Genomic DNA, 144,179 nt, shown 5'->3' with positions numbered 1-144,179 from the left:
AATTTACATTTATCTATATTTAGAGTTAGCTGCCATTCTTTACACCAATCACAAATCTTGTCCAAGTCATCTTGTATCCTCCTACAGTCACTCAACGACGACACCTCCCCGTACACCACAGCATCACCACTAAACAATCGCACATTGCTATCCACCCTATCCAAAAAATCATTTATGTAGATAGAAAACAACAGCGGACCTACCACACCTCCCTCGGGCACTCCAGATGATACCCTCACCTCCGATGAACACTCACCATCGAGGACAACGTACTGGGTTCTATTACTTAAGAAGTCTTCGAGCCACTCACATACTTGGGAACCAATCCCATATGCTCGTACCTTAGGAGTCTGCAGTGGGGCACAGAGTCAAACGCTTTCCGGAAGTCAAGGAATATGGTATCCGTCTGATACCCTTCATCCATGGTTCGCAAGATATCATGTGAAAAAAGGGGGAGTTGCGTTTCGCAGGAGCGATGCTTTCTAAAGCCATGCTGATGCATGGACAGAAACTTCTCTGTCTCAAGGAAATTCATTATATTCGAACTGAGAATATGTTCGAGAATCCTGCAACAAACCGATGCTAAGGATATTGGTCTGTAATTTTGAGGATCCGTCCTTCTATCCTTCTTGTATACAGGCGTCACCTGCGCTTTTTTCCAGTCGCTCGGGGCTTTACGTTGGGCAAGAGATTCGTGATAAATGCAAACTAAGTAAGGAGCCAATGCATTAGAGTACTCTCTGTAAAACCGAATTGGAATCCCATAAGGACCTGGCGATTTATTTATTTTCAACCCATTCAGCTGCTTTTGCACTTTCTCGTCCGATACAACCGACGTCCACGAATGTCTTTCTTCAGGTCGCCAAAGACATGAAAATCACCCGGTGAAAGATCCAGGCTGTACAGAGGAGGTTGCAGTGTTTCCCAAAAAAAAAAAAAAAAAAAAACGATTTGTAGGATTAGCAGTGTGAGGATGGGAGGTATTGTGCAACAGGATGATTCAGTCAAACAGTGTTCCTGGGCATTTTGACTGTAGGACACAGCACAGGTTCTGCAAAGCGTCTTCATAGCACTGGCATTGGTTGTGGTTCCACACTCGAAGAATCCTACGAGCAAAGGACCCCTGCAACCGAAGGTCATCATGACTGTACCAGAACTTCTGTGAACGGTTTTGTATTTCTTTGGCAGGTTAGATTTGGGACGTTTCCACTGTTTGTTTTGCCATATGCCCTCGCGCTGGAAGTGGTGGCGTCTTGTAAGGTCATGATGACCTTCTTCTTAACTGCTGGGGCCCTCTGATCGTCGAGTTCCTCGAGCATGGAAACACAATCAGCGTGGAACACAACGTAGACACTTTGCAGAAACTGTGACGCCCCGTAAAGTCAGAACGTCGAGCAACATTGTTTGACAGACTCATCCTGTTGCATCATAACGCTCGCTCCCACCGCCAATCGGATGAAGGCTACGCTTCAGCTATTTGGTTGGACAATGCAACAACCTCCATACAGCCCGGATTTTCACATCTTTGGCGACCTAAAAAAAGACGTGCGTGAACGTCAGTTTCTGCCGGGCGAAGAAGTCCAAGAATGCGTGCTGTTGAGGATCCGTCAATGGCCGACTGCGTTCTATGAAACAGGAACTGATCGTTTCGTCTCCCAGGGATGTAAATGTCTTAACGTGAGTAGTGGTTACTTTTGAATGGGACCATTCTGTCATCTCCTTGTTACACTCCCTTGACTGTTCCTCATAAATGTCTACAACATGAACAGTAAGTCTGAAGCTATTGGAGCAGAAGTACTGCACGATGCCAGTACATACAGATGAGACAACTGGATGCTTTTGAAGAGTTTGTAACATGTTGTTAATGAGCAGCCTCTGTGTCCCGTTCTGTCCTCATGGTTGTTGCGGACACCAGAACTGGTTTCTGGCATCCGATGGTAGAGAGCTTTTGTTCAGCCTAGAGCTGATGAATTGCTCTTTCCGTCTACGTCTACGTCTATACTCCACAAGCTACCTCATGGTGCGTAGCGGAGGGTACTTCGTATAGCATTCTCACTTTCCCCTCCCCCCCCCCCCCCCCATTTCTGTTCCAGTCGCGAATCGTGTGTAGGAAGAACAATTGTTGGTAAGCCTCCATGTGGTCTCGAATCTCTCTCATTTTTCCTTTTTCGCGAGACACAGATAGTAGGAGCAATAATACTACACTGTTGACTCTCGGAATTTTAACAGTAAACTACGAGGGCAGTTCAATAAGTAATGCAACACATTTTTTTTCTCGGCCAATTTTGGTTGAAAAAACCGGAAATTTCTTGTGGAATATTTTCAAACATTCCCGCTTCGTCTCGTATAGTCTCATTGACTTCTGAGAGGTGGCAGCACTGTACGGAGCTGTTAAAATGGCGTCTGTAATGGATGTGTATTGCAAACAACGGGCAGTGATCGAGTTTCTTTTGGCGGAAAACCAGGGCATCTCAGATATTCATAGGCGCTTGCAGAATGTCTACGGTGATCTGGCAGTGGACAAAAAGCACGGTGAGTCGTTGGGCAAAGCGTGTGTCATCATCGCCGCAAGGTCAAGCAAGACTGTCTGATCTCCCGCGTGCGGGCCGGCCGTGCACAGCTGTGACTCCTGCAATGGCGGAGCGTGCGAACACACTCGTTCGAGATGATCGACGGATCACCATCAAACAACTCAGTGCTCAACTTGACATCTCTGTTGGTAGTGCTGTCACAATTGTTCACAAAAATCTGAACGAACTTCTCCTTCTTCATGACAACGCAAGACCTCACACAAGTCTTCGCACCCGAGAGGAGCTCACAAAACTTCAGTGGACTGTTCTTCCTCATGCACCCTACAGCCCCGATCTCGCACCGTCGGATTTCCATATGTTTGGCCTAATGAAGAATGCAATCCGTGGGAGGCACTACGCGGATGATGAAGAAGTTATTGATGCAGTACGACGTTGGCTCCGACATCGACCAGTGGAATGGTACCGTGCAGGCATACAGGCCCTCATTTCAAGGTGGCGTAAGGCCGTAGCATTGAATGGAGATTACATTGAAAAATAGTGTTGTGTAGCCAAAAGATTGGGGAATAACCTGGTGTATTTCAATGCTGAATAAAACAACCCCTGTTTCAGAAAAAAATGTGTTGCATTACTTATTGAACTGCCCTCGTATATCGTCATGTACAATGTCTCTTTTATAGTGTCTACCCTTGGAGTTGAATGAGCATCTCCGTGACGTTTTGTCGCATACTAAATATATCTGTGGCCAAAAACACTTCTCTTCTCTCCTCTGTTTCCTCTATGAGTTCCATACCATACATATCCCAATATCAAAGTATTGCTCGAATCAGGATCTTGTAAGCTACCTCTTTCATAGAACAACACATTTCTTGACACGTCTTCGAATGAATATAAGTCTGGTGTCTGCTTTGCCTGCGATTAATTTAATGTAGTCGTTCCACTTTGAATAGCTCTGTACGCACACCCCTACATATTTTGTGTGTGTGACTGCTTCTAGTAATTGCTCTGAAATCATGTAATCATATAATAATGGGTCTTTCTGCCTATTTATTCCCAGTACATGTTGTTGTTGTGGCCTTCAGTCCTGAGACTGGTTTGATGCAGCTCTCCATGCTACTCTATCCTGTGCAAGCTTCTTCATCTCCCAGTATCTACTGCAGCTTACATCCTTCTGAATCTGCTTAGTGTATTCATCTCTTGGTCTCCCTCTACGATTTTTACCCTCCACGCTGCCCTCCAGTACTAAATTGGTGATCCCTTGATGTCTCAGAACATGTCCTACCAACCGATCCCTTCTTCTAGTCAAGTTGTGCCACAAGCTCCTCTTCTCCCCAATTCTATTCAATACGTCCTCATTAGTTATGTGATCTACCCATCTAATCTTCAGCATTCTTCTGTAGCACCGCATTTCGAAAGCTTCTATTCTCTTCTTGTCCAAACTATTTATTGTCCATGTTCCACTTCCATACATGGCTACACTCCATACAAATACTTTCAGAAACGACTTTCTGACACTTAATCAATACTCGATGTAAACAAATTTCTCTTCTTCAGAACGCTTTCCTTCCCAGTACATAACATTTGTTTATTTTGATGGGGCAACTGCCAATACTTGCGCCAAGTATCGATACCCTGCTGGTCTTCCAGGATTTTGATACAACTTTCAAGCTTTTCAAATTCTCTATATATAAGGCGCCACCCACAAAAAGCCTCGTGGTGCTTGGAGCTTCGAAGGTTATTTACTATGTCATCTACATATACTGTGGAGAGATATGATCTTATAACATTCCCTTGGGGTACACCAAATGTTATTTTTACGTCTGAAGATTTCCCACCAATGAAAATGGCATGGTGTGTTCTGTTTGCTAGAAATTTTCCAGTCCGCTCTCACAACAGGTCTGAAAATCTGTATGCTCGTATTTTGTTCATTAGGTTGCAATATGGAACTGTGGCAAACCCTTTCTGAAACTCAAGGAACACGACATCAACTTGGATATCAGTGCATCCCGCTTTTTAAGTCATGTGGATGAACGATCAGCTGCGTTTCACATGACCTCTGTGTTCGAAATCCCTGTATATTCCTACAGAGGAATCTTAAGTCTCCAGAAACTTTATAATACGCGATCATAAAACGCGTTCCAGAGTTCTACACCAAATTCTGGCAACCTCTCTAACAGCACTTCTTGATAAGTTAGACCTTCACGTTGGTTGCATGATACACATTTTTTACACATTGTTTTACATTTTGTTCCCATGTACTCCACCAATAACACTCACTTACCCTTCAGTATAAGGTTGTACATCCCTCACGACCAGATAATGATCACACACTTCTTTTAAGATTTCTTCCCACTGCATGGACTACTATTGCGGTTCAAGTCTTGTTGCCTTATACAACACCCCATCTCAACAGACAAACTGTGGTTGCGCTGTCGTAGGTTGCAACGTGCATTAGCAGCCTGTGATCTCTGCCAGTCAGGAAAGTTATGACCTAGTGTCAGCACACACCAATTTTCCTGCTAAGCCCATCCAAATTCCTGAGATTCTTACTGGGTTTGTGAATTACTTCACAGTCAAATTCATTTAGTTTTAATGCCCACCCCATAAGTCTAACTGATTGATCCTTCAGCTCTAACAATTATTTTAATACTGTGTGATATGTCAGCACGTTAAATTTCTTGCCATTAAAATAGCTGAAAAAATATGTCATGCTGTAAATTTCATTTAACGTCTGTTTCTTGATGGTAGAATAATTCCTTTCGGACCTGTTTAACTGATGTGATGCGTAAGAGACTGGATGTTCCTTACCCTCCACTTCCTGATTCACTGCACGTAGATGATTAACAGTTCAGACAAGATGAGAATAGAATCTTCAGAAATGTGGTGCTACAGAAGGGTGCTGGAGATAGCGAATGAGGAAGCAGTGACTAAAACTTGGCAGGAAATAAATTTGTGGCACATTATACAATCCGAGGCTTCAGGAACTCATCAGTTAGTTAATGAAGGAAGTGTTAGCGATATGAATTGTAAAAGGAGATGAAGGTCTAACTACAGCAAGCAGCTTGAAACGATGTGGGTTGCAGGGGTTATGTAGAGAGAAAAAGACCTGTAACAGGATACACTATCGTGGAGAGCAGCGTCAAACAATTTTGCGCACTAAGGACCGTAACAGCTACATCCCCGTTTTCTGTTTAGGGCCATATGTGTGAAAATTCTCTTTCCTCTGCATGGATAAATGGCGGAGTTGAACTCATCATTACGCCAAGCGAATTACACAGGGAAATTTAAAATGTTGCACAGAAACAGAAGGATCTTTTAGAGGAATCTAAATACAACTTTAGGATAGGATATTGTGGTCTTGAAAGTATCCTGAGCCTGCGAAAACTTTGCAATGTCGATAACAACAAGGACAATAAACGCCTGGCGCCTTTAATTCAGCGAAGGTAATGTAAGAGTCAACAGTATACTGCATTACAGAAGATTTCCAGAATGGCTATCACCACATTCAATACAGGCTTAGAAAATTCTGGTTCACCTTGGATGTGTAACAGGATTGCACGAATCTCATCACACACTGCAACTATACTGGTGAGAAGAGTTTTTTCGTTGGCCGTCTTGTGTGCGTGAGGCTTTTAATTGCTCCCCACATAAAAACAAATAAAAATGAAATTGAAATATATATATATATATATATATATATATATATATATATATATATATACACTCCTGGAAATGGAAAAAAGAACACATTGACACCGGTGTGTCAGAACCACCATACTTGCTCCGGACACTGCGAGAGGTCTGTACAAGCAATGATCACACGCACGGCACAGCGGACACACCAGGAACCGCGGTGTTGGCCGTCGAATGGCGCTAGCTGCTCAGCATTTGTGCACTGCCGCCGTCAGTGTCAGCCAGTTTGCCGTGGCATACGGAGCTCCATCGCAGTCTTTAACTCTGGTAGCATGCCGCGACAGCGTGGACGTGAACCGTATGTGCAGATGACGGACTTTGAGCGAGGGCGTATAGTGGGCATGCGGGAGGCAGGGTGGACGTACCGCCGAATTGCTCAACACGTGGGGCGTGAGGTCTCCACAGTACATCGATGTTGTCGCCAGTGGTCGGCGGAAGGTGCACGTGCCCGTCGACCTGGGACCGGACCGCAGCGACGCACGGATGCACGCCAAGACCGTAGGATCCTACGCAGTGCCGTAGGGGACCGCACCGCCACTTTCCAGCAAATTAGGGACACTGTTGCTCCTGGGGTATCGGCGAGGACCATTCGCAACCGTCTCCATGAAGCTGGGCTACGGTCCCGCACACCGCTAGGCCGTCTTCCGCTCACGCCCCAACATCGTGCAGCCCGCCTCCAGTGGTGTCGCGACAGGCGTGAATGGAGGGACGAATGGAGACGTGTCGTCTTCAGCGATGAGAGTCGCTTCTGCCTTGGTGCCAATGATGGTCGTATGCGTGTTTGGCGCCGTGCAGGTGAGCGCCACAATCAGGACTGCATACGACCGAGGCACACAGGGCCAACACCCGGCATCATGGTGTGGGGAGCGATCTCCTACACTGGCCGTACACCACTGGTGATCGTCGAGGGGACACTGAATAGTGCACGGTACATCCAAACCGTCATCGAACCCATCGTTCTACCATTCCTAGACCGGCAAGGGAACTTGCTGTTCCAACAGGACAATGCACGTCCGCACGTATCCCGTGCCACCCAACGTGCTCTATAAGGTGTAAGTCAGCTACCCTGGCCAGCAAGATCTCCGGATCTGTCCCCCATTGAGCATGTTTGGGACTGGATGAAGCGTCGTCTCATGCGGTCTGCACGTCCAGCACGAACGCTGGTCCAACTGAGGCGCCAGGTGGAAATGGCATGGCAAGCCGTTCCACAGGACTACATCCAGCATCTCTACGATCGTCTCCATGGGAGAATAGCAGCCTGCATTGCTGCGAAAGGTGGATATACACTGTACTAGTGCCGACATTGTGCATGCTCTGTTGCCTGTGTCTATGTGCCTGTGGTTCTGTCAGTGTGATCATGTGATGTATCTGACCCCAGGAATGTGTCAATAAAGTTTCCCCTTCCTGGGACAATGAATTCACGGTGTTCTTATTTCAATTTCCAGGAGTGTATATATATATATATATATATATATATATATATATATATATACTGTATATAAGTGGTGTCTGTTATTCTGGACATGTCCGAAAGAACAGAATTAATTTTGATCCAGCAGCCACAATAAATTAAGACACAAAGGAATCACAGACATTGGCTGTGAGTGAACATTGATTTAAATTAATGGGGAAAGTTCAAATTTTGTGCCGCACCAGCGTTCGAGCATGGGCCTCCTGTCTGCTAGGCAGATGCGTTGACAACTGCACTATCCTGACACAGTGGTCATTGCAACTGCTCGGACTACCCTAGCTCGCCTCCGGCCAGACTCAAATTCTCGACTTATCCACACACTATTGATGTAGTGCCCTTTGCTCATTATCCTCATTACTCGCGACATTTCGGCGGTTCCCGTAAGAGCTCGAACCTAGTGTGCATCTGCACTGAAGAGATCATTGGTCGTCCTCGCCTTAATTATACTGGGTGAACGTAAAAAAAAAGAAAAAACGACAAACTGCAGGAACGGATTCGTGACTAGGAACAGAGGAAGAAAGGTCCTATAAACGTGTCCGAAAATCCATCATTGCCACGGCAGATGGCGCTGACGAATGACAGATCCTCTAACCACGTGTCGTGTCTGTAGCCCACAGATTACAATTATGCAGATCAATGATGCTATTCCTGGTAATGTTGTCTCGTCGATAAAGAGGACTGATGACAGAAATCCCATAATTGTGGTAGTCAGGTGCAAAAACAATGGAGAAAACCCTTCCCATAGAGGGAAATCCGCTGCTGATAAACTTTGCACTCGTTGCAGGTGATAGGGATAGTAGCAGTTGTCATGTAGGATATAGGAAACCATACTCTGACTTACACTATGTTGGCGGGCCACTTGCCTGGAGCTTGTGCTAGGGTTTTCTCAATATCGTTTAGAGAACTTGGTCCTCCAAATCTGTTGTACGCACAGTCCGCCGCCTCCCTACACGTTTCTCTATCTGAAAGGACCCATGATCTCACAAACGCCCAAAAAGGGCTTCGAATGTAGTGTGATGTTGTTGGCGTCTGTGAGGGCACTTGTATGCTGCCTCTCGACCGTTTCCATCTGCTTGGCTGCTCACAGACACCATCTCGGCTCGGCTTGTTCCGGACATGAATGACCATTCTGCTGATTACAGTACGCTGCGTCAGTCACACAGCCTGCAACACCCAAGAAACACACGGCACGCGGTTAGAGTAACTTTCATTCGTCAGTACCGTCTACTGTTGCAACGGTGCATTTCCAGACACATTTTCACAGCATCTATTTCCTCCATTTCCAGTCAGGAATCCGTCCCAGCAGTTCATCAGTTCTGTCCGAAAGAACACACACCAGTTTGATCTCGCAACCACAGTGAATTAAGGGGAGGTTTACTGTCTTTTGATTCAAAAAAATCGGTTTTTTTAAACTGCATTTTTTGATCCAGTGTTTAGAATCAGCCCCTGAAACTGCTTTTCCGAACGGAACGGAAATGTTTGTTATTCGCGGATGAATAAGAAAATGCACCTGCCTGAAATCGCCCTCTTTCACGCCCTAGGTTTTTTCTTTCGGAGGACGAGTTATTGTACCGGTGCTCGGGAGGAAACACACAAAATTCAAATGAGAGTTTGAACGCGTGTGTTTGGAAGTTAGCCCCCAAGCATTTGCATTCTGGTGCGAAGACTGTGGAGATTGCGACTTTTCTGACAGCGAGCAGCTTCAACAAAGGGTATTCAGCAATTCTGAAGACCATGACAACGATGGACGTCACCCTGGAACTCTTGTCGATGCAGTTCGCCAAGCATTCGGTCGACCACCGGATTCAAGCGGCCGAAAACCGCTTGTCACCGGCCATACGAGGGCTCTGGAGCAGCGCAGGATGGCCCAGATCGAGCAGAACGCTCTCTATGAAGAAGAGGAAGGACTAGTTTATGGACCTGGAATAGCAGATTGAACATATGTTGCATAACATTGCATTTATATGCAGTCAAAACTTCAAACGCGTTTTTCTCGAAATGACTAAATTGTCTAGGAGTTGTACGACTTTTATTCCGATCCATCAACTATAAACATTTTTACTTGCCCGACGAAGTCGAAAAATAGATGAAAAAACCCTATTTTTTTCAAATGGCCACCATTTTGTTTCCTATGGTCCAAATAACCTAAGTGAGGTACAACTCCTAAAGATTCTTATATACGTCCTTAAGGTCAACTCAATTTTGATTTCAGACGAGCCGTCTGACTTGTGACATACCGCGCGTGGAGGTCTACATCGAAATTTTGTTTCGTTCCGACGGCACTTCCGCCTTTGCTCTTCGACATTTCCGGTCGAAAAAATTCTAGTTTGTAGAGTAAATATCAATAAACATTTTGACCAAATTTAACATTGATATCTATAACACAACCCGAGAACAAAATTCTCAAAGAACGTACTTTTTTAGGGCCAAAGATAGTAAACCTCCCCTTAAGACACAGAGGAATTACTGCCATTGGTTGCAAGTGGGTATTAATTTAAATCAATGTAGAAAGTAGAAAAACAGAGGTGTTCTGGGATTCGAACTCAGGTCTCCGGCTTACTAGGTGCAGTGGTCAGCGCATCTGCCTAGCAAACAGGCAACCGTGTTCGGATCCTGGTCCGGCATAAAATTTTCAACTTTCCCCACTGATTTAAATCAATGCCCACTCGCAGCCAATATCTGTACTTCCCTTGCGTCTGAAATAGAAAATATGAAGAATCGTCAGTTCAGGGGAATGCGGTCGCCCGCAGTTGGACCTTCCCTTCAGATCCAGTACCTGGGATGTGTGACATTTCGTATGTCATCTACTTGAAAATCGTGTAGGTGGACCATCTTGCCGCGTGGGATTAACCGAGCGGTGTAAGGCGCTGCAGTAATGGACTGGGTGGCTGGTCCCGGAGGAGGTTCGAGTCTTCCCTTGGGCATGTGTGTGTGTGTTTGCCCTTAGGATAATTTAGGTTAAGTAGTGTGTAAGCTTATTAACTGATGACCTTAGCAGTTAAGTCCAATAAGATTTCACACACATTTGAAAATTTTTGGACCATCTAGTTGCATCCAGTTGTGTATGAACACAAGCAGTACATTATAGTCGTTGAAGTTAAAAGATGGCTGCCTTAATCCTCCTCGTAGTTCCTGACAGAATAAATTTTTCCCTGGGTCAGGCTTGCTTCTAGGCCGGCCGTTGTGGCCGAGCGGTTCTAGGTGATTCAGTTTGGAACCGTGCTGCTGCTACGATCGCAGGTTAGAATCCTGCCTCGCGCATGGATGTGTGTGCTGTCCTTGGGTTATTTAGGTTTAAGTAGTTCTAAGTCTAGGAGACTGATGACCTCAGATGTTAAGTCCAATAGTGCTTAGAGCCATTTGAACCATTTTTTGAGCTTACTTCTAACACCGTAAGTTCGTATTTCAAAATTGTGGTACCTCGATACCTCTATCAGAATGAATTTGCGCGAAAGCCTTCGAATGGTATGTGCGTGTCTAGAAAAAGTACCGAGTGATCAAAAAGTCAGTATAAATTTGAAAACTGAATAAATCACGGAATAATGTAGATAGAGAGGTACAAATTGACATATATGCTTGGAATGACATGGCGTTTTATTAGAACCAAAAAAATACAAAAGAGTAAGACAAAGCAAAGATGATGTTCTTTACAGGAAATGCTCAATATGTCCACCATCATTCCTCAACAATAGCTGTAGTCGAGGAATAATGTTGTGAACAGCACTGTAAAGCATGTCCGGAGTTATGGTGCATTGGTGCCGGATGTTGTCTTTCAGCATCCCTAAAGACGTCGGTCGATCACGATACACTTGCGACTTCAGGTAACCCCAAAGCCAATAATCGCACGAACTGAGGTCTGGGGACCTCGGAGGCCAAGCATGACGAAAGTGGCGGCTGAGCACACGATCATCACCAAACGACGCGCGCAAGAGATCTTTCACGCGCCTAGCAATATGGGGTGAAGCGCCATCCTGCATAAACATCGTACGTTCCAGCAGGTGTTTATCAGCCAGGCTGGAGATGATGCGATTATGTAGTATACCGGCGTACCTCTCACCCGTAATGGTAACAGTTACAAAACCAGAATCACGCATTTCCTCGAAGAAAAAAAGCCCGATAACGGTAGTTGTGGTAAATCGAACCCATACCGTGACTTTCTCGTCGTGCAATTAAGTTTCCACGACAGTTGTAGGATTTTCGGTAGACCATATTCTGCAGTTATGGGAGTTGACAGACACTCGGAGCGTGAAATGAGCTTCGTCGGTCCACAACACGTTACTCAACCAATCGCCATCTTCCGCCATCTTTTGAAACGCCCACAGCGCAAATGCCCTCCGCTTCACTAAATCGCCAGGTAACAGTTCATGATGCCGATGGATTTTGTACGGATAGCATCGGTGGGTACGCCTAAGTGCCAACCAAATAGTAGTGTATGGAATGCCGGGGCGACGTGCGACTTCCCCGTGCATAGACGAACCCGCTACAGCCTCCATTTCTTCCTGAACTGTCTCAGCAGCATCACGCCTTGTGCTCGGTCGGCCACTACGGTGTCTATCGTCTAAACAACCCGTGGCTTCGAATTTGGAAATCATTCTCGCCACAGCTGCGTTTGTCAACGGACCTTTACGCGTTGGAATCCCCTTCCTATCGTAACGCTGAACTATGACATCCCCCATTCTGATAATACAGCTTCACTAAAAGCGCCTTTTCAGGTAACGTCAATATGCAGCGACTGCTGGCTCATCTGATTCTCTCTGTCATTACAGCTCCTTTTATACACGATTGTCATGCGCAATCACTGACATTTTGCTGTCCAGCGCCATCTGTCGGACATTTTGTGAACTTTTTTTTGTTCTAGTACAACCCCATGTCATTCCAAGCATGTGTGTCAATTTTTACCTCTCTATCTACGTTATTCCGTGGTTTATTAAGTTTTCAAATTTATACTGACTTTTTGATCACCCGGTACATAGGTCAGTCCTTAGGGGACATAATGTGCAAAACATACACGGAAACGGGAATAGTGGAGACTCTGTGAAATCTACCAGGGTGGCAACAAAAACCTCGCGGCGCACCCGTGTCGTGCTTTGGTGAGCTGCAGTGACGTGGCAGTCCTGTTTTCTGCTGCAGGCTGCTGCGCATGCAGGAGACGGGCGTATCGCAGTACCTGCTGGAGCACTACCTGCCGCCGCTGAGGCCGCCCCAGGAGGCCGACAGCGGCGGGGGCGAGGACGCGGGGGCGGCGTGGGCGAGGCAGGCGGCGCTGGTGGCGGTGGGGGCTGCCGCCGCACTGGCCGTGCTCGCGCTCGAGTGGCTGAGCCGCCGCGCCGCGTGCCGCCAGGGCGTCGCTCGCACACGGCAACAGGCGCCACCCCAGAACACCGAGAACCTTGCCTTTGCCGCGGCCGTCACCACGGTCTCCGTCCAGCAACGGCAGCTGGGCTCTTCAGCAGCGAAAGTGCGAGGAGCATCGCCAGTACCAAAATCAATAACATCAGTTGCAGCAGCAACAACACCAGCCTATCAGTTCTATTGAGTCCATCGCACAACTGGAAAAAACGTCATAAATCACCACAATTAGCAGATGTAAATACTTCTTTATTACGACCTGTTCCAGTCCTCAGACGATCATCAGATTTAATTCAAACTAGCCTACTTTCTTTCTTGGGGCTTTTGACGCGCATCACTATTGATTGGGCAGTGTTAGTCGCAGAGGTTGGCTGGATGCCCTTCTGCCGCCACCTCTAACCCCCGGGATCGAATTCGTGTACTCCAGCTGCCTGCGTCTAGTGTCAGCCTTGGAATGGTGCGAACGTTTTCAAACATCTGCAAGTCGTGTAACTGAGGCAGAACGTGGGAACCAGCCCGGTATTCACCTAGCGGGATGTGGAAAAACGCCTAAAAACCACATCCAGGCTGGCTGGCATACTGGCCACCGTCGTCAATCCGCCGGGGGGATTCGATCCGGGACCGGAGCGCCTACCCGAGTCCAGGAAGCAGCGCATTAGCGCTATTAGCTACCATCGCTCGTTAATTCAAGCTATCGTACATGGGTATATAGAACCTACGGCGTAAATTGGCTTAAAACCCATCGTTTTCATCAAGTAGTAAAATACAGGGAGATTTCGTGATGATGTTATAAACTTTCAGGGATGATGTAGTAAGGTAAATAAATAATTGAAGTAAGTGACTCTGGTCCAGAAATGATTGAATCGAAACTTATAAGCGAAAGTCATTGGATCTCTTCTATTGCAGGCTCTTCGCTTTCCATATTTTGGGAGGAGGTAGCGTGGATCAAAACTAGATAAAAATTTCCATTAAGCATGGGCTCTAAAGCGCATACCATGAGAGCTATGAGCATTTCTTCAGTAGCAGAGACGTGTTTCACAGTAAAACACATGAACAAGTGTTCATTGTTCGTGACATATGCACTTTGTAGTCCATGTTCACTACACATTTTATTCTTGTTTTGGTCAATATTTCCACCTCCAAAATATGGAAAGCGAAGAGCCTGCAGTAGAAGAGATCAACTTTCAGAGATATCAGAACGATTTTCGTTTATAACTTTCGACGCGGTCGAATCTGGACCAGTGCCCTTGCTACAGTTTGAGATTATACTGTCAGTAACAAAATGTAGCAAACATATTGACAATATAATATATTTTCGTGTAGATGTGTTCCATCTTTGCAACTAATTGGAAGCCAGTTTGCTTAATGCCATAAGCGTTTCACTTATTTTGTTCATGAGACATCTTCAGTGGCCTGTAATACATGTTTAATAAATGAACTGTGTAGGAGTTACAATTATGTTACTAGGTTACGTTCTCTCACGTTTTTCTCTTGCTTTTAAGGTTAGAAACAACTATTGAAACACAACTTCATGAGGCTAAATTATCTTGTGGTGTCACTTACGATTTCCAGTGTTGCTGATCCATGTGTCTGGTTGTAGAGGTATTTTTAATATAATTAACTCGATTTTAGAAAATCTGAGTAGTTGAAAACAAACAGGTACTAGTTGTTTTTTGTTTCATTTATTCCAGATGACATATTTCGGTTTCTGCCCATCATCATATTTCCTGGTGTAAACATTATAACAAATAATTAGTTACACATTTTTTAAAACACGAAATATTAACAAGAAAGTGCAAAATCCAACTAAGTGTCAGAACCAATACATACCATTTCATAGAAAAAAACTTTGATCTCTTATTCATTACTCACACATTCACAAACCAAAAGGTGTGACACACAATTTAAATTTGGAAAATGGGAATGTTGGTCGTGAGAAGGCCTACGAAAAACTGCTACTTCAGTCCGCTCCCTCTTGCTAGGTAAACCACGCGGTGAAAGAGGGCACCACCTTACGGCATTGCGGCTGTGCAAACGTCGCGTGGTTTACCTAGCAAGAGCGAGCGCACTGAAGTAGCAGTTTTCCGTAGGCCTTCTCACTGCCAACATTCCCATTTTCCAAGTTTAAATTATATGTCACACCTTTTGGTTCTTGAATGTATGCTTAAGGAATTAAATGTCAAAGTTATTTTTGTTATGAAGTGGTATGTATTGGTTCTGACACTTTCGATTTTGCAGATTCTTGTTAACATTTGGTGCCTTAAAAATGTATAACTAATTATTTCTTATATTGTTTACACCATGAAATCTGATGATGGCCAGAGCCCGAAACATCTCATTTGCAATAAATGCACCAAAAAACAACTCGTACCTGTTTGTTTCCGAATACTCAACTTTTCTAAAACCCAGTCAATTAAATTAATATTAATGGTCGCATACTTCTACCGGCAGTTTCAGGCCGACATAAGTAGGGCGATAGTTTTACTTGATCCCCATACTCAAGATGGACGATTTTTTACCCACATTTATTACTACATCTCACTTGCACTTTCCACTGTGTGCTGAACGTGTGTGTTTACAGTGTGTAGTGTTCCCAATTGTCACTGTGTGTTTACCTTCCGTCTTTTCTTTGTGTTGTGAGTGTAGTTTGATAATTGTTCATATGTTTTGTATGTGTGTGTCTTTTGTTGTGTGTGAATGTTTTTCTGAAAATAAAAATAAAAAAATAAACTAATCGATTACTACATCAATATAAGTAATAACTCACTGATAATGTTATCCACTGAAACAATAACAGATATGTGAAACATAATCAGAATAAATAATTAATGAATCCCCTTCTCTCTCTCTCTCTCTCTCTTTCTCTCTGACGCACACACACACACACACACACACACACACACACACACATACATACATACATATCCAAAAGGACTATTCACGCACACACAAAGAATAACATATTCACACATAAAAAAACATGCAAGCACACACACACACACACACACACACACACACACACACACACACACACACATTAAACACAGGCACAACACAAACAAAAGACGGAAGATAAACACATAGCGGTAGTTCGCAACATTAAACACACAATGGAAAGTGCAAGTGAAACGTTGTAATAAAAGTAGGTGATAAAACGTTGGTTCAAAAATGGTTCAAATGGCTCTGAGCACTATGGGACTCAACTGCTGTGGTCATAAGTCCCCTAGAACTTAGAACCACTTAAACCTAACTAATCTAAGGACAGCACACCACACCCAGCCATCACGAGGCAGAGAAAATCCCTGACCCCGCCGGGAATCGAACCCGGGAACCCGGGCGTGGGAAGCGAGAACGCTACCGCACGACCACGAGATGCGGGCTAAAACGTTGGAAATCGGCCATCTGGAGTATGGAGACCAAATAAAAATATATCCAGGACCGCACACATGGACTTGCACATTGTAAATCGTAAGTAACACCAAACGATAATTTAGCCTGCAATACTTGTTTCTAACCTTAAGAACAAAAGAAAAACATGAGAACACGTTACATAGTAACATATTGTAACTACTACATAGTGCATTACTATATACATAAAAACAAACACGTATTACAGGCCACTGAAGATAATTCATAAATAAAATAATGGTGGAAAACAAACTGCCTTTCATTTAGGTGGAAAGGCGGGACCTACCTCTATGAACTTTGAAGCAACTAAGGTACGACGGAAAATATAAAAAATGACGATGATATATTTTACTAGAATGAAATTTTCACTCTACAGCGGACTGCGCGCTGATATGAAACTTACTGGCAGATTAAAACTGTGTGCCGGACCGAGACTCGAACTCGAGACCTTTGCCTTTCGCGGGCAAGTTTCATATCATCGCACACTCCGCTTTAGAGTGAAAATTTCATTCTAGAAACATCCCCCAGGCTATGGCTAAGCCACGTCTCCGCGATATCCTTTCCTCCAGGAGTGCTAGTTGTGGAAGGTTCGCAGGAGAGCCTCTGTGAAGTTTGGAAGGCAGGGGACGAGGTACTGGCGGAATTAAAGCTGTGAGGACGGAGCCTGAGTCGTGCTAGGGTAGCTCAGTTGGTAGAGCACTTGCCCGCGAAAGGCAAAGGTCCCGAGTTCGAGTCTCGGTACGGCACACAGTTTTAATCTGCCAGGAAGTTTCATATAAACGCGCACTCCGCTGTAGAGTGAAAATTTCTCCCTGCCACTATTACACAGCCATGCCCCAGGGTCAAGGAACGGGATAGGAGAACGAAGGTTCTACAACACTCCAACAAATTAGTACTCGCAAAATAGTCACACAAATGAGTTAAAAAGGTTTAGCTATCTTTTTGACTTGTTGGATAATGTAGTCTGCAACACTGCATGTAATATAACACTTAAAAGGCCATCAATGGCTAAGTGCAAATAATCGTAGTTAAACTTCACAGTACGCAGCAAATGCAATTTACGAAGACTGTCTGTTCGCTTCTAATAGTGCACTAAACGACGTTCCCTGTCTAAGTCGGCCCTCGACCATGTTTAACGAAGTGATTGAGAGCTGCTCTTCTATCTTCCGAGTACGCTTCTGTCCTTTATCGTCTGGCGGATTGTACTCGGCCGGCAATTGGCCGATGCGAAGTCGGTATCTTCATCTTCAGCGCCGCCCGTCGCGAGCCTCTATGGCACTGGCACCAGCTTGCATCTTTGCGTCTGTGGTGCCTCCGAATTCTTTTATGTGAAAGCTCTTAAAGGTTCTTAAATAAAGCAAACATTATAAACATTCTACATCTTTATTCTTCATGTATACATTTTTATTTCCCATCGTAGCCACCCATCGACGAACACATTTCTGTCAATGGGAGACCAGTTTGTTGATACTATCACTTTAGAATGTTTGATTTTGTTGACGGAGCCACATCTTCACCTCTGCTTGCACCTCTTCATCACTGTCAGATTGAATTCTTCGAAGGTTTTCTTTAAGTTTTGGAGACAGATGGAAATCGGATGGGGCCAAGTCGGGACTGTATGAAGGATGATCGAAGGCAATGGACGAACCGTTCGGATCGTTGCATACGACGGACAAGAAATCGTGGGATAAGTTGGATGTAAAATTTGATTTTTCAGTTCTTATGACCACTTATGACTCTTTATGACCCATTGCATCTGAGATTTTGATGTACTTCATGTAAACGCCCAAGTTAACAAACCTTTTGATATCACTTGTTATTAGAGCTACACAAGTATCACTCTGATGAGCCGAAACATTACGAACATACCTATAGATTTACATCAGCATCTATATTCAGAGCACTAATGTGGACTGCATGGCAGAAGGTATGTCCCACTCTACCAGTTATTAGGGTGTTTTCCTGTTTCATTCACGTATGGAACGCGAGTAGAATGTTTATGCGTGCTGTAATTAATCTAATCTTGTTTTCACGATCGCTATGAGATTGATAAGTAGGGGCCTGTAGTGTGACCACTTGCTTAATGGTGTATAGGTCCATCATTGGAATGCCACGCAACAGTGCTATTGCGTGGCATGGATTCGACAAGTCCCTGGTAGGTTTTCTGATGACCAAGACAACAACGTGAGTTCACCATCACATTCCTAAGAGCCTATATAAATTGATTCTGCCCCTGTTCATGGACAGCTATCCTCTGAAAGATACCATTGCCATTCTATAAGACATTAGGCGTGAAAAGAGGTAGATAATCTGCAATAATGTTGACGTGGTCCACAGTTGTCGTGGTGCCTTCGATTACTACACAGGTCCGGTATAAGCCTAGGTGAATGTCAACCATTGGCCTGCGTTTCCACTGATCCACGAATCTCCAAGATCCCGTCTTCAATAACTGACGATATTTCTGGGTAAACATAGGAACTCGTAGGGGTCGTCTGCTGCGGACGTATTCAACAGTTTCCTGTCAACGATGTGCTCCAAATCTCTTGTGCGTGCACCGCCATTTTATCCTGGTGTCAGATCTGCCACAGCTCGCCGCCTATCCCGCTTTACAGAGTGAATAAGTCTCCGATCTCGACATTCCTTGAAGAGATGTGGAAAACCGACACCTTGTCGTTTATTCGTGGTTTCACCGCCCTGCAATCACTCTCCATGGATGCTCATGACACTAGAACACGAACAGCTGATTAGCTTCGACGTTGCAGAGATTTTCGTTCCAGCATTCCGGGTCATAGCAATCTGCATTTTGTCAGAGTTGCTTATTTCAGTGGATTTCCTCATTTGCGACATAAACTATTGCTAGAATGATTCCCCATTCGTTTCTGTTCCACTCACATACTTTCCTTACCGTGCCGTGAGTGTGCAATGCCACCAGGTAGCATTAAAGCTCGCACTTCATCTCATTCGGCTCATCAGTATGAAAAATAAGGTACAGCAAAATAAAACTTATAAAATTCACTATTATACGAGCACAAAGCCTATTTATAATTTGAGCTGTTTTTCTCTATAATATCGTCTCTTCAAAATTGTTGTGGATCGTTTCCCACTGGATCCACCGTAAATGCGAATATGTTCATATTTATCTCAATGCCAAATAGTGAGTATTTGACTTATAATTCTTTAGCTGTATGGAGGTATTGCTAGTGACTACGAGCTTTAACACAAAACCTTACTTTAAAATGTTATGAAACTCTCTCTTAACTAGAGTGGTATTTGCTAAAGTCAGAACATTTACAAATAAGTTAAGTGTACTCAATGATATGGACAGATAGTTGAAAGTGGAAATACATAAATGTAAAATATCTATACATTGTTTTTAAAGAAAAATATAACTACCAGTTATTACATAATACAACACACTCATTTTACTAAATTTAATTCTGCATATAATAGAATTGCATTAGCACACAGTAAATTAGCATCAAATTATTCAACAAATCACCATAAAATGTGCAGCAGACTGTATACTTGTGCTAAATGTAAATTCTTCCTGCATATAACACATGGATAGATATTTCCAATATTCAGATAATATCATTCATTAATGGAATCAAGTCGACATCTTTCTGTTAAAGCCTTTAGTTTATTACAGACTATTGCATTCAGTTGTATCTTTAATGTTTTCTACCATGATGTGGAACATTTTAGTAATTTGTTCTCCTAATTTGTAGTTTAACTTAGGTCTCCTTTTTAACATACTAGTTGTTTACAGATATCATTGGATTCTTATTGATATTTTATTAATGTTGTGAAAGCATTTCTGAATGTGACACTAAATAAAAGGAAAAGTGGCGAAATATGTTTACAATGTAGTTGTTTGACAACTGGTAAGAAAATTTTGCTCATGAAAATGAAGACTCATAGAAATATGTTAAAAAGTTTTCTGTCAGATTTTGGGTTTTGTTTACTCCAAGGTTAGGTGACAAATATTGAACTCTTGAATGTCAACAATTAAACACTTAAAATTGTATTAGAATGAGATGTCTTTTAAATTGTAATACATATTTTTACCCAAAGATACATTACTATACATATGTCCTTCAGATTAATTTATATTTTCTCCATCATAAATAATACTTGCTAAACTTAAAGATGGCTGCACAGAACTTGAAGTGGAATTTTTCTGGAACAAACACATTAATAAAATATCCTGATCTTGTTTATACTTATATGTCTCACAAATTATAAGATGTTTGAGTAACTCTTTCATGGTTGATGAACCAAATATCTTCCACTAAAGTAGTATGTAGATTCGAGCATTGGAACATCTATAGCCCACATCAATCTAATACCACCACCTACCAAGAAGCTTCAAAAACTTATAGAAAAATACGACAGCCCATACAGTGGCTGTATACAAGGCTGAGAATGATCAAACATGATGGTGAGTGTTCACAGCTGGCACAGTGCATCTGTTTCAGATTGTATTTTACGAGTATTATACTTCATAGACAGAGATTATAAACATTACTGCACTCCCTAGTAATTCTGGTGATTTGTACATAACTTGTAGTTAGTGGGAATTTTGTAGAATGTAAAAAAAATCATTTGTCTGTCATATACATCAAAGCCATATTGAAATTTTATGTTGAAAATTCATGTGCTACATTCGATGTTTTTCATTATCAATAGAATCAATGTTTAGCTACTGATTTGTTATACTTTTCCAATATTTCCATCCTGATAAAATCACTCTAGAAATAAAAAATGAACTCTGAAAATCCTAGATTGACATAAAAGCACAGACCCTGTTAGGATCATGGGACACATTGCAAAGCACCAAAAGAGCTCTGAAGCAGAGGGGCATAAAAAAACTGTGCAGTCTGCCGGGCCTGCATGGGTCAGACAGCTCCCATGCACTGAACTACTTTTTAAGATTGTACACAATCGAAATAATAATTATTTTTTAGATAACTGATTATTAAAATGATGTTTTAACCCAAGTAACTTAGTTATGCTGTCAGTATCCCTGAATTTACAATACCTAAAATGTAATGGAAAAGTATTTATATGTGCTTAAATAAAATTCAATAACTTGAAAAATTACAAAAAAATGGCTCTAAGCACTATGAGACTTAACATCTGAGATCATCAGTCCCCTAGACTTAGAACTACTTAAACCTAACTAACCTAGGACATCACACACATCCATGCCCAAGGCTGGATTCGAACCTGCGACTGTAGCAGCCAGCCGCGGTGGTCGAGCGGTTCTAGGCGCTTCAGTCCGTAGCCGCGCGACTGCTACGGTCGCAGGTTCGAATCCTACCTCGGACATGGATGTGTGTGATGTCCTTAGGTTACTTAGGTTTAAGTAGTTCCAAGTTCTAGGGGACTGATGACCTCAGATGTTAAGTCCCATAGTACTCAGAACCGTTTGAACCATATGACTGTAGCAGCAGCGCGGTTGCGGACTGAAACGCCTAGAACCGCTCGGCCACAGAGTCCGGCAGGAAAATTACATTTATTTGCTACATATGCATTCACATATGATGACAATGGTATAGTAACTCGAGATCCTGAAGTCTAATGGAATGCAGAAATTATGGTACTAAGAAACAGCGATTCAGTTTGTTTATAAATTGTAAGAGTGGCAAGACTGCTGGTAATGGACGTGCAAATGGATAGTATCATACTGGATTTAAAAGAAAAATATAATTTACCACTAGTTACTAGTTACATGAGTCATTACGTGAATCTGACCATGATATTATGCCTTGTCCCAGACATCATACTTTGCCCAATTGACCACTGGTGAGCAACATGAACATTCATTCATTCATTTCCCTGTCCGGTCAGTATTTTTTTTTAAAAAAAGCATCTGCGATAGTTTTGTCATTTTCTTCGTAAACATCATGTATTGTGCACGGGTTATTCGTGAGGGGACAAGCAAGTAGTTGGATTGGATCTTCTTCAGCCCCGCAGTCGCAAGAGGTGTCTGTGCTTGCTGGAAGGATTCCCCATTTCTTCATATTGGTCTTGAATCGGGGGGACGCCTACTCTTAGGTGGTTGAGGGACCTCAGTACAGGATATTGTAGGTTTGCGCCAGGAGCTAGTTCTTCCTTTGGTGATACGTCTACGGGCAGTGAGCTCTTCCATGTTGCAAGACGAATTGCCTCTGGTGCTCCCTCCAGTGGTGCAGTCCTAGCAAGGAAACTCTTGCGGGATTTAAGGCGGGATCTTGCTGCCTGGTGACCGTACAGAGGATGTCGGCGGTCATTCTCCTGCTTTGTTCTCTCATTGTCTGGAGCAGTGGCCCTCCGGATATTGGGTGGGGCTATTGCAACAATCGGTTACAATTTCTGCTCTGGTGTTGGCTTCAAGCATCCAGAGATAATCCTTGCAGATCGAATTGCTTGGCATGAGCTGAAGCATTCCACACAGGAGCAGCATAGTCAGCAGCTGATACACAAATCACAAGTTCAGAAGTCCTTAGGAAGTGCGGGTTGGTTTCCAAGCTGCTGCCAATCAACTTCTTAAGTATCCCATTGCGAGCGATGACTTTCTCTTTCACATTTAGACATTGCTGCCTGTACGTTAGAGTCCTGTCCGTTGTGACACCTAGGTAGACTGGTGTCGTGCAATGTTTCAGTTGCTCTCCTCGCCATGTGATGTCCAGCTTTTGCTGCACTTCCCTGTTTCGTAAGTGGAATGCACTCACCTGAGTTTTACGGGGATTGGGCTTCAGGTGGTTGGCATCATAGTACTTGGAGAGTTCATCCAGTGCTAGAGACAATTTTCCCTCTACTTCTTCAAAGATTGGCCCCTGTATAGCTACAGCAGTGTCATCGGCATAGATGAAGAGCCTAGTACTTGCTGGTATTGGATGATCATTTGTGTAGATATTGTATAGTGCTTGAGCGAGCACACTGCCTCGGGGGAGACCGTTCTTCTGCATTCGCCATCTACTCCTCTTACCCTGTAATGAAACTTGGAATCTTCTGTTTTGAAGGAAGGTGTTAATAAGAGATGTTAGTTGGTAGTTCTTAGTAAGGTCATACACTTTCTTTAACAGTTTCGTATGATTAACAGTGTCGTATGCAGCTCTTAGATCATCTCCAGAAATCTCACCACGCTCAAAACCGTTCTCGATGTGCTGGGTTACATTTAAGATCTGACTATAGCATGATTTGCCAGCACGAAAGCCTGCTTGTTGTGGGATAAGCTTCACTTTGAGGGTGGCACTGTTTCGAGTAAGTACCAGCCGTTCTAATATCTTGAAGGTGTGGCATAAAAGGGAGATAGGTCGAAATTTTTTTGGCTCGTTTGGTCCTTCCCCGTCTTACGTATTGCACAGAACCACCAAACTAGCATCTTTTCGGCGTTACTAAAGGCATACACTAAACGCACTTGAACTTCAATAAATTAGAATAGCTGAGATGAAGTGTAACTGTGGATGAATCACTTAACCACTCATAGCATCTGTGAATCAGCATGATTTAGTTACTTTCATAATAAGTGGACTGACATGCAGAAATGAATTAAAAGTGATGGGAGGCACTTCAGTCAAAAATAACATGCTCCACTTCACCAATTTCCAAAACTGGTCAACTTAATGTTTGAAACTTGCATTTCTCCTGGTGCATGAAATGTTCAAATAACTTATGAAAATGTACTGGGTGACATCTTGAACAATTGCCGATGTTTAGGCAGGCACACGCCCTCTCGTTTTGAAGGCACAAATGCAATGATAAAGCACTGTACCAGGAAATTTAAAACCTGGATATGCAGAAAGGAAGTGTGCACATGTGCGCGCTAGCGCACACACACACACACACACACACACAAACGCGCGCGCGCGCAATCGCGCGCACACTGTAAACGCAAGTGCCACCACATAGCCAAAGATGACCAACGTCTGATATTATCGATTGTGAACACTAATAACAGATAAGTGAGGTTACATTCCTACATTCCTTTCATTATTTGACTAAGAGAGAGAGAGAGAGAGAGAGAGAGAGAGAGAGAGAGATAGCAGAATTCCACTCAGAAATCAAGCTGGAACCTCCATCTCGATTTATAAGGTCACTTACTAATTCAATTTCGACGGCTTCCTTAATATCACTATCCCCATAGATGGAATTGCGTGGCAGAACGTCCATGTTGTTTTATTTCATAAGATGATTGGCGCCAAGACAATGTTCTGCAATAGCATATTTGATTTGATTTTGCAAGCATGTGTGATGCTTATATTCTGAACACCGGTCTTCCACAGTACTGTAGTGGTCTGGCCAATATATGACATAGTACAACTGCATGGAATACAGGATGTCAAATTAAACGCATTTCAGCTGTAAATTTTCAACATTATTTTATTGGACAATCAGTTTCAGCGTTTTACTACGCCGTCTTCAGGTCCCTGACCGACGTGTAAGAATAATCTACCTCGCTTGCGATCAAAACAGGGGCCAGCAATACTGGTATTAGTAGATATCCACTTGTGGCAGTGACCACTTCAATCATCTCCTGCCGACTCAAAATGGCGTAGTAAAACTCTGAAACTGTTTGTCCAGGTTGAAAATTGACGGCTGAAAGGCGTTTAATTTGATGTCCTCTATCGAACAGCTGAGTCCCGCAACCATCGCTAAAAATATGGACACGCAGAGACTGCACGGAATACTGTCGCATCAAAATGGCTCTGAGCACTATGGGACTCAACATCTTAGGTCATAAGTCCCCTAGAACTTAGAACTACTTAAACCTAACTAATCTAAGGACATCACACACACCCATGCCCGAGGCAGGATTCGAACCTGCGACCGTAGCAGTCCCGCGGTTCCGGACTGCAGCGCCAGAACCGCACGGCCACGGCGGCCGGCACTGTCGCATCGCGAAGCTATACTTAGCCAAACAACATGACACCTCTTATTACGTCCTGCGAGTAGTTTTGAGACAGGAAACAGAGGTGGATTCCTCTATCAGAATCTGAGATGCACACGGCTAAAGCATGTTTTGAGGTGATAAAAACTCATCTGGAAACTGAGGATAGTCTGAAAGTGGTTCGGGATAAGAATTAGGTTTGACATAAAAAGTTTTAATATACATAGCAATGACTACACTTGGGTTCATTTGCCTGACTCATGACCAAGCTAAGAACTTAAACGAAAAGCGAATATAATCACCTATGTAATACTTTCTTACCAATGAATGAAGCTAAGCTAAGCTAGAACTAATACCGACAGTCAGTAAAGTTCTGAACTCTATAGACAAGACTCAGATAAACAGAGTAGCTTTGGGCTCACTGTAGTGGCCTCTTGCTGGAACACAATGCAATACGAGATTCCCAGGCGGATATAAAAGCAAAGACATTTTATTTTAACAAGTATAAAAGAACAGACTCACAACTAAAATTCACAAAAGTAGTCAGATGAAAGATAACATGAACACAAAGAACAAAGGAAGGGACCTGGTACTGAATAATTGCCTCTTAGAGATGGTGAAAAAGATACAAATTTTTGAGGTGAATATGTTTGGTGTAGATCACAATCACTGCTGAGTGTGAACAGTACAAGTCTAAGGCCAGACGAACTGCTATGAGGATGGCTGTCCTTAAATACATTAATTAAAGACAGTGAACATCGTTGGGTACTAAGTACTGATGGCCAGAGACCACGGAGGCCAATGTCAGAGAGGCTGAGACTCAGCTGATGGGTGGCAGCTCGTTGTGGCTGTGAATGCGTGACGTCCAGGTTGGTAAGGCGAGTGGAACTGCTTGGCTGCTTGGACTCTTCGATGAGCAGATCCTCGGTTGGCTCGGCAAACTGAACATACTGCAGAGTGGCTGAGCGGCGTTCTAAATGTGCGATATCCTTCTAAATACAGGACATCTGCTCGGTGGGCATGTGGTTCATGGATGTGAAGTAGTGATCCGCGATTGCGACGCAGTTAACTGCTACACTCGTGCTGCTGGCGGCAAGGATGGCACATCTGTAGGCGAATATAATGTCTCATGTTGGCATAGCAACCGCAGGATGTTCCCCAAGTAATATACCGACGCACTGATAATGATGCCCAGAAAGTTTATGTTCGATCTTCCTGAGGTGATGGCGCCCGCGGACCAGAACTTTGAGAACCTGCTGTACATGCCTGTATTATTGATACCTGTTTTCATTGGCGATAACCTGTGGATATAGCACTTACACAGGCAGTCTTAATGCCTCATACGGACTGTCTCTAGTTACTAACTGTAGGCTCAACTGCCAGAGGCTCCACACTTACTTGCGTGACTCCTCCTTACATTGAAAATGCCAGTCCAGGCATTATAACCTTCTCTCCTGATTTCAGAAAAGTCCTACACTACTGGCCATTAAAATTGCTACACCACGAAGATGACGTGCTACAGACGCGAAATTTAACCGACAAGAAGAAGATGCTGTGATATGCAAATGATTAGCTTTTCAGAGCATTCACACAAGGTTGGCGCCGGTGGCGACACCTACAACGTGCTGGCATGAAGAAAGTTTCCAACCGATTTCTCATACACAAACAGCAGTTGACGCGCGTTGCCTGGTAAAACGCTGTTATGATGCCTCGTGTAAGGAGGAAAATGGGTACCATCACGTTTCCGACTTTGATAAACGTCGGATTGTAGCCTATTGCGATTACGGTTTATCGTATCGCGACATTTCTGCTCGCGTTGGTCGAGATCCAATGACTGTTAGCAGAATATGGAATCAGTGGGTTCAGGAGGGTAATACGGAACGCTATGCTGGATCCCAACGGCCTCGTATCACTAGCAGTCCAGATGACAGGCATCTTATCCACATGGCTGTAATGGATCGTGTAGCCATGTCTCTATCCCTGAGTCAACAGATGGGGACGTTTTGCAAGACAACAACCATCTGCACGAACACTTCAACGACGTTTGCAGCTGCATGGACTATCAGCTCGGAGACCATGGCTGCGGTTACCCTTGACGCTGCATCACAGACAGGAGCGCCTGCGATGGTGTACTCAACGACGAACCTCGGTGCACGAATGGCAAAACGTCATTTTTTCGGATGAATCCAGGTTCTGTTTATAGCATCATGATGGTCGCATCCGTGTTTGGAGACATCGCGGTGAACTCATATTGGGAGCGTGTATTCGTCATCGCCATACTGGCGTTATCACCCGGCATGATGGTATGGGGTGCCATTGGTTACACATCTCGATCACCTCTTGTTCGCATTGACGGCACTTTGAACAGTGGACGTTACATTTCAGATGTGTGACGACCCGTGGCTCTACCCTTCATTCGATCCCTGAGAAACCCTACATTTCAGCAGGATAATGCACGACCGCATGTTGCAGGTCCTGTACGGGCCTTTCTGTATACAGAAAATGTTCGACTGTTACCTTGGCCAGCACATTCTCCGCATCTCTCACCAATTGAAAACGTCTGGTCGATGGTGGACGAGCAACTGGCTCGTCACAATACGCCAGTCACTATTCTTGATGAACTGTGGTATCGTGTTGAAGCTGCATGGGCAGCTGTACCTGTACACGCCATCCAAGATGTTTGACTCAATGCCCAGGAGTATCAAGGCCGTTATTACGGCCAGAGATAGTTGTTCTGGGTACTGATTACTCAGGATCCATGTATCCAAATTGCGTGAAAATCTAATCACTTGTCAGTTCTAGAATAATATATTTGTCCAATGAATACCCGTTTATCATCTGCATTTCTTCTTGGTGTAGCAGTTTTAATGGCCAGTAGTGTATGTCAGATCACAAGTTGTCATACTTCACATTCTTATGGTCTGTAGAACTTCCCGTGGAAAGTTCCTGGCTAATGTCATGTAGGCGTCTGTGGCTAGGGCTTTTGACAGTAAGTATCTTATCTCTAAATTCGCAGAGGACAGTTCATTGTTCTCATGTATAGTCAATGCGTTCACAGGTAAAAAGTAATACTTAGCATTACTAATTTTAGGGGTGTGACTATTGTGTGTAGGCGACAGTGTGATAGAAACTCACCTTACGCAAATCAAGATAATCGTTCTCAGGCCCTAAAAGTGTTCTAATCTTATATTGTGGCCGAAAATACAGTTTCACATCACATTACTGCAGAATATGACCAGTCTTGTATAATGAAAAAGGCCATACACTTTGACGCCATCTCATCATTATAATCACTAACTAATTAATGATCGGTTGAAAGTGTAACATATGTGTGATTTGTATTTAGCTATAACCATTCTGATAATAGTTCGCTTCAAGATGAGCTAACTCGGAGGAAAAGGCTTCGGGGCCTGAGATGGGCCCTGCAAAGTACCCCTTCATGCTGAACCAGATAGTGACAACTGTCAGATTGTAGATGTAAACCATTGTTAGCTGGCTTCTTATAAATGACATGTCCCAATGTGTTTCTTTTCAGATATGTAGAGGACATTTTTGTTGTTTGGCCCCATGTGAATAAAAATTTAAACGGCTTTGTAGAACATCTGAATTTAATCCATCAGTATAAACGTTTCATCATGGACGTGACATAGGATGGCTGCCTTCCCTACCTTTATGTGTAGGTCAGGAGGAAAGTAGATGGTATGCTGGGACATGCCATTGTAGGAAGCCATCTCACACTGATTTGTATCTACAGGCTGATACTTGTCAGTATCCAGCTTAGCACAAAGGGATACTTTATACCTTGGTTCGCTGCTCCCACATCATCTCTGGTCTTGAAAATTTGTCAACTGATTTAACCCATCTCGAAGTTACCTTTTGTCGGAATGGTTACAGTGAAAGGCAAATGAGATGCTTGTTGTGCTATACCAAACATGTAACGTGTGAGTGGTGATAATAACGAAGTGGAAGCAAAGTCTTTGGTCCTTTTTCCTCGCGCTGGAAGCATTTCCAACAAGACTGGTCGTATTCTGCGAAATTATAATGGGAAATGTGTTTTTCGACTACTGTCTAAGATTTGGGCCCTAGGCCAACCGACTAATTCCCTCCTAGCAAACTCCTGTCGCTCAGTCCCAGGTCTGAGTCACGACATAGCTATGTTTGACTAGAACTTTTTTTCTGAATCTATGTTCGCTGTTTGTCAATAAATCATTATCTTCGAGATAGTTGGTAATGTTTAAAGGCAGTATATGTTCCAAAATCCTACTGAATATTGACTTTAGTGATATGTGCTTGTAATTCAGCAGATTACTCATGCTTCGTTTCTTAGGTGACCTGTGCAATTTTCTAGTTTTAGGTAAGGGTCTTTCGCCGAACGAGCGGTTGTATACGAATCCTAAATACAGGGCTATGGCATCAGCGTACTCTGAGAGGAACCTAACCGGTATACTATCTGCACCGGAAGCCTTGCCTTTATGAGATGGTTTAAGCTGCTTCACTACACCGAGGATATCCACTTCCTCATTACTCATGTTGGTACGGGTTCTTTATTCGAATTTTGGAATGTTTACTTCATCTTCTTTGGTTTGGTGGCATTTTCGCACAGTTAAGGTATTGACTACGTCTTGCCACTGCTGTACTTAACATACGACCTGCACCACTTCGAATTTTCTACCAAATTTAAAGAAAGAGTCTGGCTGTGGAAAGTATTAAACGCGTCTCGCTTTCAAGTACCTGCTAAGTTTCGAGCTACAGTAAAAGAACACCAGGTTTGGAAATCCTGCATTCTCTTAAACGTGGCATGCTTCTGCATCAGTGTTCTGACCTGTTTTATGTACCATGGAGGATGAGTGATGATGATGAGGTCCCATCCTCCGAGGAGCGTAGGGGACGATGGGGGAAACCCGCACCGCCGTACTAGGCAAGGTCCTAGCGGAGGTGGTTTGCCGTTGCTTTCCTCCGATCGTAATGGGGATGAATGATGATGATGAAGACGACACAACAACACCCAGTCATCAGGAGGCAGGGAAAATTCCTGACCCCGCCGGGATCGAACCCGGGACCCCGTGCTCGAGAAGCGAGAACGCTACCGCAAGACCACGAGCTGAGTACCAACTCTTATTAATTTATCTGGAATATATCTTTCAACTGTCGTCGAGACTACATGAATTTAAGCCACGTCTGGTCTATACTTACACAGACTGAAAGGCGTGGTGGTTGACTCTTAGGAAGACGTTCAGGGAATTTTTATCTTTCTTTTCTTTTTAAACAAATATATTTTGAGTTTATTTTTTGTGGATTTGGATGTAACGGGATTCAGTTTTGCTAATTACGGTTAACAAGAACCATTAACAGTGTCTGCAACATTACTATCAGTTATAGTGAGAATATGACAGACTGCCGAGAGACAGTAAAGTAATCTAGATATAACTGTACACATGTCACTGTACATATTAGGTTTAAGACATCGAGTAACGAACATCAAACTGTACCAAAGTTAACTTTGGTCCATTTTGTAACATACTCTCAATAAATATTATTTGTTAATTCTTAGCAAGTCGCCACAATTCTGTTACAGTCAAACAAGTGTTTGACTGTCAGCACGTAATCGGTCACCTCGAAGGAACTATAAGTGCTGAACACTTTTCCGCTGCACTGGATGTTTTACCTGAATCAATAGTAGCATTCAGTTACTACATTGGCAACATTTAGTGTGCATGTCAGGTCTGCATACCTGTTTGCTGGAACATTCCCCTTTGTCACTGGTGCTGTTCACAAAAAAATACAAACTATTAACAAGGGGAATGAAACAAAACGACTCTGCCAATGAAGTCTAACGGAGGAACAAGGAACACTTTGCGGGCGGCTGGAGTCGCGGTGCTGGGCGGAGCGAGGAGAGGCGGCTGCCCGCCTCGGCCCCTAGGCGGCAGCCGCGGCGTCACGGCGGCGGGCAGTGCGCGGCGAGGTCGGGCGGCCTAGCGAGCAGCGCGGGCGGCCCGGGCGCCATCCTGCAGGCGGGCGACGGCGGCAGCGGCGGCGCGCAGCCCGCGGCCGGCGGCCCCCAGCGACCCAGGTAGCGCCGCCACGGCGCCGCCCCCAGCGCCGACACCCGCTCCCACGTGCGCCACTCGCCGCCCGCAGAGCACTCGTCCCACAGGCCCAGCGCCGGCGCGAACACGTGCCGTCCTGCGCAACACACAGCACCACTCTGCATTACGGTACAGGCGTCGCGTGTGCAGGTGGCAGGCCATTGTAAAGTTGTAAAACTACCGTAGGCTACCGTAGCCTACCGTAAGTAATCGTAGACTACGGTAGCTTTCCTAATGGTTTTTACCAGTTGCGGGCGTACCCGCGTTACACGTGCATTAGGCGTGTTGCATACCTATCAGGCGTTACCTCATAACAATCGTTTTCTTTGCAAAAACAATCAGTACCTTACTGTATTTCCCTAAAAACCGAAAACTGAGAACTGTCTGGAAACAGTCACTGACGAAAAACATTGCAACAACAAAAAATAATTAATGTAGAGGAATGAAATTTCGGGAAGCAGTCATCTAGGTAACATACACTACCGGCCATTAAAATTGCTACACCAAGAAGAAATGCGGATGATAAACAGGTAGTCATTGGACAAATATATTATACTAGAACAGACATGTGATTACATTTTCACGGAAGTTGGGTGCATAGATCCTGAGAAATCAGTACCCAGAGCAACAACTTCTGGCCGCAATAACGGCCTTGATACACCTGGGCATTGAGTCAAACAGAGCTTGGATGGCGTGTACAGGTACAGCTGCCCATGCAGATTCAACACGATACCACAGGTCATCAAGAGTAGTGACTGGCGTATTGTGACGGCCAGTTGCTCCGCCACCATTGACCAGACGTTTTCAATTGGTGAGAGATCTGGAGAATGTGCTGGCCAGGGCAGCAGTCAAACATTTTCTGTATCCAGAAAGGCCCGTACAGGACCTGCAACATGGGGTCATGCATTATCCTGCTGAAATGTAGGGTTTCGAAGGGATCGAATGAAGGATAGAGCCACGGGTCGTAACACATCTGAAATGTAACGTCCACTGTTCAATGTGCCGTCAATGCGAACAAGACGTGACCGAGAATGTAACCAATGGCACCCCATACCACCACGCCGGGTGATGCGCCAGTATGGCGATGACGAATACACGCTTCCAATATGCGTTCACCGCGATATCGCCAAACACGGATGCGACCATCATGATGCTGTCAACGGAACCTGGATTCATCCGAAAAAATGACGTTTTGCCATTCGTGCACCCAGGTTCGTCGTTGAGTACACCATCGCAGGCGCTCCTGTCTGTGATGCAGCGTCAAGGGTAACCACAGCCATGGTCTCCGAGCTGATAGTCCATGCTGCTGCAAACGTCGTCGAACTGTTCGTGCAGATTGTTGTCGTCTTGCAAACGTCCCCATCTGCTCACTCTGGGATCGAGACGTGGCTGCACGATCCATTACAGCCATGCGGATAAGACGCCTGTCATCTCGACTGCTAATGATACGAGGCCATTGGGATCCAGCACGGCGTTCCGTATTACCCTCCTGAACAAACCGATTCCATATTCTGCTAACAGTCATTGGATCTCTACCAACGCGAGGAGCAAATTTAGCGATACGATAAACCGTAATCGCGATAGGCTACAATCCGACGTTTATCAAAGTCGGAAACGTGATGGTACGCATTTCTCCTCCTTATACGAAGCATCACAACAACGTTTCACCAGGCAACGCCGGGCAATTACTGTTTGTGTATGAGAAATCGGTTGGAAAATTTCCTCGTGGCAGCACGTTGTAGGTGTCGCCACCGGCGCCAGCCTTGTGTGAATGCTCTGAAAAGCTAATCATTTGCGTATCACAGCATCTTCTTCCTGTCGGTTAAATTTCGCGTCTGTAGAACTTCATCTTCGAGGTGTAGCAATTTTAATGGCCAGTAGTGTATGTAAGTCATGAATATTGCAACGTCACAGATGTAAGTGCGAGATCAGCCATTGCAAATGTGAAATGGAGGTACATTAATAACCGGTGCAAACGACAGAATGTTGGATGCTAGCATGCAAATATGCACGCATCGTATTTTACCGGTGCTGGATGTCAGTATGTGGGATGGAGTTCCATGTCTGTTGCAGTTGGTCGGTGAATACAGCGACGGTTAATGCTCTTTGTGGATGGCGCTGGAGTTTACGTCCGATGAGGTCCCGGATGTGCTCGACTGGGCCGGCCGCGGTGGCCGTGCGGTTCTGGCGCTTCAGTCCGGAACCGCGGGACTGCTACGGTCGCAGGTTCGAATCCTGCCTCGGGCATGGGTGTGTGTGATGTCCTTAGGTTAGTTAGGTTTTAGTAGTTCTAAGTTCTAGGGGACTTATGACCTAAGATGTTGAGTCCCATAGTGCTCAGAGCCATTTGAACCATTTTTTTGTGCTCGACTGGAGACAGATGTGGTGATCGAGCAGGCCATTGCAAAATGTCGACACTCTGTAGTGAATGTTGCAATACAACTACCCTATACAGGCGAGCGTTTTCCTGTTGGAAAACACCCACTGGAATGCTGTTAATGAATGGCAGCTCAACAGGTCGAATCTCGAGGCTGACGTACACATTTTCAGTCAGGTTGAGATGGAAACACTGCGAGACTGCTGCTGCTGTCACCCGAAATCGCACCCCAGTCCATAACTCCAGGTACATGTCCAGTGTGTCTAGCATGCAGGCACGCCCTCAATTGGTCTTATTCCAACCAGCACACGGCTGTCACTGGAACCGAAGCAGAACCAGTTTTCATCAGGAAACGCGACAGATCTCCAACCTGGCCTCCAATGAGCTCTTGCTCGGATCCCACTGAAGTCGCAACTGGCGGTGGTTTCGGGTCAGTGGAATGCGCACTACAGCGCGCCTGTCTCGGAGCTGTCCTTCAGGTAATCGATTTGTAACAGTTCGTTCTGTCACTGAGGTGCAACTGCTGCTGCAGTGCCAATACGACGCGCCAATGCCATACGCCGAACACGATGGACTTAGCTCTCGGTAGTGCCACGTGCCCATCCAGAGCCAGATCATCTTGAGACCATACATTCTCGTGACGACCGCTGCAAGCAGTCATGTACAGTGGCTATTTTCCTGCAGTATCGTAGAAGGAACACCCAGATTCTCGTAGTTCTATTACACGAGCTCGTACAAACTCAGTGAGGTGTTGATAATGGAGACATTCTTGACTAACATCAACTCACCACTAGCGCCACTGTTATGTGACTGCCAGGAAATTTGAATAGACATCATCTTTCAAATGTAGAAAAACGCCAACCAACTTTCGCTTATGTCGCACAACTCCTTCTTTGTGTTGTGATTTTACTTCCGTCAGTGTATGAAAGGATGGTTTGTTCTACATAGTTAATCCGCCTGTCTGTTACTTAAGAATAAACAGTGTTTATAGCAAAACTGAAATTGTCAATGTTTAACTCAGGTTTTATCGATAATTGTTGATTTGTAACGTGAAACAGAGGTACGTTTTAGTGAAAATAAAGAAAACAATATTGATTTATAATACAGCGCTAGAAAACACAGTTTCTTCAACAAGAAGGTTAAATTAAAGAAAAAAACCACAAACAAAAATACATCAAATATAGCTTCAATGCTTCGCTGAACTTATATTAAACATGTTTCTGTTACTCACAAACAACCTTCACATTTAACAATAATAACAGGAAACTCTTCCCTTTGACCATGATGAAGGACTCTCTATTGAGTAAAAAATAACAACAATAATTATACATATTTGTTATGTTTGTGCATGTAAACTGTATCTACATCAAAAGTAATTACTTTGGTTACATAAAAGTGCAGAAGCTACGTCATTTACTAACTTTTACTACTGATAAAAGGCAGTTTATATTGTGTAAGGATATAAAATACTCAATGAACTAACACTGGATTATACGCGGTTCTAATTATGTGAGAAACAAACAAACAAGAAGTCGTCGGCTACCAGTTTCTCTCTTTCCCTACCAATACTAAGAATACAACGGGTAATCTTACCATCTACTAAGTCATTTACGTAGTGTATCAAAACCCACCAAAAAATACTTATGCGACTATGGATCGACTGAACTGTGATATCAGTGATTTCTGTCAATGATGCTTCTCTGGGGCTGTGACTTTCAGTTGCGATTTTTCACAGCTTAAAACCACAGTTCATGAATTCAAAATTTGTATCCCTCTGCACTCTACCAAAATTGAAATACGTCTTCTGTCCTTATCACCTTAGTTATTACGCTGTGATTAGTCTCAAGTACATTGTCAGTCACATTAATGTAACCATCTGTCACAAGCTAGAATTACTATTTTTCGCATATCGGACTGCTGCGAGACGTGCAGGAGATTCTGTGAAGTTCTGGAAAGTACTGACAAGGTTGTGGAGACATGCTGATTCCAGTGTCATGGCCAGTTGCACTAGGATTCTCGGTTGAGGATCCACGGCGCGAACACCACGATCGAAGATTCTCTATTGGGCTTAAATGTGGGGAGTTTGGTGACCAGGGGAGTACAGTAAGCTCATCCTGGCGCCCTTTTAACCATGTATGTACACCGCGAGAAGTGTGACAGATTGCATTGTCCTGCGGGTAGATGCCATAGTGCCAAGGAAAACCAAACTTCATACAACTAAAAACTTTGTGTTCTGCCTGACGGCAGGTCTGGTCATGGGGGAAATCTCGTCAGAGAGGTCCACCGCATGAGCGTCTAGGGGAGTGATTCCAGTGTTGGTTTCCCGTTGCCCTCCACTGATGATGATGAAATGATAATGAGGACAACACAAAACCCAGTCCCTGAGCGGAGAAAATCTCCGACTCAGCCGCGAATCGAACCCAGGCCCCTTGGCGTGACAGACCGCCGCGCTGATCACTCAGCTGTCGGGGAGGACGAATTTCATATAGGGGTAGACATAATCCCCAAGCATAGATGCATACTTGTATTGATCCGTTATGCCTTCCAGAATAACGCCACGAAAAAAATTCCTAGACCATAATACATGTAGGGTGTTTGCTTTCATTTGTTTCGCCCCATACACACTAGGATTATCTGTCTGATGGAGCATAAAACGTGATTCATCTGAGAAGGCCACCTGTCATCACTCAGTGGACGTCCATTTGCGGTACTGGATTGCAAATTGCAGCCTTTGTCTCCGGTAAACAGCAGTCAGCATGGTGGCATGAACCAGGCACATGCTGTGGAGGTCCATTACGCAGCAACGCTCACAGAATCGTCATTGAGGAGAAATTTTTCATAGCCTCTTGGTTCATCTGGGTGGTCAATTGCTTAACAGTTGCATGTCTATTTGCCCATGAACATCTCTGAAGCCATCATTCAGCCATGCCATCTATGGCCCTCGTTGCATCACAGTTATCTCGGAACCAGTGTTCGATAGTGCTACTCACGGTATACTTTAACCACAACAGCATGCAAATAGTTTACAAACTTAACCATTTCAGAAATGCCGCCAACATTAGCCCATATACACTCCACTGCTAGTGCTGCCACCTGCTGTCTGTGAGTGGCTATTGCACATAGCTGGCAGTCACGTTAAGGTGACTGGGCTGTATAGCAACTAACATTCACTATCAAGTATCTCTGCTAACTGATAATTCTGGCCAGGTGAATTTGCCAATGCAGTGGAAGTGATATATTCTCGACTGTAAAATTGCAACCAACTTGTCCTAGTCGACTCAGGGGCTTCCCTTTCTGTAATGTCAGATGGTTATCGTCATCAGCTAAAGAAGACTACGTTTCATGATATGAAAGCGATTGTGCTGAAAGTTGCAAATGTGAAGTACACTCAAGTGATAGGAACATTTATTGCAAGGATAAATATCAATGATGAAACATAGCTCTTCAAATTTTCTATTATGACAGAATGTACTGATAACGCTATTCTCAGATGGGACCTCGTAAAAGCACACATAACAAAAATTGCCCTGGGTGGTTATTTGCCATTGAAGACGTTATTAGTCCACAGTCAACAACGGGATGAGTACCAGTTGACAATTCAGATACTCTGTTAAAGTGTGAAGCTTTTGCCGATCGAAAAAAGCTACACAGGTTCGCAAAAGGATTCTACATGCCAGCGACCATAATAGGCACTGAAGATGACGAAGGAGAACTTCCGATCACTAATAGTCAAGAGTATTCACAAGTCATAAATGTATGTGTGTAGAGACAACCAAACCAATCCAGGAAGGCCAGCTTAGTGTCATACGTGAAGAATCATGCTCTTCTATCAATACAGACAATAGAGGGGAGGAAGCTGCTGTCAAACTGCCAGTGTGACCTGGCCTGGCTGAGGAGCAATGTTGGCGATTGATAGCCATCCTGTGTCAATTTTCGGATGCTTTTAAATTTGGACTTAGTAAAGGACAGACCAAGCAGCCAATGGGAAAACAATATGTCAACACTGGAGATCATCCACTAATTAGCCAGCACTCATGTAGGATGTCACTGGCTGAACGATTGACAATCTAAGAGAAAGTAGGGAATATGCTGTAAAGTGTTTATTTGACGCCACAAACGATGGTCAAGCCACAGTCAATAAATCAATGAAATTTTTAAAAGGTTACGTAACTAGTTTTGACTCACTGAGTCGTCATTTTTAAATGTAATCACAAACCTAGAACACTGCGTCAATAACTGCAATCACACTCCTTTCAAATATTGCGAAAATAAACTAAAACCAGGAAACTGTAGCGAAGGCAGCAGAAACAGGTCACAAGACGTCATGTCAGTTTTTGGTTGATCAGTCGTTTCACACCTTAATGCAGTGTAGATGAAAATTGCATTGGGGTGAAGAATGCTATATACTCTTGCATCACATCCTGCAGTCACACTCCTTGATGACAGTTATGTCGAAATACGAAATATGATGATGACATCACTGAACTTTCAGACAGTCCTTGGTCATCCCTATGGTCCTTGCGATGAAGATGGTTGGCAAATGGCGTTTCTTTGTCGACTACAAAAACTGATTAAAATCAGAAAGAAAGACGTCCATCCACTACCGCACATTGCTGACAACCTAGTGTGCTTGAGCTAAGTATTTCTCAACTATGTATGTGCAAACAAGCTACTGGCAAATCGAAGTTTACGAGGCTGATCACAAAATAGTGCTGCCTTTATACTCCTAATGGCCTCTATGAGTTTAAATTTATGCCATTTGGACTATGTAATGCTCCAGCCACCTTAAAATGTACGATGTGCTCCGACACCTTAAATGGATGTTTTGTCTTTGGTATTTGGATGACGTTGTCGCTTTTGCGAAGACATTTGAGGAACATTTAAGCTTCCAGACAATGGTGTTGAAGTGTACTGCAGGCCTTTGCCTGAATCCAAAGAAGTGCCTTTTCGTCATCCAAGAAATAAAAGTCTTGGGGCACGTAGTGAATGACAGTGAAATACTCCCGACCCAGAGGAAATAAGAGCAGTCACAGAAACCCCGATTCTTCAGCATACTCGTGATATCAGATGTTTTCTCGGAATGTGCTCATAGTACCAGATATTCATAAAAGATTTCTGTACAAAGGTACATCCCCTGCAAGAACTACTGCAGGGAGTCGCCGATATGTAAGAAAGAGCTTTCTTGTCCTTCAGGAGGTGCTAACAGTCCTGATACTTTATGATGAGAATGCCGAGGCAGAACTTCACACTGACATTACCAGTTATGGGATAGTTGCAGTTCCAGAGTGCTCTGCAAGTCCAAGATGAACTGACTGCCTCTCAAGGAATCCTTCGGCACATACAGCAGCGTGGATGAAATCTCAGTCATCGTTGTATTAAATGATGTTACTGCTGAACAGAGCGAAGATCCAGCACTGCTGAAAACCATGGAAACTTGAAGGACGAACTGACCAAAGAAGGATACCTGTTAATAGACAGATCATTGTGTAAGAGGATGACCCAATGGGGTGGATATGGTTGCTCACAATCCCACCTCATCTTTGACCAGCTATCCTGATGAATTTCCACGGCTCTTCATCATCTAGTCACCTGGGATTCGTGAAGACTGCAGACAGAATCAAATGCAGGTATCACTGGCTAGGTCTTTACTGATCCATTACACAGTATGTGAGTCACTGTAAGGAAAGCCAACGATGGAAGCAAGTTCCGAAATTACTTCTGGAAACTGCAAAGTTTCTGTTAGAAAACATCATTTTGAAACACAGCGAAACACCTATGATGATCTCTGATCATGGGAAACTTTTCCATTCAAGACTAGTATTGGATGTAATTTCTCGTTCCGAAATCATGCACAGTATATTCAGGTAAAAATTGTCATGGGATACCTCTTAATATCGTGTCGGACCTCCTTTTGCCTGGTCTAGTGCAGCAACTCGACGTGGCATGGACTCAAGTTGTTGGAAGCCCTCTGCAGAAATATTGAACCACGCTGTCTCTATAGCCGTCCATAATTGCGAAAGTGGTGCCGATGCAGGATTTTGTGCACGAACTGGCCTCCCTGTTACGTCCCATAAATGTTAAATGGGATTCATGTCGGGCGATCTGGTTGCCCAGATTATTTGCTCGAATTCTCCTTCAAACCAGTTGCTTAGAATTATGGCCCGATACATGGCGCATCGTCATCCATGATAATTCCATCCCTGTTTGAGAACATGAAATCCATGAATAGCTACAAAAGATTTCCAGGTAGCTGAACATAGCCATGTCCAGTCACTGATCGGTTCAGTTGGATCAGAGAACCCAGTCCATCCCATGTAAACACAGCCCACGCCATTATGAAGCTACCAACAGCTTGCAGAGTAGCTTGTTGACAGCTGAGTCCATGGCTTCGAGGGATCTGGACCACATGCTAGCCTTACCACCTGCTCTTCCAACTGAAATTGGGACTCATCTGACCAGGGAACGGTTTTCCAATCATCTAGGTCCAATCGATATCGTCACGAGTTCAGCAGAGAAGCTGCAGGCGATGTCGTGCTGTTATCAAAGGCACTCGTGTCGATCGTCTGCTGCCACAGCCCATCAACGCCAAATTTCGCTGCACTGTCCTAACGGATACGTTCGTCGTATGTCCCACATTGATTTCTGATTGCTTGGCTGTTGGCACTGGCAACTCTACGCAGACACCGCTGTTCTTGGTCGTTAAGTGAAGACGTTGTCCCTGGTGAGAGGTAATTCCCGAAATCTGATATTCTCAGCACACTCTTGACACTGTGGATCTCGGAATATTGAGTTCCGTAAAGATTTCCGAAAAGGAATGTTCTATGCATCTAGCTCCAATTACCATTCCGTGTTCAAAGTTTGTTAATTCCCAACTGAGCTGTGTGCAGCTCGTGTTCGTGCCGTTCTTGCTTGACATCTTGTCTTGGCGGCACTGCCAACCCATTTCTTATTCGACTTACTGGCTTCGCTAAGTTGCTGGCTTGCCTGCCCGGGAGTGGCAGCATCAGCACTTATCGATAAGAGCACTGTCGTACTAGCTTTGCAGCGACGGCTAGTATTTCCGGGGCGTCGTGTGTCGGGAGTTCAGTCGGGATGGACCAGCAGTGAGGTCCGGTCAGCCATGACTTGCTCGACCCTTGCCAACACAACATGACTTGATTGGGGACGACCTTGGTTGGTCGTTCGGTCGGTCGTCTCATCGGACGACATGTATTTTGTCGCCGACCGCTTGTGGGTTCTCCGTGTGTGTCGACTTGTGATTCGTCCTTGTTGTTCCACAATCACTAGTTTTAGTATTGTTCGACTTGTTTGTGGAAGTGTTTTCGTATGTAGCTTGTGTGGTTTTGACTGAGCAGCTGTTTTAATGCTGTCTGCATGCTACGAGTGGTCAGTCGGTTGGGACAGAGCAGCGAACAAGTCTCCGTGGGGTGAGGCCAGGCCGGGACTGCTGGCGGTGTGCATGCACTGTCGGATCGTGGTGCGCTAGCTACCAGGGCGACAAAGTTCGTTGTCCACCGAACCTGGACGCTGAAGCTGAGTGATCAGTTAACCTGTTATGAAACCTCAACTATTGTGACATCTCTCTGTTCATTTGCAGGTTGTAGGTCCCTGGGCCGTTTGGCCTAGCAGCAACGTATGATGTGTAGGAGTCGGCGAAATCTTGCAGCCGTCTTCCTATATTGTGATTAATTATCAAATTGTTACTTACCAGTGAAGTGCACCAGCGGTATTTTCTGCCCTGTGGCCGTTAGCGTAGTTTTCTGGCAGTGTGCCTTTCCTCGTCGTGTTGAAGCTGTCCAGCATGGCGTGTAGTTCGACAGCTTTTTAAGTTGTTTGGTTCATATTTTACTCAGAGCGGTTACTGTTCCCTTGACTGTTTTTGAGACGCCAATTTCTGAAGACGTAGTGCGGTTCGTATCCTTGTTCTTGGCCGATATTTTCCATCGTTGTGCCGTTGGTGGGACGGAAGGGAATTGTTTAAATTGTTGGTTGGTCCTTGGGCCGTCCCTAGTTTGAGTTGCCATCCGATCATTTAAATTCAACTCTTGGCTGCCTGTCTCACCCCACCTTACGTTTGAGCTACCTTCTTAGGCCGACCCTTGGAACACATCTGAGCACCACTTGTTCTGTTTGTTTTAGACTGTGAGTTTCATTTTAGTTTGAAGTATTGTGTGAGGCCTTCAGCCGTGTATTAATTCAGTTCTTTTAAATTTTACATAAAGGCCTTCAGCCGTGTTAAATTAAAATTTTGAAGATTGATTTTATTTTAAAAATTTTTTTTTCTTAAAATTGGTTCTATCTGAAATTGGTGTAATCCAGGCCCTAAGCCGTTAGTTGTTGGATGTGTTTTGTGCGGCCTTCAGCCGAGGATTTACGTGAACTCCTTTTAATAAGGCCTTCAGCCGTGTGTATTCTTTAAAAGAAAATTTTTTTATAAAAAGGAAGGGATATGTTTGTCTGACTTGTTGTTCAAGCCTTCAGCCGTTGTTTCAAATTTCTTTGTGGCCTTCAGCCGTGCAATAAGTTAGTATTTATTTAATTATGCTTTCGGCCGATCTGTTGTAAGTTTAAAAAGAAATCTATTGGTTAGAAAGAATTTTTTATTAATGTGTTTAAATTATTGTTGTCCTTCAGACGTGTAGTGTAGGCCTTCAACTGTATTGTCTTATTGTGAACTGTTAAAGCAATGTTTAAATAAGTCGTTGTTAGAAAAAGAAAGTTGAGTGTTCGATTGTGCAACTCACAGTAACTGTTTACGGTCCCATCCACAATCGTTACCTAATACTGTGCGCTCTCTGAGACCTACCAACCACGTTTCACCATCTTGCGACAGTGTTCACGTCGGAACTTCGGAAACCTTTTCACAACCTGAGTGTGAATGAAAGATCCGCCTATGCACTACCCTATTATACCTGGTGTTCGGGATACCACCGGCATCTGTAGGTGTGCATATCGCTATCCCATGACTTCTGTAACCTCAGTGTACGACAGTTGCCTACTATCCACAGACGAATAGCCTCAGACAACGGTTTAATAAGACATCGACAGATTTTCTCTCGATGTACTTTGATGTCAATGAGAGAGACTGGGATACAGTAGTGCCAGATGTGTCATTCACATACAAGACATCGAGGAAACTACAGGTTTTGCACTGTTCTTTCTGCCCCAAGCATCCTCCAGCGCCTTCCAGAGGACCACCGACAAGGGTGGTGTAGTCGACTCAAACGAGAAGATGTGAAACAGCGAGTCTGTGGTCATAGAGTGTTCCTTAGTGGACAGCATAGCTGGCTGGAATGCTGCTGGTTGCCAGTTCAAACCCGGCCAGCAACAGACGTTTGTTACTTGGTGTTTATCGTTCTGGCTGGTTTATGAAATATCTTATATTTATAACGTTTATATGTTGGGGAATATTCGATGTTTGTATAAATACCAGCACACCGGAATACTTTGTGTTTGTATAAGTAGCTGCTGTCTCCGTGCGGGAGGTGAGTTCTGTTGTGGCAGCAGGTTGGTGTCAGTAATAAATGTGCTTCCAGTGCTATCCAGACTATCCTGGCTTCGAATTTTTACTTGAGTGTGCTTACGACAACATATGGAACTGTTCTGTCAAGATAATGGAGTGCTTCAACTTGATGCACCTAAGAAAGCCTACTTACAGAAGCGGAATAGTGAAGAACAGTGTAATTAAAAATTGATACTAATCGCACTTGGCTAGATGTAGTTGGACCGTCAGATCAACTGGCTGGCAAAGAGCGTGTCATCTGACATGTTGCGCCTGTACGCCGGCAACGCATCTGGCACAACAACGTCGCGGGTTGTCTACATTCCACGCAACCGCTCTGCACCAGAAAACGGTTTTGCAGCAGTTCCACTAGGCGACCCTAGGAGCGCCATCAGGGGGCGCGGACCGGGAAGCATGCTGACCGAGGTGTGCCAAACTTTTATAATAGGAGACCAGTCGATAATAGGTACCACCCCAACACTATAGTAAAGTAGTAGCTCAATGGCAACGTACCTACTTGCATCCGCGACCCATGTCACCTAAAACAGTTCCTGCGATAGCATGCCGCGAGACAGTACTTAGACCCGCGCACTGCCGTGCAGAGCCAGTTCACGCCGAGCCAGAGATATAGACGAACATCCGCTCCACTACGACGCCGCTGCCTGTTGCCGACCAGCGGCTTCCTCGACAGACACTGCGTTGGACTCTGCAGCTCTGCCGACAGTCCAGTCTTTGTGGTTGGATGTCGTAACTTCGTTCAGAAACTTTGGTAGAAAATTGACTGTATTCTATTTTCCCAAATATCTAGATCACTGTAAACGTCAACTCCTGTGGGACCTGGCTTCCGTGTGCAGCAGTAGATCTTTGTAAATACGAGTATTAGTTTGTGGAAAACTCAGCAAGTACGAAACGTTGAGTTACTGAACAAAGGCCTTCAGCGTGTCAGTCAGTTTTGAGTGTTAATTATCTTGGTTCGTCGGAGCAAACGAGCATACTACTCTTTTTTATAAAATATATATTTGTGGAGAATTAGTGATTCCTTAACATCTCAGGAAGATTCACCAGATAATTGCAGTAACAGAAAGATGTATCTCAAAAATTAAATGGATTTGTAAAACATGCAATTGCGGTATAAAGGTTCTTGAATAATAGCTACGAATTATGATTTAATCTCTAAATACATCAGCACCAACATCCAAAAAGTCGTCACAAAGACTTCTTTAAGATTCAGTTTACATCTTCCAATGTTCGAAATGAAGGTCGTTTCCTATAACACACGTTTTCACCTGACACTGCAAGGACATCAAGACAAACTGAAAAGGTTACTTAGATACCATTGCACATGCTGCAAAAATACGAAGTCTTAAATGCTTTTGGTTAGTAGGAACTTGTGTACAGCATTCATCTTTGAGTTTAACCTAGAGGAAAAAATTCCTGTTGCGACAAATCAGGCGAACATACAGGACAACTATAACGCCTTCACATCCTACCCAGCGACCAGGAAAGAGCTGGGTCAGCGCTTGCCTAACCACAAGCGCATTAATCGTTACGGGTTCTACAATAAAGTAAGGGCCAATAACGTGGTCTTCAAGAAACCCACAAAGTTCAGAAGAACGCGAAATCCCGAAGATTGGCTAAAATTTACAGACGCGCGAAATTTGGCACGGACTTCAATGCGAGATGCCTTTAATAGGTTCCACAACGAAACATTGTCTCGAAATTTGGTAGAAAATCCGAAGAAATTCAGTTCGTATGTACAGTACACAAGCGGCAAGACGCAGTCAATACCTTCGCTGCGCAGTGCCGATGGTACTATTACCGACGACTGTGCCGCTAAAGCGGAATTATTGCACGCAGTTTTCCGAAATTTCTTCACCAGGGAAGACGAATGGAATATTCCAGAATTTGAAACACGAACAGCTGCTAGCATGAGTTTCTTAGAAGTAGATACCTTAGGGGTTGCAAAGCAACTCAAATCGCTTGATACGAGCAAGTCTTCTGGTCCAGATTGTATACCGATTAGGTTCCTTTCAGATTACGCTGATACAATAGCTCCCTAATTAGCAATCATACACAACCGCTCGCTCACCGATAGATCTGTACCTACAGATTGGAAAATTGCGTAGGTCGCACCAGTGTTTAAGAAGGGTAGTAGGAGTAATCCATCGAACTACAGACCTATATCATTGACGTCGGTTTGCAGTAGGGTTTTGGAGCATATACTGTATTCAAATATTATGAATCACCTGGAAGGGAACGATCTATTGATACGTAATCAGCATGGTTTCAGAAAACATCGTTCTTGTGCAACGCAGCTAGCTCTTTATTCGCACGAAGTAATGGCCGCTATCGACAGGGGATCTCAAGTTGATGCCGTATTTCTAGACTTCCGGAAAGCTTTTGACACCGTTCCTCACAAACGACTTCTAATCAAGCTGCGGGCCTATGGGGTATCGTCTCAGTTGTGCGACTGGATTCGTGATTTCCTGTCAGGAAGGTCGCAGTTCGTAGTAATAGACGGCAAATCATCGAGTAAAATTCAAGTGATATCAGGTGTTTCCCAGGGAAGCGTCCTGGGACCTCTGCTGTTCCTGATCTATATAAATGACTTGGGTGACAATCTGAGCAGTTCTCTTAGGTTGTTCGCAGATGATGCTGTAATTTACCGTCTAGTAAGGTCATGCGAAGACCAGTATCAGTTGCAAAGCGATTTAGAAAAGATTGCTGTATGGTGTGGCAGGTGGCAGTTGACGCTAAATAACGGAAAGTGTGAGGTGATCCACATGGGTTCCAAAAGAAATCCGTTGGAATTCGATTACTCGATAAATAGTACAATTCTCAAGGCTGTCAATTCAACTGAGTACCTGGGTGTTAAAATTACGAACAACTTCAGTTGGAAAGACCACATAGATAATATTGTGGGGAAGGCGAGCCAAAGGTTGCGTTTCATTGGCAGGACACTTAGAAGATGCAACAAGTCCACTAAAGAGACAGCTTACACTACACTCGTTCGTCCTCTGTTAGAATATTGCTGCGCGGTGTGGGATACTTACCAGGTGGGATTGACGGAGGACATCGAAAGGGTGCAAAAAAGGGCAGCTCGTTTTGTATTATCACGTAATAAGGGAGAGAGTGTGGCAGATATGATACGCGAGTTGGGATGGAAGTCATTAGAGCAAAGACGTTTTTCGTCGCGGCGAGATCTATTTACGAAATTTCGGTCACCAACTTTCTCTTCCGAATGCGAAAATATTTTATTGAGCCCAACCTACACAGGTAGGAATGATCATCAAAATAAAATAAGAGAAATCAGAGCTCGAACAGAAAGGTTTAGGTGTTCGTTTTTCCCGCGCGCTGTTCGGGAGTGGAATGGTAGAGAGATAGTATGATTGTGGTTCGATGAAACCCCTGCCAAGCACTTAAATGTGAATTGCAGAGTAATCATGTAGATGTAGATGAAATGTTCTCACTCTACTGCCTCTGACGTTCAGCCTGCCTCTGCCAGAGCGAATTCTCAGCGTCAGAATAATGTATATGTCTTACATTCGGCTTTCCATGATATGTGAACGTAGCTTCAGCGATGAAGAGAATTTTTTGAAGAAAGAAGCAATTGTCCTGAAGTCGCATGAGAACTGTGCGCCGGACTTCTATGAACCTTCTGAAGTTCCGTTGGTTAATCTGCTGGTGAGAGGACGCATGTGATAAGGATGGACGCTATTTGTGTGCAAAGGACGAACAACTCTAGACTGATTTACTCCAGACGCACTCGTAATGTCTCTGGAGTTAACATGTGTGATAAGAGGTACAGCTGCCGAACATCTATTATGTTCGCTCTGGTCGTTGTAGGCTTGATCCTCACCCTCTGTCTTGTATCCCGGCGCGGTATAATATTGTTTTTGCATATTCACTGAATTGTCATTCTCGTTGGATATTGTCTCTGGATCTCCCTGTGTTGTACTCCTCCCTGTGTTGTATATATATATATATATATATATATATATATATATATGTGTGTGTGTGTGTGTGTGTGTGTTTCTGAGTGCATGAGACTGAACAGTTTTCTTCACGTTCCTTCCGCATTCTCCGGAAAGAAGTATCGTATCTCACTTTTGATGGTTTGTGAAAAATACTAATGTTTATCATACTAACCAGCATTCAGCACTACCTCGCCTCCACGAGTCACTTGCCTTTGCTGGTATCCGTTCGCTTGACGAGTATTTAGGTCGCTATCTGCCCACTCTGTAACCAATCCTCACTCTGGGCTTACGCCAACCGCGTCTTGCGGTTCTTCGATCGTAGTTTCCATCGCCAAGCCAACGAGAAGTCTGTCTCCACAGACCGTGTCCATCCTGAGGCACCCTATGCTCACCACGGACTATGTCCTCCACCGGCTTCGTCCATCCTCGAGCACCCGAGTGCTCAGAGCCGACCAAGATCTCGAGAACCCGACCGCTCATTGCCGATGAAACCATCAAGCACCCAAACGCACACTGCCAACCACAGCTAACGGACCTTGTCAGTGCAAGAATATTCCCGTGCCGTCGTCAGTGATTGACTCTGGGCCTGAATCCAGCCGCGTCTAGGAATCATGTTACTGTATTCTGTTCACTGGACTTGATAAAAATACTGTTGTTCGTCGATGACTGGAACTTAAATTGCAGGGCGTTCCTCCCTCTCAGTCACGAACTCTAATATCGGCATCTTCATTCTTGACTTCCAGTATTGTGATAAATGGTATAATGTGTGGGTAATAAAGTAGAGGGTAGGTACGCACCTGGCTTGGCCCAGAGGCCGTGTGAGCCGTCAGCGGCGTAGAGGATGGGCCGGCCGTCTGCGGTGGCGGCGACGGTGGCGGGGAAGCCGGCGGCCGGCTCCAGCAGCGAGAAGGCGCCGCGAGCAGAGTCCCAGCCGTACACCGCCGACCGGTGGTGCGTCCACAGCTGCAGCAGCCGCGGCGCAGAGCTGGCGTTCTGCCGGCCGAGACAAGAGCGCCTCTCTTAATGCCTAACCAGAATGCCAACATTTCTGGTTCTTCTTACCTCTCTGTACGACTTGTAACTATATCTTTCATTCTACACATATCAAAAAAAATTTTTGCATCATCTCGGTTTCGAGACTTCCGGAACCTGTACAGAAAATTGGAATGGAGATCAACATAAATATCGTTTCCGCCCTTTTTATGGTTCATGAAAACCACACATTGCATGTTGTACCACCATACAGTGAGACCTTCAGAGGTGGTGTTCCAGATTGCTGTGCACACCTGTGCCTCTAATATCCAGTAGCACGTCCTCTTGCATTGATGCATGCCTATATTCGTCGTGGCATTCTATCTACAAGATGATCAAGGCACTGTTGGTCCAGATGGTCCCACTCCTCAACGGTGAGTAGGCGTAGATCCCTCAGATTAGATTAGTGCTTGTTCTATAGATCATGAATACGACACTTCGTAATGATGTGGAATGTGTCAGGTTAATAAAAGGTGTCTATACAAGATATCACATTACACAGACTATTACATGACACTTAAGATTTTTTTGTGTGTGGGGGTTGGGGAAATTACCCACTTACTATAACCAAAAATTCGTCTAATGAGTAGAAGGAGTTGCTATTCAGAAATTGTTTTAATTTCCTTTTAAATGCTATATGGCTGTCTGTCAGAGTTTTGATGCTATTAGGTAAGTGACCAAAGACTTTTGTGGCAGCATAATTTACCCCCTTCTGAGCCAAAGTTAGATTTAATCTTGAGTAGTGAAGGTCATCCTTTCTCCTAGTGTTGTAGCCATGTACAATGCTATTACTTTTGAATTCGTTGGGATTGTTAATAAAAAATTTCATAAGTGAATATATATATATTTGGAGGCTACAGTGGGTGGTTGGTGCGTCACAACGTCCATAAGCAGCCCTTCTCGATTTATCCCAGGGATGTTCGATAGGGTTCGTAACTGGAGAGCATGCTGGCCACTGTAGTCGAGCGATGTCGCTATCGTGAAGAAAGTCATTCACAAGAAGTACACAATAGGGGCGCGATTTGTCGTCCACGAAGACGAATACCTCGCCGACACGCTGCCGATATGGTTGCACTATCGGTCGGAGGAGGGCATTCACGTATCGTACAGCCGTTGCGGCGCCTTCTATGACCATCAGTGATATGCGTCGGCCCAAAATAATGCCAACCCAAAACAGCAGGGAACCTCCACCTTGCTGCATTTGCAGCTAACATCCCACAGATGTTCGAGCTTACATGTGATTCCTCGTCGTCGAAATGTCTTGGCTCAAACTTGTCTAGTGGTTGAACCGCACGTGGCGCATTACACACTTGTGACCATTTGGTTAAATTGTCTGGCTGATTGCAAGTTTGCGAAAGACAAGGTTAATATAACATGTAATAACAGTAATAATAATATCAGGAACTAAATTAACGACCAATAAATGATGTTGGCCACACAGTAGCGATTTGGTTAGAACAATGTTTATTGAAAAAGCAAACTGATAGCAAAAGTGATCGCATTTAGAGTTACTGTTACACTCGAACGCATATCCATCTGATACAGTTCGATCATTCACAGTCTCATCGCGAAATACAAGTTCGATATTCCACCTCGTTAACTATGCGAAAAGTTAGAGTTCACACCAGGCGCGCGGCTGCTCGCCGCTCAGAGACTAAGTCCCACGATACCACACAACGCGAAAGTTTCACAGTCGTTTCACTTCCTACATGCTTAAAGACCGACTGTCCGCTTTCGCGTCTCAATCCCAACTGACCCTTTGGTGTCTAGGCCAGAACTGCTCTCTGCCCGTCTCCGACCTCGTTTCCCGCGCGCCGAACATCTTCGCTCAACTGACTAGTGCAGTTCCCTTTCCTGAAGCCGTCCGTCAGATTGGCTACAGCTTACTCTACTTTATTTTACATTTTAACATATTTAAATCATCAAAGCTTGACCTCTTTCACATTCTTTTACATAAAACCAGTACAATTTCCTTCTTAAGTTTGTCTGTCACGGCCAGTAGCCTTGTACCAATGTGCTTTCTGATAAATAAATAAAGAACAAAAGTAATTATTATGCACTAAACTTTAACACAAATATTATATTACCTAATGATTCAATGCTGTCATCGTTGAATGTGTTTTGTGTGGAGGAAATAATGATCTGATGCTTAACTGTAAAAACTGATAATTTAAATTTACTATATCTTTTAAACAAATATAGTTACAGGTTGATATTTACAACGTTGTCATTTTAATGATGCGCTTCTATATGAAATATCGATCGTTAAGATCGACCACAGCGTTCAGATTTTAGCATTCAGGTCTTTGTTACAAAACTTCTTAATTTCGCTTTAACAGTAAATACTAAACTATTACAGATATGATCAATATTCAAATTTTATTGGAATCACCATGAAATTGTATGGAGGATGGCAGATTAAAACTACTGTTAGTTGATTCCCTGCATTACTACAGAATTAAATAGTTTTCATAAATATTTCCCTTTATGGCCAATCTTAGGTCCGCCATATTTAACACTGCCACGTCTCCTTGGCCACAAACGGCTTCTACTGGGTTTCCCTATGACGTTGGTTCTCGTCTGTATCACTCGCACACTACAGCGCTTAGGCCTCAATAGACAATAGACGCCTCTGAGTTTCCCCATCTCGTAGTGAATCTGCGCCCTTTGTGGCGCGCGGTCCTGGACGACATGGTTCCTGGATTCCTGTAGGCTGACTCTTTCGTCCATATGTTTAAATGAGAGCGCAATGCTCGTTAACTCACACACTCGCTGGACAGTGTGTTTAAGGCTTTCAGTCTGACTGGGTTGCCACCAAACACGTCTCCGACGATTGTCTGGTTGAAGGCATGTGAGACACTCATCGGTGAAGAGAACCTGATGCCAATCCTGAGCAGTCTGTTCGGCATGTTGTTGGGCCCATCTGTACCGTGTTGCATGGTGTCGTGGTTGCATAGATGGACTTCGCTATGGACGTCGGGAGTGAAGTTGCGTATCATGTATCCTATTGCGCACAGTTTAAGTCGTAACACGACGTCCTGTGGCTACACGAAAAGCATTATTCAACGTGGTGGCGCTGCTGTCAGGGTTCCTCCGAGCCATACTCCTCAGGTAGCGGTCATCCACTGCTGTAGTAGGTCTTGGGAGGCTTGAGCGAGGCATGTCATCGACAGTTCCTGTCTCTCTGTATCTCCTCCATGTCCAGACAACGTCGCTTTGGTGCACCCCGAGACGCCTGGATTCTTCTTCCCTTTTTAGAGTTCTTCCTGGTACAAAGTAACAATGCGGACGCGATCGAACCTCGGTATTGACCTTCTTTTCTCGAAGTTCAGGAAGCAGAGTATTAATCCGGATCCGGGCAATGTTGCGGGAATTTATCCTTCACACTATTACAGCACTGACTTAGCATTGCGAGAGATGCTCTGTTGTTCTGATTTCATCAGAGAGTATAAATCACTGCTACCTGTTAGCAAGCAGTCCCTCGTTGGATCTCCATGTATTGTTAGCAGGAATTACCTCATCACTCTCGTTGGATCTCCATGTATTGTACCCCTCCTCAATGTCGCCTTCCTTCCGCATTCTCCGTAAAGAAGTATCACGTCTGGTTTCTACTAGTTTGCGAGAAACATTACTGTTTTTTTGACTAACCACCACGCAACAAACGTGAACGATGTAGTTAGAATGGAAGCTAATTTCTTCTGAGCATTTTTTACGTTGGTATTGTGACGGAACAACACTCTGTTTCCTCTTGATTCGACATGACGTGTTTGCTTATTTAGGTAGAAAATCAAGAACTTCGAGTAACACAGCAATCTGCTTCATGATCACAACAGATAAATCCTACATTTATTTTGAATATCATATATATTACAGCTAGGCCGCTCCTCTGGCAATCAGCGTCAGTTAACACGTTAACAGACTCTAGCGGAATACTTGATATTTGGTGATAAACGAATACTATGTAACTACAGGATACTCCCATCCAAAAAGCAGCTTCCGCGATTCTAAAGTCAGTCAACGTTTTTACATCGCCAAATAATAATAAGCAATATTATATAAAGAATTACCCCAATCGTTACCACTAACACGAAGATTCAAAAGAAAATTAAAATTCTCGCATTTAAAAAGGCGATAAAACACAGCAAGAACAAAGTTATGCTGAAAATTTCTTATTATCACGAATGTAAAAAATGTAATTTTGCTATTTACAGTCCTTGCTGAACATGATTATCCATCACGTTTTTCGTAATTACTCCACATCGACAAAACTGAGCATTTATCCAGACAGTCAAAAATAGTTATCTGGGAAATTCAGATTTACATAAGGCACTTTTTGCTGTTAATACTATCACACTACATTCAGAACTTTAACAATTAGAACACCCAAGATCTGGAATAGCAACTTAAGAATGGAATTCCCTCCTATCATTATGTTGTCGTCCAACCATTTGATTATCCAAAGTTTAACTTATTTACGATCTACATTCTTCAAGAAACGTGAGAAAAAAAACATACTGAAAGTGAAATCAAGAAAAGTATCATATCAGATTCATTATTCATGGCGTCTCTGTTCTCGCTGTCTTCCTTACACCTCACGATTCATATCTCGACTGCCTCCTCCTATCCCGTTGACAGGCCAGTCCAGTCTCGATCTGTCCATATTGCTCGGCCAATCGCTTTCGTTTTCCGCGCAGCGCTGGCCTACAGTGGCCAGAAAGGGAGTCGCTCGAGCGCATTTTATGAACTGCCATTCCGTTTCAAGACCGCAGAGGAAAGATACTTTTTATACTTGGCTTGGTAGCATTTTCGCCGTTCAATAGTGCCTAACGCATCCACGCCCGCCACAATACTGTAGGGAGTGTTAAGAGCAGTAACTGCAGAGGGAAAACCAAACATATACGATGAAAACTAGAGCGCTGAGTCCGTATGGTGATGCTGCGTGTTTCCCAATCCCCTCCACTTACTTTTCACGCGGTTCAGCTTCACTCGGTTGGTAGCTTCCTTCTTGTGTGCGGGCGAACACAAGCCGAGTGAGAACCAACGGGCACATTATCCTAGTAAGTGGGTACGGAAACTTAGCTACCAACTACAACACAACACGGCGGGAGGTATAGTGGTAGTACAGGAAGTCCACTTTGTAACTTCACTACATATGTGCAAGCGGACACAGCCGTGTGAAACCTGCTAACAAGGGTGTGTTATTAGGCGAGTGAGGCAGTATCAGTCATCTTTCATGGGAAGTGGACCTACCTGTCATCATTGATTTCGTCAAAATTTATGGCATACGCATGGCCTAGCCAGAAATGAAAGTGACAGCAGTGGGAGCTCCAGCCGGTCAATCGTTACAAAAAAATAGCAGTTTTGGCGCGGGTCGGGCAAGGCATGAGTCATTTATGAAGAAATGTAATAATGATGCGATATAAAAGTGATTCCATCCAAATGCACTCAGCTAGCGTAATTCTTCGATTTATATTTTTCTCGTCCGGTAAATAATTTGGCGAAAAACTTCAAACCTATTCTTACCTCATCGAAAGAAGAAAATAAATCACATACCGAGAACACTATATCAGAAAATGTTTCCTCGTACATCAAAGGCTATCCTCGCCAATATTTGGCGAAACGATGCATTACACCTGGTTTGCTGCCAGGCTGTGAGACGAGAGAGAACTTTTTGTGAATGTAAAGTTCGTTTTTCTATAGAAAATTTAAAGCAACCATGTAATTGTAAAAATACGGCTGCGTCTGTAACGCGTGGAAGATGCCGAGAACATTACTGCTCGCCTGTTATTACGATAAATATCACCCCAGCATGTGTATATCATCAACTGTAAAATAATAAAAGTAACAAATTTTATATACGGAATTTTCGCGTACGTGTTACAATCCCTTCCTAGAAATTTATTTGCAACCTCGAATAATCATTGGCATTTCCTTTTCATGCCTTATATGAAAACATTAACAAATATATTATATTGAACAGTGTTTCACTTTATTTTTAGTGTAAGAAATGCAAAAATTTAAAATATAAAAGCAGTTTCCACCTAGGGACTCGATCCCAGGACTCTTCGGTTACCGTTCTGTACTGCTTCCACTGTGTCCGTTTACATACATTCCATTTATGGCGAAGTAAGAAAAATGGGCAAGCAACTCTATGCAACTACAGAAAAATCTATGCAAAAAGGCATTAGCACTAGACATCAGCGATTGGGTGGAATAGATGTTTTCAAATAACGTAAAAACGGCAGCAGTCGTGCACAAAGGAAACACACACCAGGACTGAAGGGACTGTGAGAGATTTCATGTAGATCCACCCACAAGTATCCGAGCTGTTGCGCTTGCATAGCATAGCAGTAACAGGAAGGCCTGAAGTGTGTCGCGTGATGAGGGAACCCACCCGTATTGGTCGATCACAGTATTATTGAAACTGGGAATGAGGGCCATTCCACCCACTTACCGTAGGTAGGCGCGTAATCAGACTGACAATGTATGCACAACTGACCTGAAAGAATTGACAGTGCGCAGCGTTTTCATTAGCCACCCCTGTACTTGTTTATTGTAAAGTTACCGCGAGTTTCCGATAAAGGTCAAGCACAATAATGTCGTGATTAAATAGTACAGGTGCTTACTGTTCTTGTTTATCCATCACGAGTTCGGGCAATGGTTTCTGCATCATTGCGATATGCAGCCTTATGACGCAGCTTGAGGCTTGAGAACTAGATTATGGATACAAACAAATATTCGAAACTGACTGGTCGACGTTATATACGTTTATATTCAATTAACATACAATCTAGAGTTTTGGAACGTTCGTATTGGATAAGGTTAATGTACATTCACATTTCTTTTCTTTTAGTAAATTAAGTGCTGAATACTTGAACGACACTGATCGCCCCAACCTCGAATGGATAAGGTGGAAATAGTTGCAGGATGGGCGGACGTTACCCCCGTAATGTCGACACTGTCGGTATCGTTGTGTTGCATCCAGTGTACCAACAAACGACAGAACGTCGGAGGGGGTAATACCTGCTGCTATGCCACCCGTTCGGCAATAAAAATTATGTTGCCGCGCATAAGTTTCTCTGCAGTGGTTTTAAGATAGGCGTGGTTGCGTTGGACGTCATGTAATAGACGTAGGGCAGCCAAGTCCTATACGGAGAGCCACGCTTGCTGTCCGTTGATGAATACTCATGTTCAGAAAAAACAGAACACCTTGAACGACTAGAGATAGGACGTTCATATTCACAGGACATGTACATTAGTATGTTCTGCAGAAATGATTAGCATTTGAGCAATGTTGGCTCGCAGATTCAAGGTCAACATCGATATCGCGGCGTAACACCACCTATCGGTAAAATGCACCTGCGATTCTTGTTGCCGTGAAACGTCCCCTTTAGAACAATTTATACACGACTGTGCTGATAAACCTCTTACACTATTTGCTTTTCAAACAGCTGAGCAAAACTGAACGTACTCAAACATTCACTAAAGTGACACACAATATTTTTAGCGCAACGCAATCTGACTATCAAAGATCCCTGCAAAAGAATGGCCCTGAGTAACATTAACCTATACCTTTCACAAATCACTTACCTCACAAAAATCTTCATTACTCGAACTACTGCAATTCAGCGAGCGCCACTACTGCCAGTTAAATAAAAGATTCAAACTACGGAAGTCACTAACTACTGATAGGGATAGTTAGCAAATGAAAGATTTTAATAGAGAACAAACACTGTATTTACCTTAATATCATCACAAGTTATAATATATGTAATTTCAAAACTCCGCCATCTCTCTCCTCACATCCACCACTGCTGGCGGCCCACCTCTAACTGCGCAACGCTACGCGCTGTTCACATCCAGCTGCCTCTGCCTAACACTACAATGGCAGACAACAATGCAAACCAGCCACATACCGCACACAGCACAGCCAGTGACTCCCATACAGAGCGCTACGTGGCATTACCAATATAAAAATCTAAACAGCCTACTTATAGCCGCTATAAACCGAAGGTACTGGACCAGTTTGACTTGGGGAGTCGAGCAAGATGCTTTGCAGACGTATGCGCGAACCGTACCGTTAAATCAGTGAGTTTGAAAGAGGGCACATTGTTGGCATGAAAGAATGGGATCCATCCATCCAGGAAATAGCTGCTCGTATGATGCAAAGCGATTCAGCAGTGCAAGGAGTGTGTGCCGAATGGTTCACGGAAGGCCATAGAACACGACGAGATGGATCAGGTCACCCCACCCAGATCACCCCCACTCCCCCAAGAAGATCGATACCTCATCTGAATGCGAATGCAGAACAAATCTGCGCTCCTCGGCTCTGGTGCGAAGGTGGAACAATGTAACACATCCTACACTACCAGCGGTGACAGTCCATCACCGTTTATTAATGCAAAAGTTAAGTACGCGTCGTCCACTTTTCCACCTACCTTTGACGAATGTGCAGGAACACGCTAGACGGCAATGGCGCATGGGACGACGTCACTTGGGACAAGAATGGCATCAGACAGTGTTTTCGGAGGAATCCAGGTTCTGTTTGTTTGGAAACGATGGCCGCATTTTGATTCGTTGCAAGTAGGGAGTGCGGCATCACAGTCACAGCATTCGCACACAACGTACATCGCCAGCTCAAGGCATTATGATGTGTGGTGCACCCACAAACCAACCACAAACCACATACGGTGCGGGTCCAGGGCCCTGTGACCAGCTTGACCTACGTGAATGACATCCTGTGACCCATGGCCATACACTTTCTACGCAACACAACAGGCGCCATTTATCAGCAAGACAATCCACGATCGCATGTTGCTACACGAACACGTACCTTCTTGGTATCATAGGATGTCAGCATTTTGTTCTGGCCTGCCAGGTCGCCGGACTTGCCGCCAATCGAGAAAGTGGGAGAAATTGTGAAAGCAGGTGCAGCGCTGTGACCCAGTACCAACCACCACAGGTGAACTTTGGAACCTATGAATGCAGCATGGATGGATGTACCACAGGACGCTATTCGCGCCTTATACGCGTCGATGCCATCACGCATGGAACAAGTTATCAGGGCCCATGGTGGACCCTGTGCCTACTAGGGAACTGGACACATGCTGAACTGAGGTGAATGAAATGCTAGTAATTTCTGTAGAACATACTAATGTTCATGTCCAGTGAATATGAACGTCCTATGTGTAGTCGTTCAAGGTGTTCTGTTTTTTTCTGAACATGAGTGTACAAACTGAAGTTAATGCCGAAAGTATAGCATCGCATCAGTCGTTGGCTCCTAAAATTTGCATGCTCTGTAGCATTCTCGGATGACGTTCCTGAACGTGGTTTCTGTCCTCGAGTCTGTCGGTATAATTTCTTACATCCTGCACACTATCTGTTCAAAAGCATCTGGATACCAGCGTTTAATGTGAAACTGATCATCAAATGTCACGGTAGATGGTGTGATTATAAGTAGAAACGCAAAGGGACTACCACTGCCAAACCAAATGTGTGTCCTACATCAGATCAATGTTTTCTACGTTGGTGACAGACAGAGACCTGCATCCAAGGTTAAAGAAAAATTCAACATGTTAGCTACATTTCATTGGCAGCCATATACACTCACGCTCATAAATTAAGGATAAGGCTGATACATGGTAAAAAAACGCTCTGGTTGGCGGTTTGCGGGTTTAAATCACCTCGGGGTATGACCATGCGGGGAATTTAACCTGCGGTCGTCGCAAGGTGGCGCTGGCAGCAGTCCACATACGCAGAGGTGTGTTGGTGCATGTCACAGTACGGTGCAGCGAGTAAGTGTGCAGACGTTTTCAGACGTGCTAATGTTGACTGTGTGAGTCAAAGAACACATACTTATGACGTTATGAGGGATAGAATACTAGGGCGAATGGAGGCTGGTCAAACACAGCAGCTCGTAGCACAGGACCTCCGTGTGCCACAAAGTGTTACCTCAAGATTATGGCAACGATTCCAGCAGACAGGAAACGTGTCCAGGCGCTACAGTACGGGACGTCCACAGTGTACAACACCACAAGAAGACCAATATCTCACGATCAGTGCCCGCAGACGGCCACGGAGTACTGCAGGTAGCCTTGCTCGGGACCTTACCGCAGCCACTGGAACAGTTGTCTCCAGACACACAGTCTACAGACGACTGAACAGACATGGCTTGTTCGCCCGGAGACCTGCAAGGTGCATTCCACTGATCCCTGGTCACAGGAGAGCCCGTAGAGCCTGGTGTCAAGAACACAGTACATGGTCATTGGAACAGTGGTCCCAGGTTATGTTCACGGACGAGTCCAGGTATAGTCTGAACAGTGATTCTCACCGGGTTTTCATCTGGCGTGAACCAAGAAGCAGATACCAACTCCTTAACGTCCTTGAAAGGGACCTGTATGGAGGTCGTGATTTGATGGTATAGGGTGGGATTATGACTGGTGCACATATACCCCTGCATGTCTTTGACAGAGGATCTGTAACAGGACAAGTGTATCGGGACGTCATTTTGCACGAAAAAGGCATTTTGCCTTTTCAGGGGTGCAGTGGGTCGCACCTTCCTACTGATGGGTGATAACGCACGGCCCCAGCGAACTGCCATCGTGGAGGAGTACTTTGAAACAGAAGATATCAGGCGAAAGGAGTGTCCTGCTTGTTCTCCAGACCTAAATCCTATCGAGCACGTCTGGGATACTCTCAGTCGAAGTATTGCTGCACGTCTTCAAACCCATACAACACTTCAGGAGCTCCAACAGGCACTGGTGCAAGAATAGGAGGTTATACCCCCGCAGCTGCTCGACCCCCTGTTCCAGAGTATGCCAACACGTTGTGCGGCCTGTGTACGTGTGCATGGTGATCATACCCCACATTGATGTCGGGGTACGTGCGCAGGAAACACTGGCGTTTTGTAGCACATGTGTTTCGGGACGGTTTTCTCAACTTATCACCAATACCGTGGACTTACAGATCTGTGCCATGTGTGTTTCCTATGTGCCTATGCTAGTAGCGCCAGTTTTGTGTAGTGCCACGTTGTGTGGCACCACATTCTGCAATTATCCTTAATTTATGAGCATGAGTGTATTATGTATTATGCATCAAACACCAAATCATAATGACCCCTATTTTCCACTGCAAACTTTTCAAATATCGCCCAGTGTCTGTCTTCCATATAGATATCACAATAACTGTGACTATTAACGAAATTATGTGCACGTCATCATGAACCTGACATAAATCCAAACAAACGAACGAACTCACCCAGCGCTTTGGACGAAAGCTGGTCAATGCTCATCGCTCACCTCATGTACGACGGACAGGGACCGTCGAGCACTGCGGAAGGTGGTTATAAAAAATCACATGAAGCCAACGGAAGGAATCCCACGTGGTTTTTCCGGTACATCAGTTATAGATGACGAACGGTAGCTGTTATTTAAATTATCTATTTATTTGGGTATAAATATCCAACCAGGAGCTATTTGAGGTTTTTTATACCATTTATAACAGCATTAACTAGTTTTAGAACCACTAAAGGCTCAGCACCAGATGGAGGTGTTCAGGAAGATTACATCGTGGACCAAGTGTACTAGACACTGTGGTGATGGTGCTGGCGAAAAAGAGAGAAATTTAGGAATCGGTAACGAAACGTGTTGTGTGTCTTTTGCTTTTTCCTTTTCGGTTACTTACACTGCAATTCATTGTGATGTCCATAGCAAATTCTTGCCCATAATGTATATTATCAAGTAATACACACAAATATACACAGAAATTAGCAGCACTTGGATTTAATTATATTCACAGAATGTAAACACTGTATGTAATTACAAAGAATATGAATATGATAGATACCACACTTAACTACATCATGATCCTTGGCTTGTATTAGAGAGTAAATATTTACAAATACAGGTAATACATTCAAATGAATCTTGCTAGCGGCAGAAGTGTTTTGATATCGACAATATACATGGAATATGAGAGGGAGCATTAGGCAATGGGTGGCCACAACATGGGAAAGGAATACAGTAGAAGACGAGTGGCACAGCCTCTAGAAATGAAATAGTAAAGGCAGCAGAGGATCAAATAGGTAAAAAGATAAAGCCTAGTAGAAATCCTTGGATGACACAGGAGACGTTGAATTTAACTGATGAAAGACAAAATATTAAAAAATGCAGCAAGTGAAACAGACGAAAGGGAATACAAACGTTTAAAAATGAGATTAACAAAAAGTGCAGAATGGCTAAGCAGAAATGGACAGAGGACAAATGTAAGGATTTAGAAGCATATATTATCAGCGGAAAGACAGATACCGCCTACAAGAAAATAAAAGAGGCATTTGGAGAAAAGAGAAACAGCTATACGGCCCAGATGGAAAAATAGTCCTCAGCAAAGGAGGGAAAGCTTAAATGTGGACGGAGTATATAGAGGATCTATACAACGAAGATGAACTTGAAGGCAATATTATAGAATTGGAATAGGATGTAAATGAACATGAGATGGGTGACATGATACTGCGAGAAAAATTTGTCAGGGCGCTGACCTAAGTCGAAGCAAGGGCCCAGGTTGGTTGGTTGGTTTGTGGGATGAAAAGGACCAGACTGCTACGGTCATTGGTCCCAAAGGCCCAGGAGTAGACTACATTCCGTCAGAGCTACTGATAGCCTTGATAGAGCCAGCGGTGACAAAACTCTTCCATTTGGTGTGCGAGATGTATGAGACAGACGAAATACCCTTAAACTTCAAGAAGAATGTTATAATTTCAATTCCAAAGAACGAAGCTGCTGGTAGGTGTGAAAATTACAGAACTATTAGGTTAATAAGTCATGGTTGCAAAATACTAACACGAATTCTTTTCAGAAAAATGGAAAAACTGGTAGAAGACGACCTCGAGGAAGATCAGTTTCGATTCCGGAGAAATGTAGGAACACGAGAGGCAATACTGACCCTACGATTTATCTTAGAATACAGGTCAAGGAAAGGCAAGCATTTGTTTATAGCATTTGTGGACTTAGAGAAAGCTTTTGAAAATGTTGACTGGAATATTCTCTTTGAAATCCTGAAGGTAGCAGGGGTAAAATAATACAGGGAGCGAAAGACTATTTACAACTAGTACAGAAAACAGACAACGGTTATAAGAGTAGAGAGAGGTGATGGGGAAACAGTGGTTGAGAAGGGAGGGAGACAGGATTGTAGCCAATCCCCGATGTTCTTCAATCTATACACAGAGCCAGCAGTAAAAGAGACCAAAGAGAAATTTGGATTAGGAGTTAAAGTTCATGGAGAAGAAATAAAAACTTCGAAGTTTGCTGATGCCATTGTAATTCTGTTAGAGACAGTAAAGTACATGGAAGAGCAGTTGAACGGAGTTTACAGAGTTTTGAAACGAGGATATAAAATGAACACCAACAACAGCAAAACAAGGATAATGAATCCTTTGGGCCTGCAGCTCTTGTCTTTCTTTCTGTTTTTGCAGTTAAATTATTGGGTATATATTCCGCCTTTTATGCAGAAACACTGTTTCGGCATCTCTGTGACATCAGCAATGGCTTTTATTTAAAGAAAATTGTAAAATGTGAACACGTTTTAGTTGCAACGGATCTAACAAAGTGAATCCTAAAGAAAGTTTTTGTTCAATTTTCTTCTAACCATGATTTTAAATTATACGGTTTTGCAGGACTATCTGAATGGTGTCTTGCACCGATAGCTTGCCATCTGCAAACCAAACGATGTAAATGAGAGTTTCATCGGCAAGTTAACACTTCCCTTGATTTTTTAAAAACTCACCTTTTATGCAAAAAGACTGTACTTTCTTTTCCGACAAAATGTTTTTCGTATATATTTGTTATTACTCACGTTTTATCGTGACTGATCTTTCTTCTTTTGAATTCCGAGGGCACAGCACACACGTATTAATGTACTGAATATAATTTCGTTTTTACAAACGTTTTTCATTTCGCGAAACGCGGTGAGCACTATGTTGTTGTGTTTTCTAACCTAGTCGGCGTTCACTTGTTCCCGAGGGAGTTTGGAGCCGAATTTGAATTCCGTTTACTTTTATCTCTCTCTTTCTCTCTCTCTCTCTCTCTCTCTCTCTCTCTCTCTCTCTCTCTCTCTCTGTGTGTGTGTGTGTGTGTGTGTGTAAGTTTCTTTGGGTGTTTGTGTTTCCTTTTCTGTAAAGTTCCTTTCATGTGTTAAATAATGTGCCTTTACAGACACTATCGCTTTCATTTAAAACTTGTTTGCCTTCTGCTGTTGCTTTCTGTGCGTGGAAGTTCTCTTCAATTGTCAGTTTGTGGTACAAGCTGTGGCTGAATTTCAGTATTTTTAAATGTCTTGCAGTTGTAGTTAGGTGCTATTAGGTGGTCAGCAAATGTGCTATGTGTGCTGTTACTTTTTAGAGTTCCGAGGTGTTCTGAGTGTCTTGTTTTAAAGCTCCTGCATGTTTATTCTGTGTATACTGATTGGGAAATGTTACGTGTGAGTTCATATATTCCTGATCTATTGAGTATACCTGTGGATGTCTCCTGTGTTCTGAGTTTTCCTGTGTTGTGTTGTCTGTCCTGTATCCTACTTGAAGTTCCTGTGTCTCCAATGTGTTGTCTATTCTGTGGACAATTTTGTTATTGTAGGTGAGTATGCGCCATTCTTTTGTGTGTGTGTTGTTGTACTGTTGTGTCCTGCATGTGGTCATTGTTTGTATGTTGAGTTGATCTGTGTTGCGTAAGATTTTATGTGTGTGTGTTGTGTGTTCATTCTTTTCCTGTTTACAAATTTGTTGGTTTAATTTCTATCATACGGAGCTTGTAACCATTTTCCTCTGCTGTCCGTTTTATTGTGTTTAGCTCTTGTGTGTAATTCTTTTTGCATATAGGTGTTCTGTTCAATCTGTGAAGTATGAATCTGAAGCTTGCTCGCTTGTGTGCCACCAGGTGGTTCGACAGATTGTGAATGGTGATACTCGTGGTTGTTGGTGTCCTGAATATTGTGAAGTCATGTGTGTTGCTGTTTCTGTTACTAACGTGAAGTGTCCTTTTGGGTGTAAGTTGTTTATTTCATTGTGCAGCTTTTCTATATGTGTATGTGGTTCATCGATTAGGCATATTATGTCATCGATGTAATGGTATCAGCTTATAACTTTTCAGCTTATAACTTTGTATTATTTTTGGTCTTATTGTTGTCTAGAAGGCCGATAATTGGTCATCCCATTGGCAGTCCTTTATGTTGGGAATAAAGTTCTTTATTGAACATAAAATAATTTTGTGCTGTTATGGTCTTGAGTATGGTTGATATTTCATTAATGTGTGAGTCTGGTGTGTTTTCTTGTTATTTTAGTCTTTGTATGGTGATGTTCATTGTTTCATTTATGGAATGCTAGTACACTTTTAAGAAACATCAAATCATATGAGTCTTGCTGTGACTGGTATGTCTATTTTCTTGAATATCTCTACTGGTTCCAACACAGAAAAAGAAAATAGGAGACACCCACAAATGAATTCAACAGATCAGGAATATATGAACTCACATGTAACACTTGCTGATCAGTATACCTAGAACAAACATGCAAGAACTTTAGAACAAGATACTCAGAACACCTCAGAGCCGTAAAAAGTAAGAGAACCCACACCACATTTGCTGACCACCTAATAGCCCATAACCACCACCCAATAACAGTTACAAGAGATTTAAAAATAGTGCAATCCAGCCACAGCCTATATCACAACCTGACAATAGAAGAGAACTTACGCTTACAGAAACCAATAGCAGAAGGCAAACAAGTTTTAAATGAAAACATTATAGTCTGTAAAGGCACATTATTTAACACATGAAAGGAACTTTACAGAAAAGGCAACACAAACACCTAAAGAAGTTTACACAAACAAACAAACAAACAAACAAACAAACACACACACACACACACACACACACACACACACACACTTACACACATAGAAGGAGAGAGATAAAAGTAAACATAATTCATATTCGTTTGGTTTGCATATGACAAGTTATCAGTGCAGGATACCATACAGATGGTCCTGCAAAGCCATACAATGTAAAATCACGGTAAGAAGAAAAACTAACAAAAACTTCCTTTAGGCCTTACTTTGTTAGCTCAGTTACAACCTAAAATATGTTCAATTTTTACAGTGTTCGATAAACAAAACCCACTAATTATGGCACAGACGTGTGAAAAATGTTTGGGTAACAAGAAAAAAAAACAGTGTTTTTGGATAAAAGCCGGAACTTATATACAAATAAAAGGATGACGGAATGTAATAGAATTAAATCAGGTGATGCTAACGGAATTAGATTAGGAAAAGAGACACTTAAAGTAGTAGACAGGTTTTGCAATTTGGGCAGCATAATAACTGATGATGGCAGAAGTAGAAGGATATAAAATGTAGACTGCCAATGGCAAGAAAAGCTTTTCTGAAGAAGAGAAATTTGTTAACATCTAATGTAGATTTAAGTGTTGAGAAGTCTTTTCTGAAAGTATTTCTATAGAACTTTTCGATGTATTATGGAAACGAAACATGGACGATAAGCATATAGACAAGAAGAGAATAGAAGTTTCGGAGATGTGGTGCTACAGAAAAATGCTAAAGATTAGGAGGACAGATCACGTAACTAATAAGGAGGTACAGAATTGGGGAGAAAAGAAAATTGTGGCGCACCCTAACTAGAAGGTTTCGGTTGATAGGATACATTCTGAGACATCAAGGGATTACCAGTTTAGTACTGGAGGGAAATGTGAGGGGAACATTGTAGAGGGAGACCAAGAGATGAATGCAAAAATGGCTCTGAGCACTGTGGGACTTAACTTCTGAGGTTTTCAGTCCCCTAGAACTTGGAACTACTTAAACCTAACTAACCTAAGGACATCACACACATCCATGCCCGAGGCAGGATTCGAACCTGCAATCGTTGTGGTCGCGCGGTTCCAGGCTGTAGCGCCTAGAACCGCTGGGCCATACCGGCCAGCAGATGAATGCAGTAAGCAGATTCAGAAGGATGTAAGTTGCAGTATTATTCGGAGATGAAGAGGCTTGAATAGGGTAGAGCAGCATGGAGACATGCATCAAATCAGTCTTCGGACTGTAGATCACAACATGGCGAGGCAAAGGGCAGCACAACATAGTCCCAAACGTTGTCAGTCATGCAGACCTTCGAGTTATATGCTTCTAAAAAAAAAAAAAAAATGTGGGTCCTCAGTTGTCTTGGACAGTCTGAGTGCACCCTGTTCCAGCCGTCCATGTAAGAAAAATCCCAGGGAACTGAATCTGGGTCCTCCAAATGGAAGTATGACGCGCTGACCCCAGATATGGAGGCAGACATTGCTGGTTTTAGACCAAATTAATTTCATTTTATTGTAGTTATTGTTTATAATATTTTGCTTCGCTACAAATAACTTTATGATTGCAACACTAATGGAATGCAGCATGGTGCCACCCCACTAACAAATGATTTGTGATAGAGATTCAAGAGGAGAGCTCTTGATGAAATAGCAATAAATAAATCTGCATTTATGCTTAGCAAGAGACTTTATAGTGTATGTCGGAGGGTACTTAGTGCAGCATGCCGTTGACAAGCCGCCGTGTAAGCTCGAATCTTTCTACTGACCCCTTCATGGCGTTTGTGTGAGATATAATTAGATGTACGCTCTCAAAATTGTAACAGTAAACCACACCGTGTTGCGTAACACCTCTCTTGTACCGTCTGCCAATTGCGGTAGCCGAACATCTTGATGCTTTCGTGCTTAAGAAACGAATATGAGACGAAACGCACTGCTCTTCTTCGGGTCCTCTCTATTTCCTTTTCAGTCTGATCTCGTAGGAGAACCAGATTGCCGAGTAACAATCAAGTATCGGTTGAACGTGGGTTGTGTAGCTACTGCCTTCGTGCGTGGACTGCACTTTCTGATGACTCTTCCAATGAATCTGTTTGGGAACTGCACTACCTAAGAGCAGTTTTACGTTACCGTTCTACTTTAAATCGCTGCGTACGCATAATCCCAGGTATTTAATGGATGCGAAAGCTTCCAGTAACTGCCCGGTAATCGTGTAGTTATTCCATAACGGGTCTTTCCGGCTGTTTACAGGCAGTACGCTACATTTGTTTACGCTGTCACCTGCCAATCGCTAACCTAAGAGTCGATTCACTATAGGTCGTGCTGCATTTGCTGCAATTTTTTAGCATTACGTATGTCATACAACAGCATCATTATAAAAACCGGGTGATCAAAAAGTCAGTATAAATTTGGAAACTTAATAAACCACGGAATAATGTAGATAGAGAGGTAAAAATTGACACACATGCTTGAAATGACATGGGGCTTTATTAGGGAAACAAACGAAGTATTGCTAGACGCGTGAAAGATCTCTTGCGCGCGTCGTTAGGTGGTGATCGTGTGTTCAGCCGCCACTTTCGTCATGCTTGGCCTCCCAAGTCCCCAGACGTCAGTCCGTGCGGTTATTGGCTTTGGGGTTACCTGAAGTCGCAAGTGTATCGTGATCGACCGACATCTCTAGGGATGCTGAAAGACAACATCCGACGCCAATGCCTCACCATAACTCCGGACATGCTTTGCAGTGCTGTTCACAACATTATTCCTCGACTACAGCTATTGTTGAGGAATGATGGTGGACATATTGAGCATTTCCTGTAAAGAACATCATCTTTGCTTTGTCTCACTTTGTTATGCTAATTATCGCTGTTCTGATCAGATGAAGCGCCATCTGTCGGACATTTTTTGAACGTTTGTATTCTTTTGGTTCTAATGAAATCCCATGTCATTCCAAGCATGTGTGTCAATTTGTACCCCTCTATCTACATTATTCCGTGATTTATTCAGTTTTCAAATTTATACTGACTTTTTGATGACACGGTAGATACCTGGGCAACTCTGGGTAACCAGCTAGTAAACAGACAGAACGGTTTTGAGAGCAGCGTACGTACGGGGAAGAGGAAGGCGAGGTGCTCCCAGTCGCCGAGGTGGCTGCCGAAGACCTGCGTGAGGGCGTGCGGGCAGAGCGGGACGGGCAGCGGCAGCGGCAGGCCCCCGGCGGCGCACAGCCGCTTGCCCTGGCTCCACGGGAAGAACAGCCACACCGACACCTGCAGCTGCGCAGCCGCGCGCCCGCACCTGCGGCCCACCGCGTACACCGGCACCGGCTGGCGCCACGGCTCCGTGCCCGACGTCAGCTCACTCGCATCTGTCCCGACCACACACGTACCTCTACAGCACACGGCTCTTCCACAACATTTACGCACACATCTCAAAAATACAAGCAGCAGCCATGCAGAAAGCTTGCTCGCCTCTAATGGACACTAGAGATGGGCAAAACTGTTCTGTTCAGAGATCGGATCAGAACTGTTCACTCCCTGAAATGAATTAGCTCTTTTTCATGACTCACCACTCATTTACAATAGAAAATAAATGGAAGGCACATTGCCCTTTAAACTTGGTTTATTCCAGTACTATACCTGTATTTTGATCTTATTTGATCCTATTTTGAAGTAACACAGATAATGAGTAAGAATTTTGTATTGTTTATTGAAATTTCCACGATATGACAAAGTTTTTGATTATTGATTTATTTTGCACTATCGTGGTTTTTTGGGTGATCGGAAAATGTTGTAACTTGAGATTTACATTAACAATATATTTGGCTATAATGTATTAAAATTTCATTAACCTCATACAAATACATCACAAGCCATAAATTTTTAAAGTGAACGTTTCCTTCCGAAGACGCCTAAAATCGCAAAATTCGTACCAGAATAAGAAAAAAAAAATATAAATTTGACTGTAAAACGAAAGTGCTGCATATAGCCTTACGCAGAATAAAACAAGGAAAATATTGGTGTATCACATTTTGCGATACGTTTATCGGTTCGCTCATAATTAAAGCGTAAATTCGAGTGTCCATAATAAAAATCCTATAGAAAGAGGAGTCGTCAGGAACCTAATCTGATCATTTTAAACAAATAAAAATAAAATAAAAACAAATGATGTATACATAACATAATAATGTAATATACATAGTGGTATTACTACGAAGAACAATATCCAGTAGAGATGAACTCCGATGCAGAAGCACTGAGTCGAGCAGGTCGAGCCGCGAGCTGTATTACTGCGTGAGCTAAGACCGCAGAGACCAGAGTGACACCTGAGTTGCTTTGCTCAACGCTCTGGCTAGAGTCGAGAACAGTGGGGTGAGCGTTCAGCGGGCGAATTCCGAGGGTGGGGGGAGCGGTGAACTCACCTGCTCCGAGACAAATCGTCCGTTCCCTTGCGAGCAGGTTGTTGCAAGTAGTTCCTATGTTATCCGCTAGGTGGCTCTCTGTCCTGTTGCTCGCATCAACTGCCCAGAGGGCAGGACGTGCGACTGAAACGATCGCTGACAGAGTGCGATGCAAAGTTAAGCTGCGCCAGACACTGCACGTGGCAGATGACGCACAGAGATGGCACGGCATATGTGAAACACAAAATCCAATGGGGCACTGCACAATGCAGGCAGCCAAGGTAGAAGCAGGGCAGAGGCCGGCGCTGGCTGTGTTGTGTGGCGTGCACTGTGCTGTGACCAGCAGAGGCGCTGCTGATATGCTCTGTCTCTCTCTCTCTCTCTCTCTCTCTCTCTCTGCCGTGGGAAACGTTTGGAGCTACCGTTCTTTTTTTCTGAATCACTGATTGTTCACTCCTTGGAAAGATTCAACTCTATGAATCAGTTCAAGAGCAGATCCCCATCTCTAATGGACACGGCACAGGAAAACTCCTTGGCAGGTTAAGGCTGTTTGCCGGACCAGGACTCGAAACAAGAACCTCACTTTTCGGCTTACTGACTGAACCATTTAGACACGACTCACGACCTAATATCACAGTGGCAATATTTCCCTTTCGTTTCTTCCAAACTTCAAATAAACTCTCCTTGGATAAAAACTTCCTGGCAGATTAAAACTGTGTGCCCGACCGAGACTCGAACTCGGGACCCTTGCCTTTCGGGGGCAAGTGCTCTACCATCTGAGCTACCCAAGCACGACTCACACCCGGTACTCACTGCCTTACTTCTGCCAGTATCTCGTCTCCTACCTTCCAAACTTTACAGAAGCTCTGCAGCGAGTCTCGGTCGGCCACACAGGTTTAATCTGCCAGGAAGTTTCATATCAGCGCACACTGCGCTGGAGAGTGAAAATCTCATTCTGGAAACATCCCCCAGGCTGTGGCTAAGCCATGTCTCCGCCGTATCCTTTCTTTCAGGAGTGCTAGTTCTGCAAGGTTCGCAGAAGAGCTTCTGTAAAGTTTGGAAGGTAGGAGACGAGATACTGGCAGAAGTAACGCTGTGAGTACCGGGCGTGAGTCGTGCTTGGGTAGCTCAGATGGTAGAGCACTTGCCCGCGAAAGGCAAAGGTCCCGAGTTCGAGTCTCGGTCGGGCACACAGTTTGAATCTGCCAGGAAGTTTCATATCAGCGCACACTCCGCTGCAGAGTGAAAATCTCATTCTGGAAACATCTCCTTGGATATGTTGCTGAACTAGTACTCGTGGAAGAAAGGATATTTCGCAAAAATGGCTTAGTTATAGCCTAGAGAATCAATCCATGCTCTGCCGGCCGCGGTGGCCGTACGGTTCTAGCCGCTTCAGTCCGGAACCCCGCCACTGCTACGGTCAGAGGTTCGAATCCTGCCTCGGGCATGGATGTGTGTGATGTGCTTAGGTTAGTTAGGTTTAAGTAGTTCTAAGTTCTAGGGGACTGATGACCTCAGATGTTAAGTCCCATAGTGCTCAGAGCCAATCCATGCTCTGTTATGAAAACTTCTGGCACATTAAATGAATGCAGGACCGGAACTCGATACCCGGACCTATGTGAAGTCTGCAAGGTAGCAGAGAGGTACTGGCGGAAGTGTACCCGTCAAGGGGGGCCGTAAGTAATGCCTGGATAGCTCAGTTAGTAAGAGCAGTGACTGGTAGGAAGTAAGTAAGGAAGGAAGGAAGGAAGATTAGACAGGGTGTATACGGGGACAAGGAAAAAAAATTCCCGGATTATTCCCGGATTTCTCCCGGAATCCCGTTTAAAAAATTCGCTTTTTCCCGGGCGAAAATACAGTTTTTCTGTGCTAAGTGACAGTAGGTTTTCCATAGATTTTCCCTCGGAACTGTAAAACTTATCAATTCTTTGAATGGTTAACGTTTTATACAATCGCATAAAACTTCCCGGAAAAAAAAAGAAAAGACGGGCAGAGAAGTTTTGGAGAGACTTTTAATTTTAAAAAAAGGAGAGAAGTGTTGGAAAGATCTTTGATTTGCAGCAACATATACGTTCCATATTTTCGTATTACGAAAGTATAAATTCGAATTGCACCAAACACAGCGCGTTAGTTTGCGGAGCGTTGAAACCGAGGTTGCGATGTCCTTTTGTAAGCGAGTCATATCTCAAGCCACGAGATCTCGTTAGCCGATGGCAGCAGCTATTCAGAGCATAGGACACGTGTTACAGTCAGCCAATAGCAAGATCACTGGTTACATAGCGCGAACACGCAATAGGAAAAGTTAACGGTTTAAATTGATGTACACAGTACCGTATATCTACAAGAAAAGCTAAGCTTTCACATATAATATTAGTCTCTAAGATTAACACGCTACAACAGAAGCTAAGCTTTCACATGTAATATTGATCTTTTTTGCGTGTGTTATATTTTAAGATACATCACACAAATGTTCCAGTAAATTTAAAATTATGACATAAATGTCTCGGCTCGAAATTCTTGTAAGTGGCTGGTCCTCAAACTGTTCAGTTTCGAACGCTCTGTGATTTAGATATCCATCCCACTTTCTCACACGTAACATAATTCATCTTGCGTAAAAAGAAATTTACTTTGAAAGTAACACTTCTCTAACCACCGTTCGCAATACTATCCGAAGAAATAGGTTCGATTTACGTTTCCAGAGAGCGCCAGAAAACAGGCATTATTGTGCGTGTGCAACTGCAGTGGTGTAGGAAGCCAGTATGTTCGTTTGTATAAAGCACAAAAAGAGCTTACATTACACCATAAAAGAAACAGGGCATCAGAGGGTACTCCAAAGAGCATCGGAATTTCGTAAACCATACTAAAATGCATAATTCGGCTTGAAGTGCAAATTGGCTTTTTCCAGATTCACAATGAAGTAGGTCCCGTCTGATATTAAGCTTTTCAGTGTGGTTTTTGGGATGTAAATTTTCTTGGAGTACCAGTACTCTACGATCTCATTTTTGGTTCTTTATTACGGCATAATGCCATATATGGCAGAAGATGATAACGTGCACTTGAAATTCAGCGAAAAGTTGGAACTAGCCAATAATGTAGAATGAAACACTTCGTTTCAAATAAAATGATTGCCTCAGCGGAAAGATTAATAAAGCTAAATTTCTTTAGCAAACTTGCAAAAATAACTTCACTGTTCTGCAAGGCGATTAATGATTGACTGCTACTAACTTGGAAATAAAATCAAATCAGAAAACTGAAATTAATAATATATTTCTGCCCTCCGTAATTATGTGAATGTATTTTAATTCACTTGATAGCTCCCGGCTACAGAAATCCGTTTTGTTTTCATTTGACTTGGGAGCTGTACACGAAGAGAAGCAGCGAAATCACTTAACGTAAACACGTGTCACGTGGAGGTTAACCCCCTCCCCACTACAACTCTGCGCAAGCGTGAATCTGACAGCTAGGGCGCGCGAGAAAAATTTTGCTCGTTTGCATCTGGCTGCTTGCTGCTGCTACCGATACAGATAACAGCCAAACTTCAAGTAGCGGGAGAAGGTACTGCTTATACGCGAGTCAAATGCGCATGCGCAACAGACCGCTGGCAATTGGTCAAACGAACCTAATGTGAACAGTTGCGACGTCATGCTCATAGCATGCAGTTTATTGTTACGAAGAATTACAGGCTGCGCCCTACGGCCTTTGACATATTTTTGTTATTTGCAAACGCTTGTGCGTGCACGGTTTTTTGTTGTTGTAAATTGCACATTTCATTTGTCACTAAAGTTTTATTTTTTTCCCCTCTCGTTTATATTTTATTGCTGCAGTATCATTCTCCAGCAGCAGGATACAATAACAGTCTTTGCTAGAGAATCAATTCGCAAGCCAAAATTAAAATAATTTAACTGAAAGGTAAAAGAATGAAAAATTCCCGGAATTCCGAAAAATTCCCGGGTTTTTCCCGGTTTTCTCCCGGATGAAAAAATTCCCGGGTTTTTCCCGGATTTACCGGTTGTCCCGGGTCGTATACACCCTGTTAGAGTATAACGTACCGTCCACAGTGCGGTCATTAGAGACGGAGCAGAAGCTCGGATTAGGAAAGGATGGACAAGGAAATCGGTGGTGCCCTTGTCAGGGCAACCATCACATTTGCCTCGAGTGATTTAGGGAAAGTACGGAAAATCTAAATCCGAATGGTCGGATAACGATTTGAACCGTAGTCCTTCCGAAAGCCAGTCCAGCGAAAGAGCCGTAACTCACGATTGGAAACGTCCCGAGTTTGAGTCCTGGTCTGGCATAAACATTTAATATGTCATTAAGTAAGCTGAAACTACACAACACGGTAAAGCTAAAATAACTCCTACATGTTGATGATCTGATTTTTTCAGAGAAGACGATTTATAAAAGGGAATTTGCGAATTAAATGAAATATGTCAGAATATAGCTTGAAAATACCAGGTAGTAAACCTAAGTTAATGGCGTTTTGTGGAAAACATTCAACTACGATAGGGCATAGTAATAATGAAATGAAAAAAAAAACAATTGAGAAAGTAAAATATTTCAAGTATCTTCAATATAAAATATTGTATGAACACGAAGAAGGCATGCAGATTAATTTGAAAAGACTTCGAAGTATCTGTAGAACAATTCATACAACTTCAAAGCACAAAAAAAGGAAGGCAATGCGACTCAAATTTTATAAAACAGTTGCACTGCCAACGGTTTATATGGAAGGGAATGGTCGGTACTGAATGAACGACAAGAAAAACAAATCTAGCACAAGGAATAGAAATGAGATTTTATAGAATGGTGAAGGAATGTAAGAGAATAGCTGAAGTACCAAATGCAGATATTCTGAAGAAGTTGAAAATTCTGAGTGTGAGACAAAAATGGTTGATAACAAACAGAAATGGAATGAACATCATCAAGGAATGTATCCAGAGAGATTATTACATTAGATAAAGAACTTCAAACCAAAACGGGGAAGAGATCCTGGGAGACGGAGAAAAATATGGGTACCGTAATAGGCCATAGTTGACCTAATACGGAAAGCGCATACGAAGAAGAAGATTAAGTTTCAAAACAGCACCCAGTCCGCTGCTGAACGAAAGAGGCATGCTAAGGCATGGTACGCCTTAGAACTTGCCCCAACGCTTCGACAAAGTTCCACAGTATTATTCTGGCCGTCGTCTGGCACCGCTCGCCTCATTGGATCGCCGACCATTGCATCCGCGTAACACTCAGCACATTTCTCCACCAGTTAGTCGTCAAGCAACTGAAATGCTTCATTTCATGATAGTGAATTAACTTTTTTTTCTAGAAATCATGCCTCGTGAGCGAAAGTGATGCGAAAAACTGGGGCAGTCCGAAAGCAACCAAACAAAATAGACTAGGAAAAATTTCATCACCTACGTGACGAACTAAAGAATGTTAGCATATTTTTTTAGTTTCAGGGAAGAAATATTTCAGTACATCCCTTACAGCTCTTGGACATACGAGTGCGAAATGATACCATCTGACTAATATCTGTCTTTAAGAATGAAGCAAGCAAGGCACATAGCTGTAAAATATTTCAACCCGAACATACTTTTGTCAACGAGAATTATGGTATCAGTGCAGCGTATTCTATTAGAGAGAAATATATGGCATTGTTTTACAAAAATGAAATGTAAGAAAGAGACCATAAATTCCATTGGAGTAGCTTGAGAGTGTTAGCTTGAAAAATTATGTTACATATACATTAAATACCTGATTTCTGGATCTCTGTCTTCCCTTGATTTCATTCAGCTTGCATTTGTCCCGTGTTTCCCGGCCTTTTCCACGAATACGTCCGTCTCTTGTAATTCTTCAATAGTGTATTGGGCAATACAAGCCGAAATCTATTGTAGAGCTCAGTTAATCTTTCTGTTCTCTCATTCCAACTACCGATGCCACATATTTACTTATCTCTCTCTTCTGTTTGTCCCCCTACTAAAGCATTTCAATCCCCTTTGATTATTAGATTTTCATCTTTCTTTACATACTGAATTATTCAAATTTCCTCTTATATTCTCCCTGTCTCTTTATCTTCTGCTTGTGACGTGAATTTTTGTTGTTGGCGTCGATTTGGTGTTGTTTCTGATAAGAATAATTTCACCGATGAACCGTCCATAGTAGCTCACTCTCCGCCCTACTTTCCTGTTCATAACGAATTCGACTCCTGTCGTACTATTTTCCGCTGTTGATATTACACTGCATTCATATCACCAGGAGCCGTTATTCTGATTCCATATCCGTTCACTGACGCCAACTATATCTAGATTGAGCCTCCTCATATTCTTTTCCGAGTTTCTAGTTTCTCTACAATACTCAAGCTTCTCCCATTCCAAGCTCCGACTAGTATAATGTTACCCCATGGTCACCTCCCCCTTGGCACACTCCTTCCGGAGGTCCGAATGGGTGATTTAAGTCCGAATGATTTGGTGGAGCTCTCCACGCCAACGTATGTTCTGTAAATGTCTTTATCCGTACATAGCTACTGCAACCTACATTCATTTATAATTTGCTTACTATAGCCAAGCCTTCATCTCCATCCACTATTTTTTACTCTCCCCCCCCCACCCCCCCCTCCAATGGCACTTCTCTCCATTACCAAATCAACACCATTTCACAAGGCGTTCGGATGTGTCTTGTCAATCAGCGCTTTGTTTTAGTCATTAGGATTTTTCTTCCCTTATTCGATTTCGTAACTCTCAGCAGGTCCTTGATTAATCCTCTCATCCTCAGAATTTTCCTGTAGCACCACATAACACCACATTTCAGACTCTTCTATTCTTTTTGCTTGTCTGTACTGTTTATCGTCCTTGGTTTCCTTCCGTACGAGGCAACAACAGAGCAATAAAAAGATGTAGCCATTTATGTCACATATTTTGATAGTCGCAAACTCACTCATGAAAACATACAGGGTACCTCGAGAAATCAACAAATTTGGCAAGAAGAAAGGCTTCTTAGCACGAGCAAAGGTAAAAAATCCGAAAATTGTGAATCTGTAATTATATCACACGAAAAAATATTTTTTTGTCATTTGTTATTTGTCTGTCTGTTAAGCCTCCCTTTTCTCAGGAACGGGTAGACGTATCAAGTTGAAATTTGTGTCACGTGCTCAGGTCTACAATCTCTTCATGGTGTAATAAATACAAAAGTCAACGTAACCAGAAGATACGGCCATTTATATCACATATTTTGATTGTTGGAGACTCACTTATTAAAACCTGTAAGGCACTTCCCGCTGTGTACTTTCATGAAATTTGAAAAGAAGCAGATATCACAGCACAAGTAAAGGCAAAAAATAAGAAAATTGTTAAGTTTTAATCACATCTTTTTAATTTGTTGTTCGACTTAAGACTTGACATTAAAACACTCTCGAAAGTCATCGAATCCCTAGGACCGATATCTTACCAGTTTAAATTTCAGTAACAGTAAAAAACCTTGGAATCCTCGATTTCCGGAACAAGTGGACTGCCTACACGCATAACTAAGTTTCTACGGAACCCTCAGTGCGCGGGTCCTACTCGCACCTGGCCAATTTTTTTACTAATACTACTGCCACTACTACTACCTGTTATTTTGTTACGTAAATATCGTCTACTACCTAAAGTATCTTACTTAGTAATCTATTTCCCTCAAGAACATCTGAGTTAAATCGACTACATTCCGTTGCCCTTGTTTCAGTCTTCTTGATGACGATCTTGTAAATCTCCGAGGCCTGCCGTCCCTCGCAGAATTACAACATCATCAGCAAGCCTCAAAGTTTGTGTTTACTCTTCGTGAAACTTCATTTCTCACTTCCTCCTTGAATGCCTTTATTGCTTACTCAATATGCAGACTTAATAATACGCTGATAGCCCACGACCCTGTCTCACTCCCGTCTCAACTACCGCCTTCGTTTCATATCCTTCGACTTTTAAAACGGCAGTACTTTTATAACTGCAATCTGGTTTTTGTACAAGTCATAGATAACCTTCCGCTCTCCGAATTTCGCCCCTAATAATTTCAGATTTTCAAAAGTATATTCGAGTCATTATTGTCAAACACTTCTTTCGTTTTGCTTCTTTTTCCTTTTTGATAGCATTCCTTCAGGCAACCTTTTAAGATAATTTTTAGGGTCAGTGTTGCTTTTTGTGTTCCTACAATTCTTTCTGCAGTCAGCCGCGAATGTTGGTTCTCTAAATCTTCTCGATTGTTTTTCGCGGAAACATCGTCGTCCTCCTTCCAGGGATTCCATCCTCCTAATATTCGTGTGTCGATCGAACATTCGGTATCAAATTTAGCTGCACGCCTCTGAATTGCTGCGACATCTTCCTTTAATCGAATCTGGTGAGGATCCCAAGCACTCGAGGAGTACTCAGTAATGGGTTGCGCTAGTGTTCTATAAGCGGCCTCCTTCATAGATGAGCTACACATTTCTACAATTATCCCAATAAACCGAAGTCGAGCATTCGGCTGCCCTACTTGCCGACCTTGCGTATTCGTTCCATCTCATAACGCGTTGCAACGTTCCGCTTAGATATTTAATGGATGTGACTGTGTCTCAAGCATCACACTTCTAATGCTGTATTTATAGGATACAGATTATTTTTCCTATTCATCGGCATTAAGTTAGGAGGTGCGTCTGAAAAATTCGGCGAATGTTCTCAGAAAATAAAGGAAACGAGAGTTAAAAAAAAAAAAAAACATTACTGATCTTTAAAGTAACCACCATGAGCTACAACTCGCTTCTGACATCGGTTTTAAATAACTTCGTAACTGTCAGCAAACGCTTCTTATGGAATCGCTCGAAGCAGCGTGGCCTCATGTGGTCTTGGATATCCTGAACGTCTGAGAATATTCGTGAACAACAATGATTACACTGTGTTTGCTTATCTTGTGCCCTTCTTCTCTCATGCTCAAAGACAGCCATCGATCATCCGCAGTCATCCATCGCACCAGTGTCATTGCAAAATGGAGGGTAAAATGGAACAACCCGTTAATATGAAGTTTTGTTTCAAATTGGGGAAAACGGTGACGGAGAATCATGGAATGTTGCTGCAAGTGTGTGTTGCTGAAGCAGTGAGTAAAAAGAGTGTGCCTGTGTGGTTTAAACTCTTTAAAGTGGGAAAGGAGGACGTCGAGAACGAACCGCGTTCGGGTAAACAATCCTAGACAACATTGAAAAAGGGCGACGGATGCTTGCGGATGATCGGCCGCTGTCATTGTGAGTGAGAGCAGAGGAGCTGAAGGTAAGTAAAGACAGTGCGAGCACTATTCTTCACCTACATTCGTAGACGGTGCGAACATCCAACAACGCGTGACCGCAGTTTCCAATAGCTTTACAACAGATTTCAGAAGCGTGTTGTAGCTAATGAGGGTTACTTTGAAGAGCAATGAAGGGATTTTGTTTGTAGCTCTTGTCGCCTTCATTTTCTGAGACCGTTCACTGAACTTTTCAGACACGCTTTGTATATTTTTCTACACCTATAGCAAGCAGGCGTTTACAGGGTAACGCAGTGACTTTGTCAGGCACAAAACACACGTAGCAAGGCCACAGCACCTGTCCAGACCAGCCCTCACCACAAAATAAGAGAGGACAGTAAGATTTGAACTCCTAATAAAATTACGAGTAAACAGATAGTTATCTCAGACCAATAGATTAATTAGCAATTCATCAAACTTAATTACTGAATTAATGCTACTAAATTACTTTTCACAAGTCCATAGCCACTACCAACATATTGTCTTTATAGAGGACCATCAATTGTAGAGGTAGGACAAATTTAACATTCCCCGTTTTATTAATATGGAAGACGCCCAATATGGCGAAATCTAGCTTGGTTTTATGGCTATATTTCGAATTATCGTTGAAGCCACGCGATGGCGAAAACACTGACAGTTCCCACGCGTTCTGACAATTGGCGCTAGTTCAGGTCACCCACCTTGAGGGCCGCAACTCAGCCACCCCAGGCGACAAAGAGCAGTGAAGGGATTTTCTTTGTAGCTCTTGTCCCCTTCATTTCCTGAGACCGTTCATCGAACTTTCCAGACGTGCCACCTGTCACCCTTGTTAGGTTGGCTACAACGATCTTTCCGTGTACCACGGAGGTGCACTGTAGCTCATCGCCCGGGTCTTTAAATAACCTGGGGAGCAGCTCTCCGGCCCATTCCGTTACAGTTTTTAGAGACGACAACATGACGAGGTTTAGTGTACGGCAGTTATCGGCATTTAGTCACTAGTGCTTCCCATTACCTTGAGGACAGCCTAGGTTAGTCATCGGCGAACCACTCGTGATGTTTTTAGTTACTAATTACATTACAATGCTTGCGCTATATTTGTGCCGCAAAATACTGGCGCCGCCTATGGACGTGTAGCATGGGAAGCTGCTTTGGCCGATCTCTGTTAGTGTTAGCGTAAGCGTGACGCATGGTTAGTTTCTTCTGTTACAGTGATACCCGTTATTCCATTTCTGTGCCCTCTCTGTGAACTGGTCTTTATTCTGAAGACGGATTTTTGTGTCAACTCGTGTACTTTCAGCTATGAGTAATAATTTATGGAAAATTATGATAGGGCTACCTCTCATTTATGCGTTCATTTTTTAATATATAGTTCTCCTGATTATCTCGAATGTCACTGTCTATAGCTTCCCTACTGCCCCTTACGCAGATCATTTCCTTACTAGGCGACGAAAGACGTGCTGTAAAAAACGAAGTCCAATGCCTGACATAGAAGATCCGTAGGTGAGTGATCTGCTAGTTGCTCCTTTGCTAATCTGCAAAAAACTTCCGGGCTGAATTGCCGTGGTCCATATACCTATAAAACTTCTTCTCCTTCCTGACGTTTCGTTGCCACCTGCGGGCAACATCTTCTGAGGTGAGTCGGCGACTGGCTGCTAGGCGCTGGTGGTCCCACTTATATAGAGCGCTTAGATGGCGCCACCACTCGTCACGTGCTTTCGACTTTAAAACTATCTCTGGCTAGTGCCATCTCTCTCGATTACGGGTAATCGATTGTCACTTCGTTGGTACAAAGTCGACCACCATATCTTGTCTAGTTTTAATCCTTCTTCTTTTCTATTAAAATTATTTCCGCGCTTGTAATTCTCTATAGCTTCTCTATACATGCGAGTATAATAATGTGAGGTCCTAGCTATCACGTTTGTCTCACTAAATTTTATTTCGTGGTCACCGTCTTTGAAAACGTGTTCCGCTACAGCTGATTTCTCAATCTGTCCCAATCTACAGCTCCTTTTGTCAGGAAGGAGAAGAAGTTTTATATATGGACCACGGCAATTCAGCCCCGAAGTTTTAATTAATGAAGACGCCGGCCGTGAAAGCTTACATGCTATGACTGCTACAGTTACTTTCACCAACACCCAAAGGCTACAATCATATCACATAAAAATTATCCCTAAGTTATCTTCTATCGTCCTAAGTCACTCCAGTCCACCAGTCTCCAACCAGCTACCTTCAAGAACTGACACAGCAAGTATTCCAGGCATGCAAGAAGTTCCTTAAATCCTTAAATTTCCTTTCAAGCCACAACCAATGCAAGAGTGTATTTGTGCTTGTGGAGTCACAGCTCATGGTAATGTTGATGATGGCAATCAATTCTGAATGCGGAGAGACTTAATTTTTTAATACCCGTTATGTGATGAATGTCTCCGCAAAGTATGATACATATCGAACTGGTGCGCAACGGCGCAGCACTTTCCACTTCCCCCAGACTTACTGAGGAGAGAATCCCTGGGCAGCAGGTAGAAGCCCCTGGAAGCGGCGCCGTGCGGCAGCTGGTCCTCCGGCAGCGCCCCCAGCGTGGGGTGCCAGGCGCGCACCCTGCCCAGGAACGCCTCTGCAGACGACGGCAAGAAGCGCTCCTGCTGTGACAGCCGCACAACCGGAGACCACCGCTGCGCCAGCCGGACAGCTATGCACACAACAACTTATTAGCACCTCGGCCACAAACCGGCAAGAAACAGCATTTCATTTCCATGATTTACTTACGAGATACAGTGGATGGACAAAAATCTGCAAAAACCAAAAACACGTTATCATGCCTAATAGGGCGTAAGTAGTGAGTGGACCCGTTGAGCGCAGTCGCAGATAGTTTAGTGATGTTCTTCATCTTCTTACAAAATCTTACTTTCTTAAAAACTATTATTTTCTTATAAACTCTTATTTTCTTACAAACTTTTCTTATAAACTGTTAGGCAGCACACACTACCCATTTACTTACTAAACGAATGCAAGCCGCAAAAAGTAAAAATTTTTAAAAATTTTCAGTAAAAATTCTATGCTGCCAATCATATGTCAAATTCCTTTTACCATACACTACTACATACATAAGTGTATCTTTCAGAATTTTATAATTAAAATTTGCACACAACTTCATTGTAGTTTTCTCTTTAGCTAACACATTCATTCTTCTAGACATATTTATAACATAGAATAATTTTCAATAAAGCGGAATGTATTCACATTAACATCACCATTCAATTGTGTAGTTCTCTTAAAATCTAAGAAAGCATCATAAGCTTTTAAATAATTATTTGGCGGATCTAGATTCCACATTTCTTGAGGAAAAATATCGTTTCTTACATTTTAATACAGATATTCTGTAATTTAACATGATCGAATAAAGAAGAGTCAGATAGGTACGAAAAACAATTCAGTTTACTTTCAACAACCAAGTTTCAACTACTTTTGAAAACAATTCTGTAGCACAAATAATTCAATGCAATTCTGTAGTGTAGATAATTTAATCATAATTCAATGCAATTCTGTAGCCCAGATGATTTAAAAATAGTTGAATGCAATTCTGTAGCGCAGATAATTTAATGATAATTCAATAGTTGAATGGTGATGTTAATGTGAATCCATTCTGCTTTATTGAAAATTATCCTATGTTATGAATATGTCTAGAAGAATGAATCTGTTAGCTACACAGAAAACTACAATGAAGTTTTGTGCAACTTTTAATGATAAAATTCCGAAAGATACACTTATGTATGCAGTAGTGTATGGTAAAAGGAATTTGACGTATGATTCGCAGCATAGAATTTAAATTGAAAATTTTTGCTTTTTGCGGCTTGCATTCGTTTAATAAGTAAATGGCTAGTGTGTGCAGCCTAGCAGTTTATAAGAAAAGTTTGTAAGAAAATAAGAGTTTATAAGAAAATAATACTTTGTAAGAAAGTAAGATTTTGTAAGAAGATGAAGAACATCACTAAATTTTTGCGACTGCGCTCAACGGGCACACTAACTACTGGCGTAGGAAGCTCTTTATAATTCAAAGCAACTCCCAGTCGTCTCTGAATGGATAAATACAGGTCCTGTACGGTTTTCGAAGGAATCATATGACATTCTTCCTGCAAATCAGTGCACGTTCATGTAATGATGATAGAGGTGGATAGTGATCACCGACTATTCACTCCAAACTAGACCACGAAGGCTCAATAATATTGAGATCTAGTGAACGTCTGGGCCAAAAGAAATGCGAAAATTCATCCTCATGGTCACGAAACCAGTCCTGGACGGTATGAGCTGTGTGAACACGGACCCTGTCGTCTTCTAACACAGCATGACGTTTGGGAAACAAACGTCGCTCCGAGGGATGGACCTGTTTAGCCAAAATGGTAACACAATCTTTGGCAGTAACGAGACTTTTTCAGAGTATCCATAGGATCCATGGAATATTACGACATAGCTGCACAAATCTATTGACTCTCGGGACGTAAACTCGACCAGAAAGTGGAAACATTGTGAAATTAGACTCATCCGAATAAACGACTGTCTTCCATTGGCCCATAGCGCCAAGTTTTCCCATTTTAATTGACCCCGGAGTTCCCAGCTTATGGTCCTCCCTTCGTGAAGTTTTGGTACTGACAGGACTCGCGACTGCGACATTCACTTCTGCACGACTTCTTCAGCTGTCGTCCTCTTAGGTTTCGTCAGAATAATCTTCAATGACCGTCTTTCACGATCGCTTAACATGCACTTAGCGTTGTGACAGCGGAAGATGTTTTTCCGCTTTCCCTGTATGCGGAATAAATCTTCGATACGGTGCCTCTTGAAACACCAAACACTTCGGCTTCCTAGGTTATGGAAGCACCTACCATAGGAGCATAAACAGTTTGGCCATTTTCAAATTCACTTGGCTCCGACCCAGTGCACTCACAACTATACGGAACGCTGTTCTGACCAGGACTGCCACTTCCAACGTATTGAGGACATTGCACAGGTGCCGACCGTGCAACCTGCTGGCTTGTCTAGCATCTGCATTTATGTTGTTCGAAAATGCATTTCTCGCGGTCTTTCCATATTTTTGTCCAATTTCAATACCTATAAACATTATCTCGAAATTCTTCATAAGAGGAGGGATCACATGTCTTCCGAGCTTCCAAAAATTTGCTGTGAGAGTGGTGTTTACGTAGGATGAAATAAAACCATGCCAATAGCTTGTGACGAGTTATAGAAGGCGCCTTCAGGAATTTACCGATTATAAGACCCCACGTCTAGAAATTTTACCCAAAGGCGCTACAAAATATCGAAGTTAAAGGCATTAAAGTCTGTCGGTAGTCTAGCCTTTCGGCTGCAAATGTATGCTATGAGATTCCCAGGGGCACAGAGATTTTTCTTCATTGGAATTACACTGATGAGTCAGAACATTATGATCACTGCTCACCACTAGATAGAATGTCACATGTGTAAGTGCGGTGACGTGACGTGGTGATGAAAATATGCAGGAACATTCCTCACACGTAGAGGAAGGGAACATTTAATATGGACAGAAACGCTTTAATTCCATGTTAGAGTTTGGTTTATACAACTCTTCACTGCATTAATAATCTAGTGCGAAATGTAGCATCCGTGAACAGCACATTTGCACTAAAGTGAGGGTTGACACTTTGTTGAATGAAACATTCGCAGAGGTGTACCCCTGAAGAAAAATCAGCCGTTCTCAGAGCCTGCACACGCTGTGCTTGGTACAGCTACAGCGGTTCTCATGTAGCACTCTCCTTACAGTCATGTGCTAAACATTACTTGTAGCAGCTAATCTTCTTACGCTATCAATGCCTGCCGCTGTGGCCGAGCGGTTCTAGTCGCTTCATGCCGGAAACACACTGCTGCTATGGTCGCAGGTTCGAATCCTGCCTCGGGCATGGATGTGTATGATATCCTTAGGTTAGATAGGTTTAAGGAGTTCTACGTCCAGGGGTCTGATGACCTCAGATGTTAAGTCCCATAGTGCTTAGAGCCATTTTTTTACGCTGTCACTAGGGAGGGTTCGATAGGCAGGTCGCCGAAGTGGCGTCAAATCGAAAGACCTGCACCAGACGAACGGTCTACCCGACGGGAGGCCCTAGCCACACGACATTTCCATTTTACTAGGGAGGGTTATCGTCCACTGCACGAAAAAGTCTCTCCTCCAGCTGAGGAGTCCTCATCTTTCTGGGTGTCCCCAGTCGTCAGTAGTAGGTCCCGTGTTCCCTAACACGACGATCAGTTGCTTCGAACGTCCGCCTGTCGGGGCACTGTCGTTCTGGAAATCTCTCCTGATACAATAGTTGAGCGCCACCACCATTACCTTCTGCTAATCCGCACAACAAATGGGCACCTGCCAGCTCAACGCTTGAGTACACTTCCACCGCACTGTAGCATAAACCAAGACCGCGAAGAACACCAAGCACTTGATGCTACGTGCTTACACAGTTCGTGATGATGACTAAACAGTTGATGCTACGTGCTTGAATCTAGTAGAGCAATGATGTGAATCACATGTCAACATTACATTTGTTCAATTGAAACAACAAAGACTGAGAGGTTCCATGCCCTCTTTTGCATGTCTGCTCTCATTTTCATCAATTTTATTAATGTTCTATGTCATTGAACGGTAGTAACAGACCGAATAAGGTTATCGTACTGAGAGTATTTGTACTCAGAGCTCAAAAAAATACTTTTCACTTGATTCCTATACATGTTGGGTTCTTCCCGGGGTGGCTTGTGCGAGGCAAGTATCAGAGGACGCGGCACACGGCATTTCCGGTTGGGGGCTGCACTTCCCTGAATTCTGAGGGGTTCGCACAATATGCTTAAGCGCCTGGCGGAACGACTGACGTTGGTAGAGTTTCACCTATTGTATACAGGGCGAAAGGACCTGCGAGACGTCTGAGTGTCGCCACAGTTTATGTGTTTACCGTTCCGGCGCGACCAGAACGAAGATTCCTGGCACCGACTGACTGCATTGTCATCTTGATTCTGAGAATACTTGTGGACGGGTGCGACTGTCTGGCGCCGGATGGCCGGTGGTCTAGGCAGGTTGTTCTCGTAGCCGGTCACACGGCAGGTTCAGTGCCCTCTGCTGAATAGCGTAGGCATGATTGGTCAACTTAAACTGAGGCTTGTTGGCGTCATAATCCCCTGCTCGAAATTGGAGGGAACGGTCGCTATTGGCGCGAATGATGTTCCGAGACAGCATGGGGAATTTTGGAATCAGCACTGAATGCTGATTCGCGGTTTTCGAGGAGAGCAGGGAGTTGAGCAATGCTGGCTTCGCTCCTGCATCGCATCACAGAGGGGATTTCGGATCTGATCTTCGTCGGAGTTGGACGGTCTTGCGACTTGGTCGCTCTTTTTCGGAAGAACTTAGAATTCTCGGACATCCTTCGAGGCCAGGGGGTGACACAGAGTTGCTGCACGGCAGAAGTCGGCCCCTACGTCGTCAGGACCATACCTACCGACGACGTGCTGCAGATTTAAGTACTGGTACAGTATTTTGCGGCTCCGACATTGTAGGACCTTATCAATCTCATACTGAATCCCTCAGCAGCACGCGCGCTCGCTTTGCTACAAGTCCACCTTGCTTGTTTCTCCATGTGATCCCATTTGGGTTCTCACTACTAATTGCGATACTGCTATATAGTCGGAAGATTAATATTTGATTCATTAGGACCAGTCATTATCGTCAATCTACTGCATCACAGGGAGTAGGAGCCCCTTGTTCTCGAGCGAACTCTTGTTCTCATAATAATTCAGTATATCCTACCCTTTGACTTTCTGTGTGTGTCGACAATCATGTGCATTTGTGTTCTGATGTATAGTAAATCTCATTGTAATATTTAATCCGCAAATCATTACGTAGATATATGCAGAATCCAATTTCCTGTTGTTTATTATGATAAAGTTCTATTTTTTTGAGTAGATTACGATTTTTATTAAATTACTGTGAGTGTGCACTCCTTATTTTATCAACTAGCAGGGTCCACCATCATTTCCTTCCGTTACCGTTGTGCACATAATTAATTAGCTGGTAAATAAGGAGGGGGGTCGAGTGCATGTCTCGTTCTCATGGAAAATTCGCTGAGTTAAAGAGGTACAAACTCTTCTCCACCCCGGCACCTCGCAAGGCCGGCAGTGAATCTAAGAATAACAACCAATTGCACACTCTAATCAAACGTAACCAACAGTGTATTTGAAACATATCATGTAAGAAAAAGTCTGTGTGTTTCCCATAATTAATGCGATTAAGAAGAGACGTAGAAAATTTGCTCTGACATGGAAATAAAGCGTTTCTACCCCCATATCCATACAACACATTTCATTTCTCTATATGTGAAAATGTTTTCTTAAATTGGTAATAACTTTTTGTTACTCCCTATACTAGAGGAGCAGAGGCGAATGGCGAATCACACTCTAGTGAAGGTACGAACCGCCATCGAGGGAATCAACTAAAACAAGGCATTTAGACAAAGGGCTGATGGTTAAGGACCGGCGCTTGGTAACGAACACCTCGAAAACGGTGAGGCTGATCGGCTGTTGGCGTGCTGCTGCCATGACCGTCTATGGAAAGAGGTCGGAGGGCGGTGAAGCCATGATTAAGCGACAAGACGTTGGGGGTCCACACCTCATTACAGAACATGGAGGTCGCTGGTTAACCCACGCAGTAAACATCTACATCTACACTTACGTGATTACTCTGCTATTCACAATAAAGTGCCTGCCAGAGGGTTCAATGAACCACCTTCGCCGGCCGGTGTGGCCGAGCGGTTCTAGGTGCTGCAGTCTGGAACCGCTCTATCGCTACGGTCGTAGGTTCGAATCCTGCCTCGGGCATGGATGTGTGTGATGTCCTTGGGTTAGTTAAGTTTAAGTAGTTCTAAGTTCTAGGGGACAGATGACCTCAGATATTAAGTCCCGTAGTGCTCAGAGCCATTTGAACCACCTTCATGCTATATCTCTACCGTTCCACTCTCGAACGGCACGCGGAAAAAACGAGCACTTAAATTTTTCTGCGCGAGTCCTGATTTCTCTTATTTTATCGTGATAATCATTTCTCCCTATGTAGGTGGGTGCAAACAGAATATTTTCGCAATCGGAGGAGAAAACTGGTGATTGAAATTTCATGAGAAGATCCCGTCGCAACGAAAATCGCCTTTGTTTCAATGATTGACACTCCAATTCACGTATCATGTCTGCGACACTATCTCACCTATTTTGCGATAATACAAAACGAGCTGCCCTTCTTTGTACTTTTTTGATGCCATCCGTCAATCCCACCTGATGCGGATCCCACACCGCACAGCAATACTCCAGAATAGGGTGGACAAGCGTGGTGTAAGCAGTCTCTTTAGTCGATCTGTTGCTCCTTCTAAGTGTTCTGCCAATGAATCACAGTCTTTAGTTTGCTCTACCCACATTATTATCTATGTGATCATTCCAATTCAGGTTATTTGTAACTGTAATCCCTAAGTATTTAGCTGAATTTACAGCCTTCAGAATTGTGTTACTTATCATGTAATTGAAATTCAGCTGATTTCTTTTAGTACTCATGTGAATAACTTCACACTTTTCTTTATTCAGGGTCAGTTGCCACTTTTCGCACCATGCAGATATCTTATCTAAATCATTTTGCAACCAGGATAGGCGGGGAACTTTCACAGATCTGACGTCAGAATACAATGTTGTTACACACAAAAGTGTTTTGAAGCACACCATACAGCGCACATTGACCAAGGGTCTCCAAAGCAGACGACTCATACCTGTTGTCTTGTTGACCTGGTGACATCCTCATTTGCGACTCCTGTAGCAAAGGGATGATTGAGAATGGACCACAGGTCCACGGAAAGTTTCTTGTTACACAAGGTCGATGGTCGTGTCCAGATGCGCCGTCATCCAAGAGGTACGTCTGCTCCAAACATGCACCGCATCATGAGCGCATGTCGGTAGAGGTAGTGTTATGCTATATGGTACATCGATTTGGATTACTACAGCTGTGTACGTGAAAATTATCGTGAACCACCTACATCCCCACATGCTTCATGTCTTCCCCGACAGTTATATCATCTTTCACAAGTACAACTGTCTGTGTCACAAGGCTAGAATCATCCGACAGAGGCTTAAGGAGCATGACAGTGAACTAACTTCTGCGTACTGGCCACGAAATTTGTCTGATCTGAACGCGATGGAGTACTGGTCGGAAGCTATCGTGCGCCAGTCTTCTTGCCACAAACCACTGGCCCGTAATTTCCAGAAACTGTGTGACCTGTGTGTCGTCACCTAGAGCCATATACCTCCGAAAACCTACCAACAACTTCTCGAGACTATGCGAGGCAGACTCGCTGTTGTATTGCGTTCCAAAGCTGAACCAATTCATTATTAAGCAGGTGATCATAATATAGGGAGTCCGGGAAGTAGGGACGAATATTTAAGTGCTATAAAATATACAAAATGTTGCTGAAAATAACATTAAGTAACTTCTTCCATTTATGCATGAAAAACTAAATGCTCCATATGACCACCAAATGTCTCACGGCAACGAGCAGTGCGTTCATAGCCCTTTTAATTTCATCCTTCGATTATTGTATTGTTTGTGGTTTGTTCATGTACACTTCTCATTTCACAAATCCCCACAAAAAAGTTACAAGGCGTAAGATCGCATGATCTTATAGGCCATTCCTGTTGCCACGCAAAGCGATAATTTTTTGAGGAAGCTTTCCATTCATTAGAGCAATCGTTTCACGGGATGTGAGACATATCGTACCATTTTGCTGAAACAAAAAATTGTCATATTCATCAATAAGAGGGAAAAACCAATGAGAAAGCATGTTTCGGTAAAGGTCACAGTGACAGCAGCTTCTTCATCATTTTCAAAAAAGTCCGGGCCGATCACCCCTCCTGCCCACAGCGCAGATCACAGAGTCATGCGTTGTGGACGCATCTCATCTTCCACAGTCACTTGCGGATTTTCGTTACCCCAAATACTGCAGTTCTGCTTATTGACATACCCATTGAGTTGGAAGTGCGTCTCAACTGAGAAAAGTGTTCTTTTTGTGATGTTCTCGTTCTCCGCTTGTCGAGTCAAGACCCACTGAGCAAATCGATGTCTCTTTCCATGATCTGCAGGCTTCAGTTCTTGTGTAACTTGAATCTTGTACGCCTGCATTTTCAGATCTTTTGAAAGGTTTTCATGCTGTAAACTTGGTGACAAATTCATTCGTTCAGCTCGTCGGTGAACCGTTTTTCTGGGGCTTACGGTCACATTGTCACGCTCGACAGCAATGTTTCCTTGGGTTCGAACAGAACGAGGTCGTCCTCTTTTCTTAGCGTTTGAACAGAAGCCGGGCTTTCAGGCTTCCGGATCAACTTCCGAACTGATGGTTCAGTTGGAGCAGCATTACGTCCGATTGTCAGACGCGGTTCACGAAGGGTTGGGACTTTTACCGTTTATGTAATAATATTTTATCACTAAGATGCGTTGCTCAGTTGTCATCTGCTCCATGACGAAAATAAACATCAAACAACAATGTTCAGCACACAAAAGCTACCAGGCTACTAACGGGAAGGATCGTAGACAACAAACATGAAAAAACCACGGCTGCCAACCGTCATAAGACAAAATGGCGCAAAATTCAAATTCGTTCTTGCTTCCCAGACATCCGTTATTTTGGTTCAGCCTTGTATGTCATGCGGGTGGCAGAATTCTGTCCCTGTTCACCACATTGTTTGAGAACTCCTTGGCGTGAAATCCGTACCTTTAACCAGTAACTTTTACAACCAGGGCTTAACGTCGCGAATTCCGCTGCACGCGCAACAGTCATGAGCTACGTGTAGACTGTCTGGATGCACGTACTGGGTGGTACATCAGCCGGTAGTCTGCTTCGAAAGTTGAAGGATTACCGACAGCGCGAAACTACACCCGCAGGATCCACTACACATGTTCATCTATACTTTTCAAAGCACAGTGAAGTGTATGACACGAGGTACGTTCCATTGTACAAGCTATTATAACTATTTCCATTCCGATTTATCTTCGAAAATGATGTTGCTTTGACGCCTCTTTGGGCGCTGTAATTAGTCTAATCTTCGTGATCGCTGTCGAAGCGATATATAGGGAGTTGAAAGTTACTAACTACGTTTTCATGGGATAATTTGTAACAGTGTTCAAGCGTCTGCTAGCTCAGTTCTCTCAACAGCTCCTTGACACTTTCTAGGTGGTCAAACAAACGTGTGGCCATTCGTGCTGCCCTTTTCTGTATAGGTTCATATCTGCTGTTAGTCTTATTTGCTCCGGGTCCCACACACTTGCGCAATATTCTGGGATAGGACGCACGAGTGTTTTGTAAACAATCTCCTTTGTAGACTGATTGCGACTATGTCCAAAGAACTATTTTACCTATGACAGACCTTATGTGATTCTTCCGTTTCATACCCTTACAATTTCACCTAGGTATTTCTAAGAGCAAACAAATTCTAGCTGTTATTGATATTATAGTCACATCATGCATCTCTCCAGCTTCCAATCGCGTCAAGCGGTTTAAAATCGACGCGCTTTCGGCCAAGTACTCCTCGGCCATTGTCAAGTGGTGACTGTCTGTTGGTTGCTGCTACCGTCCTTATATAGCCGCGCTGCCTTCTGTGACGTCACTGGTGCTCGCTCCAGCGTCATATAAGGTAATGATTTCCCTGTGCGCCCGCCAAGCCGACTTCAACCTTCCGATGGCCGGGTACCAAGTCTTGTTTAGCTGTAGGCCACCGTCTTTACTGAGGGTGTTGTCACAAATTTTTGCATCAGTCGATTCTTTTCTGAAACCATCCGACATTATTCCACTCGTAAAGAGACGTAAAATCGATTCGGTCTTCAGGGCTCCAACAAAAATTTGACAAATCGTAAGGCCTGTGGAAGACGATCTAGGGCTCAGCTCACCAGAAATATATAAAATACATCTTGGATGTGGACAGCTTCAAGTCAGGAAGCAGAGAGACTATGCCTACTACTGAAGAGAGCTGTGTAAACACGAGAGATTCTCTCGCTTTTGGTACTCTGAGAAATGAGCGATAGCGTAGCATGTTCTAGGAAATGGACATTGTATTGCATTCGAAGAGACGTCTGTTATTACACGGACTAATAGTTTCTGGGATAGTGTAAGAAAAGAAGCGATTGAGACAAAAATGACCCTCATTAAAGACGGCGGCGTGCAGCTAAGTGCGCCTTGGGAGCCAGCCCATCGGAAGGTTGAAGCGGACGCGCAACGGAAACATTACCTTGTGTGGCAGTGGAAGGAGCACCAGTGACGTCACAGAAGGCAGCGCGGCTATATAAGGACGGTAGCAGCAACCAACAGACAGTCACCACTTGACAATGGCCGAGGAGTACTCGGCCGAAAGCTCGTGTATTTTAAACCGCTTGACGCGATTGGAAGCTAGAGAGAATTTTATCAGTTGATAAAGATATTAATCTACATAATAACAATTTTCGTAACTGAATTTTGTCGTCTTATGGGAGGTGCAATTATTTCTGTATAAATTTTGAGTAAAGCCTTTATGTAATCTACTCTTTATACAAAGCAAATTTAACAAAATTATTTCACGTTCTGTAAGGGGGAAAACGTTTATAAATACTAATGGTATGCATTTTTGCTACGGTACACACTGCCACAAACCTATTATTTATATCATAATTTCTAGAGTATTTGTAGGTGACAGCCCACATTTCTTTCGTCGTGACCTCTATATCACCTTAATTCTTTCCTGTTGCTAAATCACAAAAGGGCTGCAGCTTATCCTCTTCCTCTTTAGAGCAATATTAAAACGATCATCTATAGATTTCTCACCATTGAGCTTTTTTGATTTCATATTCTTCCCAGTTCTCTTAAACATCTGCCCAATATCTTCTCTATATGACTCACATACTTTTTTTCATCTTCTATAACATTTTCATAAGGCATATGCTTTACACATTCACAAACTCTTTTTAAAGTACTCCAGATACTCTACATCATAATTTTCTTCTGGTCTTCGAAACAGTCTTAGAACTTCAAATGATTCCATTCCACCACTATATCCAGAAAAATTCAGAACATATTTATAAACTTGGTTGCTTACTTCAAAACTACGACAGTATCTGTCAAACATTCAACCTCTGCTCCCTTTCTATTTTAGAGGTCTATAACTGTGACAACACCAGTCAGTGATGGATGACCACACCATCAACGTAACCATCAGGGCACGCTATTCACTTTCAATGCTTTCTTCATTGATAAAGCAGGCACTTGAGCAAGGTTATCGATAGGTAACCGACTGTACTTTACAAATATTTGAGGTGATGGAAAATCCACGATAGCACACAGTTTGAGCCTCTCTTCTATCTTGCACATCTCATTCCAAACGCAAACCTAACAACTGAATTATAAATGCTTAATTTGGTGAGACATGATGAATATCAACTTCTTGTTATACATAAACTTGAAAAAAATATCTGTAGCTTACGTAACACAGCTCTCCCGTCTTCTAACATTTTTTGCAGATAATGCACACAAAACAGCATTTGTTACTACGGAAAGAACTCATTTCAACAATATTGTCATACAGTCAGTGAGATTTCCTTGGTAAGAACTCTCAAAGGTATCATTTTTGGTCTTCAAGTACTTCAGCCTCTGTCTTCAGACACTCAGCGTACTCGACATTCCAATTTGCTGAAAAATATGCTTACAGTGTAATTACTTTGTTTGGCCAAATAAACCCGTTTCCAGAACCAAGACACGCTTTAGGAGATATAGCAACTTCTGACGGTTCCAAGTCAGCAAACATCTTAACCACGAAAAAATATGTTGTCAAATTCACGGTCAAATGCACATCGCACAAACGAAAAAATTTAACACCATAACAAGACACGTCTTTTAACACGGCTGCCAACTTCTGAAACAATGTCACATCTTACTCCAGAATTATGCTCAATTCCTACGTTTGACATGTAAAAGGAGCAGAGACGTGAGCGAAGCTTGCACGTCGCAACAGCTTTAAATCGGTCATTAAACTAGTTTCCAGCTGTAACGTAAGTTTTAAATCTAGTATTCAGTTCACTTAATGGTAAAACGCCCAAATCTGGTTTTTGTAAGTTAATTCATAAGCACACTTCTGCTGCTTTACTTGTTTAATTGACAGAGAACAATAGCATTCAGAACTTTTAAGCGTTTGTTCACACTCGTAAGTGCCAAAGAACGAGACGGGCTATTGTGTTCAGTGGGTACGGTCTTCAAGTACAGTAGGCACGGAGTGTTCAGGATAATGCATCTGCTATTGCGAAGGACAAAGCGTATCGTACTCAAAATAGAGGACTATCGAACAGAGCTCATCGAATAATGACGATTCAGGAGCTACATCCTCAGTTTAACAGATTATGTCTTTCCTATAACACAAGTTTTACTCGTAGAGAGAATTTTCTGCAAGTCATTAGTAGGAATGATGAAACACATGCTACTACTAATAGATAGCGAACGAGGGAAGTATAAGTAAAACCATGAGACGCGCTTGCATTTGGGTCAACACACAGCTAGATGTAGCTGTTACTAACGACCTTATAATTTGTCTGTAGAGAGCTGCGGTGAAACTCAGATCCTGGTCTCATTCCCATGTTGTCAAATTTATCCAAAAGTCTCGTCAACATCGCCATCTTCTAGCGCAATATTTTGTCCTATATTTTCCTTCCATCTTTAAAGGCACATTTTTAGCCATAGCACGTAAATCTATTTTTTCTTAATCAGAGAACCCTGTTTAGTAAAGCATGAAAGCCAATGCAAGTTATCTTGCGCGCGGTCGCATGTGATCGCTGGTGAAACACAGAAAGGATGTCCAGTCTTTTGTTAATTACTTCTTCTGTTATCTGTTCTGGAATGGAGTCAAGGGAGAGCCTCGCGCGTTAGACTGGCCGCTCTAATTTAAACTCTTTAATTTTATAAAAAGTCACTGCGTATTGCAGGGCGCATACTCGCGCATACTCGCACATACTAGTAATTGTATAACGAAATTTCCACTGCCCACAGACGAGATACCGACGTGCGGATAATCAACATATCATTAGCGATTAATATTGTATTCCCAATGTAAGTAGCATAGTGCACTTCAGTAATTATAGTTATGAATAACGCTATTGTGATTTTATTATTTGTTTAATCCATGATCCTAAATGTCAGCATTATATGTAAACTGTATTTTCAGTATTTATCTCATTTCAGCTCAGAAATAACGTGGCCCACGAACCTCCTTGTTACATATAATGCTGACATTTAGGATCATGGATTAAACAAATAATAAAATCACAATAGCGTTATTCATAACTATAATTACTGAAGTGCACTATGCTACTTACATCTGTTGTTTCTACACATCTGTTGTTTCTCTCGTGTTCAATCACAGTGACTCTATAGAACGGCCTTTGGCTCATTCAGCTTTCATCGGCTTGTAGATTTATGACGTGAGAAGCAGTTGCTTCTGACCGCAGTCACGCTGAAGAAGACTTTTCAGAGAGGTCAGTACAAATAGACGATTGTTCCTAGATGAGGAGTGACACACAGATAACAGAAATCCTGTGTTTGACAATATGTAGAATCTAAAATACCGTATGACTGTAAATATCTGTTTTATTCAGTGCACGGTTTCAGCCACTCTGATCATCGTCAGACTGACCTGTCTACTTCAAGCTAAAGAAAGACGCAAATAACATTTATAGTAATGACAGGTATCGTCACATATCATAAAACATGATAATAGAACCGCAAATAAAATGTATAGCCATAACTGGAATCGTCACATGGCATAAAACATGATAAAGTTGTAATAAACACCCATGGTCCGTGATGTAGGGCCGTCATTAGCACGCAACACGAACGGCTGAGAGCGCTTGGCTGCTAGCGGCCTCGTCTATTAACTTCAAGGAGACAGATCATCCTGTTGATTATCGTAACTGTCGAAACCGATCACTGAATAAAACAAATAGTCTACAATCATAGACCGTTTTGGTTTCTACCTTTATCTCTGTTGTTACCACAATCGGTCGACATATTGCGTGTGACTCAGTCATGACCTTTAGTACGATACAAGCTGCATCTCCGTATGAAATTAGATACAGTTTCTCGTAAATAAAGAAATCAGCGTCTTCTAGCAAAGGATGGTGAATCTGTGGAGCTCTCACGTTGCATTATAGCGAAATCGTAACAAAAGCAATTTTCCTTATCTTACCTCCCAACTGTTGTGGATTGCTGTGTTTACAAAAAGGATTTCTTTAGCTGTTTTGTTAAGAATAGATCTAGAAATGATAATATATAATCTGATACTATCGTTCTCAAACATGGGATGAACGAAGCATCAGTAACAGAGACTTGTGCTGTCACTATAGAAGACAATAGGAATTTAACCGAGGACATAGGCTCCGTATTTGTGTAGATAAGAACAGCACTCTACAAAAACCTCTTCTATTTGTCTGTATTCTGGTAATGATAAATTGAATTCTCTCCGGGATTCGAACCAGGTATCTCTGGTAGGAACAACATGTCATTATCACTATTTAGCGGTGCCAGGCATGGAAGCACTTTGCGGAAACTAAAGATTCACTTACGCTAGAGACTTTTTATCGAAAGACAGTCCGTGTCGTACACAGAGGGTTAGGTGTTATCGAATTTGATAATCGCGTTCGAACGTGAAAAATGATGGCGACAGGTAGATATTAGCGTTTCAACAACAACTTTTTGTTTCAAAGAGACATATTCCTTCTATTCCATGCGAAAATAGTGGTATCGTCTTGGTGATAGTATTTGACCTTCGTTGTTCATTGTAAGCTGTATTCCATTGCCGTTTTCCTTTCCAGCGTCATCTGCGAAATGACGTGAGACCCTTTCTGTTTATCCTACTATTAGATATTCAGAAGCGTTTCTCAGTCTCGACTACAGTGATCTTCTTCTCACAGCCACAACTGTCAAACGAAAAAATCTACATACATACATACACTGATCAGCCAGAAAATCATGATCACCTGCCTAATAGACGGTATTTCCACCTTTGGCATGGATAACAGTGGAGAGGCGTCGTGGCATGGAAGCACTGACGCCTTGGCACGTCGTTGGAAGGAGTTGGCTCCACATATGCACACGAAAGTCGCCTAATTCCCGTAAATCACGTGTAGGGGGGCGATAAGTTCTGGCGTCATGTTAAATCACATCGATCACGTTCAGATCTGACGAGTTTGGGGGGGGGGGGGGAGGGGGTTACATCAACTTGCCACCATGTTCCTCGAACCACTCCATCAGACTCCTGGCTTGTGACATGGCGCATTATCTTGTTGAAAAATGCCACCGCCGTCGGAAAATATGATTGTCATGAAGGTGTGTACGTGGTCTACAACCAACGTACGATACGCCTTAGCCGTCATGGTGCCTTGCACGAGCTCCACTGGACTAGAGATGGGCAAAACTGTTCTTTTCAGAGATCGGATCAGAACTGTTCACTCCCTGAAATGAATTAGCTCTTTTTCATGACTCACCACTCATTTACAATAGAAAATAAATGGAAGGCACATTGCCCTTTAAACTTGGTTTATTCCAATACTATACCTGTATTTTGATCTTATTTGATCCTATTTTGAAGTAACACAGATAATGAGTAAGAATTTTGTATTGTTTATTGAAATTTCCACGATATGACAAAGTTTTTGATTATTGATTTATTTTGCACTATTGTGGTTGTTTGGGTGATCGGAAAATATTGTAACTTGAGATTTACATTAACAATATATTTGGCTATAATGTATTAAAATTTCATTAACCTCATACAAATACATCGCAAGCCATATATTTTTAAAGTGAATGTTTCCTTCCGAAGACGCCTAAAATCGCAAAATCCGTACCAGAATAAGAAAAAAAATATAAATTTGACTGTAAAACGGAAGTGTTGCATATAGCCTTACGCAGAATAAAACAAGGAAAATATTGGTGTATCACATTTTGCGATACGTTTATCGGTTCGCTCGTAATTAAAGCGTAAATTCGAGTGTCCATAATAAAAATCCCATAGTAAGAGGAGTCGTCAGGAACCTAATCTGATCAGTTTAAACAAATAAAAATAAAATAAAAACAAATGATGTATACATAACATAATAATGTAATATACATAGCGGTATTACTACGAAGAACAATATCCAGTAGAGACGAACTCCGATGCAGAAGCACTGAGTCGGGCAGGTCGAGCTGCGAGCTGTATTACTGCGTGAGCTAAGACCGCAGAGACCAGAGTGACACCTGAGTTGCTTTGCTCAATGCTCTGGCTAGAGTCGAGAACGGTGGGGTGAGCGTTGAGCGGGCGAGTTCCGAGAGTGGGGGGAGCGGTGAACTCACCCGCTCCGAGACAAATCGTCCATTCCCTTGCGAGCAGGTTGTTGCAAGTAGTTCCTATGTTATCTGCTAGGTGGCTCTCTGTCCTGTTGCTCGCATCAACTGCCCAGAGGGCAGGACGTGCGACTGAAACGATCGCCGACAGAGTGCGATGCGAAGTTAAGCTGCGCCAGACACTGCACCCGGCAGACGACGCACAGAGACGGCACGGCATATGTGAAACACAAAATCCAAAGGGGCACTGCACAATGCAGGCAGCCAAGGTAGAAGCAGGGCAGAGGCCGGCGCTGGCTGTGTTGTGTGGCGTGCACTGTGCTGTGACCAGCAGAGGCGCTGCTGATATGCTCCGTCTCTCTCTCTCTCTCTCTCTCTCTCTCTCTCTCTCTCTGCCGTGGGAAACGTTTGGAGCTACCGTTCTTTTTTTCTGAATCACTGATTGTTCACTCCTTTGAAAGATTCAACTCTATGTATCAGTTCAAGAGCGGATCCCCCATCTCTACACTAGACCCATGGACGCCAATATGAATATTCCCCAGAGCACAATGGACCCGAACCACAGTCTGCTTGTCTGCGTTCCGCAGTACAGGTGTCAAGGACCTTTTCCCCTGGAAGACGACGGATGTGCACCGTGCAATCGGCATGGTGAAGAAGGTACTGGGATTCATCAGACCATGCAACGCTCTGCCACTGCACCAACGTCCAGTGCTGATAATCACGAACCGATTTCAGTCGCAGTTGCCGATGTCGTGGTGTTACCATCGGTTCCTGCATGGGTCGTCGGCTACAGAGTTCCATCGTTAGGAGTGTTCGGGGCACTGTGTGTTCAACACAGTTGTACTCTGCCCAGCATTAATGTCTGATGTTAGTTCCGCCACAATTCTCCACCTGTCTTGTTTTACAAGCCTACCCAATCTACGACGTCCATGATTCGTGGCCGCCCAACCCCACAATGTCTGGACGTGGTATCACCTTGGTTCGCTACGTGTTGAAGACATTCACCACAGCTCTCCTTGAACACCCAACGAGTCGTGCTGTTTCCAGAATGCTCGTGCCGGGCCTCCGAACCGTCACAATCTGCCATCTGATGCTGCCATCGCCTGGACTGGTTTATATAGATAGCAGGTCGGTGGACATAATGTTCTGGCTGATCAGTGCATGATTTAACATTCCAGCTAGTAAATGGGACAAGAAAATATGTTTGAAAACTTTGTAGCCTTCATGATGGGTTGTGCAGGGTATGAACTATGCTTAGGTCAACGAGAGAATACAGAGGCTTAAGATTTACGACATAAAACATTGTATTTAAATAATGATGCTCTTCATCGAATTACAGACTATCAGTTGTTCTATTCAGTTGCGAAGAAACGAAGTTTATGTTTCAAACTCCATTGGATCCTTGAAATTACCTAGTAATTGGGAGAATGACAGTTATTCGCGTCTGATCGTTGATTGTAGTGTCTACTCTCTAAACTGTTCCTGGTGAACCCTGTCTGCAAATGGACCGATGGCCTCGATAACTACACTCCTGGAAATTGAAATAAGAACACCGTGAATTCATTGTCCCAGGAAGGGGAAACTTTATTGGCACATTCCTGGGGTCAGATACATCACATGATCACACTGACAGAACCACAGGCACATAGACACAGGCAACAGAGCATGCACAATGTCGGCACTAGTACAGTGTATATCCACCTTTCACAGCAATGCAGGCTGCTATTCTCCCATGGAGACGATCGTAGAAATGCTGGATGTAGTCCTGTGGAACGGCTTGCCATGCCATTTCCACCTGGCGCCTCAGTTGGACCAGCGTTTGTGCTGGACGTGCAGACCGCGTGAGACGACGCTTCATCCAGTCCCAAACATGCTCAATGGGGGACAGATCCGGAGATCTTGCTGGCCAGGGTAGTTGACTTACACCTTCTAGAGCACGTTGGGTGGCACGGGATACATGCGGACGTGCATTGTCCTGTTGGAACAGCAAGTTCCCTTGCCGGTCTAGGAATGGTAGAACGATGGGTTCGATGACGGTTTGGATGTACCGTGCACTATTCAGTGTCCCCTCGACGATCACCAGTGGTGTACGGCCAGTGTAGGAGATCGCTCCCCACACCATGATGCCGGGTGTTGGCCCTGTGTGCCTCGGTCGTATGCAGTCCTGATTGTGGCGCTCACCTGCACGGCGCCAAACACGCATACGACCATCATTGGCACCAAGGCAGAAGCGACTCTCATCGCTGAAGACGACACGTCTCCATTCGTCCCTCCATTCACGCCTGTCGCGACACCACTGGAGGCGGGCTGCTCGATGTTGGGGCGTGAGCGGAAGACGGCCTAACGGTGTGCGGGACCGTAACCCAGCTTCATGGAGACGGTTGCGAATGGTCCTCGCCGATACCCCAGGAGCAACAGTGTCCCTAATTTGCTGGGAAGTGGCGGTGCGGTCCCCTACGGCACTGCGTAGGATCCTACGGTCTCGGCGTGCATCCGTGCGTCGCTGCGGTCCGGTCCCAGGTCGACGGGCACGTGCACCTTCCGCCGACCACTGGCGACAACATCGATGTACTGTGGAGACCTCACGCCCCACGTGTTGAGCAATTCGGCGGTACGTCCACCCGGCCTCCCGCATGCCCACTATACGCCCTCGCTCAAAGTCCGTCAACTGCACATACGGTTCACGTCCACGCTGTCGCGGCATGCTACCAGTGTTAAAGACTGCGATGGAGCTCCGTATGCCACGGCAAACTGGCTGACACTGACGGCGGCGGTGCACAAATGCTGCGCAGCTAGCGCCATTCGACGGCCAACACCGCGGTTCCTGGTGTGTCCGCTGTGCCGTGCGTGTGATCATTGCTTGTACAGCCCTCTCGCAGTGTCCGGAGCAAGTATGGTGGGTCTGACACACCGGTGTCAATGTGTTCTTTTTTCATTTCCAGGAGTGTATATGTGGTGGGACGGTGAACGATTAGTGACAAACCATTCCTCACCGATCAGTGACTGGATATGGTTATGTTCGGCTACCTGCAGACCATTTGAATTAATTCATGGACTTCGTGTTCTCGAACAGTTGAATTTTCATGGATGCCAACGCGCCGTGTCACCGGGCCACTATTGTTTGCGACTGGTTTTAAGGACATTTTGAACAATTCGAGCGAATAGTTTGAACTCCCAAATCGCCCGACATGAATCCCGTCGAACTTTCATGGAAGATAATCGAGAGCTCAGTTCGTACACAAAATCCTGCACCGGCAACAATTTCGCAAATTGTTGTTGTTGTTGTTGTTGTGGTCTTCAGTCCAGAGATTGGTTTGAAGCAGTTCTCAAAGCTACTCTATCCTGTGCAAGCTTGTTCATCTCCCACTACCTACTGCAACCTACATCCTTCTGAATGTGCTTAGTGGATTCATCTCTTACTCTCCCTCTACGATTTTTACCCTCCAAGCTGCCCTCCAATACTAAATTGGTGATCCCTTGACGTCTCAGAAGGTGTCCTACCAACCGATCCCTTCTTCTAGTCAAGTTGTGCCACAAATTTCTCTTCTCCCCAATTCTACTCAATACCTCATCATTAGTTATGTGATCTACCCATCTAATCTTCAGCATTCTTCTGTAGCACCACATTTCGAAAGGATCTGTTCTCTTCGTGTCCAAACTATTTATCGTTCACGTTTCACTTCCATACAGGGCTACACTCCATACAAATACTTTCAGAAACGACTTCCTGACACTTAAATCAATACTCGATGTTAACAAATTTCTCTTCTTCAGAAACGCTTTCCTTGCCATTGCCAGTCTACATTTTATATCTTCCCTCTTCGACCATCATTAGTTATTTTGCTCCCCAAATAGCAAAACTCATTTACTACTTTAAGCGTCTCATTACCTAATCTAAATCCCTCAGTATCGCCCGATTTAAATCGACTACATTCCATCAACCTCGTTTTGCTTTTGTTGATGTTCATCTTATATCCTCCTTTCAAGAAACTGTCCATTCCGTTCAACTGCTCATCCAAGTCTTTTGCTGTTTCTGACAGAATTACAATGTCATGGGCGAACCTCAAAGTTTTTATTTCTTCTCCATGGATTTTAATTCCTACTCCGAATTTTTCTTTTGTTTCCTTTACTGCTTGCTCAATATGCAGATTGAATAACATCGGTGATAGGCTACAACCCTGTCTCACTCCCTTCCCAACCACTGCTTCCCTTTCATGCCCCTCACTTCTTGTAACTGCCCTCTGGTTTCTGGACAAATTGTAAATAGCCTTTCGATCCCTATATTTTACCCCTGCCACCAGTCAGAATTTGAAAGATAGTATTCTAGTCAACATTGTCAAATGATTTCTCTAAGTCTACAAATGCTAGAAACGTAGGTTTGCCTTTCCTCAATCTTTCTACTAACTTAAGTTGTAGGGTCAGATTGCCACACGTGTTCCAGCATTTCTACGGAATCCAAACTGATCTTCCCCGAGGTCGGCTTCTACCAGTTTTTTCATTCATCTGTAAAGAATTCGTGTTAGTATTTTGCAGCTGTGGCTTATTAAACTGATTGTTCGGTAATTTTCACATCTGTCAACACCTGCTTTCTTTGGGATTGGAATTATTATATTCTTATTGAAGTCTTAGGGTATTTCGCCTGTCTCATACATCTTGCTCACCATATGGTAGAGTTTTGTCAGGGCTGGCTCTCCCAAGGCTATCTGTAGTTCTAATGGAATGTTGTCTACTCCCGGGACCTTCTTTCGACTTAGGTCTTTCAGTGCTCTGTCAAACTCTTCACGCAGTATCATATCTCCCATTTCATCTTCATCTACATCCTCTTCCATTTCCATAATATTGTCCTCAAGAACATCGCCCTTATATAGAATCTCTATATACTCCTTCCACCTTTCTGCTTTCCCTTCTTTGCTTAGAACTGGATTTCCATCTGAGCTGTTGATATTCATGCAAGTGGTTCTTTTTTCTCCAAAGGTCTCCTTAATTTTCCTGTAGGCAGTATCTATCTTGCCCCTAGCCATCCCTGCTTAGCCATTTCTCAATTCCTGTCGATCTCATTTTTGAGACATTTGTATTCCTTTTTGTCTGCTTCATTTACTGCATTTTTGTATTTTCGCCTTTCATAAATTAAATTGTGTATCTCTTCTGTTACCCAAGGATCTCTATTGGCCCTCGTCTTTTTACCTGCCTGATCCTCTGCTGCCTTAACTGTTTCATCTCTCAAAGCTACCCATTCTTCTTCTACTGTATTTTTTCCCCATTCTTGTCAGTCGTCCCCTAAGGCTCTCCCTGAAACTCTCTACAAGCTCTGATTCTGTCAGTTTATCTAGGTCCCATCTCCTTAAATTCCCACCTTTTTGCAGTTTATTCAGTTTTAATCCACAGTTCATAACCAACAGATTGTGGTCAGAGTCCACATCTGCCGCTGGAAATGTCTTACAATTTAAAACCTGGTTTCTAAATCTCTGTCCTACCATCTCCTCAAGTACATCGCCCTTATATAGACCCTCCATATACTCCTGAAAATGTCTTACAATTTAAAACCTGGTTCCTAAATCTCTGTCTTACCATATCCTTCCAGTATCTCCAGACTTCTTCCATTTATACAACCTTCTTTCATGATACTTGAATTAAGTGCTAGTAAATATGGACGGTTATAGAGGCAGCAGGAGTCAATATTTCTGCAGGGGAGTTCCAACGACTTTTGAGTCCATTGCACGTCGAGTCGCTGTACTACACCGGGCAAAAAGAGGTCCAAGTAAGAAGTAGTGTTCTCTGGATAAAAGAACTTAGTTGCATGCATCGAACATAATTTTACCTTAAGCCGTTTGTAGTAGAAACATAGCCACGAGCAAATGAATTAGTGATAGTTACGTGGTAGCATGTGGCGCACTCTTTCGTTGAAATTACGGCGGCTCCACGAGTCATGGAAAGCGCTGGGAGGTCATCCTGATGCATGAACACTCCACCGGCGGCCACAGCTGAGGGAGACTGCTCGAAGATAGATCCATGATGCGGGCAGTTTTCTTCGTCGTGTCCCACACTTGGTGAATGATTAATACGACTAAGGACGGGGGACATTAGCGCGATCTTCAAACACTTTATGTTCCTGTATTGTTCGTCTGTAAGAGACGTTGGTAAACGTGTCAGTCGTTCTATTTCATCCCGTGCATAGACTCACACACGAAAAGCCCCCACGAGCCCCAGGTTGGACGAGAACTTTATGTGTGACCTTCTTGATGGATGAATCACACTTGCTCCTCCAATGAATCTCACAACAGCATCATACTTCCCCACTATAAGACCTACACTACTGGTCATTAAAATTGCTACACCAAGAAGTAATGCAGATGATAAATGGGTATTCATTGGACAAATATATTATACTAGAACTGACATGTGACTACATTTTCACGCAATTTGGGTGCATAGATCCTGAGAAATGAGTACCCAGAACAACCACCTCTGGCCGTAATAACGGCCTTGATACGCCTGGGCGTTGAATCAAACAGAGCTTGGATGACGTGTACAGGTACAGCTGCCCAGGCAGCTTCAACACGATATCACAGTTCATCAAGAATAGTGACTGACGTATTCTAACGAGCCAGTTGCTCGGCCACCATTGACCAGACGTTTACTATTGGTGAGAGATCTGGAGGATGTGCTGGCCAGGGCAGTAGTCGAACATTTTTTGTACCCAGAAAGGCCCGTACAGGACCTGCAACATGCGGTCGTGCATTATCCTGTTGAAATGTAGGGTTTCACAGGGATCGAATGAAGGGTAGAGCCACGGATCGTAATACATCTGAAATGTAACGTCCACTGTTCAAAGTGCCGTCAATGCGAACAAGAGGTGACCGAGACGTGTAACCAATGGCACCCCATACCATCCGGGTGATACGCCAGTATGGCGATGACGAATACACGCTTCCAATGTGCGTTCACCGCGATGTCGCCAAACACGAATGCGACCATCATGATGCTGTAAACAGAACCTGGATTCATCCGAAAACATGACGTTTTGCCATACGTTCACCCAGGTTCGTCGTTGAGTACACCATTGCAGGCGCTCCTGTCTGTGATGCAGCGTCAAGGGTAACTGCAGCCATGGTCTCTGAGCTGATAGTCCATGCTGCTGCAAACGTCGTCGAACTGTTCGTGCAGATGGTTGTTGTCTTGCAAACGTCCCCATCTGTTGACTCAGGGATCGAGACGTGGCTGCACGATCCGTTACAGGCATGCGGATAAGATGCCTCTCATCTCGAGTGCTAGTGATACGAAGCCGTTGGGATCCAGCACGGCGTTCCGTATTACCCTCCTGAACCCACCGATTCCATATTCTGCTAACAGTCATTGGATCTCGACCAACGCGAGCAACAATGTCGCGATACGATAAGCCGCAATTGCGATAGGCTACAGTCCGACCTTTATGAAAGTCCGAAACGTGATGGTACGCATTTCTCCTCCTTACACGAGGCATCACAACAACGTTTCATCAGGCTACGCCGGTCAGCTGCTGTTTGTGTATGAGAAATCGGTTGGAAACTTTCCTCATGTCAGCACCTGTAGGTGTCGCCACCGGCGCCAAACTTGTGTGAATGCTCTGAAAAGTTAATCATTTGCATATCCCTCAGCATCTTCTTCCCGTCGGTTAAAATTCGCGTTTGTAGCACGTCATCTTCGTGGTGTAGCAATTTTAATGGCCAGTAGTGTATATACACTCCTGGAAATTGAAATAAGAACACCGTGAATTCATTGTCCCAGGAAGGGGAAACTTTATTGACACATTCCTGGGGTCAGATACATCACATGATCACACTGACAGAACCACAGGCACAGACACAGGTAACAGAGCATGCACAATGTCGGTACTAGTACAGTGTATATCCACCTTTCGCAGCAATGCAGGCTGCTATTCTCCCATGGAGACGATCGTAGAGATGCTGGATGTAGTCCTGTGGAACGGCTTGCCATGCCATTTCCACCTGGCGCCTCAGTTGGACCAGCGTTCGTGCTGGACGTGCAGACCGCGTGAGACGACGCTTCATCCAGTCCCAAACATGCTCAATGGGGGACAGATCCGGAGATATTGCTGGCCAGGGTAGTTGACTGACAGCTTCTAGAGCACGTTGGGTGGCACAGGATACATGCGGACGTGCATTGTCCCGTTGGAACAGCAAGTTCCCTTGCCGGTCTAGGAATGGTAGAACGATGGGTTCGATGACGGTTTGGATGTACCGTGCACTATTCAGTGTCCCCTCGACGATCACCAGTGATGTACGGCCAGTGTAGGAGATCGCTCCCCACACCATGATGCCGGGTGTTGGCCCTGTGTGCCTCGGTCGTATGCAGTCCTGATTGTGGCGCTCACCTGCACGGCGCCAAACACGCATACGACCATCATTGGCACCAAGGCAGAAGCGACTCTCATCGCTGAAGACGACACGTCTCCATTCGTCCCTCCATTCACGCCTGTCGCGACACCACTGGAGGCGGGCTGCACGATGTTGGGGCGTGAGCGGAAGACGGCCTAACGGTGTGCGGGACCGTAGCCCAGCTTCATGGAGACGGTTGCGAATGGTCCTCGCCGATACCCCAGGAGCAACAGTGTCCCTAATTTGCTGGGAAGTGGCGGTGCGGTCCCCTACGGCACTGCGTAGGATCCTACGGTCTTGGCATCCGTGCATCCGTGCGTCGCTGCGGTCCGGTCCCAGGTCGACGGGCACGTGCACCTTCCGCCGACCACTGGCGACAACATCGATGTACTGTGGAGACCTCACGCCCCACGTGTTGAGCAATTCGGCGGTACGTCCACCCGGCCTCCCGCATGCCCACTATATGCCCTCGCTCAAAGTCCGTTCACGCTGTCGCGGCATGCTACCAGTGTTAAAGACTGCGATGGAGCTCCGTATGCCACGGCAAACTGGCTGACACTGACGGCGGCGGTGCACAAATGCTGCGCAGCTAGCGCCATTCGACGGCCAACACCGCGGTTCCTGGTGTGTCCGCTGTGCCGTGAGTGTGATCATTGCTTGTACAGCCCTCTCGCAGTGTCCGGAGCAAGTATGGTGGGTCTGACACACCGGTGTCAATGTGTTCTTTTTTCCATTTCCAGGAGTGTAGTTGTTACACATCGAATTATTCCCCACACATACCGATGAATACTTGATGGTCTTGAACAATCCTAGAGACTGGTCAATAATGATTTGTTTCCACGATATCCCGTCGTTTCTCCTGTTTACGCGCTTTGTCATATATCAGCAGGTATGTGCTGTTAATTATACTAACATTTCATTCTCTGCAAGTCTCTGCGCCTTCCTAAATTTCGCAACATCCTGCTATCATTGCGACCTCCTTTTAGCGACTGCGTTTTCCGCGAGCAACGTTGACTTTTCCTGACCACCAGCCCCCATCACACTCCCCCAAAGCACACTTGACGTTACTGGCGTTTGTGGACGACGCCCTGACTTTTATTTAGTAAGTAGTCCTCAATCTAATCACCTAGCAAGGTGGCGCAGTTCTCAGCATACTGGACTCTCATTCGGGAGAAGGGCGATCTCTGTCTCGCCATCCAGATTTAAGTTTTCCAAGATTTTCATGAAACGCTGCCGGCAAAGGCCGGGATGGTTCTTTTGAAAACGGCACGGTCGATTTCCTTCACCTTCCTTTTGTATTCAGAGCTGGTGCTCCATCTCCAAAGACCGCGCCGTCGACGGAAAGTTAAACCCCATTCTTTTCCTTCGATCTAATCAGCATGCACCCATGCGGAGTTGCATCAAATGGTTTCCTAAAGTCAAGAAACAAGACACCAACTCGAGCACTGTTACTTACAGCTTACTTGCACGCGCAATACGGCTTGGGTCTCACGCAATCGCTGCCTGTCGAATCTAGTTTAATTTGGAACAAGCCTTCGAAAATATGCGGTGATGTTTGAGAACTTTAAGGCGTCCGTCTGTTGATGAATTTTGTTCTGTTATTTGCGGACGTGTATTATTTTCACCACGTGCTGTGCTGCCGCTATGTTCGCAGCCAGAACTAGCGAGTATTTTCGGCGAACACGGAAGCCATCGGCGCGTGCCACATGCGCTGCGCTAGTGTGACGTCACGCTTCCGTGGTAATGCATTTGGTCACGCAGCCCGACGAAAGTCCCTTTGTGATGCGCCTGGAGTGTAATTTGGAAGTCGGTCGCACCCGCACTCGCACAGCTTGTGTATCTTATTTGTTCTTTTTTTTTTCGCTCCTACTAATGGCTCATGGCTTATATGAGAAGCTGTGTATGGCTATACCGTTCACTTATTTTACGAGACCGAATTAACTGACACAGTGGCCAATGCACCGAACTTATACTGAGAAGGACCAGCGCTTTTCCTTGAATAACGTCAAGAAAACACCAAACTGATACCTTTAACTATGGAATTATCGATTGCTCATCTACTGCTCCGGCTATGTGATCAACTGGTATTTGACAGCACATGATTCACTAATTAAGTTTGGAAAACATCAGATATGTATTATCACGAACACGAATTATCTGTTATTCAAAGTATTTATTCATTTGCCTAGGAAAGCAATCAAAACAAACCTTTATGCACATTCTGTAACCTACTACTTCGGTCGCATAATCAAGCACACACCCGTCTTCATGCTTCCCGTAGCACTATGAACAAATCGATAAAAAACAGCTGTATGTTAAAAACGAGCAAGAGTAAAGCACTGATCATATGATCAGAGAGGGCGTCATGCTGAGTAGCATCAGACAGTGATTTATGGTGAATTCTACTTACTTGTAAGTTACCAACGACGCCACACACCTCAAAGCTGGATGTAGTGAGAGCCGGATTCAGGAATGCGTTTTATGCCGATTTACTCGATACCTATATATCGACATCGGCTATTTCTGCCGAAACCGTTGTAAGTAGGCTGTTTAGGCTTTTATGTTGGTAACGCCACGTAGCGCTCTGTATGAAAATCACTCACTGTGCTGTGTGCAATCTGTGGCTGGTTGGCATTGTTGGAATATTCAATATTGTAGTGTTGGGCAGTTGGATGTGAACAGCGCGTAGCGTTGCGCAGTTGGAGGTGAGCCGCCAGCAGTGGTGGATGTGGGGAGAGAGATGGCAGAGTTTTGAGGACGGACGATCTGGACGTGTGTCCGCCAGGAAAAACATCCATGGTCATCAGTCCCCTAGAACTTAGAACTACTTAAACCTAACTAACCTAAGGACATCACACAACACCCAGTCATCACGAGGTAGAGAAAATCCCTGACCCCGCCGGGACATTATTAAGGTAAATACATTGTTTATTCTCTATTAAAAACTTTCATTTGCTAACTATGCCTATCAGTAGTTAGTGCCTTCAGTAGTTAGAATCTTTTATTTAGCTGGCAGTATTGGCGCTCGCTGTATTGCAGTGGTTTAAGTAATGAAAATTTTTGTGAGGTGAGTGATTCATGAAAGGTAAAGCTTATTGTGAGTCAGGGCGATTCTTTTGTAGGGATTATTGAAAGTCAGATTGCGTTGCGCTAAAAATATTGTGTGCCAGTTTAGTGATGATCAGAATAAGTAAAGAGAAAACTGTCTGAGTACGCTGAGTTTTGCTCAGCTGTTTGAAAATCTAATAACGTAAGAGTTTTTCCAGCACTGTCATTCTTTACTTTCAAAGGGGAAATTTCACCGTACACCATGGAAATTATACAATGTGATCGGTATTTTGTAGACCATGAGTACAAGAAGCTATTGTCCGTGGAGCTAAAGTCGACAAAGTTCCAGGGCTAGAAAGTTTTAACAGCCGAGACGTCATCGCTTATCGGACATTTCACATCGCAGAGGTCTACAATAGAGAAATGGGTAAATCATATTACCTGTCGACCATGCCTTTCGTTTTCAGGACCAAGAATGAAAAATGTGTGCTGCAAAACCATGCTCCATTCATATTTTTTCCTGGAAAATATATAGAAGAACGTAAGTTACCAATGGAGACAATATAATTATTGTGCAATTTATGACCATAATCTACTTTCTACTGTATTTATTCCTCAGTCATTTGCACGTAATTAAATTTCTGCAATGGGATGATAGCGAACCGTATTGAATAAATTAAAAATCATTTGCATTAAGAATCTGAAACGTTCGTTCGTTCCATCCTCTGAGATACCGTAACATCACGCTATTTCTCTCGCGCGTTATCACCTAATCGCCTGTAATCCACACGCTGCTAGGTAGCCTGTGTATGGCGGCAAACAGAAATTATGCGGCGTATAGCACCGCTGATCCACAAGGAAACGTTTATCGGCGGGCACGGAACAAACCTTGGCATCATTACACTTATGAAGCTGGCTTGTCGTCTGCCTCGCTTTGATTCTTGAAGAAAAAGTTAAAGTAGTCATTAGCGGAATGCCAGTAATAAAAGTCCCGTAGCCATCTAACTGCATTCACAAAGTTTGCAAGGATCGACCACTGTACTGGACAACGTACACCGCCAACATTCAATACATTGCCTTCAGCTGGCGTCACTGCAACTTCCACACGTTCTCTCCACAAAGACGCAACAGGTCAATCCGAAACACTTTTAGGCTTCAGGAAAATAGACACAATTTTAACATTAGTGAATCCTCACCAGGTCTGTCACTTTCACTGTCTTCAGCTGGTAAATGGCTCCACGATCTAATACAGGCATCTTCCCATCAACCGTATACTAAGACGCAACTCTCCAAGAAAGAATCGCAGAAACAATGATCACAATTAAAGGCCGTCTGTAGGAACGCAGTTCAGAATCCTTGAAAGTCTTCCATTCCGGAAGAATAATTTTGTCGATCATCATGGACCACTAATTTACGACATTGCGATACAGAAACACTATCAACAGCAGGTCCAACCTACAGAACCAATATCTTGTCTCCAATATGCAGGGCTGCCTAACGACTAGCGACTCCCGTAATTGTTTAAACATTCCTGCCACTCATGCAAGCAGTTTCCCAACCAAGAAGCCTCAAGATCTAGCGTTAAAAGGTTTTTTGGCTTTTAACATTTAACCAAATATAACATTGATCTTGATAATTCATGGCAATGTTTGCCGACAAGATAAAGAATGCAACCTTTTAACACTAGATTGCGTACTCACGGCAGTTCTCCTTGGCCGTTTCTTGGTACGACTTGGAAAAAGAGAAAAATTAATGAATGATCGATGATGCGTCGGTTCTCGATTGTGTTTAGGAGACGTACGGATTGATTGCGTGAAAATAGTTTCTCAAATGACCTCTTAACCCGGATTGCTTTCACGCAATCAGACTCTTCAATGAAATTACCTAAGGGACCTATTTGAATAATAAAAAAAAATTGGAAATGAATGCAAAACAGTGAAATTTTGTAAAAAAAGTTGTCAGATCGTAAACTGAACACGTTAATGGTCTCCCAAATACAATCGACACACCGCGATAAAGAGCGAACCTGTAACAAAGTTCATTTAAACATAAACATTATTTGTGGTTAATTTAAAGAAAAGAATAAGCATAGATTTTCTGTATAGTGGAGGAAAAGTATATTCTCAAAGAAGAAAGGCGTTAAAGTATAAACATTACCAAATTTACAATGAATACAAAACTTACATTTTTATGTTTTTCTCATACATGGAGCAGTCCAACAATCGCTGCTTTTGTATGTGTGATATTTTGTAAAAAATTAAATGTCCTGGCGTGCGCGTAAGTATTTTTTTTTTGTCACTAAGTTTACAAAAGCGTTTTCTTTCTTGATGATAACGTGGTTTTTCACACTAAACTTGTAGCGGTGCTACACAAAACGTCTTAACAAGTCGGCAACCAAACATCAAAGGTAATGAATTACATGTTAACATATCGGCGACCAGAAGTACAACTAACTATAAAGACTCTAGAATTTTCCTAACAAATGATAAATTGTTCTTTCTTCTGTTTCGCAGCTTCTTGCTATCAAGCGCTGCGGCAATGATTCTAAATATCTGCGCCCAGCGAGTCATAGTATTTAAAAGTACCTTTTAAACGCTGGCCGCGCGTCTTGGTATAGGCGCACGTTATAAACAGATTTCGTTTCTTTGCTCTCGCGTTGTCATGCTTAGTATCATTACAAACTACAGCTTGGTGGCTGTCCTTTTCTCATATGCAAAATGTCTGAAATCCAATAATATCACAAAGAGCATAATGCATTCATTATCATTAGTCATGCACATTTCCCGCAAATTTCCTTTTCTCCGGAAAGTGCTCCTTCCTGCCAGGACTTCTCGCAAGTTGATTTCCAAATTAAGAAGGTGTGGAAAAGTACCTGAAATCGTGGAAACTCTCTAGTCCTTAAGCGAGCCAAATAGTCTCCGACATTCAGAATGTACCTTAAATCTTAATCTTAAGGCTGTATTTGAACACGACTCGAACTTGTAAGGACATTATGTGTACATTAACACAAAACGCTGCTTTGTGTAGCAGTTGTTATTATTGTGACTTTATTTTCATTGTCTATAGGCCTATTTCGGCTCAAAGGCCATTTTCAAGCACTCTGCAACATATAGTACGGTATTTAGATCCTATATCTGTGAGTTTTCGTAATAAATAATTATTTTGTACATTCGGTGTAAGACTTACTTCCATAATACGTCGTTGACTCTCTTGCTGTCAGATATCTTACTTGGTGCGTTTTTAAGCAGAGCACAGGCGAAATTATAAATTACTCGCTAAGTAATGTCTCAGTAGTGGAATTTTTCTTTGTTGGGAAGTATTGTTAAGATCTTGTTAACATTTTATAAGTTTGACAGCTTCGAGTTATGCCTTGTTTATATAAATCTTTGGAGTTGTGTGATAGTAAAATCTTTGCAGCTGTATATTGGTGTTCGTTTTATTAAATTATCCGTGGTCAATAATTTCAATAAAATTATCAAAATAGTTTTTATGTTTTAAATCGGTTTGTTCGTTTAAAATTTTTTCTGGATATATATTGCAGAGTGCTTGAAAATGGCCTTTGAGCCGAAATAGGCCTATAGCCAATGAAAATAAAGTCACAATAATAACAACTGCTACACAAAGCAGCGTTTTGGCTTAATGTACACATAATGTCCTTAAAAGAAATATATAACGCTGCAGGCCCAGAAGAATTTAAAATACGACTCGAACTGTTTGAACATAGTTCGGAAAATCTCGGGTTTTGTTTGATCTTTTGGATGACCTGTGATCTGGCGACATTTGTTGGAACTATCACAGTTATCTGTCTTAACGTTTTTAATGCAGTATTGATTTTAATAATAGAAACAATTGTGACACACGGACTAAAAAATCCTCAAGAATGCAGGTCATACTTAAAAACGTCAACTAATGAATAAATAAAAGATTTCAATCATCATTCTGTCCAGTTCTCGAGCATTCGCTTGTCCCCCGATCTAGTGACGTCTGATGGTACTATCTTCAAAACGTGTCTTGCCCCTGTAATTAATTCCTGCGATAAAAATTACGTCCTTCTATTACGATATATTTCCTTAGTTTGACATTTAATTCTTGGTTAATTGTCTTGACTGTTCCATCTGCATGTTACCGTCTTGTTTTCAAACTAATTAAAATATGCTAACCTTTTTATCTCTCATTCTAATATGTGAACAGGGATTGTACTCCTCATTTGCAGGCTACTTGGTAAATCATTATTGCCCCTCATAAACAAATAAAATATTATACTCAGCTCACTCGTGTAATATCTTTTTGACAACACTTTCGTCTTTGTTACTTTTGCTTATAAATCAGCATACATGTTATTATACTTGAATATCCATACATACCAGCACTGTATGAGAATTGGTATTATAAATTTGTTCGGACACAAAAGGAGTTTGTGCAGTGGTAGGATTTAATGCTATTTTCCCTAGTGCCTCACGAAATTATCAAATTTTAAGCAGAGCCCTAGCTTATTGTTGTGGTTAATTCGTAGTTTCTAACGTATCACTTGCACTAGCGCCGCGGGAGTCCAACGTCAGGTAATTGTTCGAACAAGCTCGATACTATGTCGAACACTGCGACGTATGTCGCACGTTCGAAGGCGAATATCATTTGCCCAGCCCTAGGAAATCTCCCCTACTGCACAGTTCATGCGTATTAAGGAAAAACCAACTCATCAGGTACAGCAGAACTGACTTATTCCTCCGAATGACGGCTCTTGCGTCCCTATAAAACGAGATCATTGGCCCATAGCTTGTCAAAATTAAAAGGAAAAAAAAAACTTGCCTCTATGAAAATTCGAATATGGTAACTGCTTATTGCTTAAGATCAACAGACTTGGGAATGGCTAGTTACATAATGATGCTAAATAACGCCAAAAGCAGCATATTTTTAGGTAAATTCTGAAAAATAACAACTGCTAATCTTTCACAAGCAGAACTCCCTGTATGGTGTCTTTATTATTGACTCGTTTCAGTTCGTGACGGCTTTCTGAAGTACTGATTCGTTGTAATTTTTTGCATACAGTTTTGTCTTTACTTCTTCCAAATCGCTGTAATAATTATTGCGAAATGGCCCTCGCGAAAGATGTGGTGTTGTGCAACACGGCTTAAACCCAACTGGACAATACCTATTGCTTCATGGAGCGTCGTAATCGCGGACTGGGTACATGTGTCGCACTTGAAACTACAGAGACGTTGCGTGGGTAATCGTTCGAAAGAGCAAAGAAACGCGTTTCTACGTCTCCCAATGGCAATCCCTTAAAAGGATGCATTGCCTTTCCTGGCCTTTGATTGGATGAAAGTTGAGAACATAGACTCCACAGTAGCTGGACAGCAGGGTCACGCCATCACTTCACTTTTAAGGGTTGAGTTTCTCAGTTCACTTTAGCAAGGAATGTTAAGACAGTGAGGTTGCTCTGACATGTACAAAGTGCGACAGTGCATTTTTTAATTCTTGTGTAATGTTTTCAGTGTGTCTGCGACGAAGTGTAGTGGCTCACATTGCACCTTGGCAATAAATTATTCCATCATCACTAAAAGTTACGAAATCATATAGGAGATTTAGAAAATCCTCGATCCTCATTAGAGTCACGATGAATGTAATCAGCCGACCTACAGCCGTTCGAGAACTTCTGCGAGATGGGAGCTACTATTTCTAAACGCATGATGAGTGGACAGTACTCTCCCAACGAGCGCCGGAAGTGTACGTGTTCCACTGCAACTCCCACGTGACCCGTTGGGCTGCAACAATCAGCCCACATCGTCACGTTTTCGAAACCAATTTCTAGTGGAGACGTTGCATTGTCTTCACAGACACGTAATCTCGACTGTTGGGTGCCACTCGAACTGGAGGTATCCAGTTCCAACATCGCGAGAGTAAAAGAAAGTTTCACTGCCGGTATTTCGATGGTAAGAAGAGGAGAGGTGGTGGCCTGAAGTTCGTGATAATCAGACTTTGTCCAGTAGCCTGCACTGAATTCCAAACAAGTCCACAATGTCTCCTACACTGAGGATATATACTGAAGAGCCAAAGAAGCTGATTCACCTGGCTAATATCGTGCAGGGCCCCCGTGAGCACGCAGAAGTGTCGCAACACGACGTGGCATGGACTCGACTAATGTCTGAAGTACTGCTCGAGGGAAATGACACCATGAATTCTGCAGGGCTGTCCATAAATCCGTAAGGGGTGGAGATCTCTTCTGAACAGCACGTTGCAAGGCATCCCAGATATGCTCAATAATGTTAATGTGAGGGGAGTATTGTGGCCAGCGAAAGTGTTTAAACTCAGAAGAGTCTTCCTGGAGCCTTTCTGTAACAATTCTGGGCGCGTGGTGTGTCGCATTTTCCTGCCGGAATTGCCCAAGCCCATCGGAATGCACAATGGACATGAATGGATGCAGGTGACCATACAGGATGCTTACGTACGTGCCACCTGTCAGAGTCGTATCTAGATGTATCAGGCGTCCCTTGTCACTCCAACTGCACACACCCCACACTATAACAGAGCCTCCACCAACTTGAACAGTGCCCTGCTGACATGCAGGGTCCATGGATTCATGAGGTTGTCTGAATACTCCTACACGTCCATATGTTCTATACAATTTGAAACGGGACTCGTCCGACCAGGCAACATGTTTCCAGTCATCAACAGTCCAATGTCGGTGTTGACGGGCCAAGGCGAGGCGTAAAGCTTTATATCGTGCAGTCATCAAGTACACGAGAGGGCCTTCGGCTCCGGAAGCCCATATCGATGATGTTTCGTTGAATGGTTCGCATGCTGACACTTTTTGATAGCCCAGCATTGAAATCTGCAGCAGTTTGCGGAATGCTTGCACTTCTGTCACGTTGAACGATTCTCTTCAGTCATCGTTGGTCTCGTTCTTGCAAGATCTTTCTCCAACCGCAGTGATGTCGGAGATTTGATGTTTTGCCGGATTCCTGATATTCACGGTACACTCGTGAAATGGTCGTACGGGAAAATCCCCACTTCATCGCTATCTCGGAGATGCTGGGCCCCACTGTTCGTGCGCCGACTATAACACCACGTTCAAACTTATTTAAATCTTGATAACCTACCATTGTAGCAGCAGCGATCGATCTGACAACTGCGCCAGACACTTGTTGTCTTATATTGGCCCTGCTAACCGCAGCGCTATATTCTGCCTGTTTACATGTCTCTGTATTCGAATACGCGGGCTATACCAGTTTCTTTGGCGCATAACGCTGTTAATGGTGGATCCAGCCGCCGGACGGGAAACTGAGCGCAACGCTCCTATTGAAGCTATCCTAGAAGAACAAGCTATGTGCCAGCAACGGACTTCGTCCTCTCCCTTCTTTCATCATCATACACTACAAATATGACAACACATCAAACGCACACCCGTTACAGCCACCTACACTCAAAATATGTGATCTCCCATTAATCTTGACGTCCCCAAATATCTGGTTTGTTCAGAAACAAAACTGAAAAAAATGTATGAAGCATATGTCAAGCTAGCAGGGGACATTAACCTGCATGACTGTCTGTTCATTATGGAGAAATGAACACTATTACGTAATTATTATAAAGCTTCCTATATTTATTAGTCGGTAATTCACTCCTTCTCCACAAGACATGTTCAGAAACGTCTAACTGTGTACCAGCCACCTAAACAAATTGGAAATTTGTGGTAAGGACAATGGGACCAAACTGTTGAGGTCACTGGTCCCTAGGCTTACGCACTACTTAGTCTAGCTTAAACTAACTTACGATAAGGACAACACACACATACCCATGCCCGAGGGAGCACTCGAACCTCACCGGCCGCGGTGGCCGTGCGGTTCTAGACGCTGCAGTCCGGAACCGCGGGACTGCTACGGTCGCAGGTTCGAATCCTGCCTCGGGCATGGATGTGTGTGATGTCCTTCGGTTAGTTAGGTTTAAGTAGTTCTAAGTTCTAGGGGACTGATGACCTAATATGTTAAGTCCCATAGTGCTCAGAGCCATTTGAACCATTTGACTCGAACCTCCGACGGGGGGAGCCGCGCGAACCGTAACAAGACGCCCAAAGACCGAACGGCTACCCCGCGCGGCGCCACGTAAACGTGACGTTATTAAAAACACAACACGAAACTGATTTTATCTATCTTGTACTGGAACACAGAGCAGGCACTCGGAGAAACGCAGTTCGTCCACTTGCTGGAGCTGACAGTAAACAAACGGAAACAGAATGATAATGCATACCAGTCATTCAGTCAACTGTCTTGAGTGGAAGGCTTATGTGAGTATATTTTACGCCAACGAATACAGGATACAACTACTTATTAATGGCCTATGTAAAAAGGGTAAAACCGGTGACATGTTAGAAAGCGATACGCATTTATCTTAGAAACGCCAGTCTCCTGTTCAAGCTGTCGCTGCTCACGATTGGATTCAGTGCAGCAAAAGTGAGACAAATCATTTCAGAGGCTTCATCTATGCGACTGCGCTGCATACGGTTGAAGCTTCCCTTTCCCTGGAGCATTCCAACAAGACGACAAAACATTCACCGGGAAGGCGGGTTCTTGTCAGCAGCATTACGCCTACTTCCAACCACAATAAAAGAAAAGCAATGATCACATTGTTCTTAATAAAAGAGTACCTTTATTGTACACAACACACCCTTTAAAAGTACTATAGTACTGTACTACATGTACTGGTATTGTAAATGAAAAAAACATTACTGCACTGTTATGCTTACTTACATTCTCTCTGTAAGAAATAAAATTATAAGAAATGCAATCGGTTGGTTGATTTCCTCGTGGTAGCTAAACGTCTGCACAAAAAAACTACTTGGAGTCGCAAGACAAATAGCATACGTTATATATACCTAAGACACAATTATTGTACGCTGCGTGGATATGGGCCACTGTGAGCAAAAGAAGAAAACAATTTCAGATAACTGGGCTCAACAACCCCTCGCGGTCTCACAACGTCATAGACTCTCTTTTCTTTCCAGTTCTACCAAATACTTACGTGTTGCGTTCTTGCCTTGCAACTTTTCTTTCATTTTGTAGACGACAGACGCTGTTCAACACGATACTTAAACATACGCAACTTGTGATGGCTCTTCTCAGCAATGGACAACCTTCCGCTCAGCTCGCTAGGTACGCACTCCTCTAGCCCTGTCACTACATACACGCGACGCCTATGATACAGTTGTCAGCCAATGGAACGCTAACTTTAACAGCAGGCTTTTAAATTAGTTTCCCACTAATCTTGAAGGCGCCTAGGAACTGGTCCAATCTATTTTCTTTTCACACTTTCTTTTCTCTAGCCCACATTTTTCAAAACTCCATATTTGAGAGCAGTGACAGGCACACTCCCTCAATGGGTGGCTGTAGAGTCATACTACCGTGATAGAGAGGAAAGGAGGCTCATTCACGTCGTCAGACATCATTACTGGCGGGACTGTACATACAAAATCAGTAACGTGGCGACATCGGAGGAGGTGATACCGAAAGAGAGATAAAATTAAATTGCTCTTCCATGAAGCAGGGAAACTCGCTTGCGAAGCAGTCAGACTGATAGAAAAATGCAGAGGAACAGAGCAGGACTGTAGTGCAAGGCCAAGTGACTGACAGGTCGAAATGGCTTCACTCATAGGGAAAGACGGAGATCGCCACGGAAGTTCAGTTGCAGGGAAGGAAGTAAGTCTCATTAACGGGTGTCGAAAACTGCCTCTTCTGAAACTGCAGTGTAGTCGTAGTCGGCACGGTAACATAAGTCAGATCTGTTGCTTGAGATTACAAGTGGGGTACTCAAACCTTGCAGTAACCAGAAAAACAATTAGACTAGTAACATGAAGTAACGCGAAATATAATTACTTGTCATGAACACTGGATTGAAAATACGGCTTTGGTGGGAAAGGTTTAGTGACGTGAGATAATAAATATGATTCGTCCCGTAACGACGGTGGAATTGTGGTGTGGAGAAGACCAAATATTTAGAGCTGCGAGAAGAAAGTAACGGCAGTGGTTCTGTGCATTCCGCTAATGAAAGAGGGGGAATAGTATTCACAGCTGGGAATTTTTAGGTAACTTGCACTCTATGAAAATGGCGACAGTCAATTTACGCAAAAAACTGCTAGTAAATTGGAATTACAGAAGAAAGAAAGGTTACGGTTTTTAACATTCCGTTGACGAATAGGTCTGAAGATTTCTACTTCCAGAAGGACAATCGCGTGAGGCATTGCACAGACAGAGAAATATATGAAAGTGAGAGTAAAAATGACACGTACACTGTCTGCTCAAAAGTATCCCGACATCTACTAGTGGACATTAATAGGGGTGTCATGACCCTGTCATGCTGCAAGCTGAGATTAACAGTTATCCTCTCCGAACTGTTCCTCTGCTGTACGCAGTACACAACGCCGTAAAACGTGTTCCTATCCTCCCTCATTTTAGCAATTTCTTCAGCGCTAGAGGGGTGTAACCTCCCCCTCGCTTATCGACCTTAATGACAGTGAAAAATTAAACCGCGTGTACCTAATGGAAATTTGGGAAAAGCAATCGTCACCGAAGTTAATTTGTCGGTAAAGAGGGAGGAAAGGGTTCCGTCTAAATGAAAGGAAAAATGCAAATGAAACTGGTGGAAATTAATTTTGAAAAGGGGTAAAGTTAATAAAGAAAGTAAATGTGCGGCCGTTACGTTAACAATTAACTAGCGGTAATTAGATATTTGAGATTTGGGGGAAATTACGGTCACCAGTCCTAAGGACAATTACTATAGTAACTGAAAAAGAAAGGTTATTACACGTATAATTAGCACTAGAAGCGTGGCAACTGAAGGTTGACACGTGTAGTGTGAAAACTGAAAGTTTGTCAGAAGTAATAAATTTCGCTACACTCTGACTTAATTTAGCAAAACAATTAATAAAACTGGAAAATCGAAAGTTAATTTAGTGACTGAAGTTAATAGTGAACTTTCTTTCTGAAGCACATCGAAAATCAGTAAAATACGGTTAGTCTTGGACTACCTCAACAATCATTTCAAAAGCTACTTGAATATACGAAATTTAGAAATAAGAGATTTAACTTTGAACTTGAATTAAATGATTCTGAACAATTAACAATAGTAAAATTTAGTACGTACCAAGCTGAGCTGCAGTCACAGATAAGCTAAAATACGGTAACAAAACTCGCACTCTTAATTTGTGCTTGTGTAATCTAAATATTGTAGCCGGCTATGAATACCTTAACTGAACTTTGAAATTAAAGCAGTGAAATCGAATGATGCTGGCGTTTGAATTTCAACGACACTCGGGTTCATTCCGGAAAAGGAAGGGACCCTGCTTGGTAATGCAATTGGGACAATGAGGAACAAAGGTTCATGCTATGTTGCTGTAATTTAGTTATGAAAACGGAACAGTTTGAAAAGCTGAGGTCTGCCATACAGTTCTAAAACTTTACGAGCTTCCAGTCTTCCTTGTTGGTTGATTGAAGGTTTGAAGCCGTCGATCGAGGAGGTGGCGACAGTCACTCATTGTCGGCCGTCGCTGTTGCAGAAGCTGGATGTTGGCGCGCCTTCTTCTCGACACGGTCACCAGGCGAAACGGGCTCTTGATGTGCACCAGTTAATGCTTCCCGTCCGCGACACCATGTCGGAAACTATCATGGCAAGTCGAGCGCAATTACATGCTGCCCAACCCCGAAAGCGCGGCAACTCGCGGGAGCGTCACACAACACACCTGCTCCACTGCACCACCCCAGCCAGACTCCCCTCTGCCCCCGTTCCACGCGACAGAGTTAACACTAACAAAGATCCTAAACACTTTGGTTCTCCACACGACCTATCGATGTATTCGTTCGATAGCATAGTTTTCCCTAGGCCAGACCCAGCGTATAAATACAAATAATATTCACAAAACAAACCAATTACAAATCGACATAAATGCATATATATATATATATATATATATATATATATATATATATATATATATATAGTAAAACAATTACAATATACAAAGACACAGAAATGTTATATCTTCAGGTAACAAAATAAGGAAAAAAATTTGCAGTGCAATAGATGGAAATAGGAGGATATGCATTTCTGGCGTTACAGGGGGACAACAAACTAACCACAAAAACATCCCCATTCCGTAACACCACCTGCTCCCTACTTCACTGTTGGCACTGCACGTGATGGCAGGTAGCGTTCTCCAAGCATTCTCCAAACCCAAACACTTCCATCGGTTTGCTACAGGTTACAGCGTCATTCATGATTCCAAGTCATTCGTTCCCAGTCATCCACAGCCCAGTGGCGTCGGTCTTTACGGTACCTCAAGCGTCGCTTAGCACTGACAACAGAAAGGTATGCCAAGCGTTCGACCATTGTACCCCAGTCTTGTTAACTCTCTACGAATAGTCATTGTGGCAGCTAGACTTCTGGTAGTTTGGAAGTCACAAATGATTCCTTCCGCTGGTTTCACGCTATTTTTCACTGCCAACTACCGTAATGCTTGACAATCCCTGCCCACCAGTACGTGAGGTCTGCCTGGCCCCAAGTTAGCTGTGCTTTTTCCTTCTCATTTCCAATTCACAATCACATCACCAACGTTTGACTCCTGGAGCTTTAGGGTTGAAATGTAAATGTCCCTCATGGATCTGTTACCTAAGTGACAGCCAATGACTAGTCCACGTTGGAAGCCACAGAGCTGACCTGGCGCTCTCCTTTTATACTGGCAGGTCCATTTCTCGCGACATCTAGCGGCCGACTCCTCAATACACAGGAGTGTCCGGAAACTTTGGATCAGATGGTATAGCTCTTTTGGTAAATGTGACAAATTTTTCCAAAGTGAGCCTCCAATATGTACCAAATAAAATGTTTACAGTTAAGAGTTTGTGAGTAATTTTGATTTCTCGGAGTGGACATGGACTTTAAATGTGAATACAATTCAAAAACTGAGGATCGTTGGCCTATCAATCGAGAAATGCACAGTGTAGATAACTGAAAAGGACCATTCCGTGTCCACTCACCTAGGCCCCCGTGCTGGACCATCACGGACTTCGTCAATACTAACCCCAAGAGCGACTTTGCGCAGAGCGAGCGTTAATTTGGGGTGCCTTCGAGCTTTTATATGTCCGAAAATATTTTTTGAAAGAAATGAAATGTGGCCATCTTGTTCAATTTCACGCGTTCACCTAAGAAGGATAATGAAAAGAATTTCAATGGCCATATTCGGCCTGAAAAATTAGATAAGGTCGGCCGAAAAAATTGGTACCCGAAAAAATTTCAAAGTTTGGCTTCTTATATCTCGGGGACAAAATGACGAACTTGAAAGTTGGCATGCAGTGATCTAACGACACCAAGTTCTCAGATACAAACTTTCGTTTATGTACCACTTTCCAGAACTTAATAAATGAAATGCCATATTGAAGATTTTATAAAATTATAAAAAAATGCTAAATTTTCAATCTGATTTTGCAAAAAGCAATGTTCTGTAAAACTTTCCAAACAGAGATCATTAGAAAGAACATGATTCTAACAGCTAAAAAAGTGTATCTGATTATCCAACGCGAGCTAACAATGCTACATAATCTGAACTAAAGTTGGAAGCGAAACTCGCGGCACGAAAAAAATATAAGCTTTGGAATCTATTTCTCATATAGTAAACGCTTACAGAACACGAACCTTAATATGCCAGTAGCACAAGAATGTGGAATACAAAATTTCATTCACCGACTGTTTTTCAACAATCTGCAAATGCGTCAAAAAGATGACGATTCTGTGAAATGTAAAACTAGGATATATTCGACAGGTCTTTTACAAATGCTAGTTTCTACTACAGCTTCAAAACCTGTCTCATTCGAAACAATGTGTTTTAACCCCCCCCCATCCCGCCTGATCGCCTCGGAACAGTGGGTTTAATTTTCAACATGGGCTGTCAGTGCTACATAAAATGTGGCAGAGATCCGGAAGACTCAGCATGTCAATTAAGTTTTAAATTTAGCTTCTTACATCACGTGGATTAAAGGCATAATAAACATCAAACTTTAGACACAACAACTTAGCAACGTAAGGTTTTCCGATATAAAATATCATTCACGTATTGCTTTCTAAATTTCTACAAAATCAGTGTAAACTTTATTTTATTTTTTGTTAAAGTTACAGAAATAGATCAAAAGTCATTCAGTTTGCTTTTAAAAAATCTGTTTCCCATTATTGATTTCAAACTAATCACAATTGGAAGGAGCGCTCATTCAGGCATGCCTAAAAGCGCGTTTGGTTATCCAATGAGCGCTAATACTATCTGAAGATGACGGAGCAATAGGCTGCATTTCGGCAGCCTATTTGTATTGTCTGTGTCACGTTGCAATTGGTTTTTGTTCTTAAACTGGCAAGTAATATCTTACAGTACAGTATTGGTCCATGGAGACATTAGCACTGCCGGTTTAAGAACGCGCCCCGTCAACCCTGAGGCCATAGGGGTCACGCCCGATAGCCGTGCAATACCAGCCCCAGGTTCACAGAATTGTAGTTTGCTTTCTCAACTTAGTTCCAAAGACTTGGGACAATACCTGTCTGCTTGCAAAGCCATTTGCTAAGTACCTTATACCGATTCTCAAATCTAATGATATTTGGTACTGGAAAACCCTATGTTGTTGTGTCCAAAGTTTCATGTTTGTCATGCCTTAAATCATCGAGATATAAGAAGACAAATTAAAATCTTTATTCACATTGCGAATTTTCCGGGTACTCTGCCTCAATTTATGTAGTATTGATAGCCCATTTAGAAATTTGAACCCACTGTTCTGGGGCGGTCAGGGGCGGGGCTTAAAACACATTGTTTCGAAAGATACTGATTTTGAAACTTTAATATCAAAGGGTTCAAATGGCTCTAAGAATTATGAGACTTAACTTCTGAGGTCATCAGTCCCCTAGAATTTAGAACTACATAAACCTAACTAACCTAAGGACATCACACACATCCATGCCCGAGACAGGATTCGAACCTGCGACCGTAGTGGTCGCGCGGTTCCAGACTGTAGCGCCTAGAACCGCTCGGCCACTCCCTCCGGCAAAAAAACAGAATTGGTAAAAGGAGTGTCGAATATAACCTATTTTCACCTTTTCACAAAAATCGTCACCTCCTTGACGAATAAGCAGATTATGGGAAAATATTAGGTGAATGAAATTTTGTATTGTACATTCTTGTGTTACCGGCATATTAAGTTTCATATTCAGTAAGCGTTTTCTCTACGAGGAAAAGATTCTTTCAGTGCCGCAATTTTCGCGTCCAAATTTGATTCATATTCTCTAGCATTGTTAGCCTGCGTTGGATAAGCAAATACACTTTTCAGCTGTTAAAATAATTGTCTTTCTGATGAGACCTATTTGGAAAGTTTTATAGAACACTGTTTTTTGCAAAATCAGATTGAAAATACAGCATTTTTTATCTTTTTACAAAATCTTCAATTTCGCATTTCATTATTCATTGCTGGGGAGTGGTACACAAACGAAACTTTGTATCTGAGAACATTGTGTCTTTAGCTTACTACATGCGAACTTTCATGTTTGACATTTAGTCCCAGAGACATAAGAGTTTGAATAATTTGAAATTTTTTCCGGCGATTTGTCCAAAATTTTCTGGTTGAATATGGCTCGTAAAATTCTTTTCATTATTATTCTTACGTGAATGCATAAAATTGTACAAGATGGCCGCATTTCATTATTGCCGGAGATATAACAGCTCAAAGTCGCCAGAAATTCATGCTCTCTCAGCGTAAAGTCGCGCATGGAATCAAACTAGAGACCATATCGCGATCAATATTATTTCGACGCGCGTTAAATTTTACTAATGTTCAGCAGGGCCATGGACAACTGTTCATATAAAATTTCGTCGAAATCTGTGATGATCGAGCACGAAAATATTCCGAAATTAGGCGATTTGACATGGAGTGACCCAAAAAGAAACAGTAAGACTGCAACAAAAATATGGAACCGACGATTAGATGTAATTGTAAGTGTAATAAAAAATGAAATGGAGCTAGGCTAGATATTGAAACGTCCCCTTTGAAAAATTGTACAGGACTGAGCTTAAACTGACACACAATATTTTTAGCGCAACGCAATCTGACTTTCAAAAATCCCTACAAAAGAATGGCCCTGGCTAACATTAATCTATACCTTTCACAAATCACTTACCTCACCAAAAATCTTCGTTACTCGAACTACTGCAATACAGCGAGCGCCACTACTGCCAGCTACATAAAAGATTCAAACTACTGAAGGCACTAACTACTGATAGGCATAGTTAGCAAATGAAAGATTTTAATAGAGAACAAACAATGTATTTACCTTAATAGTCATAATATATATAGCAGTTCATGACATCCATTCTGTACTCAAAAATCCACCATCTCATTTTCCACATCCAACACTGCTGGCGGCTCACCTCCAACTGCGGAACGCTACGCGCTGTTAACAACCAACAGCCCAACACTACAATGGCAGACAACAATGCAAACTAGCCACAGACTGCACACAGCACAGCCAGTGATTTTCATACAGAGCGCTACGTAACGTTGCCAATAAGAAAACATAAACAGCCTACTTACAATATATACCAAGAATAATGGATGATCGATCGAGCAACATGGCTTCCATAACATAAATAAAGACCAAGACGCGCAGGGTAGCCGCCACGGTTCGTGCCCCCCCCCCTCCTCCCTGCCCCTCCCCCCCCCCCCTCCACCGTCGGAGGTTCGAGTCCTCCCTCAGGCACGGGTGTGTGTGTGTGTTCTCCTTAGTGTACGTTAGTTTAAGTTAGATTAGGTAGTGTGTAAGCCTAGGGACCGATGACCTCAGCAGTTTGGTCCCATAGGAACTTACCACCACTACCAAAGACCGAGAGGTCGACCTAATGAATATTAGACAACATAAAACACGCACGATATTGCTGAAGACCGTAAAATTAATGGGGAAGTCTGTGTGATGTCTGTATCCAACAATGGATATGAAATAGCCTTTGTTGGGATAGCTATGTCACACACAACCTCGGCGGCCACTGATGACAAACATTTTTAATATTCAGAAGTATTTCGTTTCGATTTTTCTGTCTGTCGACTCATATCTCTCCTAACTTCCAAATTCTTGTGTTTAAAATATTGTACGCCTGAAGCTGTTGACTTTGGTGACATGCAGAGAGCTGAAAAACTTAATTTCATATGTCCACGTATGTGGATGTGATGGTCAACTGACATTCTACTAGAAGAATGTGAAGGTGACTGAAATGGCGCTTTGTTGCACAATATTACAATACATACCTGAGACAGTGGGGAAGAAGCGTTCCAAAGTATACTTCGGCACTGTCGAATCTAGTGGAAACAGAACAAGTAGGAATATAAATTTCAGCTCAGGGGACATTTCGTTGCCGTAATTTCATGTATTATGTAGACAGCTCCAGTTAACTAAGGATCACAGTTCTGACTGGAATTCTGCAATAAGTGCTGTGTTTTTGTATTGCACTGCCTGGTGCCAGTAAACAAGTCCAAGGCAGCTGGCCGTTACGGCGTAAAAGACGCACTACTTTCGCCGGCCTTTCGTGTGACGTAACGATGACGACAGCAGAGAAAGTCTCCAGCTCCAGTGGCCTCACAGCCTCCCGTTGGTGCAGGCCATGGCGCGGCCTCAGAAACTACTGCGTCACTCCAGGCTCCTCAATGTAGGCCACTTTCTGCAACCACTGAACACTCTTGCTCACACATTTCAAAGTTTATAAACCGTCTTCAGTGTACAGCGTATTTCACAGAATGAGATATTTTTGCTTTTCATCTTACCCAGAGATGGATAATTTGTTAAAAATATTCTGAAGGTTTCGAAATGAATGTTTGTTTTTAGCACGAGAAACAAAAAATTGAAAACTAACATTCGCTGCGCCAATCAGAAAGAAACAACAAAAAAGCATTCTTTGATGCAGGGGATTAAGTATTCCAACACCACGAAAAAATTATCAGATCATATTCATGGCTGCACGGGGACTTGCGCTAAGGTGAACGTAACATGTTCAGTCACAAGAAATATTGTATCACACCGGCGTTTTTCTTTTCAGAACTGATGGAAGTAAACTGGGAATTAACTGTAGCGAAGATCGATTAAAGCAGAGTAATATTGAGGACAACGTATCTGAAGCACAGGAAATAGTCATGTCCTTGAAAGAAAACTAAAAACTTCTCCATTACGTGGTAGTATGAAATCTGGGACAATTTTTAACACTAAGAGACACGACGAAGCTGCGTTCACAGTTTTGCTGTGGAGAACAAATGCTATTTTCTTACTACACTTCTTCCGCTCAGTTGCGTTTATTGTTTTAATTTATTTTCAGTCGATTTCGAAGATTTGTGCTTCATCTCGTGGCTCTTTAGCACTGTTATCGAAGTGATGTTTCTCACGACACGAGTAAGCTGTTAATTTACTCCAGTTTCCTCCAGTGTGGTAAATAGTAAGACTCGCAGTTTTTAATTGTTTTTACCACCGGTTGTTCAAGTTATTTTCACAGTGACACCAATGGAAGAAATTGTCGTCATAACAATTTAGTCGCATAGGTAAGTAGGTGGTGACATACAGTTTTGTCCAACGATTAGGGGGTAAACGACAAACCTCTTCGAGCCGGCCACTGTGACCGAGCGGTTCTAGTCGCTTTAGTCCGCAACCGCGCTGCTGCTACGGTCGCAGGTTTGAATCCTGCCTCGGGTATGGATGTAGGTGATGTCCCAAGGTTATCTAGGTTTAAGTAGTTCTAAGTCTATGGGACTGATGACATCAGATGTTAAGTCCAATAGTGCTTAGAACCATTTGAACCATTTGACAGACCTCTTCACAGCGTTTTATGGACTGAAGGCACAGCACTATTGACAGTTGTAAGCTGCACAGCATACTTGTTAAGCTCTGCACCATCCCCAGTGGCAGTTAAGACTGCCTAATTGTCTTGCACCCGTCGTGTGTCATTTATTATCAGAATGTGGGATCGTTACGAAGTCAGTCATAGCACTACATTGCAAATGTATCTCAATAGCTCTACATGCTTAATGAAGGTGTCTCGAACATCAAATATAGGCCAGAAAGTACTAAATGGTAACCCCCTTCAGTAGATTTAGCTATAATGTGTTCCTGGTATCCGTTACCATTACTTCACGTCACTGAGGACATGCATCCAGTGTGCAATTAATAGTAAAGAGGAAGAGGGCAGAGAGGGGGAGGGGAGGAAGAAGGAGATAGGAAGGGAGAAACTAACAAGTATCACAGGTGCCTGCTACGTGTCAAAAATAACCCCAAGATTTTGTCGTATTTTCAAGGAAAAACCATGAGACGGCGCTAGTGATTCAGCGAGCCGAATGGTTTTCCCTTGCTGGCGGCTGTAGCTCGATTTCGTTAAGAGCCGAATAGAACGGTGACAGGATAAGCTCGAACAACACCACGGGCTGATAAGTTCTCCTCTGTTTGTGAGCAAATAACTGCCTGCGATATGTCGACGATGCTTCCTCGTGTCAGCGACTTGGTCACTCCCTGCCCACAGTGGACAGATTCTGTGATGCTGCAACGTTCAGGACATTTAGCAGACACTGGCTCTGTATAATTGCGAATAAAAGTAGCAGACTAATAACTGGAACTGGCTCTGTATAGTTACGAATAAAAGTAGCAAACTAACACTCTACTGGTAAGTCAATATTACTCAAAAAGTGCGTGTATGAAGCAACATAAGGAGATACTTTCGCCACGCTTCATTCGCAATGGGAGAAGGAAAGGGAGGTTGGTTGGTTGGTTTGAGGAAGGAGACCAGACAGCGTGGTCATCGGTCTCATCGGATTAGGGAAGGATTGGGAAGGAAGTCGGCCGTGCCCTTTCAGAGGAACCATCCCGGCATTTGCCTGGAGTGATTTAGGGAAATCACGGAAAACCTAAATCAGGATGGCCGGACGCGGGATTGAACCGTCGTCCTCCCGAATGCGAGTCCAGTGTCTAACCACTGCGCCACCCCGCTCGGTGAAAGGGAGGTTGAAATGACAGCATGAAGTACTCTCGAGCATGCGCTGTGGCCATGGTTAGACGAGTATCGATGTACATGTACACTGATTTACCTTCCACATCAAAATCCATCTATCACAGTTCGAAGGTTGGCGTATGATTAGTACAGAAGCATCATATTGATGATTTAAAGTGTAAGTTAATCACCAGTTTAGTGTTCTCATGCGTAGCACATCGCGTTTCGAGAATTTATTCCCATTTGCGAGTGTTGTGGTAGTTTACATTTTTTAAAATATGATTTCCATCTCTCTTTTTCTGAAGTTATCTTTTAATGTTCTCAAAGTACATGCCTCCTTCATCAAGCAGAAATTCTCACTCACTCAACGTATCATTCACAGTACTTTTTTAATTAAAAAACCGTAACTACAGCAGTAAGTTTAATATTGAAATTATTGTTGATCCGGTTGCAGGCTTTCAAGAAACATGGTGGAAGATGATATCTCCGACAACTTCCGATGTTTCGACGGGTGAACTCCACGTCGCTTTCAAGCTTTTGCGTTGGTACCGGTCATCCTGTGGAATGTAGCGACACAGAGCTTATGGCGTGGACTTCCAGCTATTGGAATAGTGTTATTACGAAATAGTTGAGATTAAATTAGCAAGTGACCTTATAAATACATATAAAGGTTTTTGCTTTGAATCCTGCTCCTCCCTGGTCAATTAAGAGAGGAACAGAGCTAAATCTACTTGGTCACCAGTGGTAATTAATATTTACTATCGGTATCGTCCGAAGTTGGTCATCGTTGGATGCACTGCCTTTCTGTATATGACATATTATGGTCCTCGCTTTCTCCTAATAACGAAGTCCTCCTGAGTAATCCCTGCCCGAAGATTTGAATGGGGGACTATTTTACCTCCGGAATATTTTACCCAAGAGGACGCCATCATCATTTAACTATACAGTAAAGCTGCATGCCCTCGGGAAAAACTACGGCCGTAGTTTCCCCTTGCTTTCAGCCGTTCGCAGTACCATCACAGAAAGGCCGTTTTGGTTAGTGTTACAAGGCCAGATCAGTCAATCATACAGACTGTTGCCCCTGCAACTACTGAAAAGGTTGCTGCCCCTCTTCAGGAACCACACGTTTGTCTGGCCTCTCAACAGATACCCCTCCGTTGAGGTTGCACCTACGATACGGCTATTTGCATTGCTCAGGCACGCAAGCCTATCCACCTACGGCAAGGTCCATGGTTCACGGAGGGTTCATGGGGGCAGCGGAACGTAATGGACATTGTCTTGAAAGGAGGATATAAGATGAACATCAACAAAAGCAAAACGAGGATAATGGAATGTAGTAGAATTAAATCGGGTGATTCTGAGGGTATTAGATTAGAAAATGAGACGCTTAAACTAGTAAATGAATTTTGCTATTTGGGGATCAAAATAACTGATGATGGTCAAAGCAGAGAGGATTATAAAATGTAGACTAGCAATGGCAAGGAAAGTGTTTCTGAAGAAGAAACATTTGTTAACATCCAGTATAGATTTAAATGTCAGGAAGTCGTTTCTGAAAGTATTTGTATGGAGTGCAGCCATGTATGGAAGTGAAACGTGGACGATAAATAATTTAGACGAGAAGAGAATAGAAGCTTTCGAAATATGGTGCTACAAAATAATGCTGAAGATTAGATGGGTAGATCACATAACTAATGAGGAGGTATTGAATAGAATTGGGGAGAAGAGGAGCTTGTGGCACAAGAGAAATTTTTGGCACACCTTGACTAGAAAAAGGGATCGGTTGGTAGGACATGTTTTGAGGCATCAAGCGAACACCAATTAAGTATTGGAGGGCAGCGTGGAGGGTAAAAATCGTAGAGGGGGACAAAGAGAGGAATACACTAAGCAGATTCAGAAGGATGTAGGTTGCAGTAGGTACTGGGAGATGAAGAAGCTTGCACAGGATAGAGTAGCATGGAGAGCTGCATCAAACCAGTCTCTGGACTGAAGACCACAACAACAACAACATGGTCCTCGCCGACTACCGATGGTTTAAATTTCCTGGAACTGCGCTCTCTAGCTGCACTAGTGCCTTGAAAGTGATTGAGTGTACAACTGTCAAAATATCAGCGATAGCTGAAGACTTCACCAGGCTGCACTCTCGTAGGTTATCAGAACACTTTATACGCCAGAAAAAACTCTCTAGACCACTTTACACGCCGGGAGAAATTCTAATTCCACAATATAGATGAAATAAGCACCAAATTAAATTATATCATTTAGTAACAATCCCTAAAAACACTGTTGAGTAATGTAATAGCTCGTAAGCCGCAGCATATCTATGACCTTTCTTAGCCAGTCCCGGAATATTTTATTCACTTCTTAACAACGTCTGGAAGGTTGTCCGGTGAAGCCACGCCCACGTATGGATTTCCCCGAAGTGAGTACACACACGCAACCACTGCGGCCTTGACCGAGACTCACCTTCTTCGGCGGACAGCTCCTCGCCAGCGGCAGCCGCTAGCAGCAGCAGGAGGAAGGGAAGCTGCACCAGCCGCAGCCGCAACAGCGGCTTCCCCTCGGCTACGTCGTCCATCGCGGTCCCCAGCCGCCGGCCTAATGTCCACTGCGCCCGCCTGCTCCACCGCCACCGCCACCGCAGCACCAGGGCCTGCTTCATACACTCTGCTTTCGCGCCTTTCCCTTCGCCTTAGTCTTCCCCTTTCCCTTTCTCCGTAGCTGTTGCGTCACCACGGTTACGGCCGCCCTCGCGGGGAAAGTGGACCACACCACACACTCGACAACTGTTGCGTCTGCTGTTTATGGTTGCCGAACTTTCTTCAGTCCCCTCTCCTATCGGCGTCTGCCAGCAGGCGCTGGCACACTTCACTGCAGTGGCGTTGTTGTCATGAGTCAGAATGTTTGTTTGATCCAACTGTCCACTATAGTCTGACTCCTCGTACGTGCACAGCTAGTACCTCTCCCTACATTCATTTTAAACCTCTTACTGTATTCAAATCTCCCTCCCCAATTTCCATCCCAATAATTCTTTCTATTACCAAATTAGCGGTTTCTTGATGCTTTAGAATGCGTCCCATCAACATATCCCTTCTTTTAGTCAAAATCGCTTTTCTTCCAATTTAATTCACCACTTCTTCATTCGTTACGGGATCTACCCATCCAATCTTCAGCATTCTTCTGTAACACCACAGACCAGAACATTCAATTTTCTTCTTGTCTCTACCGTTTATCGACCATGTTACACTTCAACGTAAGTGTGCGACCAAAACAAATACTTTCAGAAAGAAATTCCTAATACGAAAATTTGAGTTATATGTTAATATGCCGGTGTGGCCTAGCGGTTCTAGGCGCTTCAGTCTGGAACCGCGCCACCGCTACGTCGCAGGTTCGAATCCTGCCTCGGGCATGGATGTTGTGATGTCCTTAGGTTAGTTAGGTTTAAGTAGTTCTAAGTTCTAGGGGACTGACGACCTCAGATGTTAAGTCCCATAGTGCTCAGAGCCATTTTTTTGTTAATATGTAACGTAACAGGGGGTGGGGGAGGGTCGGGTTGTTTGGGGGTTCAAAATGGTTCAAATGGCTCTGAGCACTATGGGACTTAACATCTGAGGTCATCAGTCCCGTAGAACTTAGAACTACTTAAACATAACTAACCTAAGGACATCACACTCATCCATGCCCGTGGCAGTATTCGAACCTGCGACCGTAGCGGTTGCCCGGTTCCGGACTGAAGCGCCTAGAACCGCTCGGTCACAACGGCCAGCTTTGTTTGGGGGAAGAGACCAAACAGCGAGGTCACCGGTCTCAGCGGTTTAGGGAAGGACGAGGAAGGAAGTCGGCCGTGCCCATTTAAAGGAACCATCCCGGCATTTGACTGAAGCGACTCAGGGAAATCACGGAAAACCTAAATCAGGATGGTCGGACGCGCGTTTGAACCGTCGTCCTCCCGAACGCGAATCCAGTGTGCTAACCACTGCGCCACCTCGCTCGGTGTAACGTAAGAACATTGCGTGCTCGAATATATCTGCCATACGTTTTCCTGTTAGCTCTATAAAATTTATTATGTTTATGTGACTGTATACTGAACATTACACATGTAGAGCTGTATGGAAGCTACATAGCATTATTTCAGCTGCGTAAAGGTAAACCATTCGCCATTCCTATTGGTTTTGCAAATGGTGATCAGCTTTTTTCGTTTTTGAAAAGAAGAATACACGATAAAAATATTAGCGTATTAGTACTTAATTCGGTCTGTGTTGTGCATATAATCCTTGTCTTTTGTTGTGCGTTTTAACAAAAAATGTATTTACGAGATCCATTTACAATATCTTCACTTATGTTTTAATCTCACATACCATGACGAAAAAGATCTGCTTCAGCTTATGATGAACATTTATTTGTGATCCAACTAGTTTCACAGCTTTAGAGACACTCCGTCAGGGATTCATGTGTGTATAAACAAGAGCAAAACACATAGATCTTGTTTTGGTTAAAATGTAGTTGAACTATAAGCGCAACTACATACCAAAATTATATACTCACATTTATTCCATAATTTATTTCAAACGACAACCTGTAGTTGACCCAACATTCTTCGTCCAGTTGTGATAAAAGTGTTCAACCGTCAAGAGGTCCGCACTCCAATTTAAAATACGGTAGAAAACAGGGAACATCACCCCGATACAGTGAATATAGAATAATTGGTAAACCAGATGGACTGGAAAAGTATAAAAGATATTATGTGTAGGAATCGAAACCTGCACTCACCTGGTACAATGAAGCCCGTATAACTATACGACAGGGTAATGAAGGTCCAGTCTGGATAAAATGCTGCTTACAAAATAGGCCAAAATTCAACAAAAGAAATACTGGAGAAAGGAAAAATTAAAATATTATATGGACGTACCATAGGCGTAACGTCGTCGTGACAACAACAGCCATGCATTGACCACCAAGAAGAACTGAGCAGGACCGACGCCGGCGCCGGTAAGAAAAACGGGCGCATGCGCTTAAGAACGTGTGCAGCAAGAGGCGACATAGGAACTGTGTCGAAAACAGTGACAGGGAAAGTTGGCTAGCTTCTTTACAAATAATTTTAAATGTGAAAACTAGACCTAAGATACAATTGTTATTTAATTTTCAAAGTAAGGGGGCAACCATGCCTAGTGGAATGAAATTTAAAAATAAAAGGAATTATGAAGGATTTTATCAGTAAACTTCTTTATGAACTGAAATTACATAAATAGTAATGTATGACTCATAATGATCAACAATTCCAGAGGGCAAGCACGGAAATGGTAGAGGGAAAAATTGCGATTTCAGGGAAGAATGCCAAATAACCACGTAAAAAATAGGTTTAAAATAGGGAATAGCCTATATGTACTAAGTTATTCTATTTAAGCAGTCGAGGTCTGCTGCAATATTGGGATGGCACTACTCTAGTTTCCCGTTTAGCGTACGCACTGAGAGATACTTTTTGCATCTTAATATCTCGATCTCTTCGATAATGTTGCCTCTTGCTTTTCTGATGAAGAATTTTTAGGCTATTCTGAAAATTTGTACTCGTGTGTGCCTCCTCAAACAAATGGTTACTTAAGGCTGACTTGGAATTAGCTAAATTCAGATGTTCTTTAAATCTCGTGCACAAACTTCTGCCTGTTTGTCCATTGTATCTTGTAGGACAGTCGTAGCACGTAATGCTTTAACACACACAATGTCAGCGTGACATGTACGGAAAAGATTATTTTGATGGAATGTGGCGTTATCACGGTGAAGGACACACCAACCCAAAGTTTACATTTTTAAAATTTAAAATAGTCTCTAATTACTAGATTTTTCTTTTATTTTAGGATTGGTCGTAAGATTTGCTCAGGAAAGACAAAAAAATTTGCATAAGTAGCTATGGAAGGATTATCTTAAAACACTATAGTACTAGAAGTAGCATAAAATTAAATAACATGAAAGGCAGCTGAAACGTACATGTTTTGTTAAAATAGTATATAAAACATAAAAACTTGCAGCCAAGAACGGCGCCATCAAAAGCAATAGAACGTAATGAAACTGAATGGTAAACAAACCCAAATGACTTGGTCATAAAACAAAAGAAAAAATTTGCGGTCAAAGACTATTTTAAAGATTGTTTTTGTCCAGTCCATGTGAATTAATGTTCAAGAAGGAGAGCCATACACTACATTAATTATTTCGTGAATGCTTTAGTAAAAAGAATGCTTATATCAGTTACTACTTTACGTAGGATTTGTGTAGGACTCTGTCACTCTGACTGTACATTTCAGACATTCAGTTCTAAGAAGAGAGAATGCTGTTGGAGCAGTACACAAGTAAACAGTGAAAACGCCATCTATAAAGTGCTTCAGAAGCAGGCGTGAAAATGTGTATCAGTTTTTTTCGGAATTACGATGACCTTGATTGTAATAAATGTAGTTTTTCCAGTCACGGATGGGTGACTTAAAACTTGTTTACCTAAAGAGAACGAATTTGGATTTGTGTTTTGGAGCTGATTGCATTAAAAATTAGTGTGTTGCGTCACATGACGATGCATCTTTGTGTAGTTGCTTCTCAGTTATATTTAAACGTTAACTACACGGAATAAAGGCTTGTTCTGTTGACTGGTACGTTGATGTACTCTAAATACTTAATTTCAAGTAACAATCATTTTATGACTGTTGTGATTAAATTAATTCAATTTAGAAATACAAGCCAAAGCATTATATTTAGGTTGTTGTAAACATATCATTCCTTTTTCAGGGAAACTTTTCTTGCTATTACCAATCAGAGCTTTGTATACTCTTTTGTGCTGTCAATTTAGCCTTCAGGAGTATATATATATATATATATATATATATATATATATATATATATATATAGTAATGTGATCAGATTCATAATTAAGGAGCTCCAACAGATTCCGAAACATGTCACGATGTATGGAGCGCTACACTTGTATTCACAGGACAGACGATCAGTCTTAGGTAGACTAGTGCAGCGAGTGGTACGTTTTGTATATACTGCAGTCACTGCTTACTGTTATTTTCTCCTGTGTACAGTACACTTTGCGATGCCGTACAATTTTTCATCGCAGAGGTATGGAGAGATGGTGTACATTTTGGGCTTCTGCGATGGTAATGCGAAAGCTGCTGTTGCCGAATATCACCGTCGGTATCCGAATCGTAGGATTCCGAGTGCCAAAACATTTAGTGGTATATTTCAAACATTGCTAGAAACGGGTACTCTTCCCAGTATTCGTATTCACTCCGAAAGACATCGTGACGTTCGAGAAGAGGGAAACATTCTCAGTTCAGTTGAGCGCAGTCATCGCTCAAGTACAAGACTCCTAGATACCCGGTTGAACTTTTCACAATCTAAGGTATGCAGGACTCTTCATGAGACTGGACTGTATCCTTTTCATGTGCAGGAAGTTCACCATTTAGAAGCACATGATTGTGCCAACCGTTTGCACTTTCGTATCTGGTTAAATGGAAATTGGCAACTCTATCGTTTCATAACGTTCAAGTATGAGGCAACCTTTGCAAGGGATGGCATCAACAACACGCATGTCTGGGCAGACGAAAATCCCCATGCCACGGTAGTATTTCAATTTCAAACGCAGATTCAGTGTCAATGTCTGGTGTTGTGAGTGACCAGTTGCTGGGGCCGTTTATTCTCCTGGGAAATTTAAATGGTCAGATGCTCGGTAACTTTTTACGAGAAGACTTACCGCAGCTTCTTGAAGATGTTCCTCTAGAAACGAGACGCCACATGTACGTCCAACATGACAGGACACCTGCACACTTCCACCATGTGGTAACAGCTTATCTTAATCAGCAATCCCTACATCGATGGAAGGTCGCGGGGTCCCTATCAGCTGGCCTGCCAGATCCCCAGATTTTACACCCCTAGAGTACTGCATCTGGGGGTGGATGAAAGACATCGTGTATGAAGTTAAGGCGGAAACACGAGAAGAATTGATACAACGCATTTTCGAGCATATGGGAACGAGCATGCGAAATTAGGAAATGCTACTCGCGCGGTTCACTCCCGTGCGAATCTTTGCCTTCAAATGCAGGGAGGAAATTTTGAACACTTGCTTTAAATCCACTCTGAATGCAAGAGACTGCTACAAAATTGTTTAGATTAATTATTATGCGCATTTTTGATAGTGAAGTACTACGAACAGAGAAATGGAAATCCAATCGTTGTCATTGGTCAGTTTTTAAAGAAGCTGTTTGCACGTAGTGACGCCAACTGTTTCGCGCCACCGCTTCTACTAGATTACAAACTTGTTTTGTGTGCACACTCCCACAATGGTCCCGTCCACTAATACTTAAGTTACCAGTAGAGCTAGCAACATGTTTTGCAAATAATTTCGGTGGGACCATAGGCGGAGGGTACACAGAAAACAGGCTTTTAATCTAGTAGAAGCAGTGGTGCGAAACAGTTCGCGTGCACTGCATGCAAAAGACTTCTTTAAAAGCTGATCAGTGAAAACGGTCGTACTTCCATTTCTGTGTTCGTAGTACTTAACTGCGAATGTTTTGTAGAAGACGCACTGAAATAGCTGTATGACGAATAAGACGCCAGATACCGTACTACCCAGCATCGAACCATCGACCTCCTGCATGCTAACCCAAAACGCTATCCGCTGCACAAATTGCACAGCGCTGCTCTGTCTGCTGACAGAAGTAGTTACCTTAGACATGATAACAGTGTTACCAGATTGCCAATCTTTAACGTCAGATACTGCCCGAAATATGAGCAGAACTAAATTTTGTGATAGATATATTTGTTTTACCGGTATATGAGGAATTGAGGAATCCTAATTTTATCCTCATAGCATCGCCTCATTTAATGCAAGTACACTCTGTTACACTAGTCATGTTCATCTTACGACCATTTTTCAAGGCACTTTCCATTCCTTTCAACATATGCCCGAAGCATTGTCGCCTCTGACAGAATTAAAAAGTCATCGGAAATACTGATGTCTATTTTCTTCTCCTTGAACTTTAATACCCTCCTCTAAGTTCTCTTTAGTTTCCTTTCCTACTTGGTCGCGAATGTGTTTCAGCACTGTCTTAGCACTGCATCATCTCGCTTTTACATGAGCAGATTGGTATGTTTACATACGAAATGTTGTCATCAGCTCATTTCTCTCTAGTTACCTACCGCATCACATGTAAAAGTGCCAGCCTTTATCCTCATTATGCGCTTCTGAAATTTTTGTTTCATTAGAAACATTGAAACGTGGCTACACTGAACCACAGCGCCAGAAATCGCGCCAGAGAGTATTGTTCCGCCGCCTCCACTGGCAGTGCTTTTTGAGACGTAGCGGCAGGCAGTTCTTGCCGAGAAGTTGTGGTGGACACTGCTTGTAGCTGAAGTTAGAGTGAGATGCGGTAGTGGAGAGTGTTGTTCCATGTTTATGCAGTTATTGATGGGAGAGATAGCAGATGTTGTTCCAATGGAGATATTGTAATGATCTGAGTGCTTTTCGTCAATATAAATTAAGGTAACTAACTACTGTTCTTTATTTTCTTATTATTTGTGTGTCCTGAATAATGCTTCATTACAGGTTCAGTCAACAAAGCATCTGGCGTGTGTTCTTGTATTAGAGTGTAATTCTGGGTTTCTTGCACAATTATAGTATTTCTAATTTTCTTTTATCACGTCAGTATAAATGATATTTAAAAATTCTTGTCTTGTTGAAGAAGAACCGTGCCAGATGTGCGTTGAGTCATACTACCACATACAGAACAGCTACACTTGTGCTTGTTGTTTCGTAGGTTTTATAGTTGCTGGGGACTTAATTAATTAATTGTGTTAACGAAAATTTTCATTTCATTCTTTGTTGTTGTTCTATGCAGTCAGATTGCGTAATAATACTAGTCAGGGCCAGCCGTTTACGAGACTTGCGTAATCGGACAGACAGCTACTAAAAAAAAAAAAATATTTGCATTCATATTTTTTTTAATTAAGCCCCCATGCACGTGGTGACCGCTGCTTCGGATCGTCCCTTGGAATTCTTCTGATTGCAAAAATAGTAGACAGTAGTATTGTTGTAGTAATTTGTAGTTTAGTAATTGTAGTCTATTTTGCATGTGCAGATTTGGTAATTGGCATTCTTCTAATGGTATTTTTCAAAATTTAATTTTTATTGCCTTGTATACGCGTTTGACGATTTGGTGCAATTATTTCAATTGTTCGTTAATCGTGTTTGAAGGAAGCATTTCGTGTGATTGATATTGTTGGTGATAAAGTGTCATTGTGTATAAATTTCATATAGTGACGAGTTTTGTACATTTAGTAAATGATTACGCGATCGATGAAGAAGGCAAAAATGATGAATAGTGAGAATAACGAAATTGTTGACATGGCGAATTCGCCAACAGAGGAAAACAGTATCATGAATAATGAAGTGGAAAACAATTTAATCAGTCGGGAAAATAGTCCGGAAACAGTTCAAAATTTTTCACAATCGAAAAATTCTCAGAATACGAGATTAACGACAGAAGATATGCAGCGGTTGATGAGTGCTATATTAAATTTGGGATCACAGTTTAGATCTGAATTAAAAACATATAGGGAAACAATGGAAACACGGATAGACTCAATGGGATCTGAATTAAGTGCAATAATAAGAGGGTTAGGCTCACAAATAGGAACAAGTAAAACCGAGATGGAAACAATGGAAACTCAGTTAGACTCACGAACAGGGACATGTTTCAAAAACATGAAAGATGAATCAAAGAAAGAAATCAAAGAAGAAGTACAACCGATTTTGAATTCTCACAATAATAGATTATTTGCAGTAGAGATTAGACAAGAGGAAGAGGATCGAGAACAGGAAGAAAAAGATCGCGTGATAGTACAGAAATCTTCAGAATTAAATTTACAACGTGCACACGATAAGGAAGAAATAATTGAGAGAATCGAGGAATCCGTACCAAATGACAGATTAAATAACTTAACGCAACAGTGTGAACAGTTAACTACTAAATGTGACAATACCGAAACCCGAGTCGCGACACTTACGGAAGACGTAAATACAAGTCTTAGTTTAAATGGGGACACAGATTCAGATGATACAACTCCATTGCCATTTTCAGAAACCGAAGAGTATCAGAACATAAATAAGCGTGTTGAAAATTAAGGAAAATTTAATGAACGCGTTAAAAAGGAATCTGAGGCATTAGAAAAGCAAGTCAAACAAATTGAAAGCAAAATCGTAGGAAAGGACGGTAGAAGAAATTTGGAATCACCGATAGCAGCGGGTTTTGAAGAAAGTAATTTATTTCATTTACGAGAAGCAACAAGAGAGCGCCAGGCGCGCGAGCTTGACAATAATCGACATTCGAACTGGGACAGACGCGGTAGGTCTTTGTCGCCACGAGGCGAAAACTTTGTCTATAAACACTTTTTGACTGTTCGGAAATTTAAGATCTTTCGCAAATCTAAGAATGACCTACATCCATGTTCATGGTTAGCTCAATTTCTGTACGCACTTCCGCCAAATTTGCCACTAAGTCACAAACTGAAATTTATGTACAGCTATTAAAGTCCTCAGGGGATTCACTACTCTAAGTGAATATGTGCCGTAGCGAGCATAGGGCCTCGAGCTGTAGTGGTGCTATTTCTCTTTTAGTTTTCTGCACCGCTGCCTACTCTTTCACTATTCTTTGCATCTGTCAAAACAACTCTTCTACTATCAATCTATCTAGAGAGTAGATAAACAATAACCGGATATGTTTGTTTTACCCAAAAGTAACTTTGGAATTTACCGTTTGGACTTATTATATTTTCAGCAGCATTCATTCGTAGTTTAAATGAAATTTTACCTGTTTATCTTCGTGACAATATTACTTCATATGTTGACGACATTCTTATTGCTAAACATTCTTGGAGTGAGCACAACAAAATTTTGGATTCATTATTACGTATTTTTGCAAGAGTTGGCATTACAGTGAACTTAGAAAAATCTGAATTTGGTCGTTCTCAGGTGAGATTTCTCGGTCACATTATTTCTACAGAAGGTATTCTTCCTGACCATTCCTGACCAAAAAAAAAAATTAGACGCTATTCGTAATTATGCTGTTCCTACCACAAAACGTGATGTTCGTAGTTTCCTTGGTGTCTGTAATTTTCTTAGACGCTTTGTTAAATTGGACAATTTGGTCACACCTCGTTTTTGCGATCTATCTGGAAAGTTCTTTTTAAACGAAAATCGGTCGACAACTCTGGTTAGTTTGTATTCCTGATGAGTGGGTTAATAAGCTGATTTGGTATACGCATTTCAGTTATGCACACTTTGGTCCCAGAAAATGCTTTCATAAATTACGAGAAAATTGCTACTTCAATAATATGGAAAAACGTATTCGATTTGTTCTTGCCAAATGCAAATTATGTCAAAAGGCTAAGCTGCCGACAGTTTCTCACAGAGCACCGTTGTTTCCTATCATTCCAGCAAAATTAAAGGACATGGCTGCAGTTGATTTGTTCGGTCCAGTGGTTCGATCTACTAATGGTTTTGCGTACATTTTCGTAGCAGTGGAGTTGACATCAAAATATGTGTGTTTTACACCGTTACGCAAAGCAACAGCTCGTTCAGTATCTAATGCTTTCATTAACCATTTTCTTAAAGAAGTGGGTCATGTTGATAAGGTTATATCAGATAACGGATCACAGTTTCGTTCTAAAATTTGGCTTCGTACTCTACAGCGTCGTAAAATTAAACCAATTTTCATTTCACTTTTTCACCCTCAATCTAACGCTTCAGAGAGATGGATGAAGGAAATCAATAAATTGTGTCGTCTTTATTGTCATCAGAATCACAGAACTTGGGATCAGTATCTTCATATTTTTCAAAACATTCTGAATGAACTTCCTAACGACTCAACTTCTTTTCCACCTATACTGATATTAAAAAACAAAGCACCGACAAATCGCATTTCTGAAATCGTTCCTTTTCCGCCTACACGGAAACTGCGGCATTCTGAAATTGTCAACCTGGCTCTACGAAATATTACATCTGCGGCTGCTAGAAGAGAGAAATCAGCTAAGCGTCCTGGTCGTTTAAAAATCTTGTCAGTTGGTCAGAGAGTGTTAATTAAGTCTCATCGTTTGTCTCACAAAGGAAAAGGCTTGTGTCGGAAATTTTTTCTGCTTTATAACGGTCCATATAGAATTCGCAAAATTATTCATGATAACACTGTCGAAGTAGAAACTCTGAAATCACGACGCTCTAAGGGAATACATCATATATCTAACGTTAAAATTTTTGTGGAATGACATATTTTCGAGAAACCAACAGTTTACGTAAACATGCAGAGAGTACAAGGATACCGCGCTGTGTTTTATTTTCATTTCACTTTTTCACCCTCGATCTAACGCTTCAGAGAGATGGATGAAGGAAATCAATAAATTGTGTCGCCTTTATTGTCATCAGAATCACAGAACGTGGGATCAGTATCTTCATATTTTTCAAAATATTCTGAATGAACTCCCTAATGATTCAACTTCTTTACCGCCTTTACTGACATTAAAAAACAAAGCACCGACAAATCGCATTTCTGAAATCGTTCCTTTTCCGCCTACACGGAAACTGCGGCATTCTGAAATTGTCAACCTGGCTCTACGAAATATTACATCTGCGGCTGCTAGAAGAGAGAAATCAGCTAAGCGTCCTGGTCGTTTAAAAATCTTGTCAGTTGGTCAGAGAGTGTTAATTAAGTCTCATCGTTTGTCTCACAAAGGAAAATGCTTGTGTCGCAAATTTTTTCTGCTTTATAACGGTCCATATAGAATTCGCAAAATTATTCATGATAACACTGTAGAAGTAGAAACTCTTAAATCACGACGCTCTAAGGGAATACAGCATATATCTAACGTTAAAATTTTTGTGAAATGATATACTTTTGAAAAATTTTTGTAGAATGACATACTTGTGAGAAACTAACAGCTACATGTAAACATGCGGAGAGTACAAGGATACCGCGCTGTGTTTTGGCGTCGGCATATACTCAAAGCAACAGTCAAGTCTGCGCGCCGCACAGGGCAGTCGTTGACCGCAAACAATCACTTCCTACGTCACGCGCCTACAGCTAATCGAGCGCTCAGTGCGAATGCACTGACAGCCGTAAATAAATACACAGTCTAATTTCTCCGACTAAATTCAGTATAAAGCTATAGTGACTTGATGAATTCTGTTATTAACATGCAGTATTTTTCAGGATACGGTTGTATAAAATATTTAAGAACTTCAGGTAAATTCTGTGTGTCTCCGACGTTAAGACGACTTGCTATCGAGAAATTTTCAGGAAGAATGTAATTTCCAAGAAGAAACTAATAAACTAAAAAAAAAGGTAACTGTTAATTGAGTTCATTTTCAGGTAACATATTTCCACTTAGGTACGTACTTTAGACGTAATTTGCTGCTCGCGATTACGTGATTCATACTTTGTGCTAAATCTCATGTTCTATGAATTTACTTGTGAAGCGACGTGCTTGCGTACGTTAACTGATTTTGACAATGATTATTAATGAACTGGGTTTAACTTGTGTATATTATGCATCGCTTGACTGCACTGCTTTTTCACTGTCATATTTTTTTTCATTATGTGCCTACTATGCTTATTTATTTAAATTATAATTGTCACCTGATTAATTGTGCTGATGTGGTTAGGTATGTAAGTTATACTTTGTGATTTATCTGCTTGCGCCTTCATGTTTATTTATTAAGATTACATATGAACATTTATTTGATTACGCTGATACGATACTAATTACCTGTTTGCTGCTATGCGTATGGATTGTATACTTATACATCTGTTTGTTGTCATAACTACTCTTTAATTTGGTATATAGAAATGCTGTTGTACTGTGTATGAACATAGAGTTTAGGTTACACTATGGTATTAGTTACAGATTGTTTGCTCGGCAGAGCCTCGTTGTAAGATTTGTGCTGCACCCACTTGTTGACATTCTGTTCTCTACTGGTATATTTACTCGCTATTGCTTGTTTTGCTTACGCTCAGTGCTTTATATTTTAACATAAGAAAATGAACTGCAGTAATTCGACGAGCGACTTTAGTACAAGAAACATCATAGAAGTCACATGAGCTGGAGGTTTTATGAAAGCTGTATAAATGTATGCCAATAGGAAGGAAGCTAACGACATGACATACCAACACAGTTATTACACTGCATGTTTCGTGAGCAATTGAAATAGGAAGTGACACTTGACACAAGAAATACTCCACATGTTTGCTTCTGTTTGCCATAATTCTTGAAGTGGTGTACACACTGTGAAATATTATGATCATTCACACTCCGTAATCGTACTTAATTACTGAGAGTTATTCGAACTAAGTCTGTTAGAGGTCATGTATGCATTCTTTGTTTATAATTCATAATGAGTAGAAGATTTTGGTCAGATGGATTACACAGAGGTTGTGTGTTGACAGTGTGTCTTCAGATTGTATGGGATGTGGAGGTTTGCATTAGGATTTTATCTGTACTTGTTCGAGGAAA

The 144,179-nt window shown here is 43.0% G+C and overlaps 1 protein-coding gene across 1 annotated transcript; it reads right to left on the bottom strand.

Annotated features, from left to right (window-relative positions):
• Window positions 1-31,080: 31,080 nt before the first annotated feature.
• LOC126103914 (uncharacterized) lies at window positions 31,081-121,657 on the bottom strand. Its single transcript, XM_049912334.1, has 6 exons — window positions 121,636-121,657; window positions 80,276-80,470; window positions 67,250-67,506; window positions 48,064-48,259; window positions 31,371-31,507; window positions 31,081-31,089 (listed from the first exon to the last, which is right to left on the bottom strand). The coding sequence occupies exons 1-6, from the start codon at window positions 121,655-121,657 to the stop codon at window positions 31,081-31,083; spliced, it is 816 nt and encodes a 271-aa protein (XP_049768291.1).
• Window positions 121,658-144,179: the final 22,522 nt, after the last annotated feature.

The sequence above is a fragment of the Schistocerca cancellata genome, chromosome 1, assembly GCF_023864275.1.
Source record: "Schistocerca cancellata isolate TAMUIC-IGC-003103 chromosome 1, iqSchCanc2.1, whole genome shotgun sequence".
NCBI lineage: Eukaryota > Metazoa > Arthropoda > Insecta > Orthoptera > Acrididae > Schistocerca > Schistocerca cancellata.
This window is presented reverse-complemented; position numbering and strand designations above follow the sequence as displayed.

Excerpts from the sequence above, each read along its gene's own strand:
- LOC126103914 (XM_049912334.1), bottom strand. The coding sequence starts at position 121,657 with ATGGTCCAGCACGGGGGCCTAG. Across the intron at positions 80,471-121,635 it reads GGTCCAGCACGGGGGCCTAG|CTGTCCGGCTGGCGCAGCGG; the intron begins GTGAGTGGACAC and ends TTGTGTGCATAG. Across the intron at positions 67,507-80,275 it reads GCCCAGGGATTCTCTCCTCA|ATGCGAGTGAGCTGACGTCG; the intron begins GTAAGTCTGGGG and ends TGGTCGGGACAG.